The sequence below is a fragment of a genome, unplaced genomic scaffold, assembly GCF_019419815.1.
Source record: "Pyrus x bretschneideri cultivar Hongxiangsu unplaced genomic scaffold, Pyrus_bretschneideri_v1 Contig1, whole genome shotgun sequence".
NCBI lineage: Eukaryota > Viridiplantae > Streptophyta > Magnoliopsida > Rosales > Rosaceae > Pyrus > Pyrus x bretschneideri.
In genome coordinates this window covers 15,193,019-15,330,337 of record NW_025999390.1, presented here as the reverse complement: position 1 = coordinate 15,330,337, position 137,319 = coordinate 15,193,019, and the positions used below count along the sequence as shown (strand labels likewise).

Below are 137,319 nucleotides of genomic sequence, written 5' to 3'. Positions count from 1 at the left end.
CCGGTTGCCTTCACAGTGCTTGTAGACATCAAAATTTCGGTGAAATAAATGTTGACCAATAATTAAAATTTCAACGTTCACGTGTCACATAAATTTTACATGTAGCGTGTGATTCAACGAAAAATCGAAATAAATTGGAAAAGTCATCAAGTGTGACACGTGTCAATACCTGGCAGAAATGATTTATTTCATCTGATTATTTAAATCCAAAAATCAAGTTTTGGAATTCTATAAATAGGAGGCCAAGGCATTCATTTTGAAGGGGGAAGAAGAGAAAGAAGGAAGGAGAAGGAGAAAGGAAAAGAAGAAAAGAAGGAAGGAAGAAAGAAAGAAGCCTTGAAACTCTAAAGCTCTCAAGCAAATCCCGAAGGATCAAGAAAGCAATCTTCGTTCTTCGTCAAATCCACCTTCAAGATCAAGCCCCGACGGCCCTTGAAGAACTTCCACCAACTCAAGATCAAGCCCCGACGGCCCTTGAGGAAAGTGTTCATCGTTCATCATCCGTTCAATTCAAGATCAAGCCCCGACGGCCCTTGAAGAACTTCAAATCCTCCTTCAAGATCAAGCCCCGACGGCCTTTGAGGAAAGTGTTCATCGTTCATCATCCGTTCATCCTAAGTTCAAGCCCCAACGGCCCTTTGGATCAACAACCTCAACAAATCCACACTTCCAATCGTTCTTTAAGATTAAGCCCAAAAGCCCTTGAAGATCCGCTCATCCATCAACCTTCAAGATCAAGCCTCAACGGCCCTTGAAGAACTCCCACTAACTCAAGATCAAGCCCCGACGGCCCCTTGAAGAAAGTGTTCATCATTCATCACCCGTTCATCCTGAGATCAAGCCCCAACGGCCCTTTGGATCAACAACCTCAACAAACTCATACACCCATTCTTCAAGATCAAGCCCAACGCCCCTTGAAGATCCATTCATCAACTGTGCATCCTTAGATCAAGCCCCGACGGCCCTTTGGATCAACAACTCATCCACAAACCCACATCGTACGAAGATAGAATCAGAGGGTCAAATTACAAAGAGATTGTAACCCCAAAATCATTAATACAAAAATATATATTTTGTACACGTATTCTTGTCGCTTGTTTCAGGAAAAATTCGTGTTTACAAATTTGGCACGCCCGGTGGGACAATCTCTACCTCTCATCTCTATCCTCAAATCATCAAAAACGCAAATGGCATCAAGAAAGGATCAAGCTGTTCCTGCAATCAAAGCAAAGAACAAGAACATCATCGCCGCAAGTGGTGATATTTCGGGCATCATAACCCGAAGTAAGGCAAGAGATCTTTTTGCCGCGGCTTCCGCCCCTGCATTAACTCTGTCAAAGGAACAAGAGCACCTGAGGTACGAGCCTGTGATCACCCTAGCCTCGCTAAGGGCATCAAAAGGGGAGAGCCCAAGGAAATACTCAGAGTCCCTACTCTCCGACGCTGATTCAAGCGGCAGTACAACCATGCAAGTCATGACCACTGGAGCAACTTCAATCGAGGAGCAGCTAGCTCAGATGAATGAAGCAATCGCAAAGCTCACACGAACTGTGGAAGAGAAGGACTTGCAGATTGCCGCACTTGTCAACCAACTGGAGGCGCTGCCCGACGTGAAAGTCGACCCAATTGTTGGCCTATTAAAGAAAGAAGGCGACGAAGAAGAGGAGCCACCAGTGGAGAAAGTCGAAGAGAAGCCGAAGCTAGACCAAGCAACGACATCCATGGGATCTCTCTCTATCCAGCAGCTACAGGAGATGATCGCAAGCACTATCAAGACACAGTACGAAGGAAGCTCGCATGACTCTATACTGTACTCAAAGCCTTACTCCAAGAGGATTGATGCTTTGAAGATGCCAAGGGGTTATCAGCCCCCAAAATTCATGCAGTTCGATGGAAAAGGCAACCCGAAGCAACATGTCGCCCATTTCATTGAAACTTGCAACAATGCTGGGACAGAGGGAGACTACCTCGTCAAACAGTTCGTGCGTTCGCTGAAAAGTAACGCTTTTGACTGGTACACTGACCTCGAACCTGAGTCTATCAACAGTTGGGACCAGCTAGAAAAGGAATTCCTCAACCGCTTCTACAGCACTCGTCGTACTGTAAGCATGCTAGAATTGACCAGCACGAAACAGTGGAAAGATGAACCTGTCGTCAACTACATAAATAGATGGCGTTCTTTAAGTCTGGATTGCAAAGATCGGCTTTCTGAAACCTCTGCCATTGAGATGTGCGTTCAAGGCATGCAGTGGGGACTACACTACATCCTTCAAGGCATCAAACCACGAACATTTGAGGAGTTAGCCACCCGCGCCCATGATATGGAGTTAAGCATCACCCGTCATGGGAAGAAAGAACAGATCGCCGACTACAAGAATGACAAAGTTTTGGGGCCAAAGGTGGATAAGGCTACGTGGAAACCCACCAAGGAAGCAATGACGGTCAACACAACTCCAGTCAAAATCCCTACACGAAGCAAGGCGATTCAAACCGAAGCTTTTCGTGATCAAGAGACACGTAGACGCACTTTGAAGGAGCTTGAGGAGAAAACTTATCCATTCCCCGACTCTGACGTGGTTGCCATGTTGAAAGACTTGCTTGACAAAAAGGTGATCGACCTACCTGAGTGCAAACGGCCAGAAGATATGAACCGTACTGACAGTCCAAGGTACTGCAAATTCCACCGCTTCATTAGTCATCCGACGGAAAAGTGCTTTGTGCTAAAAGATCTCATCATGAAGTTGGCTCAGAAAGGGATCATCGAGCTAGATCTTAATGATGTGGTGAAGACAAACTATACCACCGTCACTTCTGGCTCTTTGAACTCAAAATCTTCACCTCAACCGCTGGGGGCATGCTCCAAAACCATGTCAGTCAAGTCAAGTGAAGTTGAAGGATGGACTTATGTCACTCCAAAGAAAATGCACAAGAAACATAGGCCTCCTCCACAAGTTCGCCAATCGGAAAGGGGGCAAAGTAGCTACCGTCAACCTTCAAAGCTACATGAAAGTATTGAGGATGATGAAGTTATGACACAAAGATCGTCCGTTGCCATCACAATGCGCGATTTCTTCCCCAAAGACTTCTTCAATCACTCAGTCAAGACTCCTTGCTATGAAGATCGCAAGGAATGCCCCTCTAAGATCATTTGACAAATTCACCAAAGCTCCTCGTTCGCACGAGCCTAAAAGGCGACAACCAAAGCTCCTTGCCCGCACGAGCATAAAAGGCGACAACAAACGCTCCTTGCCTGCATGAGCTGAAAATGCAAACGGCAACAAAACGCTCCTGGCCCGCAAGAGCATAAACTGTGTACGGCAAAATCATCATCAAAATCATCATCAAAATCATCATCAAAACCATCACCCATTTGAACTACGTTATGACTTGATCTCTTCTTTGGAAGAGTACGTAGGCAACTTGAAACTTCAAAACTTCAAGTACAGTCACATCAAAATAAATAAATAAATGTTTCATTAAAAAAGTCAATTTTATTACAAAAAAGAAAAAAAATACATATGTTACTATGTATTAAAAAGATATAAATATATATATTATCCACTTCAAGTACAGTCGCATCAAAATAAATAAATAAATGTTTCATTAAAAAAGTCAATTTTATTACAAAAAAGAAAAAAAATACATATGTTACTATGTATTAAAAAGATATAAATATATATATTGTCCACTTCAAAAAAAAAAAAAAAAAAGAAAAAAAAAAGAAAAAAAAAAAAAAAAAAAAAGGAAATATATACAATATATATACAAATCCAGACCCTCGCCAATTCCCCCTCCTTCTCTCTCTCCTCGCTTTCTTCTCTTTCTGCTCCGCCGAGATCCGATTCTCCTCGATTCGATCCGACTGGCGCCAAATCATCCCCTTCGACGAGTTCGGGTTCACCCACAAGGGCTGCCTGGAGCTCAACGTCTCCAAAATCGCCCTCACGGATCTTCCCAGCGGGGATCCGGACCTCTCCAAAGTCGGGTTCTTTCTCTGCACCCGCGACTCCTGGATCCACGACTTCCAGCAGCTCCACCGCCCTCACCGGTCATGGCATGAAGAACCGGCAGAGGTTCTAGCACAAGTAGGATGTGTACTACGGACCCAGAATATACCAGTAAACACTTTTGTGATCCCTGCGGAGCAAGTTAGTTCTTCACACGCACGGATTCAGATTCAGGTTATTCAATCTAATTCTCCACCATCATCCGCCAAGCTCTGGCCGCAGAAGGCATCGTGGACCTCAGAGCCGCCACCGAAGTCATCTGCTCAAGAACCCCATCTCAGACCCTTCACCCTCAAGTACCAGCTCCCCAGCGAGGACCTCGACAACGCTGATGTTCGAGACTTTGCCGTCGATTTGAACGCCAGCAGCTTCGATGCAGTCCCCTGCGACGGCCTTGCCAACCCAAATTCAACCCCTTTCTTTCTCTAGAGAGAGCTAGTGGTGCAGAAGGATAAGAACGAACCAAAGCAAGAGAAAAGAAAGTCCCAAAATTGAATGAGCCTTGGTTTGAGAAAGGCATGAAACTACTGCTATGGAGGTGGAGGAGATACAAGCCAGCAACAAGTTCCCAAGAATCGGAAACAGCCGCAGCCGATGCGGGCAACCATCTCCGCAGTTGGCACCACTTCCGCATCATCCGCCATAGCCAAAGCCCAAAACTCAAGCTTGCCCGGCGAATCCTCCAACAGTATCGTCTGCTTTGCGGGAGCCATATCCGAAAGCTTTTGTAGGTGCTTGCCTCTGTACCATTGAGTTCAAGTTGCCTCAGTTATCAGCTGCAAGATCGTACGGTCTTGGGCTGAAGTTTGAGCATGGAAAACTTCATAAAGGAGGAAGTATATTTGGAACTATCTTTGCTGCCAGTAGGAAGACCAGAGTAGAACCAACTTCTAGGAAGCGAGAAGCGTATCCCCACCAAACTCTACCTTCAAATGCATCGGCAAATTTCGTGTTCCCCGTCAGCCACAAATTCAACGGCCGTGACGGGCGGTCGTTGAGCGAGCTCAAAGCCCATGATTCCCTCCGCTGCGGCCGGATTCTCGCCGGCTCTGCTTCTGCGGTGGATGTACAGCTGGGCGGCAATGGCCGTCCGTCAGAGACCAGATTATACTTCGCCAAGCTCGGGATCGGCTCGCCGTCGAAGGACTATTTTGTCCAGGTGGATACAGGGAGTGACATCCTGTGGGTCAATTGCATCGACTGCACTAACTGTCCAACGAAAAGTGATATTGGCGTGAAGCTCACTTTGTATGATCCGAAAGGCTTTTCGAGTTCGAATGCTGTTACTTGTAATCAGGAGTTTTGCACGTCGAAATACAACGGTCAGCTTCCGGGCTGCCGGCCGGACTTGCTCTGCCAATACGACGTGACTTGTGGCGACGGAAGTGCGACGGCGGGATACTTTGTGAAGGACACTATTCAATTTGACAAGGGGACTAATGGCAGTGTTGTGTTTGGTTGCGGAGCTAAGCAATCAGGGCAGCTGGGCAAGTCATCCGAGGCGCTTGATGGGATTCTAGGATTCGGGCAGGCGAATTCGTCTGTGTTTTCCCAGCTGGCTACTTTCCGTTCCAAAAGAGCTATCAGCCTTCCGTGAAGGTGGAGGAGCACAACTTCTTTAGCAGTGAGGAGGCTTGTAGCTTCTTCTCCGATGAGCAAGCACCTTCACTTCAGTGGTACTGTCCTGATCAATGGTCTAAACCACCCTGTGAATTTCCAATCAAATCCAAGAGCTCTGCTCCCCTTTTTCTGCAACAAAAGTACATGAAGTCAGTAAGAGAGGTTAAGAGAAAGTAACAGAACACGACAAGGCACTTCTTCCTCTCCATCCATGCAGCTCCTCGCCTGCAAGGACCTCGAGCTCGTCATTCTGGCCACCTTGATCAAAATCAACGAAGAGCTTCATTGACCGCTGTCAAACGACTAGCCGGTCTTCAAACTCGACGCTTTGCACTACTTCAAGCTCTGGCTGCTTCTGCATCTCCGCCATGGCTGCTGCCTTTGAATGTGATCAACAAAATCAAAGTTTGTCAACTCACACCCAAAGATCTCGTCCGTTTGCTTGCCTCTGCTGCTGCCTTTGAATGTGATTGACAAAATCAAAGTTTGTCAACTCAAAGATCTCCTCCGTCTTCTCTCGGACTCGGCCTGGGTTTTCACCCACGAAACTCAGCCTTGCAGATGGCCTTATAAAGAAAAAAAAAAAAAAAAAAAAAAAAAAAAAGTAGCAATGATTATGCCGGGAAGCATATTTCAAAAGAATAATAAAAAAATAAAAAAAAAAAGCAACAATGATGATGCTGGAAGCATCTTTCAAAAGAATAATAAAAAAAAAAAAAAGAAAAAAAAAATATATATATGTATAATAAAAACAATGATTGTGTTTCTGGAACCATGTGAAAAAAAAATATATATATATATAATAAAAAGAAAGGAAAAAACAATGGTGGTGCTTCTGGCACCATCTGAAATATATATATATATATATATATATAAATGAATGGTGGATCAGTGCCACCGAAAGCAAACAAATGAATAAAAAAAAATTGATGATGGACAGTGATGTATATGTTTTATCAGTATTTAGCATAATACACTGAATAAAACGAAGCATGTTCATTGATTTTCGAGAAATTACAAGTGCGGAAAAAAAAAAAAAAAAAAAAAAAAAAGGAAGATGGACCCTTCACAAAGGTCGTTCACGTGAAGCCCCACTACTCGGCCAAACTCCAGGAGCGGGAAGCACCGAAGATAGATCATTCGAGGCCCCAATACTTGGTGGAACGCTTGATGACGCCGGAAAAATGTGCCTCTGGAAGAAAGACGCAAGCCTTTGACGGTCACTTTGAATGCGACCCTGAGATTCTTGCATCTCATCAAGCTTCCTCTTCATGCCCGACGAATAGTTATTTGCAAGCACATGCAAACTTCTATTCTCGTACTTAAGCTGTTTAATCTCCTGCTTAAGATCTTCCACCTCTGCCATCAATGATTCCACCTGACGGGATCGAGCAAGCAGGCGTTGGCCCATGTTGGACACAGAGCCCGCACACTGAACACTAAGAGCGAGGGACTCTTGAACGGCCAACTCATCGGACCGTCCTGACAGCAGCCTACTATCTTTTGGAGTAAGGAGGTTCCTAGCTACTATTGTAGCTGTTGTGGCGTCCTGCATCACGGAGTCTTCACCTGTAAGAGGACCGTTAGAAGATAAGAAAGAAGGACACCATACATTACCTTGAAGCGGCGCAACCGGATCACTGCTGAGACTCAATTCTAAGCTAAGGTTCGATGGGTTAGCCATTTTTCAAAGGTGTTAAAAGAGATGGGTGGATGAAGTTAAAACTCAAAAGGCCGGAGATGATTTTCAGGAATGAGCAATCTTCGAAGTGTGCATGTTAGAGGTGATCAATACCTCTATAAAAACGAAGAGGCGCTTGCTCAGAAATCGAAGGGCCGCTTGTTCAAAAGTGAAGAGACATCGCTCTGCAAATCTCAAAAGCTGGATTTTCCGGCGTAAGTTAGGCGACGCTTTCTCGGCTTTCCAGAAAACGCGTTCAACTTTGTCAAAAGATCTCCGACAAAGTTGAAAACACGTGGAGGCTGGCGACGCTTTCGCGGCTTTTCAGAGCACGGGTGCCACTTTGTCAAAAGATCACGTGGAGGTCATCATCGCAGCTACACATCTTTAGCTGACAAGCGCAAAGTTCGGCGACGCTTTCTCTGCTTTTCAGAAAACGCGTGCAGCTTTGTCAAAAGAGGCACTCGTTCAGAAATCGAAGAGGCGTCGTTCAGAAATCAAAGAGGCGTATTCAAAGATCGAAGAGTCATCACTATTTCAAAAAGCCGAATTTGCGGGATCAAAACGTTTGTCGACAAGGGTAAAAGAACAGTACCACCACTTGCTATTGGGAAATCCCTATATATGTCGACCTTCATCTTTTATGGCAAGGCAAACCTGCAAACAAGAAAAAAAAAATGCCCAACTCTTCCTCACCTCCGAGAGTACACTCCCAGCAAAGCATCTCAAAATGCTTAGTTTTCTTCCTCTCCGGGAATACCCTTGCAAACAAATGACACCAAGGCAAAAGTATCTCATATCATCAAGGGCGAAAGCAAAGGTATCTCATATCATGCTTTTCCCCTATCTTTTCCTTTGCCCTTGTTCTCACCTGCCAGGACAAGGACAGAGAAAGCAATATGTCGGAACCTCCACTCAAACTTGCGCTGCCACCAAGAAGTGATGGTCCATTCAAATGCAAGGTTTGCATTCAACTCCTGCATCAGGAACAAATAGTACAAGAGAAGATGCTAAACCTGCATAAGGAAATACCACTTCTGCAAAGGGGAGCAAGTAAGGCAAGTGAAAATGATGCATTGAAGCATGTGGAGACAAGCTACAACTGCATATGCTGAGCTATCCTCTGACCCTCTTCAATACGAATTGGAGAGATTGAACAAAGAAACAGAAAAAAAGGAGTAAGCTCAGACCTTCGGGGAAGACCAAAAGAATCCTGCTGCCCAGTTCAAGAGTAGCACAAAGGAAAATCAACGATAGGGGGAGACCAAAAGAATCCTCCAGCCCAGTTCAAGATCAAGCCTCGATGGCCCTTGAAGAAATCACAAGTCCGATTCAAAATCAAGTGTTCACCACCCTTGAATCAAATTCAACTCCAGATAAAAGGAGTAAGTTCAGACCTTCGGAGGAGACCAAAAGAATCCTCCATCCCAGTTCAAGATTAAGCCTGCGGAAAATCAACGATTGGAGGAAACCAGAAAATCTTCCAGTCAAGCTCAAGATCAAGCCTCGATGGTCCTTGAAGAAATTTCCAGCCCAATTCAAGATCAAGCCTCGACGGCCCTTGGGTTGACATCTACATTAAAGAACTTCAAAACGCATCTTCTACACGTGACAAGCACATGCCTACGACGCGCCTTGAAGTGGGGGCATTTGTAGACATCAAAATTTCGGTGAAATAAATGTTGACCAATAATTAAAATTTCAACGTTCACGTGTCACATAAATTTTACATGTAGCGTGTGATTCAACGAAAAATCGAAATAAATTGGAAAAGTCATCAAGTGTGACACGTGTCAATACCTGGCAGAAATGATTTATTTCATCTGATTATTTAAATCCAAAAATCAAGTTTTGGAATTCTATAAATAGGAGGCCAAGGCATTCATTTTGAAGGGGGAAGAAGAGAAAGAAGGAAGGAGAAGGAGAAAGGAAAAGAAGAAAAGAAGGAAGGAAGAAAGAAAGAAGCCTTGAAACTCTAAAGCTCTCAAGCAAATCCCGAAGGATCAAGAAAGCAATCTTCGTTCTTCGTCAAATCCACCTTCAAGATCAAGCCCCGACGGCCCTTGAAGAACTTCCACCAACTCAAGATCAAGCCCCGACGGCCCTTGAGGAAAGTGTTCATCGTTCATCATCCGTTCAATTCAAGATCAAGCCCCGACGGCCCTTGAAGAACTTCAAATCCTCCTTCAAGATCAAGCCCCGACGGTCTTTGAGGAAAGTGTTCATCGTTCATCATCCGTTCATCCTAAGTTCAAGCCCCAACGGCCCTTTGGATCAACAACCTCAACAAATCCACACTTCCAATCGTTCTTTAAGATTAAGCCCAAAAGCCCTTGAAGATCCGCTCATCCATCAACCTTCAAGATCAAGCCTCAACGGCCCTTGAAGAACTCCCACTAACTCAAGATCAAGCCTCGACGGCCCCTTGAAGAAAGTGTTCATCATTCATCACCCGTTCATCCTGAGATCAAGCCCCAACGGCCCTTTGGATCAACAACCTCAACAAACTCATACACCCATTCTTCAAGATCAAGCCCAACGCCCCTTGAAGATCCATTCATCAACTGTGCATCCTTAGATCAAGCCCCGACGGCCCTTTGGATCAACAACTCATCCACAAACCCACATCGTACGAAGATAGAATCAGAGGGTCAAATTACAAAGAGATTGTAACCCCAAAATCATTAATACAAAAATATATATTTTGTACACGTATTCTTGTCGCTTGTTTCAGGAAAAATTCGTGTTTACAGTGCTGTTTATCCAAATTGAACGGTTGTTGGCGAAAAAAGAAAAAAAAATCTCAAGATGTTTGAAAGGTTTGCGCAGGGCAGTTGTGTGTTGAATTGGAGGGGGCCCTTTACGTTATGTGTAGCTTTGTATTTATAATACCGAACCACATGATGGCCACCTTGTAGAGCCTTTGCCGTGAACAACAAATCACATCTTGATACTAAAGGATAATCAACCAATGTTTGATAATCATATTGAGCAATCCTTATCAACAAAATTCGCGGCATGCATGGTTGAACGAGTTCCCAATATTCATGCTGAGTGAATCTGGCTTCATAAAGTTCTTCATGCTGACTCATGGTATAAAAGCATATACTAATATGCTAAATCTTTTAGCATAAAAAACCAAAGGTGAATTATCTTATTGTTGTCATCTTATCATCACCATCATCCAAAAAGTCCTCGTGTTCCTTCATAACAACCTGATACAGTCCCACTTCAACTTCAGGTCTTGCATGCAATCCCTATTTCTCGTAGATGTGATAATGCATGCAATTGCATTATCCCATTTAAATAAATACCATGGATATTCGGTGATGATAATTACCCCATCTTACATGCTTCATCATCTGATGCCGTGCCTTGTAAATTGCAATCGTATCATTCCACACAACATTGCAAAATTCACATCAACTTGAATTGTCTTGAATTGTGCCGCCTGTTTCCTAGCTTGGAGATATATTATTTTCATAAGAAAATGCCAAGATAAATCATTATTAAAAGATAATTATGATAAAAATCATAATGCTACCCTTTAACAATAACAAAATTATCTTCATTTTTATCCAACGGTATGGAGCTATGCTTAACGGCCTTGAATGCACGGGCCGATGGTGTAATTTTGGGTCCAAACAGTTTCCTTCGAACTTTCAACTACTACAACATGTAGATTGCCTTCCATACTCTTGCTCAATAGTGTAGAAGCAAAATCTATATATGTGGTATCTCCCACATATTCTTGTCCCTAGTTCAAACAAAAAAAAATGTCAAAAAAAAAAAAAACAATATGTTAAAAAAACAATTATGCCAAAAAAAAAAATAGAAATTAATTAATTAATAATTATTTCGATAATTATTAATTAAGCAATTCATTAATTGTTAATTATTACATGTGGAGAAGGTCAACAAAGCTTCAACACATAAGAGATAACTATAACATGTAGATTGTCTTCCACACTCTTCTTTAAGAGTGTGGAAGCAAAATCAACTTATGAGGTCCTATAAAGAGCTTCCCACATCTAAGGGAGAGAGCTTCCCACACTCTTGAAGGAAGAGAGCTTCCCACACCCAAGGTTATGAGCTTCCTACACCTAAGGGAGAGAGCTACCCACACCCAAGAGTATAAGCTTCACACACCCTTGAAGGGAGAGAGCTTCCCACACCTAAGAGAGAGAGCTTCACACACCCAAGGGTATGAGTTTCCCACACCCCAAGGAAGAGAGTTTCTCACACCCTTGAAGGAAGAGAGCTTCCCAAACCCAAGGGTATGAGCTTCTCACGTCTAAGGGAGAGAGTTTCCCACACAAAAAAAATTCAAAAAGCCTTCCACACTCTTCTTCAAGAGTGTGAGAGCAAAATCTATTTATGTGCTTCAAAAGAGCTTCAACCGAAAGTTTTAACAAAAAATTCAAAAAGCCTTCCATGCTCTTCTTCAAGAGTGTGGAAGCAAAATCTATTCATGTGCTTCAAAATAGCTTCAACCGAAAGCTTCAACAAAGAATTCAAAAAGCCTTCCACACTCTTCTTCAAGAGTGTGGAAGCAAAATCTGTTTATGTGCTTCAAAAGAGCTTCAACCAAAAGCTTCAACAAAAAATTCAACAAGCCTTCAAGAGTGTGGAAGCAAAATCTATTTATGTGCTTCCAAAAAAAACAAAAAAAATTTCAACTGAAAGTTTCAACAAATAATTTCAACATAGTCTTCAACACTCTTCCCCAAGAGTGTGGAAGCAAAACCTATTTATAATTTGTCCCACATTAAATCACTCAAACTACAAGCTACACACACGAAAAAGCACAGAACTACAACTAAAAGACCTTCCTACTAACCCATAACCCCGAGCTTTTATCTATTAAATGATTTTTCAAACACAATCATTTGCTACAAATATTAAACATAAAAATAAATAAAAATTCACAAAACCCAAAATTTCTTTTCAATCTCAGACAAACATTCTGCACTATAATGCATAGCATACATTGGTTGCACAAGCGTATTTATATATTTACTCAACATTGAAAGTATATGTATTTGCATCATGAATAGCAATTCAGACTTTGTAGCTCACAATGCAGCTTTCGCAATACCAAAATTTATTTTCTACCTGTGCAACATCACAGCAAGCTTTGAACTTGCCGCGTCTTGGAAATCAAAGCAGCAATTCCCTTCAACCTCCAACTCTCAACCCCTCCATCAAGATTCAAAACCCCAAAACTTCAAATTCCTTCGATGCCTTCTCGACACCCAAATGCATGCATATCGGCAACAGTCTCAGCTCCCTCCACCACCAAAGTTCCTACTTGCAGCCACCCCTGCACAAACCCGTCTCTACAACCCATCTACAACCACCGCAGGCCTCCACGACCTACGACCATCTGCGACCACGCAACTTCAACCTCTGCAAACTCGGGATCTTCACTCAGGTGCCACCTGATGGTCCACCGCAGGCCTCTGAACGGAACGCGACGGCCTAGTCGTAGTGGGTGAGGTCGACAGGGTGGAGGACGAGATTTAGACCTGGTTTGGTACTGAGGCGATTCTGAAAAAAAGCTGTTATCAAAAAAAGCTGGGAGCTGTTTTTGTGTTTGGTAAACACTCAGCTTCAGCTTTTTTTCACAGTTTTGGATGAAAAAAAGCCAAAAACAAGAAACTGCAAAACCCAGATTTGAAAAATCGACTTTTTTTCACATCTGTTTTACATAAAAGTTTACCAAACACTCTAATACTGCTTTTTTTTTTTTTTCAAAAGCACTTTTACAAAAAAGTTTACCAAACACTCTGCTACTTTATTTCACAGCTGCTTATTCTCACAGCACATCAGAAGCAGCTTTTTTTCAAAGCACAGCAATACCAAACCAGCCTTTAGGGCAATCGGGAGATGGCTGGGCGTCCTTCAGAGGGGTGTAAATGACGGCGCGCTTAAAGGAGGAAGGCTGCGAAGGTCTGGGTTTCCACCTTCCAGAAAAGTTAAGGGAGGCACGCAGACGAATTGGATGAAGATAGGTTTGGAATGTTCAAAAAAAAAAAAAAAAAATCGGGAAAGGGGGAAAGGGGGAAGAACATTGTGAGGGTCCTGACCTTGTTTTCTGGGAATGCTAAAGGAGGAAGGAGATGGCATACGGGAACAAGGCTAGGGTTTCGAGCAGGCCTCGGGCCAGTTTCAACTAAAGTTGGCCCTTCTCTTTTCCTCGGGCCTCAAAGTCTGGGCTACTATAAAAAGTAAATAAATAAATAAATAAATAAAGAGAACGGAGGTGTGGGCCTCTTCTTTTTCCTTGGGCCTAGCAAATAAAAAAAAAGTTTAAATTTAAAAGGCACTGGGCCTATCAGATTTGACGAAGGGAAATGGGTCCAAAAGAAAGGAAGCGTGGGTCTCTTCTCATTTTGACAACTTGGCTTCTAATAAGGCACCTCTTTCAACAATTATCCTCGTTTAGAGACTTGAGAGACTCCTACTATATGTTACTACACTCCGGTACTTAGAAATTTCATGATTACTTAGCGACTTGGATTTTGCAAGTCCCCAACCGAGAAACTTTCCTCACTCGGGTACTCAGGGGAGCACTGTTTATACCATATTTAACCAATCTCGAAACTACCAAGCACCGGTCAACTTCATACCTCCAAGGACCCACTAAAGGGTTCATGTTGAGGCACCTCTGCTGAAGCACAAGAGTTTTCGTCCAACTAGAAGACCAATCACAGCACGACACATGTCAACATCATAATAAAGCTCATAGAGTCTCACATCAACCGCGGACAAGAGCTAAAGGCTCTTCTCAACTATAAAAGGAGACCATTCTCCTACAATTAATCCCTAATGTCATTACTGTATTTAAACTAGTCATTAGAACTCACTAATGATGATTATGCTTAAACCTATGTATTTGTATAAATTCTTCATTATTAATGAGAACTCTTTTACTCTGTGGACGTAGCCAAATTTAGGGTGAACCACGTATATATTATGTTTGCTTTCTTATTTCTATCTCTTTACATATTTATCCTCACTAGTGACCAGAACAACCGAGCGAATGTCACAAACTTGACACTTTACGTTGTTTCAAAATTTTCACTGATTTTATGCATCAACGTACCTATTAAATGTTAAGAATAAGACGAGGATTAGTACCACAGTAAAAATTAAGCATTCCTGTGGCCGTCCTCAATCAAATTCGAAATTTGAGATTTGGGACATGATCAAATTCTCAAATGTGCGAGAACGTTTTGGTGCATTCCATCTTTGCTGTCACTTCTCCTTCAACAGGGTGATGTTTGGTTACCGTCATAATGTTGGTTTTGTAGTGTTCTTCCCGCATTATGAGAGGAAAGGAAACTAAGAGCATCCCCAGCGTTTCATTTAGCTCGGGGGACGGGCTCCAAAACGGAGGCCCGAGTGAAGGTGGATCGGCTCCAGCGTGGGGAAGCCGGGGGGAAGGGGGAGGCCCGAGGGCCAGGCCCGTGAGAAATTGACAGGCCTTGAGCCCGGGGTGGGAGTGACGGCATGCTGACGCCAGGGTGGCGTCAGCGCATTATTTAATTTTTTTTGTGTCAGGCGCGTGCACCCCACGCGCGCGTGGGGGCGCGTCCCGACAAAAAAATCAGAAAAAAAAGGCTTTTGTCAGTTACCGTTGGGAAGCCACGTGGCTTCCCACGGTCCGTTAGATCTTAACGGTCACTTAATGTGGACCGTTAGATCTGAACGGTAAAAAAAAAAAAAAAGTCAGATTTAATATCCACCGTTAGATCTGAGATCAACGGTGGATATTAAAATGCTTTATAAATTAAAAAATAAATGAAAAAATAGTTTTAAAAATCTGAAAAGTTACCGTTGTGACACGTGGCACAATCTGGAGCGTTGGAATTCAAATTTTTTTATATCCAACGGCAGAGATTAATTAATTGAATAAAAATTTAAAAAAAATTGTAAAAAATTCAAAAAAATTCAAAAAAATATCTGAAAAATCTGAAAAAAATTGTAAAAAAAATTGTTTTTACTTTTCTATAAATACCTTCTCATTATTATCTACCTTACACAACAATTTCATATTTTCTCAACTACTTTCAATCACATTCCTTTCTTTGTCTCAAAGTTTGAATCCATTTTTTTTCAACAAAATGACCACTGGTGCAGGTACGAATTGGTCGCTTATTGAAGATGTTGCGTTGTGTACTAGCTGGGTTGAAGTTACTCATAGTTCGCTTACGGGTAATGAGATGCAGTTGCGAGAAATGTGGAGTCTTATTCATACCAATTATCTTGAGAAAATTGGTGGGAAAAGAACCAAAGAATCGATGTCCAGTCGTTGGAAATTACTTAGCCAATCGTTTAGTACGTGGAGAGACGCTTTGGCACAAGCTAGTAATAATATTCGAAGTGGGGAAAATTACTCGGATATGGTAACAAGATATTATTTATTTGATACCCAAATTTACATTATAATTATTTGTTTGTATTATTTATTTGTTATCTATATAATTTATTATTTATTGTTTGTATTATTTATTTGTTACGTACAAAATTTATTATTTATTGTTACTTATTTGTTACATTATAATTATGTTGTTTGTTACATTATAATTATGTTGTTTGTATTATTTATTTGTTTGTTACATTATAATTATGTTATTGTTACTTATTTGTTACATTTATTTGTTACATTATAATTATGTTGTTTGTATTATTTATTTGTTACTTATTTTCATTAAAATTAATGTATAATATCATTTATATTAAGAAAAAAAAATGTGTATATTTAAGTTTAAAATTATTTACTAAACTTGGAACTCTAGCCCCGTGTTATGATTAACATGACATATATATATATATATATATATATATATATATATTTGCTTGTTATGATTAGCATGACATATATATATATATATATATATATTTATTTGTTACTTATTTTCATTATTTACTAAACTTGAAGCCTTCTTACTTATTTTCATTATATTTGTTACTTATATATATATATGTATATATTTGCTAGTTACTTATTTTCATTATAATTATTTATTTGTTACTTATTTTCATTATTTACTAAACTTGAAGCCTTCTTACTTATTTTCATTATCTTTGTTACTTATATATATATGTATATATTTGCTAGTTACTTATTTTCATTATATTTGTTACTTATATATATATATATATGTATATATTTGCTAGTTACTTATTTTCATTATAATTATTTATTTGTTACTTATTTTCATTATTTACTAAACTTGAAGCCTTCTTACTTATTTTCATTGTGTAGGAACTTCAAGCACAAGCTTGGTACGCTGCCAAAACCAAAAGCAAAAATAAATCATTCAACCGGTGGGAATGTTGGAATATTGTCAAAGATTGTCCTAAATTTAGAGTTGTGCCAGTCGGTCCAGAAGTGCACATGAATAGCACCCCTCTACACTCTACACCCGATCATGAGAGAGCAGATGATGCAGAAGAAGTGCCCGAAACGCCCCTCCCTGAACAAGCGTCGGGTTCGACCCGTTTTCCAATTAGGCCTCAAGGTAAGAAGGCTTCAAAGAGAAAAGGGACTGCTTCCAAGAACGATTATGCAAAGTTCATGGAAGAACTTACTCGCCAAGGTGAATTGACTTTGGCGAGGGAACTGGCGAAAGATGAGGCTGATAAGGCTGATAAGGCATCAAAAGCAGCAGCTGTTGAGAGAGAATTTTATGCTAATGAGAGAGAAAGAGAGCTACTTAGGCAAGAAAGGGAACATGTTAGAGAAGAAAGACGGGCTCAACAAGATCGTGAGATTATGAACATGTCTTTAGAAGGGAAGTCTCCAAATTCTAAATTTTTTTGGAAGTCAGAGAAAGCGGACGTGGTGCGAAGGAGGCGTGCAAGAGAAACAATAGCAAGCCAAGGTGGTTCTAGCACCGCAAGAGAAGATCATCCTAGCAGCACAAATTGGTTAAGTGATGATGAATAGAGTACTTTTTGTAATCGGAGCCCATAATTTTCCAATCACTTTGGGTTGTAATTTATTATTTATTGTTTGTATTATTTATGTTGTTTCCATGTTCATGAATATTTATTCAAATTAATTTGGTAAGTTATTTATATTAAGAATTAATTTGGTAAGTTATTTATGTTGTTAAAAGTCCATTAAAAGGCCATCGTTCTAATTAAAAGTCCTTTACATAGATTACATATACTAAGAATTACATAAACATAAACATAAAAAAATTACATAAACATAAACATAAACATACTAAGAATTACATAAACATAAACATAAACATAAACATAAACATAAACATAAACATACTAAGAATTACATAAACATAAACATAAAAAAATTACATAAACATACCAAATAATAAAACACACCAAATAAAATAACATAAACATACCAAATTCAAAATAACACACTAAAATGAACTTAATTATCTTCAGCTTGTTTCAATGCCCACTGGTGCTCTATCAAGTCAATTTGTCGGGCATTGTGCATGTCTGGCATTTGAAATGCAGTATATCGTTGAATGAGCCTTTCATTGTAACGTCCATCCCTTTGTAATGGCTCATGTTGCACGGGCTCATCGGTGGCGTCATGAGCACAATATATACGTGTTCTTGAATTGTTCATCGGGTCTGGCTCATATTCATCAACAGCTTCATAATCGTACTCATCTTCCACAATCATGTTGTGAAGAATGATGCACGTCATCATGATGGATCGAAGCGACTCTACATCAAACAATCTGGCAGCACCCCTGACGATCGCCCAGCGAGCTTGGAGGATACCAAAACAACGCTCCACATCCTTCCTGCACCCTTCTTGACAGCTTGCAAAGTGTTTTTCCTTCGCACTCCGCGGACGTGGCACTGTTTTGACAAATGTTGACCAGCGCGGGTAGATGCCGTCAGCTAGGTAGTATGGCCCGTCGTACATACGTCCGTTGACCTCATATGTAACTTTTGGTGCCTTTCCTTGCAGGACATCGTTGAACACTGGGGATTGGGCAAGGACGTTGATGTCATTTTGAGCTCCCGGGACCCCGAAAAAGGCGTGCCAAATCCATGTATCAAAAGATGCCACCGCCTCCAGAATGATACTTTTTGCCCCTTTTCTGTCCCCGTAAGCGCCTTGCCATGCACTTGGACAGTTTTTCCACGTCCAGTGCATACAATCAATGCTTCCAATCATCCCAGGAAAGCCACGCATCTCCGCCTTCTTCAACAGCCGCTCCAAGTCCATGTGTGTGGGTTTGCGGAGGTACTCAGCGGTGTAGATAGATTCGATTGCTCCGCAAAACCTCATCAGGGACTCAAGAATGGTTGATTGCCCCATCCTCGTTATCTCATCCACTTGGTCTGCAGATGCTCCATATGCAAGCATCCGCAAGGCAGCAGTAATTTTTTGCTCCGGCAGTAGACCCATAGCACCAAAAGCATCTTTTTTTTGCACAAAATAAGAATCATGGTTGCAAACAGCAATCATGATTTTGTTGAACAAATGTCGTTCCATTCTAAAACGACGTCTAAAGTACGTATCAGGGAATGCACTATTAGGAACAAAATAATCATCCAAGAGTTCCATACCTCGTCGTTGTCTGCTTCTATCAAGGTTTTCGGAACGCCTGGGCCTGCAGATCTGAGCCGCAGCTTGGATGACTCGACGGGAATGTGAGGCTCTGCCCCTTCTTACGTCGTCATCTCTCATTTGACGCTCCTCATCTTCTTCCCTCTCATTTCTTACCCCCTGGTGATTGAACATTGATTCTGATTGGTTAAACAAGTCTTCCTCTTCCTGATTCAATTCCCACATCATCCTTGAGGAAGAAGAAGAAGACATTGAAAGAAAGAAACAGAAACTATGAATATTGAAACTGATTTTTGTGAATAAGGAAGCAGAAATTATGAATAAAGATAGAGATCTTGAGAATTTTGGTGTGAGATTTGTGAAGATGGATGGTGGATTATATAGAGGATTCAGAAAGGATTAGGTTCTGTATAATGCCACATGGCATGCCGTCATTCGTTAAAAATCTGATGGAAATCTATCATCAAAGATTGTTAACAGATTATGACACGTGGCATGCCGTCATTCGTTTAAAATCTGATGGAAATCTATCCTCAAAGATTGTGAACCGATTATGACACGTGGCGCGACGTGATTGGTTAATAATCTTATCAGAAATCCGTCACCAATAATTGTATTATAATTATTTATTTTGTATTATTTAATAATACTTAGGATAATGACACGTGGCGCAACGAGAACGATTAAAAATCTTATCCGATATTACATTTAAAATTATTTTGTATTAATTTTATAAATAAAAAAAATATTAATATTTTATTGCCTATTGCCAGGGCTATAGAAGTGTAACGGTGGAGATGCAAAACCTATTGCCAGGGCTACTTACTGTTCATTAAGGGCAATTACTGTTCATTAGGTGGATTGAATAGTGTATTGCCAGGGGGGAGGGCTCCAACGCTGGAGTTGCTCTAACCCACTGAATTTGTGGGAATTTGACAACTGTCAAAAGAAAACGGTACGCCAATTATAAGCTGCCACGCGAGCAAAGCTCCAGCTAATTTTCAGATAAAAAGACATCTTTACCCAACAATAACCTCAAATCTAATTGGCACACCGTCTTATCGATAAAAAAAAAAAAATATATATATATATATATATATATATATATATATATATATAAATTCTTCCCGTGATAGTGAGTCGGTGATAGCTGACACTCACAAGTCACATCGCCATCTTCCATTTTTGTGTATCAATTCCTTATAAATAAAGACCCTCAGCTGATCATTCACTCTCCCACCACTCCCTCCGCCTTCCTCCTCCTCCTCTCCCACCACTTCCTCCTCCACCATCCTCCTCCTTCACCTCCTCTCCCGCTCCTTTTTCTCACACAACAATTGCCATTTGCAGTCTCTGTTTCTGTGTCAGAAAAAACCCAACATTCTCTGCCATTTAAAATTTTCAACAATCATTGAAAAATAAATTTGCAACCTCTATGATTCCCCCAAATTTGACCAAAATCCTCATGGCAGCTCCCTTTTCTTACCACGTCACCTTCCTTCTTCTAATCATTACCAGAGGTTAAAAAAAAAAAAAAAAAAAGACACAAAATTTCAACAATTCGATCAATTTTACCGCTTGGGTTGTTATTACATTTTCGTAATTCAATGGAATTATCAATAATTTTATACATTTTTCTGTTTTTGTTTGCAGGGGTCTCAGCAGCCACATTCACGTTCACAAATAAGTGTGACTTCACAGTATGGCCGGGAATTCTAGCCAGCTCCGGTAGCGAAAAGCTCGACAGCACCGGCTTCGAGCTCCCCAAAGGCAGCTCCCGCGTTTTCCAAGCCCCTACTGGCTGGTCCGGTCGGTTCTGGGGCCGAACTGGCTGCAGCTTCGACGGTTCGGGCCGCGGTTCGTGTTCAACCGGGGACTGCGGCTCAGGCGAGCTCGAGTGCAACGGAGCTGGAGCAGCCCCGCCAGCCACTCTAGCCGAGTTCACACTCGGTTCGGGTTCTCAAGACTTCTATGATGTCAGCCTTGTTGACGGTTATAACTTACCTATGATCGTCGAGGGGAGTGGGGGATCGGGTGCGTGCGCGTCCACCGGGTGCGTTACGGACCTCAACCGTAGGTGCCCTGCTGAGCTCAAAGTCGAAGGTGGCGGCGCGTGCAAGAGCGCGTGTGACGCGTTTGGAAGTCCGGAGTATTGTTGCAACGGCGCGTATGGTTCACCGTCTACATGCAAGCCGTCCATGTACTCACAGTTGTTTAAGTCCGCGTGTCCCAAGTCGTACAGCTATGCTTACGATGACGCCTCAAGTACATTTACGTGTACGAATGCTGATTATACGATCACATTTTGCGCTTCTCTCACTTCGAGGTAAAGGCTTCAAATTTTTTTAAAACGATTTAACATGTTATGTCATTCGATTATTAATTTTAAATCCACATTAATCGGCTTTAACGATTGTAAAATATGCTTGTAATTGACATTGATTTGGTTCCGGAATATGTTTTTGTGCAGTCTAAAATCTTCAAGAGATTCGTCTCCGCAGACAACTGATGAATCAGGATCGGGGTCAGGGTCAGATTCTGGGTCGAACTCAATAGGTTCTTCATTGCTAGCCGATTTGGCCACTGGAGATTCAACCAAAACTCAACCTTCCACTTCCATGGCTCTTCAAAGTATGTTGATTTTGGTCATCTCTTTGGCTCTCACATTTTGACAGTTATAGTAGCCAATCCTGCCCCAAATGGCCGACTACTTGGCATTGTCAAGAGGAGAGAAACATACATGCAACCAAGAGATGTCAAGGTGGGGATAGTGAAGGAAAGTTGACGAGAATCAATTGTAAACCACCCACGTCCAAATCCCACAATATTCGGTGTTTGATACACACACATACGTATATTAATGCATGATGCATAAGCATTTGTTTAGAAATAAAAATGTGCTTCATTTACCTACAGAATTTTTTTTTTTTTTTTTTAACCACGATCACTTTCTCTTAGTAGGGGTCTACAATTATTTGTAAGTTCCACGTTCTTTTTTGTGATAGTGCGACAATTACACAGAAGAATGATTCATAATCTAACGACCACACAATCCACTTACGCAAGCACTTATACATATATTAATGCATGATGCATAAGCATTTGTTTAGAAATAAAAATGTACTTCATTTCCCTACAGAAATTTTTTTTAACCACGACCACTTTCTCTTAGTAGGGGTCTACAATTATTTGTAGGTTTCACGTTCTTTTTTTGTGATAGTGCGACAATCACACAGAAGAATTACTTATAATCTAACCACCACATAATCCACTTACGCAAGCACTTATACGTATATTAATGCATTTGTTTAGAAATAAAAATGTGCTTCATTTCCCTACATTTTTTTTTTTACCATGACCACTTTCTCGTAGTAGGGATCTACAATTATTTGTAGGTTCCACATTCTTTTTTGTGATAGTGCGACAATCACACAGAAGAATTACTCGTACTCTAACCACCGCATAATTCACTTACACAAGCACTTTTTGATGTGAACGTGTAGCACGATGAATAGGCGTGCGCAGTAAGCAATAAGCATTGATGAATTGACAGCAAAAGGAGTGCGTGTAGGGGTCTCCCATTCTGATCATCATACCTGAAGAAGCCAAAAAGAAATTATGTAATTTCAATCAGTAATGGCAATTATGAATGGTGCATCTTCTCTCTCGTTATGATTACAAACAAGATAAGCAAATAAGCCCAAAAATGCAGACGTAAGTATGTTCCAAATTGCCGCCCTATGACGATGATTTCCTTCGAGTTTGACATCCTGGATGTATATGTATACAAAGAGGTGATTCTTCAACAACTTGAGTGGGGAAACCACACAAAGCAAAGCAATACAAAGACAGAGAACAACCACCTTTTTCCTTTGGATAAGATGATTGATATCTGATCATGACTGGTCCATTTTCAACGACGATTCGTAATCCACCTGCACTGTTGGTAAAGCTTAAGCAGCAGAGCGGTGATTTTTACACACCCATTTTGTCCATCTGCACTCCTTGTTTTTCTTCTTTGATTCTCCTTTGAATTCACCGAGTTAAGAAAGCACAGACATAAAAGCGAGCGCGGCGGGCATAAGGATAAAATGGGAATGCGAAAATCACCATCTGCAGAAATGCAAACATAATTTGGATAAGGTGTGATGGTGAAACCAGCAATGGATATTTTAATCAAATACTATATATTGGGATCACCATCTGAAGGGACACCCCTTCCCTGTAACGCCATCTTAAATCCGTTCTTGCATTAATCAGTGCTGAAAGTTAAGACAGTTAGGAACTAACAGAAGGAAAACATTAATTCGTGATAAAATTTAAGTGATCAAACTAACAAGAGGAAAGCAGTTTAAGTTACAGCAAGAGTACGAGAGCCACGGTATTATTCACAATAAAAAGGCTAATATAACATTCCCAAAGTTGCACCCTATTATCGAATCATGCATATCAATCAACGCTCATAAATTTTTATTACCTCTTCAAAGAAGTTGTGCACTGCGAATTTGAGTATAGTTTTTGAGTTAAGTGGCAAAATTTCATACGAACAAGTGGCACTCGGAACCAACCAGCGTAAAGCAATAGTGCAGCGAGAATAGAGATAGATTCACCTTTAAAAAAGCTTTGGATTTGATCCGGGACGTGTCGTCTTGACACTATGCAGACAAGGGTTCTTCCTTTCTGTGAGCCTGCAGTGACATATAGCTTCAAAGCAAACAAGTAATCTCCCATTTCCAAGATAAGTTAGTTTAACCGATCCAAAGAGTATATCGCTTTTGACATTGTTCCGTAGCATCCTTTACTGTCCATGTCAATGTTCAGTGATGGATGGCTATATTTTTAAAGCTAAATATGTGACTTGATGCTCAAATAAAGATAAGGAATCTTCAGACGAAAGTTTATAACTTTCATTGCACCCTCCCAGAACATGCTAAAAGGGAAATCAACAGTAATTAATATCAATAAGGAAAAAAAGCAAAATCCCATTCTTCCATTACAATTGGTAAACTATAAATCTGCCAGGACCTCTAGACTTAAAAAGGAAATCACAATTATTTTACATCAACCAAAATGGGTAATGCCGTTCTTTCCATTCCAATTGGTAGCTACAAATGAGGGAGGATCTACACAATGATAAGGAAGGAATATGGTGTTTAAGTGACTATGGATCTGTATCCACCACCATTTGCGGGGGCAGCAATATCACACTTTGGCTGTACATGCCATTTCCTGTTCCTTACGATAACAAAACAATTCGCACACACAATCCATGCTACCACACAGAATCTACATTGCCCGAAATATGAGCAGCTGAAGAAGGAATATGGGTTCAAAAGTTCATACTGTAATTTTGATCATTAAGGGATAGCAGTGATCTTCTTGATAGCTAGGCCACGAACCAGTACCATCCAAAAGCTCCTTATGATGCTTCCAAATTTTTGCACCATAATTCTCTGTTACGCTGAAGCGCAAACCACATTCTTTGATTCTCTCCAAGAACTCGTCCAAGGAGTCGCCCCTTTTAGGACCGAAGAACATAGCTTCAGAGGGCTGCACTTTTCCCAGCAGGAATTTGAGAATTTGAGAAGTTAATGAATATAAACAAGATAGAGCATAAAGATTTAGCAACACATTACGGTGCATTTATGTTACATACTTCGTACAAGTGCCTCTTGTCAGTTAGAGAAGAAAACCAAGAGGTTAAGTTTCCCCGGGTCAACCAAAAATTGCAACCAACAAACAACTTTTCCTCACCAATCACCTCCCAAACTCATCGTAAAGTAATAACTAAAAATAAACAAAGAGGGAATCGACCATATCCATCCAAGAATGTAAAGTGGTCTTCTGCAAAGTTGGGGTATCATGAGCGACAACACCATAGCACCAACCAAGTCTAAATTCCATATCTTTCAGATGGAAAGAAGGGATCGACCATATCTTTTCGACAGCTGATTCCCATCTGAAATTCCAACTTCTGATGCCGAAGCAAAATGGACACTGAGGTATCGTTTGGTATGCAGACGGGACGGGACGGGACGGAACGGAATGGAACGGGACGGGACGGGATAGAATGGAACGGAACGGAGCTGGAGCAAAGATGCCCTCGGATGGAAACAAGGAGGAAGAAGGAGACGGAGAGGTTATAATTTTGTGTTCCACGGATGTGGAACGAGTCGTTCCAGGGGGTGAGGCGGAACTAAAATTCACCCAAAACTCGCCCCGTGGAACAGCTCGTTCCACCCGTTTTAGGCGCACCAAACGTGGGACGGGACGGAACAGAATGGTCCCACTCTGTTCCGTCCCGTCCCACGTACCAAACGGTACCTGAGAGTGGCACCAAAATGTCGAAACTTCACAAGCAAACAAAAACTTCCAAAAGAGCAGTGCAAGGCATAATTTGTAAACCTGAACATTGCCGCGTGAGTCGAGCAAAAATACGCGGGTGATTTTTTGGTCGAAAGTTCATGGCATGTGGTAGGTTGAAATGTCTTTAGCCTTTTCGGCTCCCATTGGGGATTAGTCCTACCTTTTTTTTTGGTAAAAAGATTAGTCCTTCCTTTCATGATCTGGGATACCAACTTTGGGAACGAAAAAAAAAAAAACGAAACTTCCTAAATGCGCCCTCCAAACGTTATCTAATTTGGTTCGATTTAAGCCTCAAATAGCAGTTAAATTAATATTAAATTACAGTTCAGTTTCATTTAGTTTAGGTCTTATAGTAACATAACAATGTCTGGGTGATTGATACTGGATGCTATGCTCTAATGGTATTTCTCTTTTAACTTGACAAAGTCTAACCGAATTGGTTTGGTTATTCTACGCTAATCTCCGAGAAATTACATCAATGAAAATTTACACAAAAAGAGGAAGAAACCAGCAATGTCATTTGCCTTGCTTGAATGAAATGTTCACTGCTTTTGTATGATTTCTTTCTACTGGAAAGAAATATAAAGAGATACAGCATATATGTTGGTGTTAATTGTGATCCTCTCCTCTCCTACTGGTTGCCGGAATTGATCAGCAGCTTCAAGAAACGGAAAAAAAAATGTAGTACAACGAAAAACTAGATTAACTGGTCAATTTCGAGAACTTTGCGACAAACAGTCCGCTCGTTTTTGAAGTCAAGGGATCAAAGCGCAGGGTATTTGGTACTCGCCCGTTCTTGCAAGGCCAATTTTCAGCAGCATCTATCACCTGCAATTCTGCGGAATAACAAGGAACCAGTGAACCACAAGCCTATAAAAGTGTAAAATGATATGATTAGACTCTGATATAATGATGAATTGTTTATAGAGTAAGAACTACAGATGCAAGAGCAACCTCGAGGAGGAAAATGTAGCAGAAACAACTTCAGATCATAATGTTAGTGCGGGATTAACAGATTTATGAGTTTTTCAAACAAATAGAGCCGATAATGGTGAGGATTATTCAACAGATCAGTTATTATTTTCTGGTTTCTTTATGGAAAAAGGTAATGAAAACACAAGTACTTAAACCATCATGAAAGGTAAACCAATTTTGATTAGCCATTCCGCTACAGGTAAAATGATACTTGGTCATTTAATAGTCACCATAGTCATAAATTGCAGGCTGTAAAATACTTAAACCGTTAATTTACCTGCACAAGGATGTCCCTCGAGAAACTGCTTTACCACATCTTCGTTCTGAGCAACTGTCAAACTAATCAATACAAAACGAAAATTAGCAAAATACAGGCAGATATCCTTTATGAGTAACGTACTAAAAGTTAAAAGGAGCAAACTACAAAAGGCACCTGCAAGTGCTATAAACAAGAATCCCCCCAGCTCTTAGCAATCGAAAACCATTTGTTAGGAGCTTCAACTGCAAGCCAAAGACAGATATAGTCATCACTTTACTAAGCATTTTTATCAGTCAAAGGGGACGATGTATAAGGAAGCTCTGCCATGAAATGCACGTGGGAAAAATTACAATAGCGAAGTAATAATAATATACGAAACTACATTGGATTGATACTGAAATGTTCTTTCCTCATCTAATGGAACTTCAACAATAAGCAAAGTAGCAAAGTTCGCAAATACATTTGAAAGAAACTGAAATCAGATACCTGAAGCACAGTGAGGCTATCACTTCTCTCGGCATCCAGTACACGGCGTTGAAGAGTTTCCCAGCCCCACTGTTCGAATTTCTTGACATGTTTAATTGATCCATCATGAGTGCACTCTGCATCCACTAGGACCTGAATAAACATCCAGCTAACTTAGCAAAATCCAACCAAACTAGAAGTAATGTTAAACAACAAAGAGTAACATAACTGATATTGAAAGGGTGAATTGAAAGGGTGATGGTAGTTGTCCAAAGAAGTACGGAAATAGAGAGTGAAGAGATCTGTAAAGGGGTTTAAATAAAGAACCAAAATGCAGTATTACCTTGTCATAGCCATAGCTCAAATATTTGTCGTCATGAAAAGTTTGGTATAATTCACTTTTAGTCAGTCCAACCACACCAGAGTGGCAGCCATAATAAATGAGGTCTGGAAGTTGATTCCCTAACCGCACAGCACCACTTTTTCTTATCCTAGCTGCTTGTTTCCTTTCTTTCCATGGTCTCCTAGATGTCCACTCCTTGAATGTCACATTCTCTTCCAAAGCAGATTCACCTGCAAGATTCTAGATAGAATGATAACATATTAAAAACAACAATATGCCCGTAAATAGCATTCTCAAAGATTTCACTGTATTGCATATGAAGCTTCAGGTATATGTGGATTCAGATCAGTTACATGATTTTGGATCTGAGTGAACTCTCCAGGGTATGAGGGAAAAATTTGTCCCATCAGCAACAAATAGTCGGCAGCGATTGCCCAATGCATATTTCTGCAACATTGTCCTACAGGCTGCTAAACGATGGCTTGAAACATCAACACCAGTTACAGAACCCGAATCACCAAGAAGGTCGGATATCATACAAAGCTTAGCACCTAATGCCAAAATATACACGGGAGAAAACATGGTGAGCGATTTTCAGAAAATGAAAGTCATCAGTGCAACTGAATCTGATGTTCTCACACGAAGGTTGTCAAATACAGTTTGTACGGATGCTTCTGAAACACTATAAACGGTAACTATCTCTTTGTTTTTCTTGCCATTTTATAAAATTTAACAAACTTCTACAGGTGTTTTTGCAATTTCGCTAATATTCATGTTTTAGAATCAGATTACATAATTACTTAACCATAGCAGCTAAAGAATTAGTTGCATTTTCTCATCCTGCAACATATACGAAATCATTCACTCCAATTCGATGCAATATATAATAGTAACAAACAGGAACCAGAAACAACTTACCAGGAGCAGCACAAAGGTCAAGAACATGATCTCCAGTTGAGATATCCAATGCTGAAACAGCAGCACCAGACGCCGCGTCGATTCCATATATCTAAAAATCCAAATCAAACAAACACAAACACAAAATCTCGAAATCAAAACTCGGGGACTTTCTTGCCATAAAAGGGTAAAATAACTAACACCCCAACTGCTCAATTTTCCCCCTCACCTTCCCTTCCCGGTAAGCATTTGAGTTAGCAATCTGTACATCCGGCGGAAGAGCATAAAATCCAGGCAACCATTCCACTTCTTCAAGCTTCCACTTGATATCAGCTTCAATCTCTTCGATTCGAGCTTCCAAACCAGGCTTTAACCTTCAAGCCAAAACAAACAAAACCCATCAAAACCCAATTCTTCCATTACAAAAACACAAACAAAAAATAGCCGGGTAAACATGCGCAAATCAACAAAGTTACAAACTTTTAATAAAAAATTAAACCGAAACATTAAACATACTACAATAAATACTAAATTATAATTTATATATAAGTTATTGTCCGTTTAATATTCATCCCATTCTAAATTTTTATTAAAAACTCGTAATAGTTCACACTCTCTCGAAAAAAATTCATAGAGAGTATTACTAGTACCTTATGTAACGAGGGGTCGAGTGGCTCTCGGAATAAATGGAAGGGTCCAACCCGTTCTCCTTCAGAAAATCGAGGAAGGCGTCCGGCAGCGCCGGCTTCGAAGCTTCTTCTTCTTCTTCCATGAAATTCGCAGACAGATTCGAAAGCTTCAACAAATAAATCAAGGGGCTTTTAGACTAGGTACAAAAACATAGATCGTTTTTACTTTTTAGGAATGAGTACAATTATCTAATTACATGTTTTTATTTCTTTTATACTCATTTTATATTTTTTTTAAATAATAAAAATTAATTAAAATTTTTTAATATTATTTATTTTTCAATTCCAAAAAATCTAATTAATATCTTACAATAAAAAAAAAAACTAATATACTAACATAAATTATTTACAAAACATTGTACTTTAACTCAAGTAACAAATATATAAATATATATTATACCTGTAAGCGAGATATGAAACCTAACTAGAAAGTAGGAAAAAACATAATATATGTACAAGCAAGACACATGAATTTGTGATACGTTGATTATAAAAAAGAATCTGTCATATAGATACATAAAAATAATTAACTTGTGATATAGGTTGATTATAAAAATTAAAAATAGAATCTATAAATGAGATTTAAAGCAGGAGAAATAACAAGAAATAACAAAAAATAAAAATAAAAAGAAATAATCAAAAAGTTAATTAGGAAGAAATTTGATTTTTATAATAAATCTTATTATTGAATAGATAATTATTGATAATTAAATAATTAAATTTAACGAATTGAACTTATTTTAATAAATTAAGTTAAAAAAATTGAACTTATATCAAGTTTTCTCATAAATAAATCAAATCAGTGCTGAAAACCAAAGCATTTTCGGCTTAAGGTTAAAACTCGAAACGGCACCGTATGGATCAAATAAATTAGAAAAAATAAAAATTAAAGAAAACGGTTTGAAAATTTTGAGTTTTAATTGTAAAGACAAAATAAAGGGTAAAGTAAATAGTATCAGAATTAATTTTTTTAATATAAAAATATAATTTTTCATTAAAATAAACAGTATCGAAAATATTTCGTTAAAATCCTTTTGGAAAAAAAAATAAAAAAACCGTTGACAGGTTGGAAACTTTGGCATTTTTCAGCTCTCCGGGCGATTCTGAGGTTTTTCAGTCTCGCTAATCTCATAAGCTCACTGAATCGGTATGCCCTTTGCTTATTTTCTATTTTTGCTTTCAATTTTTGGTTTATTTAATCACTAATTGCTTAAACTAAATTTTGATTAATTTTTTAATTAATTTTGTGTTTAATTTAGGTAATTTGGAGCTGAGAGAGAGAGAGAGGAAGATGGGGCAAGCTGTAGTGGGATTCTCTGTGATTGCTTGCTTTTTCCTTCTCCAACTAAGCACTGCTAATGTTGTTCTCCAACCATCTGGAATTCTTGTCGCCGACCTTCCCGCCAAATTTGGTAACTTACCATCTTTTGCTGTTTGGTTGCTGAGAAAATGTGGGATAACTAGTCTAATAAATTTCCTTCCTTTTGTTTTCTTCAGCTGGCATCAGCTTTCGATTTGAATTAAATGAATTTCGATTTTTGGGGTTTTGGTTGAGCTAAGGTGTTGGATAACCATTTCGTTTTCAGTTTGGCAACTGTTTCCAGTTTAACAAAACCAAAATTTGAAAATTCGCAAAAGTAGCTTTCAAATTTTAGTTGAAAATTGAAAACTAGAAAATGTTGCCAAACAAGTTTTCGGAAAGTTAAAAACTGAAATGGTTGTCGAACGGGCTCTAAATGAAGCAACAAAATCATATTATCGCTTTACTTTCAGGATTATATTTGGACTTAATTCGCTTTTTCGACTAAATGCTTTTGCTAATCATTGAAATCTGAATACTGTGATAGCTGGTGCTGTCAGTAGCCCTGAAATATGTGGAGTTTTGCTTGTGTCGGACCCTTTGCATGCCTGCTCGCCTCTACGCAATGGTCTTCAAGCAAGTGAAACCGATATAACGAGGTTTGCTTTAGTAGAAAGAGGTGAATGCACTTTTGAGGATAAAGTGCAACACGCTCAAAATGCCGGATTTCATGCTGTGATTGTTTATGATGATAGGAAAGAAAAATTGGTTCACAGTGAGTAACCGTGTCCCTTGAAATTTCTGTTTGCTTCTTTTACATTTTCCTTGCTCGTTTCATATGTAGTTATGGCTGCTCTTATGTCGTTGAAGATTGTATTGGAGTCCAAGTCTGCTGTACGTGTTACCCTTTGCCTGCTGTGAAATTGTGGATATTCGTTGAGGCTGTTATAATTTATAATGATTTTTGTCCTCTTTTTTCAGTGATGATAAACAGCAAGAATGTTACAATTCGTTCTGTATTTGTTTCGAAAGCATCTGGTGAAATGCTAAAGGAGCATGCTCGTGGGGAAGAAGGGGAATGCTGCATCTTCCTATTGCCAAATGAAAAGGCCTGGTTGGTGTTTGCTGTATCGATCTCATTTCTAACCGTATTGGGTCTCCTTATAATTGCCTACTGTGCTCAGAGAGACTGGCGCTGGCCCTATTCTCAAGGAAGAAACCAGCTTCCTGAAAGTGCGGATACCGAGATTGTTGATGCTCTCCCTTGCTTCACATTCAGTTCTGCTGGTTTGGATGAATCCCACAATGAAGAAACTTGCGCCATCTGCCTTGAGAATTACAAAGATTCCGAAATTCTTAAAGTTCTTCCCTGCCAGCATGGTAATTTTAAGATGTTCCCTCACGTTTATATCCCTTGCATTTTCATCATAGTTGCTGGTGTCAGTTTCATCAAGCCACAAAGTCTTACTTGTAGACATCATAGTACATGTTTGCCTCTTACCTTGATAATACCTCAGAAGACTTCCAACTGTTCATAAATTACAATGTAGAAGAACTCGAGGTATGAACTTTCATATTGCGGACATGTGCAAGTTCTCATCACAAATATTAGAATACAAAGTCCATTCTAAGAAGAAAGAACTCAAAGAAGCTGCTATTCTCACCATGTCCGCTATAAAGTACATATAAGTAGATATATCATGTTAACGGTTTGATTGTTCAAAGCTGTTAAATTCTAATGTTGATTATAGCCTAAAATGTTAGGGACGTGAAATGACTATCGTCGTATTAGGCAATTGACTTTGGCCTTAATCAAAAGGGTGATTTCGTAGTTTAGATTTGCTTCCTCGCCTTGTCATTCGAAGTTTGTAGATTTCTGTTAATCAGCTTGAGATCTGCTTGCAGAATTTCATTCAAGTTGTGTGGATTCATGGCTGAGAAAATGGGGAAGAAACTGCCCAGTGTGCAAGCATGATATACGAATGAAAATTGCGACTGCCGAGGTAAGATAATTGGGTCCGTCCTCACTTTTTCAGGTTATGGGGTTACTTTTATTATTATACTGAAATTTTGGGTACTCTCTTCTTGCAGATCAAGAGAAAATCCTGGTTATACAATTAGTGAATGGAAAATATGACTTTCAAGGTATCGAGATTAGTTATTTTGAAGTTTGAATTTGTTTTAACCTCGTATTTCAGCAAAAGGATGAATAACCTTTTTGTGAACGAGATGGAATGTCGGTTTGGAGTGGCTGGAATTGGTCACGCCCGTGTCTCGGTTGCCCGTTGACCATTTCATCGGCCATTTTGGCGAATCAGATGTCAAAATCAAAGCAAAAATTATTTCCAAATCTATATCAGCAATTCCTTTCGGTTTTCAAATGCTTGCTAGTCATGATCCTCGCCTAAAGCATGCTCTTTTTTCTATTACCCTTGAGTCTGTGAGGCTTGTTCTGTCATTAACACCATTGCTATACTTACATCCAACGTTGTGTTATGGTTTCTTTTCAGTGTTCCTCCTGTTTATTGTGAACATCCATAACTCCACCCGAATGTGTTCCATCGCGTGGATTGAAGAGACATAAGGATGATATCTGTCTGCACTGCCATGAAAATACCTGTAACAGCTGCTGTTTCAAAGTTTCCGTGAGAGCGTAAATCTTCAACGCAACTTGAATACAAAGATTGATCGGCGCTCTCCTACGCAAATCCGTTCATATGAATCACCAGCTCAGCAAACAGGGACAAAAAGTTTAATGATCCTCTGCAAATCTGCATGTGTTGCTTGAAGCTCAGGTGTCTTTTGCCCCATTGCTCTTGAATGGATTACACGGTAGGATTATATAATTTAGGTGTAAATGTATCTAGTGTATTAGTCGACTTCGATATAATTTAGATAGTGATTAGTGGATGTGGATGTGGATGTGGATTGCACAAAGGCCAACTCCATCTTTGTAGATGGCACTTTACGGAAGTAGCGCAAAGCAATGATGCATGTGCACCTTGTTGCAGGGTTGATCTCTAGCGATTCTCCTCTCCTCCAACAACTAACATTTTAACTCACTAACTCTATCGTTTGTGAGAAAAAATGATTCTCAAGCATGTTGGTTGAATAACTGTATAATTATATTACAATAAATAATAATAAGGAAGATTTTGTATGCGGTCTTTAGTTATGAATATTCTTTGATGGAAACCTTGTTGGTTTTTAATTTTTGATCGAGGTCCCAGAAATTAATGTGACAATTTATTTCTATGTACTTTACTATGTTTTTTAAATTAAAAATTAGAAATTTTAGTTGTTTATATAAATGAGATTTTAAATAAAAAAACCATAATTTGTGGGATTAAAAATATTAAAATATAAATATACTATTGTGTGTGTATATATAAACATGGGTACATTCATCAAAATTAACCAAAAAATTTATTGTATCAAAACATGGGTACATTCTTCAACATCACCAAAAAAATAAAAAAATAAAAAAAAAGATATTAGGCTTAATAACATTAGTAATTTTCTTCGATTAAACTTGACATGTATACATTTTAAAATCAAGGAAAAAAGAATGTACCCATATAAGTTTAAAAATGGATTAGAAAAAAAAATTGAATAGATTATATATATATATAATAAAAAAAGGTACATTTTACATACAACAAATTGGTATATTTAAGAATGAGCACATTTTAAGATTAAAAAGTTTTACATGAATGGGTACATATAATTAGCATGGGTACATTTAGCAAAATAAAAAGTACAAATAAAAAAAATATATATATATATATGGGTACAAATACAAATAAACTTTAAAAAATATGGGCACAAAAAGAAATTAATATATGGGTACAAATTAAAACTTAAAAGAAAATTGGTACAAGTTAAAAAAAGAATTACAAATTAAAAATGAGTACAAACTAAAACAAAAAAATATATGATAAAAAATTTAGTCATAAATATAAATATACTAATTGTAACATTTTTAACATTAAATGAATATATTTAGAAATAAAAAAATATTTTATTATTAAAATAATTAATGATGTTATTAATACCAAGGACTTTGATCAAAAATTGAAAAGAAATAAGATTTTAATCAATGGAGTAACAAAATGAAGGACGCGAACATAATTTCTCCTAATAATAATTATGTGAATCACAGTTTGACGCACATACAAAAATAACTCGTTAAAATAAAATGTTTCTAGAATCGAATGTTAGGATTAAGATTCAAGAAATATAACACATTTTAAGTTCAAGTGATACCAAATGATGTTAAGAAAATCTCATTTCTACTAACCTTTTTCAAACTCGGATTTCAATTATTAACTAACTAATCTCTTTCAAATTTTAGTTGTCCATTTAAAAAAGAACGGACATTCTGTACAAAGAATTTATCATAAGGTGTTAACAGACATAACCCACTTTTGTATATAAGCCATGAATTCGGTCAATTTCACATCAAAGGTGGGTTCTCATCCTTGGGTGGCAAGATGTCATGTGGCCCTACGTGACTGGAACTGCAATTAGTTAACTCCCTATCTATAGGCACTCTTCCCCACAAAAAAATGAGCTACCAGTCTACCACAGCAGCACTAAATTCCTCTCACCCCACATTTTCTATCCTCAGCTGGTTTTTCTGGGAAAATTAACCAGACAGCCACCAGATCTCACAAAAACCAGAGCTACTCATATAACAGCAGTTCTTCCTCATGGGTTCTTTTGGAAGGTGACTTTTTCTATCCAGATTTGCAGTCAAATTAATTTCTAAATTTTATTTTTCCAAAATTCTTAAATGGGGTTTGCTGGGTGTTGTTCTGTTATGTTGCAGCTCGGGATCGGAGGTTGTCACCGTTGATGTTCAAGAAGCCAAACATCTGCTCGAATCTGGCTATGGTTATTTGGATGTTAGGTAAAGAACTCTCTTTCCGGTTTATTTTTTCCTTTTTTTTTTTTCTCAAATTAGTGAACTTTATGAGAGCAACGGCACGTTACGGACTGCTTCTATAAGAGTTAAAAAGCGTTTTTTGACAACTAGAAACTCTCCTGCGTACTTAAAAGTGTTACGAAGAAACGCGTTCTCTATAAGTACTACCAATTGCTTTACCAGGATTACTTGAATTTTAATAAAAATTTCAACGTGTTTCTAATAGTGCACTTATGGTAAAAGCGTTTATGAGCAGAAGGGCTTCCTATACAAACAAACACAAATGGCCTAAGTTCAAACTTTTCAATTGGGTTTTTAATTTATGTTATTTGTGATAGGACGGAGGAGGAGTACAAGAAAGGGCATGTGGATGTAAAGAAGATTTTGAACATTCCTTACATGTTCAATACACCTGAAGGTGGCTGTAACTTCTGTTTTCACTACTTTTTATTCGTATTTACCTTGAAAGTAATGAATTTCATGTCTTCTTTTACCTAGGAAGGGTAAAAAATCCCCAGTTTTTGGAAGAGGTTTCATCTGCTTGCAAAAAAGATGACCTTCTTGTTGTGGTATTTTTTTTACTGTCAACTTTCATGGTTTATCTTGTAGCGTTTTACTAAGAATCAAGAACATATTTCTGGTAAATGTCTGACTGATATTATATTTACAGGGTTGTCAAAGTGGTGTCAGATCCCTTTATGCAACTGCTGATCTTCAGGCTGCTGTTCGTATTCTCAAATCTGTTTCGATTTGTGCATATTTTAGAACCGATTACAGATGTTTAATAAAAAAATAGAATTGGGGATCACTAAACCGACTATAAGCCTTCTGAAAACCACGGTTTGGTGTCCCCCGACTTTATGTTTTTAGTAAAAGTTTGTAACTGGTTTTGTTTGTGCATATGATCCCACCTTTCACCCTGTTCATATTTGTTCTTTCATTTCTATCAAATTCTTAGAAGATTGTCAATGAAATGATAGGGTTTCGAGCATGTGAGGAACATGGGAGGAGGCTATCTTGCTTGGGTCGAGCATAATTTTCCTGTTACTAAGCCGGAAGACGCTGACCAGAAAAAGCCAGAAGATGAGCTACCAAAAAAGGAAGAAGATGTGGACCAGCAGAAGGAAACAGAAGCAGAGCTCTAATTTCTTGGGTGGCAAGTAATATCTATATCTGTACTCTGATTTTCTGTGTGGATAGTGTATGGCATGTACTTGAGGAAGAATGTATCACTTCCAAGTATGAGGAAGGGGAATAAAATCATGGTTACGTAATTGCAAATATTGACGAAAATTTGACTCTTATCCTCTTATTCCGGCGTTGAACTTTAGTTAAACTTTGAAAAGAAAAAAAAGAATATACGAAGCTCTAAAATATCAAAGGCGGCTCTAAAATATCAAAGGCGGCCATGATTACATTGAATTGAATACCTTCCTAGATTAAATGTGTGAATTCACGAGTATGCAAACATTCTGTTGTCTCCAACTACAGTTCTTTTTATTGACAAACGATATGATAATCTATGTTAAATTCATTTAAGCTACGGAAAGTGGAATTCCAATGGATGAATCTTCATAGAAAGTTCCATGTCTTACCATTGCAGCAAGCTGTCGAAACGGCAAACCCTTCATTCAACATCTGGGATATCTCAAAAGTATGTGGAATGAGTCGAATCTTTATTGGCCTCCCACCATAAACGGTACAACTCTCTTGAAACGAGCTGAAGAGGATAAGATCTTTCAGCTCGAGGCGAGTCTTGATCCAGATTATAAGGATAAGATATCTCAGTTCTTGGTTCGGTTTCAAACGTCAAAATTGAAAAAATTGAAGTGTCTGGTGCGGCTCAGTTTAGTTTGTACAGTATTAGAGAAGCACCTGGGCCAGAAGAATCATGATCGGACATAGACGGGCTTGAGCTTAATACAATCCAGTATCCATGCAAAAGACTTTCTTAGGCCGAAAAAATTATAGTATGGTTCTTCAATTTTAACTTAATTGGAACATTAGTTCCTTAACTAAAAATTCATGACTATCAATCCTTTAATTTATTACAACATGCAGTTATGGTCAATTTCGTCAACTCTGTCATAAATCCGTCAAAATGAGTTATGTTGGAAGGACCATTACCACAATTGGGTTAAAATTGAGTGACCATTTCTCCAATTGGGTTAAAATTGAGAAACCATTGATCTTGGTTACAGTTGAGGGACCATTACTACAATTTTCTTATTTTGTTTTTTCATATTTTCTCATTGATTCAACCTGACGTGCGTGACAAATGATTCATTTTGAAAAAAGTTCTATTAGAGTTGACGAAAAAGACCATAGTTGCAGGTTTTGATGAGTTAAGAGACAAATATTCATGAATTTTAGTTGAGTGACCATTGCTCCAATTTAGTTAAAGTTAAGGTACCATTGCTATAATTTTCTGTTTAGGCCATTTAATTTCCTCTTTAGGCCATACCAGGGACTCAAACCTTACGTGGCAGCATGTCATTGGTAGAATTTTCTGTACAGCTTTCGCTCGAAAATCCTGGTCTGCACCTGATAAAGTGAAATACAAAATTATAATTAGAACTCACAGGAGAGGAACTTCTCACTTTTATTTTCTTCTCGATCAATCTGTCTCGATCTTTCTCCGCAATCTGCAACCATGGTGCTCGAGGTAAGAGTTCCGAAACCCTAATTTCCCTTCACGACCTCGATTAATTTCTGCACTGCAAGTTCAAATTCCCCAAATTCTTCGTCTTTCTCGCGAATTAGGGTTTTAATTTTGGTTATTTTGTTCGTATATTGTTCGCGTTGCTTTGCTGGACAGGCGACAATGATCTGCATTGATAATTCGGAATGGATGCGGAACGGCGATTACGCCCCGTCCAGGTTTCAAGCTCAGGCCGATGCTGTTAATCTGATTTGCGGCGCTAAAACCCAGGTAAAGATTTATGATTACTAATTGTGTATTGCTATTTATTTCCGTAATTGTTTGTTTGGTTGTTGGGTAGTTCGAGATAGGATAGTAAAACTTCGAATGCCTTAGCGGGTTGAGCTCAGCTTATTTGCATTAGTTGATTATAATCTCCCACTAAACATTGCTTCATTGGAATTATGTAACTTTTGGGATTTGAATTGCGTTCTGTTGTTTAACATATTGGTAGATTGTCATTTGACTGTGTTCTGGTGCGTTCATTGCATCTAGAGAGGGAAAGATGGGAGCTTTTTGTGGTTGGGTTTTTGTTGTTGTTCAGTTATATGATCGTAATGGTTGCTTCTTGGTTTTCAATCTGAAGTGAAGTCGTATGGGTTTTTGTCTACAGTCTAATCCGGAGAATACGGTAGGAATTCTCACCATGGCAGGAAAAGGTGTTCGTGTTTTGGTCACTCCAACCAGTGATCTTGGCAAGATTCTGGCATGCATGCATGGTAAGTGCTTTTACTTTAATTTCTCACACGTATGGTTTGTAGTGTTATTGAAGTTTTGAACATTTTAATGTAGTGCAAGTCTTTGACTCCTTATTGACTACATCCTCATTCTCATTTTAAGTGAATTGTGCTTGTTATCTATAATAGAATGCATTCATTGATATTTTGACCCCTTTTGAAAATCTAGGTTTAGAAATAGGTGGTGAGATGAACCTGGCTGCTGGCATTCAGGTGGCTCAATTGGCTCTCAAGCATCGCCAAAATAAGAAACAGCAACAGAGAATTATTGTGTTCGCCGGAAGGTTCATAATCCAAGCCATGCTTTTCTTTTCATTTTGGTATTTGCTAGTTACTTACATATTGATCATTTTGACTTATGTGTGTTTCAGTACTGTCAAACATGACAAAAAGCTTTTAGAGATGATTGGAAGGAAGTTAAAGAAGAACAGCGTGGCCCTTGATATTGTCAATTTTGGTGAAGAAGATGAAGCTAAGACAGAGAAGCTAGAAGCACTACTTGCTGCTGTGAACAATAATGACACCAGCCACATTGTTCATGTACCAGCAGGTCCAAGTGCTCTATCTGATGTACTTATAAGGTCAGTTTTTTTTTATTGCTTCCTCAAAATCGTTAAGTTTTAATCCTTAAAAGTTGAGTGAATACCCCTGAACTGTACTTGGGTCTCATATTAGCACCCTGAACTTTAAACATGACACTCTTTTATTTGAAAAAAAAAAACTTTTAATATGACACTTTTTATATGAAAATCCGTAAATGTAACACTTAATCTTCTAGTTAACAAACTTTTTGTTTAGTTGGTCCAAAACTTGACTTTTGTTGATATTTTATAGCAAAGTGGTGAATTCAGTGGTACTTTAGCACTTAGTTATAGGCCACCTTGGTTCAAGAGTTAGGAGTTGAATGAATGAAAACATCAGTGTCATTTAGGGGTTTGAGTGTCGAATTTTGAACTTCAAAAACTAATATAGGTTACGAAATACAGTTCATGGAGGATTGGTGAACTTTACCCTTGGAATTTTTTATCTATGTTTTCTTTTCTGTTGCGGCAGTACACCTATCTTCACCGGAGATGGGGAAGGCGGGAGTGGTTTTGCCGCAGCAGCAGCAGCTGCTGCCGCAGGTGGTGTCTCTGGTTTTGATTTCGGCGTGGATCCAAACCTGGATCCTGAGCTTGCCCTTGCTCTTAGAGTTTCAATGGAAGAAGAGAGGGCCAGACAAGAAGCAGCTGCTAAAAAGGCATCCGAGGATGCTGCCAAACAGGAAAAAGGAGGGGAGGGGCAATCCAGCTCACAAGATGCAACGATGACTGATCGTGCCAGTGTTGGAACTTCTGAAGCTGAGAATAAGAGTAGTGATTTCATGGTGGGTGCCCTTTCTTTATTTTCTTGTTTTTTATTTATTTTTAATAAGGTGGTCAGTGAGGGTGTAGCATTACAAGAAAAATATGTTCTATTGCCTAACATACCATGAAGTTTGCTAGAACCCACGAGCTCTGATTGATTCTGTTCTTGGGTTATTTTAAATGTCTTTATTTCTTTGTTATGCCTTATCTTTTGTTTTGTCCTTAGCATGAAAGAGAACTCATCATGTGCTATGTTAACTGACCATAAACTGACAACAGGATGATGAGAATGCCCTGCTACAACAGGCCCTTGCAATGTCGATGGATGAACCTGCCTCCAGCGATGATATTCGAGACACAGATATGTCCGAGGCAACTGATCCAGAATTGGCTCTTGGTGAGTTTTTATATTTTACCATACTCCATTCATGTATGGGTGCATAGGTTGAAGAAAAATGTTAGTTTGTTGTAATTTCTCATTGGTTGGACTAGGAATCTAGAGTAAGGTGCTATTGCAGAAAATGGGAAGCTTTAACCATTTAGTAATAAGCATGTGCTGCTTGTTTTGGAGTCATTTTGCTTCTGAAAAATGTGTTGTTATGCACCATTTGGCTCTGTCCATTTAACAACTGGCAGAAATCCTGAAATTCTGAGCATGTGACAGAACTGCTTTGGTTAATTTAATTAATATAGTACTCTTCTGTCATATATTCTGTAATTTACCACTATCATTTCCGTTATCAAAATAAGCATTCAGCTTTAATTCCTGATATTTGGGGCTTGCAGCTCTTCAAATGTCTGTTCAGGAAGGGGGAAAAGATTCGGGTAGCGAGAAGGATATGAGTAAATTACTGGCCGATCAGTCTTTTGTGTCTTCCATCCTTGCCTCGGTATTTCAATAAGATTCCCCCATTTTTTTTCTTTCCTTCCCCTGAGGAGAAATGCAGTATAAAAGTATCTCTTCTAGTGAATTGATCACATGACATTTAAATGTTTCTTGCAGCTTCCAGGGGTTGACCCAAATGATCCTTCAGTTAAAGATTTGCTTGCTTCAATGCAAAACCAGTCAGAGGTGAGATTATCAAACTTCCGATTATGTTTTATGAATGGAAGAAAATAGTATTAGTCCAATTAATCTAGGCTCAACTTGTTATTTAACTTTGAAAAGATCGCAACTGGTGAGTGCTAATATTATGCTCCAGCCAAAATGAATTTAAATATATGTCATTGACAGTTACTGAGGCACTCTAGGAACATTAAGATGAGCGGTACTTTTCGTAGCGTTTTTATCTGTGTATCCAACTGAGTGCTTATGCTTTAGTGGAATTTGTGAACAAGTTAGGTCAGCTACAGGCTTGATCCATATCGAGAGTTGTAACATTATCCCGGCTTCTTTTGGACCCCTATAGTAACCACATCTAGCTCTATATCATCCTCAAGTGCTTTAGTGCTTCAATCTTTGGGCCTCTTGAAATAGCCTCAATTAAACTTTTAAGTGCGGTCTATACACAACATCTGTCAAAGATGCTCAACTAGATCACCTAGGTGTCGGGTCTAGGCTGAAAAATCATTCTTGAGTTGCACACCTAACGCGAAGTTCTGTATCCTTTCCTAACATAATGTGATTTCTTTTTCCTGGATTTACTTGTGTGATTAAATTATACTCGTTCCTGTCATTTGCTGATTTGATTTTGTTTGTTCTTCTAAGCCTGATCAGAAGAAGAACGAAGACAAACCACCAAAAGAGGAGGAGAAATGATGCATGTCTGGAGTTGTCTTTTCAAAGGCAGGTTTCGTTTGCTGAATTCACCCAGTTCATGTCTGTTGCCAACTTGTGCTGAACGATGCCTCTAATTAGGCAGCAAATCTCTCCAACGTTCAGTGATCGTCCCCCTACTCGGATTACGATTGAACTTTGGATCGATGTTTGTTCGCCAGGTCAGAAGGCTCCGTTTTTACACCATTACATTGATCTTTATCATATTTGCTTGGGACGGCTTCAGATAAACTGATGGCGTTCCAGCAAAAAATGTGCAACATTGAAATGTATCTTGCATCGAATTGATATTTGTATTGTTACCAACCTGGTTTGTAATATGGAACTCATTTTTATTAGAGTATCAACTAGTGTGTCAATTTTTTACATTGTATGTTAAGGAAAACTGATAAAAAGAGCCTAAAAACTTTGAGTTTTAATGATAAGGAAAAAATAAAGGGTAAAGTGAATAGTACCAAGATTGATTTTTTAATGTAAAAATGTGGTTTTTCGTTAAAGTGAACAATACTGTGGGTTTTTTTTGTTAAAACTCCCTTTATTTTAATTATAGTTCATGATTTTATACATTTGAGTATTTAGCAAAGGACGATTTGTAGCCGTTTACAATTCACCCACTCGTTGAAACGGCTCCCAGTCCCCAGATTCCGTCGTTAAAATTTGAAGTAAATTGTAGCAATGGTCCTTTAACATTAATCAAATTGGAACAATGATCTCTCAACTAAAATTCATTATCATTAGTCTCTTAAACTCATCAAAATGTGCAGTTATGGTCGTTTTTGTCAACTTCGTCAGAATTATGTCAATTTGAGTTATGTTAGAAAGTTGGATTAAAGTTAAGGAAGTTGGATTAAAGTTGATGGATCATTGATATAATTTTTCTTATTTGATTTTTCATATTTGCCCCTTGATTCAGCCTCACGTGCATGATACGTGATTCATTTTGACAGAAGTTCTAAGTGAGTTGATGAAAATGATTATAGCTGCATGTTTTGATGAGTTGAGTGACCATTGCTCTAATTGGGTTAAAGTTGGGAGACCGTTACAATAATTTACTTTAAAATTTGATATCTCAAAATACCGCAGGTTTTGTCAAGCTCGCACAAATAGAGCCCCATTCGGGCTATTCCCTAGGGCCATTCCCCCGGGGAAGAGCGAAAACCTGCTTTCGGGCTTCGAAAATGAGGAAGGCGGAAGCTTTGGAGTTGGGTTTTAGGCTAGTGGTTGTTTTGGTCGTGGGGTGTTTGTGTAGGTAGGTCGGTGGCGGCGGTTATGTTCCTTTTTATCCTTTTTTCCCTCTAAAAATAGAAAAAAGATAAAAACAAAAAATCGTTACTACAGGTATACGCGCGGGAAGGTAACCTTCCTTTAATCCTACTTGGCATTATCTTAAAACTGCCACGTGTCATACCAACTCTGGTCACCATCTCGAGAAAAGTCCGATCGCCAAGGTCCCATCCATCTTCTTCCTCCATCATTTCGCTTCGCCTGAAACCCTAATCTTCTCCAATCATAGACAAACAGAAGAAATCACAGCCATGGCGAACCCTAACCCCGCTCCCAAACAGCACCTCTACCCGGAGATCATCCACTCGAACCCAGAAGCACCTTCAATCCCTACCTCCTCAGCCCCAAATCTCTACCCTTCCCTCGACATGAAAGACCTCTACGAAAATCTATTCCCCAAAAACCCTAACCCTACCTACCAATACCAACCCTCTGCTCCGTCTGAGGCATCGGCTCCACCGTCGGCACCGCCTGTGGCCTCCGAAGAGGTTCTCATCAAAATCCCCGGCGCCATTGTTAATTTAATCGACACGCACTACAGTGTTGAGCTCGCCTCCGGCGACTTCACGATCATACGCCTCCTCCAGGGCGACGACATCGTCGCCATCCTTGCCCGAGTTGGCGATGAGATCCAGTGGCCTCTGGCTAAGGACGAAGGCGCCGTCAAGCTCGACGACTCGCATTACTTCTTCTCTCTCTACGCCCCGCCGGATTCCGACTCCGGGCCCGGATCGGACCCGAAAGCGAAGACGAACGATCCGGACAATTTTTTGAACTACGGATTGACGATTGCGTCGAAAGGGCAGGAGGGATTGGTGAAGGAATTGGATGGGATTTTGAAGAGTTACTGCAGTTTTTCGGTTCAGAAGGTTTCGGATAAGGCGAAGAAGAAAGGGGAGGCGTTGGACGATACCCTGGCGTTGGAGACCTCGCCGGAGGAGTTGAGCTCGGAGAAGAAAAAGGAGTTGGAGGAGCGGAGCGCCGCGTATTGGACCACATTGGCGCCGAATGTGGAGGATTACAATGGGAGGGCTGCCAAGTTGATCGCGGCCGGGTCGGGCCAGCTGATCAAGGGCATATTGTGGTGTGGGGATGTGACGGTGGAGAGGTTGAAATTGGGGAATGAGGTTATGAAGAAGCGGATGGACCCGCGGTCGAATAAGGAAGTCAGTCCCCAAACCATGAGGAGGATTAAAAGGTATAAAATTTCCGTTGTTTTTGCTTGTGATTTGGATATATACTTTGTCTCTGATGTTGTTTGTGTCTTTGATGGATGCATTACTTCTGGTTGTCTGTTTCTGAGGAATAAATGCTAAATGTCTTGTTGTGGTTGTTTCTCTGAGGAATCCGAATGCTAAGGGCAAGTGAAATATTCCATGGAAACATAAAGTTTTATATCATATATTGCAATGCACATTTTTATTGAACGTGTTGAAATGTTAATTCAGATTAATTGCGGAAAAATTATGAATCTGATTTCGTACTTAGATATATGCCCGAGACTAATTTTCGTATTTGGAGTTTGGTCCTTTATCTTCTCATGTTCTTGTAGGATCCAGGGAAGATATTAGTTGCAAGTATCTGGACATTGCCTTATTGTTCTACAGCTCTGTCTATGAACATTGATTATACAGACAACAAGGGTCTCATCTTCTAGTCGAGTGTTTGGGTCCTTGCACTTTTCTTTCTGGAGTCTGTAGAATCATTTTCATAAAAACTTAACCTTTACTTGTTTCTGCTGTAGGGTTAAGAAGGTGAGCAAAACGACACAGAAAGTTGCAGCTGGTGTCCTTTCTGGGGTTTTGAAAGTTTCCGGATACTTAACAAGTTCGGTGGTAAATTCCAAACTGGGAAAGAAGTTCTTCCGTCATCTGCCTGGGGAAATTTTGCTAGCATCGCTGGATGGATTTTGTACGTTGATTATCTCCATACCTAGATTTTGATTCTCTCTTTAATAACTGATAATACTTATTTTTAATTAGAACTTTTGGTCTGCGGTTCCTACTTCCTATCTTGGTTTTAATAATACTTCCACTCTGAATGATACACAAATTGTCTGTATATATGTGTCATTTCGTTGCAGCTTAGAGTGGAACTCTGGGTCTCTTGGGGGTTTCATAAATTATAAGAGTGGTGATGATAATCTGTTTCTTAGTTCAGTTCCAGACAATGATAATCTATTTCTTAGTTCAGTTCCAGACCAAAAATGTTCTTTTTGATCCTTTATTGAAGGGTTGATTTTGTTGCAGCTAAAGATTTTTTTGTTTTTTCCTGACCATCATGGCGAGTTGCCATGTATTTATCCAAAACCTATAGATATATAACCATATTTGACTATGAGGTATTAAGATTTAACATGCCACCATAGATGATCTATTAAGTATCTTTACATTTTCTGTTTCTGTAATCATTACATGACCGTTTTCAGTCATATGGTAGAATTTTAATTGTTTATATTTTCATGTAATTAGGCAAAGTGTGTGATGCTGTTGAAGTTGCTGGGAAAAATGTCATGTCAACGTCATCTACTGTAACAACTGACCTCGTCTCCCACAGGTAAGGTTCACCAGGTGCATGATGCTTGAGTAATGTAGCATAAATGAAACAAATAAAGACTGAAAAGATAAACATGATTCATGTGGACAGCAGACCTAATATTTTGGCTCACTATATATTATGGATGCACTGCAAGAGGCTATTGACATTTGTGTTGGCTTCGGATCAACAAGTTAACCCTTTGTTCCATACCCAATTTATGTTTGTTGCCGGTATCGATGAAGGGGTATTCTGACCCCATCGTTAAGTAGCAATAGTTGATGAACTACTTTAAGATTTTCAATGGTATTTATGCTTCTGTGATAGTCACGTAAACACTGGAGTATGTCTGTACTGCAGGTATGGTGAACAAGCAGGTAAGGCTGCAAACGACGGGCTTGATGCAGCAGGACATGCTGTCGGAACTGCATGGACGGTTTTTAAGATCCGAAAAGCACTCAACCCAAAAAGCGCTTTCAAATCCACTACCCTAGCCAAATCTGCTGCTAAGGCAGCAGCTGAGGAGGAAAGAACTAAGAAATCGAAATAACTTGTTCCGGGAAATTCTTCGTTTCAAAGATTTAGCCCCTCTAAAATTTATCATCCCCTATTTTTTTCCCCAGAAGGTTTCAACCCGCATGAAATGTCAAGGCCTTCTTGTTGTTGTAGTTGATATTGTTGTACTAAAGTCGAAACCATGGATACATATCTATGTGACTACTTTTTATATTTATTGAAGACGTTCACATTTGGAAATTTCCTCCCTATTTTCACCATTTTTGTCACTTAATGATTTGTAACTCACAGGACATCACAACACTATCACTGCCCTATGTGTTCCTTGTGTTAAAATCGTACAACACCGGAGTATATCCCCAGCCTTAGGAAAAAAAAGTCTTCCGTAAGGTGCCCTATACGGCAGCACAGGGGAATGGACTCTTTGCATTTGGACCCATTCCGTCCTACTCCATTTAAGTGTGACGTACAGGGCAGCTTCGTCGAAAACTGAGCTTGTCACCTTAAATGGGAAACAAACTATTCTTGGTCATGGACTTAAAAGTTAGCACTCACCCTCTTTCAAAATTGAACCATGGTGATGGTGCATTTGCCACCAGTGCACCCACCTAGCAGCGGATCCCATCCCATCCCATCCCATCGTTGGTGTGTCCAATTGTATAACCTATCATATTACATGTATCAATAATATAAATCCAACACCAAGTGTGAGTGATTGAGTTGGGTGGAGCCAAACACCTCTTGGAGTTTGCCATGCGTACCCCACTTTTTTCTTAGTTTTGCGATGCCGTCACCTTCACCGTCCAACCTTTATGCCTAACAACAACAAAGCCCAACATTTTACACATTCATTTGAACATCCAATAGGGTGCGGCTCTGTCGCGTACAACTACACACTCAGACTACGGGATGCATTCACCCCTCGTTGAGTGTGCTGTCGTGTGCGGCACGGCAGCCACACTTGGAGAATTTGAGGGAGATGTGAGCGCTACAGTTTTGGAGTTTATGTTGCTTTAATTCTAGGCCGCCAGCTCTTGATGGCCTCACATTTGGACCCTTTTAAGCCATGAGCAACGAATCAAATCCCTCTTTCGTGCAAATCCTCCTCCCACACACACGTGATATTCTTGTTGCCCAAACCCAATTTCTGCATCAAGGCGTCTCCACTTGATTTGCCTGTCTCATTCTATATTACAAAGTATCCTCACCCTATTTTTAGTGGTTGTTGTTATCTCTCTGAATTAAGTAGTTAGCATCGATAATCCTTGGAACATTTTGCCCTTTCCCACAAATTGGAACTCCAATCATTGACATTGACAATCTTACCTAATATTTTTCATCTTTATTGCTTTAAGTGCTCGAAAGAAATAAGAAAAAAAAGGTAGCAAGGATGTGTCTTGATTCATGATATGTGAATTTGCCTTTACCAAACGGAAAATACCCGGTTTTCCATTTTTTACCTGAAAATACTCATTCTTCTTTACAGACAAATTTTATAATTTAACATGTGTGTAACCTAATTTTTCTGTGCTTTTAATTAATGATATTTAGAGGTATCGGTCTATGATTTGTATGACTGACTTGTTGAGAAGAAGGTTGAGAAACGTATACGTCATGTCCTATTAATACTCAATGATGGTATAATGATCATACATAATGCTAGTACATTTTAGTGCAAACATATATGTTGTCCCCCACATATGTGGCTTCAGATAATTTGGGTGTGAAACATTTTGTGATGTCAATGACTCGGATTATATCTCCCTGAGATTTCAAAGCAAAATGATGTCGTTTAACTATGAAAACCATGTAATTAAGCACACAAAGACACATCACTTAAGATATTCAAAACCAGCTTAATTATATCCTTGAATCTTTTCACCTTTTTACCTGCATGTTTTTCCCAACTAGGACCCATTGAATCCATGTATGTCAAATGGCCTTCGTGCTGGAAGCCATACAATATTGAAATTATAACTCCAAAGTGATCAAATCTCTATAGATTAGAGAAAGAGGATGTGCCACTATCTACTTCTTTAGTGAGAACAACTTACAAGGGCATTAGATAACATAATAATATCGTCTCCTAACATTTTATTAGGTCATGTAAGAATAAAAGAATATAAACACTACTTGATTTCTTACGTTTTAACATACAAATTAAGAACCGACGCATAATGAAAATGATTTATAAAAGTCTTCGAACTCAAATTAAAAACGGACACGTATATGAAAGTGACTCGTAAAAACAACTAAATGAAAAGTTTCTACATTCATGTTAACTTCTTATTTGTATTTAAGACAAAAAAATTCATCATATATAAGTATTTTTAAAGTGTGAAATTGTTATTGACGGGCAAAGCGTGTAACTTCATTTTAAAGGTATTATGAGTATAATGTTAAGTAGTGACTAGTGAGGTGGATCACAAATCCTATGTTCTAGAGGATGAACCATCAAAGTCAAATTACATGTGCACACTCATATTATGTATAATTGTATTAGTTTATAATTTGTATTAGTTCCATACTTCCTATTAATTTTTTAAAGCCGCCCTCAACACCTTAATCTTGTCGTAAAAGAAATGTTACAGGCAGCTACCCCTACTCCCCCCATAAAGCTTGTTACTACTGAGATATTGTTGTTTTTATCCCCCGACAAGTTGGGTTGCAACTTACAACAACTTTAAGTCACTTAATAATTTAAATGGTGATTAGCGCCTAATTACCATCTGATTATCATTTGATGTGGGGTTTTCCTTAGCATCAAAAGATAATTGGAGGTTAGATTAGGCGAATCGATACTTCGGATGCAGGGTTAAATGTTTAAATTTATATTGGCTTTTTAGCTAAAATGGTCCTTAAGATTGTCATAACTCCTCACTATGGTCCTTTAGATTTAAAATCGATCGAAGTGATCCCCAAGTTTGTCCACCGTCAATTATTTTGGTTCTTATGTGAAAATTTTCCTTAAATAATATCAAAATGACAAAAATACCCTCAATTTAATAAACAATGGGCCAAAATGATTTGATAAAATTTAAAGGTATATTTTTTTCATTTTGGTACTTATTTAACGAAGATTTTTTACGGAATGACCAAAATAATTGATGGTGAACAAACTCAATGATCACTTCTATCGATTTCATATTTTAAGAATCAAAGTAAGTAGTTATGACAATCGTAAATATCATTTATATTAAATTTACTTTTTTAACGGACTTAAAACTAACCGAAAGATAGAGAAATTTAGAACTGAGACTTCCAAAATAGGGTTAAATGATGGTGTTTATAGGACACTATTTCTCCTTAAGTAACTTTAATTAAGGACTTTGACCCCTGCAGATTACAAAGTTTATTCCAAATCATTTGTACCAACAAAATAAGAAACATGATGATAGTTGACAAACTGAAAGAACGTTGGGAGACTCTCAATCAGAATTCTGGAAGAAATTTCTGGGACCACTTTTACTTGTTCAGTGACAGGGAACTGGATCCTCTCATGAGCTAAGGATGGGGATCCTCATGAGCAGCCCATCCGGACAGTTCAAATTTGATCTAACGACTGCAATTATTATAACTTTTGGAGGAGCATCCTGTTTGGAACCGTTGGATCAAAATTCAACGGTTCAGATGAGCTGCTCAGGAGGATCCCCATCTTGATCTCAGGAGAGGATCCAGTTCCCAGTGAAAGTGTCCTCAGTTTCTAACATTCAGCCAATGGAATAAACTCTAGGTGAGTGAAGCCTAAACTTCACTCACTTATATTATCTTTAAATTTGGTGAATTTCATTGGTGGAGACATCCATAGTATAAAAATCGAATCCTTGACTATGATTTCGTGTATCGTCTTTTTTTTTTACTTTGTTGGAAGAGGTTTTGAGTTCAAATTTTACGAATCTCAGACGTTGTATTAAAGAAAACAGAACAGGTTATGATCAAACTTGCATCCAAAATCGTATGTTCGATTCTCTTTCTCCAATATTGACAGTATCAAAACAAAAACAAATCTTTCATTTTGTGTTAAACTCGCTTAGATTGTCTTTCCATTTGGTGAATTTCATTCGTAGACAATTATCGTATTAATAAAGGCTTTTTAGCCAAAATGGTCCCTAAGATTTGCCTAAATCCTCATTTTGGTATCTGAGATTTGAAATCAATAGAAATGATCTCTGATATTGTCCACCATCAATCATTTTGGTCTTTTTGGAGAAAAATTATGTTAAATAAAGATCAAAATGACAAAATTACCCACAATATAATAAACAATAGGCCAAAATGATTTGACATAAAATGAGGGTATTTTTATCATTTTATCCTTATTTTATGGAGAATTTTCATGGAATGACCAAAATGATTGATTGTGGACAAACTTAGGTACTAATTCTATCGATTTTAAATCTCAAAGACCAAAGTAAGGAGTTATGTAAATCTCAGAGACCATTTTGGCTAAAAAATCATTAATAAATTATGATCTACTTTAATTATGAGTTCAAATCATACAAATCTCAAATGTTGAATTAAAGAAAATATAAAGAAAAAAAGACGAATTAAAATCAATCCTGGAGTCGAAGTTTTGTGCTCGATTCTCCATTCGCTATCGCTTGTAACAAAACAAAAAGAGTACCATGTCCAGTTGATAAGGTTCCTTTAGTAGCATGAGCCTTGTGGACCCTGGCTAACCCTCATAATGTAATTCTCAAATAGCTGTGTTATGGAAGCACCATAAAATGTCCACTTCAATGTCTGCTTCTGCCCTAAACAACTGGATGGGTTGCCCTAGATCCAAAAAGCACCACCAGAGCCAGCAGTCAGAATTTGGGTAAAAGCAGTATTGAAAAAAGCAGATTTTAGAGAGATGTGGCATTGATGCTCTGGATGACGAAGGAATAAAAACAGGGACGGAGTTACAATTTTTTTTTAATGGGAGCATCCCGAAAATTAACTAAAAAAACTTTATTATAGTGTGGTTTATACTCAATATGATAATAGGATACTTTCAAATGATGATGTATCATAATTTCATGTTACAAAAATTCCAGTATAGTAGTGGAAAGTGGAAAAGTGGTGAGAAAAATGTTAATACATGATAGGCGGGAGAGGAGTTTTTCAGTTTGAATGACAGAGTAAGAGCCAAAAGGCCTCGTGCTAGGTAAAGATGAGAATATATATATAAAGCTCATTGGCTTCGGGTTCTGTAGGAATTCCAAAATTAAGCGAGTTCGCGCGAGAGCTATCCCATGATGGGTGACCCACTGGAAAGTTCTCGTGTGAGTTCTCAGAAACAAAACCGTGAGAGCGTGGTTGGGGCCCAAAGCGGACAATATCGTGCTACGGTTGAGTCGAGCCCGAGATGTGGTGGGGGCCTGGGCCGGGATGTGATAATGAAGGTATGTTGGATATTAGATACATATATTTTCTTCGAAGATAACGTATGTATATTACATAACTCTAGTCTACAACTTAACAAACGAATTACTTGAGTGGGGCATCTGCCCCAGCGAACCTCTATTGGCTCCGTCCATGAATAAAAACCACTCACTACGCAATTGCGTTAAGCAGAATGTGCTGTGACTCAAGAAACCAGTACATTTTATAATCCCACCCACTCGAACAGCTCGCTTTCTCTCTCTCTCTAAGTCTGCATGATTTTGTTAAGTTTCTTGTGAGAGTGCTCATGAATGTTCAGCAATGGCAACTCCTCTAGGAAAAGTGTTCAATAAAATTTCAGGTTTTGCCACACCTTGGAGAAAGAACAGTACTACAACTCCTCAGGGCAGAAGAATCTTTCATAGGGATGTTGAAAGAGACCAGTTCCAATATGGAAATGCTCACTGCCTCTCCTCCTACTACAGTGTCTTTGTCGCCCGCCTCGCCATCATGGTTAGTACAAATCAGTCACATGATTTTGAAAACATGATCAATATGTAAAGCTTGATGTTAGTTAGAAGGACAGCGCCATTCACTTCTTCGTTTCGTTGAGAAACTTTGTTTATTACCTGCAAATTACAGTTTGACATAGGTACATAAATTATTTTGTTTGCACTTTTAATGCGTAAAACTGTGATTTGCAAGGCGGAGGAGCAACTTAGCATACGGATTTACAGCCTTACAATATTGATGAGTTTTAATGCAGGTTATGCTAGCCATTTTGATAGGGCTACTTACCATACTGACATGGCATTTCACAAGGATCTACACTGCAAAATCTCTAAGCAACTTAGCGTACGGGCTTCGCTACGAACTTCTGCAACGTCCAATTTTAAGGATGTGGAACATCTTGAATTCCACAGCTGAGATAACAGCAGCACAGGTTAAGCTCTCGGAGTATGTGATCAAACGGAACAGCAACCCGACTAGTCAAGCAGAACAAGTTGAGGTTGATTAATTGTTACGCCATTTTTCGTGTTCTTGTAAATTTGATTCAAGACTGTTCAGCAATGTTCTTGATTTGATACATTTTTCCTACTCTTAGCAGCTATATGAATCGATGAGGGCTGTGACGTGGGCAATGTTTGTGAGTCGGAAGGCTCTGAATGCAATCACTATAAATTACAGAAATGGTTTTGTCCAGGCATTCCACAGAGACCACAGGAGCAAAAACACATACTACATCTACTCTGATATCGCAAACTATTCGATCAGCGCAAGTGGTGTGTACGATGCTAATATGCTGTCAACACATCAGGAGTGGAGTGATCAGTCCATACACGGCAACATTTCTGCAAAATGGTACCGCGAGCCACTTGATCCAGTCACAGGGGAGAAGACAGGGAAAGCAACCCAAATTCAGCCGGATGACCTCATCAACATTGCAGGGCTGTCACAAGTGCCGGATGGTGTGGCAACGTGGCACGTGGCAGTGAGCAAGTACTCGGATTCACCACTGCTTTCAGCTGCGCTGGCAGTTTCTGACCCTTCAAATAAAAGCATAGTGGCAGTTGTGGGTGTTACTACAGCTCTGTACAGTGTAGGGCAGCTGATGAAAGAGCTTGTAGAGTTTCACAGTGGACATATTTATTTAACTTCTCAGGAAGGTTACTTGCTTGCTACGTCAACAAATGCTCCTCTTTTGAGGAACTCGACGAGAGGCCCTAAGCTCATGATGGCTGTTGATTCTGAGGATCACATCATACACGCAGGAGCGGAGTGGTTACAGCAAGCCTATGGTGACAATTTTCCCCCTAGTCATGAGATTCATGTTGAGAATGCCAGGCTTGGAAACCAGCAGTATTACATCGACTCGTTTTTTCTGAAGTTAAAGAAACTTCCTCTGGTAAGCTTTTTCCAAACACCAACTGTTTTCATCTTGTATTTAACCACCTGGATGGACAATTTGTTAGGGGTTTTATCACAAAAGGCGTCAGTGATATTAGTAGCGTAACTACTCACTTATATACTGTATTTTAATTTGTCAAGTTTCCAATGTGGGATTATGAAGAATACAGTTCTCTAGAACATTTAAGAAATAAACTATATCGTTACGCTTTGTGCAGGTAGGAGTTATCATCATTCCGAGAAAATATATAATGGGAAAGGTAGACGAAAGAGCGTTGAAAACGTTGGTTATACTGATATCTGCATCCTTATGCATTCTGGTGATTGGATGTGTTTGTATTTTCATACTCACAAATGGAGTTTCAAAGGAAATGAAACTGAGGGCAGAGCTGATAAGTCACCTTGATGCAAGAAGAAGGGCCGAGGCATCTAGCAACTACAAAAGCCAATTTCTAGCCAATATGAGGTAGAATCGAGATTTCATTACACACCAATCACATTAATTCCATGTTTAGTTACAAGCCCACGCTATCTTGGCCTAGGCAGTAACCCTGCCCCCATGCGCCCGAGTTTGATCCCCCTCTCTATAGTTAGAGTAGTTTAAAATATTGCCTTGTGGGCAAATTCAACTGTATGTCACTTTGTTGTATTGCAGTCATGAACTGAGGACGCCAATGGCGGCAGTGATTGGGCTGCTGGACATTCTGATCAGTGATGATTGCCTTACAAATGAACAATACTCCACAGTTACTCAGATCAGAAAATGCTCGACCGCTCTACTTCGGCTTCTCAACAACATATTGGATCTCAGCAAGGTGAGACATAAAGACATCGCACCGTTTAACCATAAAAGAAACTAATGACTGGCTAATATGAAAGAAAAAATTGATGCTGGAATATGTTGCAGGTTGAATCTGGAAAACTGGTGTTGGAAGAAGCCGAGTTTGATCTGGGAAGAGAACTCGAGGGGCTGTTCGACATGTTCTCCGTGCAGTGCAATAAGTACAATGTGGAGACTGTTTTAGATCTCTCTGGTATTACTTAAACAGAAATGCTTAGTATTTGATTACCAGTCATTCTATTTTTTTCGTGAAAATTTTATTTGATCGATCTTTTATTTTTCAGATGATATGCCGAAATTAGTTCGAGGGGACTCTGCAAGAGTTGTTCAAATATTTGCTAATCTAATCAGCAACTCTATCAAGTTCACTACATGTAAGTAAAACTTCCATACTATACCGATTTTGCTTAGCTCTGTTTTATACAACTTTTGTTGTATTTTGTATGAAGAATTGCGACAAATGTTTGCAGCGGGTCACGTTATACTTAGAGGATCATGTGAGAACTTGAACACTTCCGGTGCCACCAGAAGAGTCCTTCTTGATCCGAAAAATTTGCCACCGTCTCATAAGGCAAAGCTGAAGCAAGGCAACCATGTTAAAAATGCTCCCAAGAAAGACAATAACAAAATGGTTCTTTGGTTCGAAGTTGATGACACTGGTTGCGGTATGCAACGGAGAACCTTATTTCAAGCACACACAAAAACTCACTCGGAAAACGTTTTTTCCCATAAAAACTTGCGTCATTTATCTGTTTACTATATTTTCCAGGAATTGATCCGAGTAAATGGGAATCTGTTTTTGAAAGCTTTGAGCAAGCTGATCCCTCAACAACTCGAACGTAAGTAAATCAAGCAACTTCCACTGTCCTGTGGTTTTTCCCGGCATGCTTATCTCTGTTATCTTGTTTTTCAGACATGGTGGAACTGGACTTGGACTGTGCATTGTTCGAACATTGGTGAGTTAACAATTTCTAAGTATGTAGAGTAGTCATGAATGTCAAAGTAAATTACATTTCATAATCACATTCCACGAACACCTAAACACAAAGATTATCCGAGTTTTGTGTAAGTTATGAACTTTGAACAATCAAATTATCAACTGCAAGCTTGAAAATTTTCCAGTTGTAATCAGTTTTCACTCGGACATGCAACAATGTTATGCTATTCTGCATCTTCTTCATGTTTCCTCTTTACTCGTCAAATAATTGTATACCGGCGATGGTAGGTTAACAAGATGGGTGGAGAAATCAAGGTTGTGAAGAAGGACGGGCAGGGTACTTTAATGCAATTTTACTTGGTTCTCAATACGCCTGCAGATGGCACGGAGCAACATTGTCAAGTAGATTTTGCAAAGCAAAATGTAGTGGTAAGTTAACTTTCTTTTCGATTTTCAGGTTATCCGAAACCAGAAACTGAGACGTTTATATGGATTTCTTGTACTTATGTACTAATAATGATTGAATGTGAATGCAGGTGCTCCTTGCACTACACGGCAGCATGGGGAGACTGATTATGTCCCAGTGGTTACGGAAAAATGGAGTGTTCACTTTGGCAACATCTGAGTGGAATGAACTGACACAAATTCTTCGAGAACTCTTCCATAGCAGGAATTCATCTCTTAAAAACAGCTTTGAAACACAGTATTCGCTGAGTGAATCTCTGAGAGGTGAAATACGAAACACATATGACATGAGGAACCCAGCTTTTCTCATGGTTGTTGATATAGGGCTGCTTGACTTGAGCACAGATATATGGAAGGAACAGCTTAACTTCCTTGACAAGTACTCCGGCAAAGCAAAGTTTGCATGGATACTGAATCATGATACATCCAATGCCGTGAAGATGGAGCTCCGAAGAAAAGGGTATATTTTGATGGTTAATAAACCGCTGTACAAGGCGAAAATGGTTCATATTTTGGAAGCTGTGATGAAAGAGAGAAATCTTGAATCGCAGAGTAGAAATGCAAATGGTTTGAGAACCTACCGCGAAAGAAGGTGACTTGCATGAATGCCTTGAGATTGATTCTACTCACTTCGATGTTGTCTTCAGCTCTGATGATTCTGATATATCTGAAAAGAACAACTCTAATTCTGAAAACACCCTTCATGTCGAAGAAAAGCAAAGAGACGGGATCATGAAACCTAGTTCTTCGCAGTACCAGGAGGTTAACAGCTGCTTAGTTGAACTCACGCACGTGTACGCTCGAAAGACAATAATTCGAGGAAAGAAGACATGGAAGACACAGAACATAAAGTAATGAGCAGTGCTAGTCAAGCATCCCATGCAACAGAACCTCAATGCGAAAACTCAAAATTTCAAGAACAAAGTTCGATCACCAGCAGTTCTAAAGAGAATGGTAGTTCGTATACAAGTAGGGCGATGAATCAACAAAAATCTCTTGAAGGCGTGCGCATTCTTCTTGCAGAAGATACACCGGTACTGCAGAGAGTTGCAACTATAATGCTCGAAAAAATGGGGGCTACTGTGATTGCTGTGGCCGATGGACTGCAGGCAGTAGATGCTCTGAACTGTATGATCACTGCAGAAGATCGTAGAAGCGAATTTCACTCAAAAGACGGAGATACGAATTTGGATAATCAAAGTTGGGGTTTCCGTCCATTCGACTTGATTCTAATGGATTGTCAGGTAAGAATCAGAACTCGAAAAACAATTCATATCTATTTTCTTAAGCTCTTAAAATCTCGTTTTTTCGGCATTACATTATTCATGATGGAAGAATTACATATAGAAAAAGAAAACGGAGTTAACATTTCAAAGGACTAAACCCTACTACTTCCTAAACCCTATACAAATCCGGCGCGCTGTAAATATAACAATTTGTTTCTTAAACATACATCACGTTGTGTCATGATTCATGAAGTTGATGAACTTGTTTGTGTTTATGTGAACCAGATGCCGAAGATGGACGGTTATGAAGCAACGAAAGCAATCAGGAAATCGGAGGAGGGGACGGATTCACACATTCCGATCGTTGCCCTAACGGCTCATGCAATGTCATCAGATGAAGCAAAGTGCTTGGAGGTGGGAATGGATGCTTATTTAACAAAGCCAATTGACTACAAGTTGATGGTGTCTACCATTCTTTCACTCACTAGAACAACAGCCTAATTAACTTTTCAACATATCAGGCAAAAATGTAAGCAAATTTTGGCAAAGTTTGCTTAGGCAGACAGATAACCTGTAAATTAGAGATGTATAATCCACTTGTCCTCCTAAATATGCAGACTAAAATGTCACATATGCCCCAATAGCTTCTTGTGTTTTGCTTGTTTGGCTCTGAGAATATGAGAAGAGCAAGGTCTTCTTTTGCTAAATCCTACCCAACAGAAAGAAAAGAGCATTTTGCAGGCTAATTAGGCCAAAGTTAATTACATTTTGCAGAGTAAGTAGGCCAAAGTTCACCCAAATCTGGCGAAGCTACCTGAGAGGGTACAGGATCAATTCGAAAACCGAACCATGAACCCAATGTGTAAAATCGAACCGAACTAAAATTGGTTGGTTCGGTTTCGGTTTTCGTAATTCGGAAAACAACTCGAACTGAACCGAATTAAAAATATACTAATTTTATTTGTTTATTTATTTATGTTGGGTATTTAATTGTTAAGGTTTTGCGCCAAGGTAAAGCTTTCTAAGAAAAAAAAAATCTGTGTTTTTGCACGACGTTTTTTAAGGCACAAGTTCAGAACCTAGGTTTGGGTCGATATTGTCCACAGTTGCTTAGACTCCATTAATATTTTGTAGTTGATGAAACAATTCCATTACCACATTTGTTCACTTCTGCATAGAAGAAAAGATCTGTGTTCTCTTGACGATGCTGCTTGGTCAATGCAAATACCACATTTGTTCACTTATTTTGCATAGAAGAGATGTCTATTTAAATAGTGCACGCCGCCGCAGTCTGTTTATTATCTATTTAAAAAATATCAAACCGAACCAAACTATCATTTTGAGTTAATTTTCGGTTTTGACAAAAAACCGAACCAGTTGCAACCGAACAAACCTCTTAGACCATGACTTTCCTAAATTTCTCACAGTGCACAACCTTGATTTTGTGAAATTGTATCACTGTACACATTTTGTCTCATTAGATAAAATACTTCATTGAGTTGATGAGTTTACACGGTAACTTTTATAAGGATCTCACGTTTACTATATCATCAGCTTGATGAATAATCAAGCAATCAATCTGATCCAAAACATAAATTAGTATAATTTGAATACCTTATAAAATGAAAAAAAAATTAAGACCCAATGACCAATTTTAAAAATCATCTTAAACCTGAATGGTGCGAAGAATATTTGAAAAGACTTAATTGCTCAGTAAAATTGAGAAAATGAGAATAAAATCTCGGTAAGTACTTACGAATTGTAATAAACTTTTTCTTAACAATTTTTTTTTAATAATAAAGTAAAATGCCCACTTTGCCCCGTGGTGAGAAGGAAAGTTAACAAGTGACTTGTGGCCTAAGTCGAGAATTGCAGAGTATAATCGTCAGTTCGTCAGTCGGAAAGACAGCTCCCCAAAGCAAAAGACACCAGCTCGCACGAAGAAGCCTAGATCAGAAGAAAGAAGACGAAGAAAGAAGCAGCAGTAGAAAGATGGCGAGGTACGACAGAGCCATTACCGTGTTCTCTCCCGACGGTCATCTCTTCCAAGTCGAGTACGCGCTCGAGGCGGTCCGTAAGGGTAACGCCGCCGTCGGCGTCCGCGGCACCGACACCATCGTTCTCGGCGTCGAGAAGAAGTCCACCGCCAAGCTCCAGGACTCCAGGTACCGAGATCACACACACAAAGTGCTTTCTTTGCTTTGATCTAACCGAGGAAAATTGAAGTGGGCTTTAGGGTTAGGGTTTTTGAATCGCATCGATTTCTAATTTTTTTTGGGTTTCAATCGCTGCAATTGGTTGAATGGTGCATTGAATTGAAATTGAAACTAATCGGTAAGTTGTTAATTGGGTCGTTGCTGTTTAAGAAGAACAAAATGTCAATTTTACAGTGGAAATTCCAGTCAAATCAGTGAACAAAAGATTATGTATGTTACTTATTTCTGAAGTATTCGGCAGCCCATTTGTTTAAAATATTGGCAGTCATGCTTGGAAATTCTAATTGAATCCGAAAAATTATTAAAAACGTAGTAGACTATTTCAGGAGACTGCATTACCAAGCCCCTTAGATTTCTGATACAAATATTTAATTTGCTACATTGGATTCTCTACTTAGATATGAATTAAGATAGTTACTGTACAAGTTTTCAAAACAGTATCTAGGATATGCACGGCCTATATGTACATTGGTGTCAATAAGGTTGTATAGATCTATGATCCATGCCTTGGTCATCAAAGGATGTGCCCCTTCAGTATTTGGTGCGATTTTATTTATGATGCTCCTTGCAGACTTACCCTTCGACTGGAACACAAACCACATATCAGTTGTTCATTTCGGATGCAATTCAAATCTTAATCAATTGCCTTTGAACTCTTGTCAAACAAAAATCAATTGCCTTTGAACATTATGAGTAGTTGTTAGGGAAAAGAAAGAGAGAGTGTTGTGGACTGTCTTTCTAACCATATTCTTTCTTCTGCTGCTGTGCAGATCAGTAAGGAAGATTGTGAACCTGGATAATCACATTGCTCTAGCCTGCGCTGGTCTCAAAGCAGATGCTCGTGTGTTGATAAACAAGGCACGGATTGAATGTCAAAGCCACAGGCTTACTGTCGAGGATCCAGTGACTGTTGAGTACATAACGCGTTACATTGCTGGTCTTCAGCAAAAGTACACACAAAGTGGTGGTGTGAGACCATTTGGTCTTTCAACTTTGATTGTCGGATTTGATCCGTACACAGATTCACCATCACTATATCAGACAGATCCTTCTGGGACTTTTTCAGCATGGAAAGCAAATGCAACTGGAAGAAACTCCAATTCGATAAGGGAGTTTCTGGAGAAGAACTACAAAGAAACTTCTGGGCAAGAAACTGTAAAGCTTGCAATCCGGGCTTTGCTTGAGGTAAGTTGTTTGGGCTTCCTTTGTTTGTTGCACATAGTTTTCTGTTCTTTATGACTGATCGCAGAATGTTATTGATGTCCCAAACCCAAATTCAATTCAACGAATTAGTTTAGGACCCATCAGTTAGTTCAGTGTATCAAACTATATGTAAGTTGGGAAAGTTTCTAAATGATAATAATGGGAAGTCAATAAATTTTGTCCATCTGAGGCTATACGATGATTTGAAATGTAATATAATGGTGAATGGGACATGCAAGTGAAAATGCATAGCAATTTTTTTTAGATGCTTGTTCAGTGCATTTGTTCATATATGCAGTAATAGTGCATTCCTTTTGAAAGGGAACAAATGTATACTTGGCTCTCACATGGTAAGTGACAAGTTTGTCAATTTTTTTTCATAGACCTTAAAGCTTGATCATGTTAGAACTGCCACGACTGGCTTATTGCCAGCACTAGAAACGACACAGTGGCTTAGCATGTGAAATTTCACAAAGTAAAACCGTGCCACTTCTTCTGCTCAAAGTGCTTGCGGGTCCAAATAACCAAATAAAATATCTAGTGAGCCATTAAGGCATTAGAGGTGTAGATGTTTTGCATGGCTATCACTTTTACCTTGAGACTAGGGAAGAGAGCATCTCATTTGTTCTTGTGTGTGTCTAAAATCTAATTTGGTAGGTTGTCGAGAGTGGAGGAAAAAACATAGAAGTTGCTGTGATGACAAAGGATCATGGTCTGAAGCAACTTGAAGAAGCTGAAATTGATGCCATTGTTGCTGACATAGAAGCAGAGAAAGCAGCTGCTGAGGCCGCTAAGAAGGGACCACCCAGGGAGACATGATCTTACGTGTTTTCCTTTTGCAACTTTAATTTACCAGTTGTGGTCGATGGACTCCACCTTGCTGTTCTTTTGGAGTTGAACTTTGCACTTGATTTGGTTAAAACTGATCTCTACAGCTTATATCTTCAAATGGATTGAGATTTGCTTATTCAAGTTTGAATTGAGACTGTTTAAATTGTTGTCATTTAACTTTATGATTGATTTCGGCATATATAAGGATTCATCAGCATCGTTTATTTTAGCTGCCGGACAAGAAGGGCCAGTCTGGCTGGCTCTCCGGTGTCTACCATTGAACTCTCGTTTCCAATGGTAACGAAATTGGAAATGTAGCAAACTGATGCGTCAAGATGAGGCTAGAGAGCTAGCCAGCCCTCCATTGCCATCAGAGTTATCAAGACTGTCATTGAAATGAACCAGACGCATTGGCATATTGAGCGTGGCACGTCGTTTGGTTTCATTTTAACGACATTCTTGATAACTTGGTACAATTACCATTTTTGACGACCTTCCTACCATAACTTGAAAGTTTGAAATTAAATTGGAGCGAATGATTCTACAGAGTTAGATTTGATCTCCTTTATAGTGCCATTTGCTCCTAGCTGGTTTAATCTCTGTGACGGAACTGATATGAAACGAGATGCTAAGGTGATTGTGTTTCAGACCAAGAAGTTTGGAAAAGTGGAATGGATGGTGATGCATGATACATTTAGGACAACCGTTGCCTTAATGACCCTCTTCATGAACTTCTCCCTCTTTCCACCTTTGCATCCCCACCAAAATTTGACGGTTCTATACAATCGATGGATTTCGATCCCAGATTTGATGGCTTACTTTTGCTTGTCCAAAAAAAATAAAACAAATAATGACTAAAAAGAAAGGCAAATTGGCCCATGCAGGTCTCGAACCTGCGACCTTCGCGTTATTAGCACGACGCTCTAACCAGCTGAGCTAATAGGCCACTGTGTTCATTCTGAACTAGTTGTTAAATTTAATTATATTATTTTCTCTAACTCTGTTATTAAGGAACCGTGTTCCTTCCTGCTTTCCTTCTCTTTTCCCGGATATTGGAAAAAACGCAGACGCAGAGCTTCCGCCATGAAAGAAGGTTACGAGGTACAGTTTTCCATACTCCAAATTAATTTAATTTTTCTTTTATTTGGAAGAAATTAGTTTCGGTTTAAATTCTGATATTATTATCACGACCTTAATCTGTTCTCTCTTTCAAATCATCACCTTAATCCAACCAAATCAAAATCAAACTTTTATTTACCTACGAACCAAACCAAATCAACTTCTCAAACCTCCCAATATCTACAAATTGGGTGGATTAAAAATCCGGAACTTGTGTTGTGTGTTTAAGGTTGAAATTTTTTATGGTCGATTCGAGAATTTACACAATGGAAGATTGTGCGATTGGGGCGCCCCCTATTCGAATTTTATGGGGAATTTAGTCTGTCAAATTTCATGTTTTATATATTTGTATTTTTCTCGATAATTCGCGATTGCATATGTTACTCCACCTTCACTGTCTTCACGATTAGGCAAGGAACGGGGGGATACGGTGAAATGGCAGCCGGAAACTGTTGAGATTAACACCGGCTTTATGATCGAGTTTGGAAACTCCATGAACATGTAGTCTGTTCTATAAACCTGTAGGTAGATTTCACTTGTCATTGCTTTTGTTGACTGATGTGCATAAATTTGGTGTCTGAACTGAACCCTTGGTACCTTTTCAAGTTCGAATGTCTTGAATGGTTTGTGTACGGCGGGCAGAAAGAGGTTTTTATTGTTTGAATTTGTTACTTTCATTTATGTTTTAGATCAACTGGCTCTTGGTGTTGCAAGTTTGATGAGATGCTTCTTAATTGCCGAAATGACTAATGTGTTCTCCATTGTCTTTGTTTTTGTAGATTGACGAGAAAAAGCAAGCTGCTGCTGATGTATTGTTTAACTATTCAAAATTTGTGATGGCGTGCATTGGAAATCGAGTTCGACCTTGTGACTTGCGGTTGCATCTGATGAAGGTCATCTAGAATTGATTGCTTTAAGTTACTCATTTGCAGTATTAGCAGTTATTTCTATATTGTTCTGACAACCATGTGAAATAAAATGAGGTCCATTGCCCCATTCGACCTGCCCTGTCGGATTCTTTCCCCGTGTTTAGATATGTTAACTTATGTTCTCCTCTTATTCTTCAGGAAGTTTCAGGTATACCAACTTCTCTGAAGAAAGATGCATCCCAGAGAGCAGCATCTCCTGATGCAATGGCCGAATCATCAAGCTCGGGTACAGCTAGACTTGATAAGACAGACAGTTTTCGGGACCGGTTGCTATAGTCTGAACTCTGAAGTAGCGGCTGCCATTTGCTTGATGGTCAAGGCCTTTGGCTATGGCTACCGCACCCTCGTTTCCGGTTGTATGTACTGATTTCATTCTGTTATGGGAGATTTGTAATGTGATGCAGAAGTTCACCTATCCTTCGTACTTTTTCTTTTTTAAGATGCAATATGCTATGACTTGTATTTCACAAAGGAATTGGTAGTGTGTAATAGAAAATTTCAGACTTTAGTTGGAGCTGGGTGTGCTGATCATAATTTGGGCTTGGGTGAACCTGTTTTTCTCTCTTTCTAAGAAACTGGGCCCAGTGGGCCTATGTCCTTCCGGTAGAGATTGAATTGGGCTCATAATTAGGAAAAGTTTTATCCGGGTCGGATCTGGAGCAACATTATATCAAATAACCAAAAAATTTGTTCCTATTTTGTTTATTTATTTTTTTTTTTATGAATCAGTTGATACTCTTAGAAAAGCAAAACTTCAACAAATGGTTAGATATGTTTTTTAGGAGAAAGATAATGTTAGTTGGTTCAATAGGAAATTGTTAAGGAAGGAGAATTTGTGGACATTGAACTTGCACCGGAATGTTTAGAAATGATTTTTTTTGTCATTGCAGTTTTCTTGCAAATGCTTACATTTATAAAACCCAAACAAACGTCTAAAACACCAAGACAAAATTAAACGAGGGTAAAATGGTAAACTAAAAATTTCATAATTCTCTCATTTTTTCACTCTTAGAAAAACAAATAAAAATAACATAATTTTAAAAATGTCACTTGGTACCCGCGTGACCGCGGCTAGAGATCGATTTCATGCAGGTAAATAGTTATGTATATATTGTTGAACTTGAATATGTAATTAAAACTTAAGTGTATCAAAAATTTTAAAATCTAGACGTACAAGCTCACTCATCCACAAAATGAAAAGAAAAATAAAAAATCTCAAAACCCCACCCAAATTTATGTACAAAAAGAAAGAAACCAAACTTTTCTTGCAAAGTTATAATTTTATTTCTTTACGAATTTTGGCACCTCTATTATCACATCTGTCATATTACGGAAGTACCCCCAAAGGACCAACCCCCAAGTAGATCCGAAATTTGGAAATTAAATAAATAAATAAGCAAACTTGGACAACGGTGTGGATACGCGCATACGATCATTTTCCCCTCCATTATACAAACACACCCCCTAACGGCTAGTTAGTAGAACGGTAAACCCCAACGGTCATAATTTCAAATCCCTATATTTTTCTCAAATTACCCCACCAAATCACACCGATTCCTGCACTCTTCCCTTCTCTCTCTCCCTCCATTCTTCTTCTCTCCTCAGAGACTTTCTCTCTCCTAAATCCAAAGCCTTCCACATATCTGCTTCTTCATCTTTTGATTTCGCTTCAATTGTGAGATCAAATCGTTCAAAATTCAAAGATGTTGCAAGATATGTGGAATGCTCCGCCTGGTTTCAGACCCACCAAGTCTGCTCCTTCCTCTCCGGCCAAGCCTCTCGGAATTTCGAGGACTCATTCCGTCGGAACTGAGTCATTTCACGTAACTCACAAAGTTCCGGTAGGCGACACTCCTTATGTCAGAGCCAAGAATGTTCAGGTAAATAAATCCTCTGGGTCCTTTACAAAATTTGGTTTTTAAAACTTGAATTTTTCTGGTTTTGAGTTTTGGGTCGTGTTTTGATTGATGGGTTTTCTGGTTTTTCAATTTCGAAATTTGAATAGCTGGTGGAGAAGGATCCGGAGAAGGCAATCCCGCTGTTTTGGGCAGCCATTAATTCTGGGGACAGAGTGGATAGTGCTTTGAAGGACATGGCGATTGTGATGAAGCAACAGAGCCGGGCAGAAGAAGCGATTGAGGCCATCAAGTCGTTGAGACACCGGTGTTCCGATCAGGCTCAGGAGTCTCTTGACAACATTCTTCTGGATCTTTACAAGGTACTTTTTTTTCGAAAAACCCCGAATAAAATTTCATTAAGTTTTTTAATCTTTACAATTTACTGATAATTTGATTGACTTAATTTTAATAGAGATGTGGGAGATTGGATGACCAAATATCACTTTTGAGGCACAAGTTGTACTTGATTCAAAAAGGGATGGCTTTCAACGGAAAGCGCACGAAAACCGCCAGATCTCAGGGGAAGAAATTCCAGGTCTCTGTGGAACAAGAAGCCACTAGATTACTGGTGAGATTACAATCCAAAACCAAAACAAAGAATTTGTTTTAATTCTACTTCGAAATTACTGGAAGATAGTACTAATTAACTTTATGTGTGTCTCAGGGGAACTTGGGTTGGGCTTTGATGCAGCAGAACAACTACATTGAAGCAGAAGATGCTTATCGCCGAGCACTGACAATTGCGCCAGATAACAACAAGATGTGCAACCTCGGAATCTGCCTAATGAAGCAAGGAAGAATCTCTGAGGCTAAAGAGAATCTCCGCCGCGTTAAGCCGGCAGTTGCAGATGGTCCAAGAGGGACAGATTCCCATCTCAAGGCCTATGAGAGGGCTCAGCAGATGCTCAAAGATCTTGAGTCCGAGATGATGAACAAGGGCGGGGATCGCGTTGAGCAGAGCAGGCTTTTTGATGCAGTTTTTGGGTTCGTCATCGATTTGGCAGCCTCAGCCTTGCAGAGACCACCACCACACAAGTTTGCCAACAACAACAGATTCTGTGAAATCTCAACCCGATGAGTTTGCTGATGAGAATATCAATTCCAACTTTTTTGCAAACCCGAAGATGGGACTTCCTCAGCATAAAACTGTCAATCGAGTCCCTCAACCAAACTCACTTAATGTTGCTGCAAAGCCTTACTTCTCAAAGTCCATTTCAACCGCCCCAACCGCCACTCAATTTGCTGAGACCCTTAAGAGGACAAGGTCCGGGAATGCTGCGACTTCAATGAGAGTGACAGAGGCGATTGAGATCCCTAAACCTGTTGTGGATTTGGTCGTACCAGAGAACAAGACCAGAAGAAGGCTCTCTCTTGAAGAAACAGGGAATGAGTTGACAGGATTGTTGCCCGACAACAAGGACTTCGAAGAGGCTATCATCGCCACGGTCATTGACCCGAAAAATGAGGCTGGGAAGGCGGTTGGAATCAGCAACTGTTCCGGGATGTTTCCGAAGAAGGTTGAGAAGAGGCTCCGGGTTTTTCAGGATATTACACTGTCTCTAAGTCCAAGGGCCTAAACTAACTATAATTGCTTACCTTAATTACCTTAGTTCTTCTAATCCGAGGAGTTAAATAGTGTTCTTTTCGTCTGGAGATGAACTTGTTCTCCCCTTTAATAATCCACTCTGCAGAAGCTGATTACTCTATGTATTCATTCATATAAGCCAAGTCTTTCAACAGAATAACAAAGGCTCATTTTCTTCAAATCTCAATCATTTTTGTTTAAGTTTTCGTACTTCCTGTTGCTATTTTTCACTAAAAACTCGCCACAATGCTTATTTCTATGCAACAATTGCCACGCATTGCTTATAAAATCAAGTTATGGAGAATTTCTGGCTCCTGTAATAGTACATTGTGATGCCAAATTCATGGAGGCTTGGGGCCAGCATTCCCGGATCCTTTGCTGAGACAAACGCGGTTGGCCTTTCTGGCCACGGGGGTGCGTAGTTAGCCTTATAAACATGAAGGATTTAAGGGATTTTTTGGAAATGTATAATGAGTTTGAGCAATAACACCAATTAATTAAGTGTGGAACATAATACATACACGCTTAGGTGACCTAGACTCAGGTTCCGAGTTTTTGTAGTTTCCACTCTAAAATAGTCGTGTAATGAGAAAGATAGAGAGAGACAGGTAAGTGGCTGCCCTAAATGAGGCTCGTCATGTTTTTGATGAAACTTTCGCATTTATCGTACACCAATGCCGCCACTACTGCAGCAGCAATTGTAAGAGTAAGCACCACTTTCGGACGCGGCAAAGGGGGATTAAAGCCTAATTCTGATAGTTTCTTGTGTGATACTGCATAATCTCTGAAGAATGCATCATTATCCTACACATATACATGAACATGGTCAAATTATCACCTATCACAGGCTAGTCTCTACATATTCTACGAATTTCACTACCGCTACATAAGATCTCGTAGAGACTTCCAAACCAAAATTCATCTTATTTACCCTTGCATATAGCTCAACATAGTGACAGAACGCAGGATCCTCCACCAAAGCCTTGTCTGTGGGAAGTTGTTCCGTTTCCCCTTTCAATAGCTCCCTGATCACAGAGTTATACATATCCACGTACGGTTTTATTCGAATCAGATGAACATAGATAACTGCATTCTGCATATAAAAGTAGATAAACCTCTTAGGGAATGTCTTACACGAAGTATGAGTTGTCGAATTTTGTAGGCTCCTTTGTCCAGGGGCCTTCAAAGCCAGATCTCTTATGTGCCTTTCCCTACATAACCAAAGGAAAAAGTTGAATTCTAATTCTTAACACTGTGTAGATTAAAATGAATGACATTTTCTACTTTTACGACGGATGGAGAGAAACTTACCAGTGTATGGCCTCCAGATAATACCACAATGTCCTTGTCAGACAGACCCATCCGATAGAAAACTTCCCTTAAATGTGATGCACCTATTAACAAAATCAAACAAGTGCAGATTTCAAAACCCTTTTACGTTACAAAACTAGATGAACATGGTCGATGACATACCAAGTTTGGCATCTGGAAGGCGGCCTTCGGGTGGAGATTGATTCGAGTCCTGATTGAGAGGTAAAGAAAGGTATTAAAAAAGAATGAGTTGGGTAGGTGATTCTAAACTTCTCCGATACGAGTACCTTTCTACCCGGAACAAAGTCAATGGATGGACCTCCGGTGATCTCCACTGCAACAACCCCAGCAAGCTGTAAGACAAGCCTTTAGCTGTTTAGCTGTTAAAAGCACTTCCATAGAAAGTCCCTTAAACCAATAAAAACATTTGAAAGTAAAAACCTGGTAGAGATCAGCATATGTGATTTTTGGGTGTTTGGCCTTTACTTGTTCTGCAAGTCACAGCAGAATCACAAACAGATTAGAGAACTTAATTGAGAGAAGTGAGATTAAGTGTATGAAATCGAACGCTTACCACATAACTCAACTGCGGTTTCCAATCCCTTATTTCCACTGTGACTTAACTCTTCCTTGTTCCTGATTGAGCCATTAGGCCCTCCAGGTATTCTCGTCTTTGATCTAGCATCGTACGTTGCAGCATCATGCCACCTATCAAAACACAACAATTATACGCGTATCAGAAGTTCGGTAACCTGAAATAGCTGACTTTCGTGTTTGGGTGCTGAGAAAATGCTGGAATGATGGGAACAAGATAACAAATTCGAATGGCCATTTCTTTCTTCACCAGTTTTCTCGAGCAATCCAAGGAAAGTTAATGGAGGAACCAAGTTTAAGGAAAAATGGAGGATGAACAATTACGCTATACGAAGCATTATAGGAGCGCAGTTCTTGCTGTAGATAAGAGCACGAAGGTCTCGGCGAGCCTTCTCAATTTCCTTGAGGTACTCTTCGTTTACTACCGCCGCAGCCATGAGAGCGTGGAAACGTAAACTGCCAACTTTAGTTGCAATTTACAAGGAAGATTTTGCTGCAGGTTATATATGGCGTAGAAGAAGAATCAGAATAAAGGGAAATGATTGACAGGATTGTTTCCCAGGGAAACAAGAAAAGCATTACTTCTTTCTCATGCTATTCGTATTTCTTCATCAAGTTACGCAAACCAAGAAATGAGATCAAGAACTTTGGAAACATGTCAATTATAAGCACTAGTCGAGAATTTTAGAACTTATTACAGCAACGTTTAACTCCCGCTTACAACAAGTATTATTATGTTCGCTGAATCGAAGATACTTCGCTGACTTCTCATGATGATATTATTAGAAAGACAACATTTTCACTTGGCATTTTTACGAACTTCGTATAAGTAACTCAGGATCACCACCGCCGCAGTAACAGCAACTCCCACTGCACTTTGTGCCAATATAGTACTGGTCTTCGCAGCTTCCTTCACACTAGAAGATGGAGTGAATCCTAGCTCTGATAGTTTCTTGTGTGATGCTGCGTAGTCTTTGAAAAATGCATCCTCATCCTGCAAAGGGATTGAGCAGAAAGGCAAGATTTATTTTGTTGATCAACATTTCATCGAAGCTCTCTTAAATTTCCCAGAAATTTCTAATTTACCACAGATGAACGGAATTAATTACCTTTGCATAAAGTTCAACATAGCGGCGGAACTCAGGATCGTCCAGCAAAGCCTTGTCTGTGGGAAGTTTCAACAGCCCCTCCGATTCCCCTTGCAGTAGTTCACTGATCAAGATTCAGGTACAACAACATTAATAGTCAATATGTACTGCACGATCAAACGAAAGTAACTAAAGTAAAAGAAGTTTTAAATTTTAAGGTATCATATTAATTACTTACGTAAAGTATGAATTATCGAACTTCAAGGGCTCATTAGTCCAAGGGCCTTCAAAGCCTGACCTTTCTGGATGTGCTCTACCCTACAGAATCAAAGTAGTATTTGTTATATGTATACTATATATAATGGATGCAAACTTTACACATTGTCGAGTCCATGGAAAAAGCTACCAGTGTATGAGCTCCAGACAGTGCCACAATGTCCTTATCAGACAGACCCATGCGGTAAAAGATGTCCTTCAAGTGCGATGCACCTGCAGCAAAATTGAAAAACCAAACCTCACAACACTAACAACAACTGCAAAAGAAGAAACGTTTTATAGGCATTGGCTGCATACCTTTTTTGGCATCTGGAAGCCGCCCTTCTTCAGGAGACTCCAATGAATCCTGATTCAGCGATAAAAAGGAAGTCAACAACTGCCGTCAACATATTTAATAAATGTGCTGTTAACAACTGCCATGAAGTCAGTGAACACACCTTTCTGCCAGGAACAAACTCAATAGTAGGGCCTCCAGTGACCTCGACAGCAACAACGCCAGCAAGCTAGGATCATAAAACATCGAATTATGAGTTAATCTTAAATCAGATTCTTATACAGAATTAGGCACTTGCTCGTCCAATATGTACAGAAAAAGTAAAAGTCCCATCCAGTAAATGTAATCTAAATGCATCAGCTTATTTCTATCTATCTTCTTTGCTTCACAAGTGCAAACTAAAGCCAATGATTTGCAATGAACAGGGAGAGATTTAAAACAAAACACCTGGTAAAGGTCCGCATACGTGATTTTCGAATATTTGGCTTTCACTTCCTCTGGCATCAAAACAGAACACCAAAAATGTCAGGGTGAAAATTCTAACTGTTTGAAATCTACCATCCAACTTCTGGAGACCGAAAAGTTTCCAATTTCAGACATTCAAACAGTTCAGCAACTCAAAATTGGCCTTAACTCTAAGAAACATAAAAAATCATAATTCAACAGTCAATTGATTACTTAAAAGTTTCAGAAAAAAACTCTCACCGCAGAAATTAACAGCAATTTTCAGACCACTATTCGCACCGTGGCCTAGCTCATGCTCGTTCCTGATCGAGCCATTAGCTCCTCCAGTTTTCGTTTCTGCGTTGTATGTTCCAGCATCATGCCACCTGCATCAATTGATTGTGTTTAACTTCGGAGTAGCAATATTAATAAAGATTAGTAAATAAAACTTCTCTTTCAATATTTCAGTAGCAGAAAATGCACACTCCATAGCTAAGCCTCTGTTTGGTCAAACAGAAAATTCTAAAAAATAACTGACGAATTGATACTTATACACAAATTTAGAACTGCATATCACTATATCAGAAACGAATTTCATTTTCCTTCTTTCTCCCTAGATTTTCTCGGCAACCAAACAGACCACTACACAGACAATTGAGACGCAAAGACGAAAGCGAAAAACGGAGCGCTTACGCCAAACGAAGCATGATCGGAGCGCAGTTCCTGTAGGCGATGAGCGCGCGAAGGTCGCGGCGAGCCTTCTCGACTTCCTTGAGGTACTGCGCGTCTACCACCACTCCTCCCGCCATTAGAGAGCGTCAGCGATCACTGTACGCAACCGAATTACGAAATCGCAGACTCTGCGAAACGAAATGGAACCGAAGGAAATGAAACGAAGGATGGAAGGGAACGATTGGTTCGCTTTTCTTTGGCTGTGTCTGCGTGTGCGGATATTGGATTAGCGGGAGAGAAGCCTGAGCGTTTTTTATTTTTATTTTTTTATCCAACAGAAAAAATAAAAGTCTATTATTTTTACATTTTTATTAGTGAAGGTGTTGAAAGGGCAGCGCGATGAGAGCGCGTGGATCGAACTGCTGGCCTAAAGGAGAGATAAAGTGCAAGCGTTGGCGTAGGAAAATGTGAGGGCGCGTGGGAGTGGATACTTCCTTATCCTTCTTGGGGTTCGGATCAGTCACTGCCATCGTGGAAACGTATTAACGAACCATTTGATTAGTCAACCGAAGGCGTGAGAGAGGGAGGGAATGGGACGATTGCCGTTGAGCTGGGCCCAAAGTTTTGGTCTGGCCCAGTAGGGCTCAAAAGGCCTTCGGAACCTTGATTGTCTTGCATTTATTTTCACTATGCATTAGTTCAACAATATTCAATAGGAATTGTTATTAGCATTCCAAAAATCTGATTCTACACTTCTCACACAAGTGTATTTTTCTTTCTAATTATGAAAATCTTGGAGTGACAAATGAGATTTTTAAAGTGCTAATAACAATTCCCTATTCAATATTGTAACATAATTAAGCTGTTCTTTAACAAGCTGAGAGAATTTTGGCATGGGTGCCACGTAGTTGGACACTTAGGGTTATTCAATAAGAAAATGTCACAGTTTCACAAATGAGGCTAGGGCACACGGTATTTGTGATAGAGATTACTCTATCGAATTTTATGTGACAACACAATATTATCTTATCTTACTGGGGAACAAGCCATTAAAGATGGTTAATGTGGGAACCTTAGAGCTTTTTCGTCTTGCCCATAAATAAAATTTGCGGATCCACCACTACTCTCGTAAGTATATACGTACTTGAGATTTTCTCAATGGTATTGGCATGGGTAATGCATGAAGTGCATATAGAAGTCATTATCTACTACTTTATATCTTTGTGTTGACTTGTGGTTGATTCTCAAGTACATGGTTAAGACGTGGTACCATACCACTAGCACGAGTGAGTCCGTAGAAATTGTTCTGCCGTTCGTCTGCATATATCTAGTTTCAAATTCGATACCAAACAAAAACCCACCAACAAGTTTAAGCCTTGATCCGCGAATTGAGATCAATCAAACCGGAATTTGCAGACTGAGTAATTCAGACCTTTAAATTTAATTCATGCGGTCTCTATTAGTCTATCTTGTTGATCCGACTCATATATAATTATTATTTTCAACGTTTAAGTATTTATCTTTCAAACGATTCAAATTGCTGAATTCGTGAATTTTAGTATGCTTGCTTAATTAGTTAATAATTATTTTCTGGTAAAGAGGATCACGAAGATGCATAATTGCATTGCATCTGAGTGTCAGAGAACTCAGCTTTAGAAAATACCACTCTAAACAGTAAAGACCCATTATCCTAACCTTAGTTTCAAACGATTCAAATTGCTGAATTCGTGAATTTTGATATGCTTGCTTAATTAGTTAATAATTATTTTCTAGTAAAGAGGATCACGAAGATGCATAATTGCATTGCATCTGAGTGTCAGAGAATTCAGCTTTAGAAAATACAACTCTAAAAAGTAAAGACCCATTATCCTAACCTTAGTTTTTGTTTACTACAATTCTTTCTCTCTCTCTCTCTAGCAATCGGTTTTCTTTTCCCAAAAATAAACAAAGACATAGAATACAAAATTGAACTCTCAAAGTGTGATACCCATCTGGAATCTGGTATTCGCATCAAACAAAACCTTTGTTTAGATCATATGGTATTAGAATATACTTAAACGGTGTAATTCTTTATTATAGCAAGAATATTGCTGTCCCTTCACCACTAATTTATTTACTTTTGATCGGTTAAAAATAACTAAATCGATTTGATTTGTTACGTTTGACTGCTGTTCCATCATTTCATGCTTCACCAAGATTCGGGTTTGACTGAATCGTCAGAAAGCTCACCGTCATCTTTCTGTATCTCTTTTCACGTAATACAACATATTACGAGTGAAATTATAAGAAAAATTTTAGCTTAGGCATTCGTATAAAGGCACAAACACAAAGAGGTAAAAACAAATAATGAGTGATATAAAGTAAAGTGCTTTGTGTGCGCGATCAGAAAATCACGTGATGCAGTTATTCGTAATAAATTCCCAAAATAGAGAGAAGAAAAAACCTTAGTAAATATGAGTTGTATACCCAAATCTGTCAGCGTACTCTCAACATCAGTGAGCAAACATAGAAGGAAAAGGAATTTAACTTTATCTGTAATGTGTAAAAATCTCAAACGGACATCATATCCTTAAATTCTTTGGGTATGAAATCTCATATTAGTTTGGCTCAATATTTCAAAAGTTGAAATGAAAAACAGTAGATCAAACGTGAATAGACCAGTTGACCAATATATTCTAGCGTCGCTTTATTGTCAAGATTAAATTTGTCGTAATCCCGTTTAGTGAAAAAAAAATGATACAGAAGTAAATTTTCAGATTTTTTTGCTTTCAATCTAACGAAATAGTAGATGGAATTTACCGATAAGGGTTGATTGGTTAATTTCAAATAGTTCAGAAGATTAATTTATTAAAAAAATAATTTAAGGAGTCAATTTCAACTGCAGTAATAATTCAACGAGTCAAATACCAGTTTACCAGATGATCACGAAGATGCATAATTGCATTGCATCTAAGAGTCAGAGAATTCAGCTTTGGAAAGTAAAGTCTATAAAGTAAAGACCCATTATACAAACCTGAGTTTTTGTTCACCACAATGCTCCACATGCAAGATATTTTGAGTGCGGTTATTATATTGTTACGTGGTGTGTTTTGATCATACTCAAAATATGCAATAGCACATTGCTGAACCGCTTAAAATAAGTCGTTGAAATTGATTTTAAGAAGCGTAAATCTGCTTCGATCAACGCATTATTATTCATGCACACAAATTATAGTGTGACTAATATTTATTTTTTATTTTTTATGAATGTAACCTAACTCTCTCTCTGGCAATCGGTTTTCTTTTCCCACAAAGAAACAAAGAGATAGAATACAAAATTGAACTCCAAAGTTTGATACCATCAGGAATCTGGTATTCGTATCAAACAAAACCTTTGTTTAAATCATATGGTATTAGAATATACTTAACGGTGTAATTCTTTATTCTGGCAAGAATATTGTTGTCCCTTCACTACTAATTTATTTACTTTTGATCGGTTAAAATTTATTAAATCGATTTGATTTGTTATATTTGATTGTTGTTCTATCATTTCATGTTTCACCAAGATTAGGGTTTGACTGACCCGTCAAAAAGCTCGTATCCCTCTTCACGTAATAGGATATATTACGAGTAAAATTAAGAAAGAATTTTCAGCTTAGGCATTCGTATAAAGGCACCAAATACAAAGAGGTGAAAACGGATAGTGAGCGATCTAAAGTAAGGTGTTTTATGTGCATGATGCAGTTATTCGGAATAAATTCTCAAAATAGAGAAGAGAAAAAACCTTAGCAAACATGAGTTGTATACCCAAATTTGTCACCGTACTCTCAACATCAGTGAGCAAACATAGAATGGAAAGGAAAAGGAAACTTTATTTGTAATGTGTAAAAATCTCAAACGGACATCATATCCTTAAATTCTTTGGGTATGAAATCTCATATTAATTTGGCTCAATATTTCAAAAGTCAAAACGAAAAATAGTAGATCAAACATGAACAAACCAGTTGATCAACATATTCTAGCATCGCTTTATTGTCAAGATTAAATTTATCATAAGCTCGTTTATTAAAAAGAAATGACGGGAAGTAACTTTTCAGACTTTTTTTTCTTTCTACTTTTATTCCTATGCTCATTTTTGAATTTTGAATAAAATAAACCAAAAGAAATTAAAACATATGAACACAAATGCGTCGAAAGAGAAAATGCATATGCGGAAATCATTTTAAAATATGAGATGGTATGGTGAATTAAAGTTTGAATTTGTTAGTGCTTCAGTCATAAGTTATGAGTACCATGGCAACCCCAAGAACATAAATGGTGGTAAAAATAACAACAAAAAAAAGCTTTTTTTTTTTTGGTCAATTACAAAAGAAAAGCTTTTGTACCTCTCAAACCTTTGGAAGTTTGGATGCTGACTATTGGAGTAACAGAGACTGACAGTGATAACCAGTGTAAATCCAGACACATGGTGAGGGCATTTTAGTCACTAAATTCAAATATAAACAACATACCCACTGGCTCTGTGCAAAGCCTCGGTGGTCCTTTGTTCCTCAACCACATCCTAGACTTTTCCCTAGATAACTACCAAACTCCGTCTCTACTCTCTAGAGAGAGAAACAACCATCACAGAGGAGAGAGAGACTCAGAGTCTCAGAGACACAAACACACAGAGATCAAAAGCTTCAGAGTTTTCAGATCAAATCCAAGCTTGCAAATGTTGCTTTTCCAACCCAGAAAACCATCCGAGAAGTCAATTAGCAGCTGCTAAAACACTGTAATTTTTGGAGGTCGGTTCAAAATGCGCGGGGAAAAAAAGCACTTTTGAGTTCAGATAGCCTACCATTGATGGAGACATAGCAAGCTTCATCAACAGCCGGAAGAACCCATCTTTTTTTTGTTCCCAAAAAGCCCTTCTTCTGAATTTTCTGTCTTTTTTCTCTGCTGTTTTTAGTAGCAAATCGAGCTGATCAGGAGCAAAAATGGGGTGCTGCTATTCGAGGGTAGAACGGGAAGAAATGGTGTCGAGATGCAGATCGAGAAAGCGGTACATGAAGCAGCTGGTGAAAGCACGGCAAGCTTGGTCGGCGGCTCACACAATGTACCTCCGCTCTCTCCGCAGCACCGGCTCGGCTCTGCTCCAGTTTTCAAATGCCGAAACTACCCTCCACCACCACCTCAACCACAACCACCACAACAATAGTTACCGCTCAGCGCCGCCGCCGCCGCTACAAACCCCGCCTACCCCACAACCACCGCCACCGCCACCTCCACTCAGCTCAAGCTCCGACTCTTGGACAACATCCACCACGCCCTCAACAGCTCTTCCACCTCCTCCTCCGCCGCCGCCGTCGTCTACCTGGGATTTCTGGGACCCATTTGTGGCTTCCTCTTCGAGGGCAGTAACGGAAGAAGGGTGGGAGGCTACGACCACCGCCTCGGAGGCGGTGGTCACCGTCACGGCGGCGAGCACGGCTCCTCCACCGTCTGTAGTGAGTGAGTTTTCCAAAGAGAGCGGCACGACGAGCGAGCTGGCGATGGTAGTGTCGAGAAATGCTAAGGATCTGATTGAGATTATAAAGGAGCTGGATGAGTATTTCCTCAAGGCGGCTAGATGCCGGCGGGCTTCTCTCATCGCTGCTGGAAGTTCCCATATTCTCTTCTTCTCAGACCAAAGGAGGTAAAAGATTTGATTTTTACTGTTGTTTGGAGGGTAAAGTTTTGATATTTTCACTTTTTTTTGGTTTACTTTTATTTAGCCATGTTTGTTTGCTTGATTGGTGAGAAATTTGAGGGAAAAAATTGGAGGAAAGAGAACATTTACTGTTGAGAACTATTCTTGCACTCAAAAAAGTCATCATGCACCACTCGAATTGCATTTTGCTCTATCATGTTTTTCATAAATAATGCCGTAGAAAAACCGGAGTATCAATAACAATTTCCTATTTTTCGTATGTTTATAATCACGAGTGTAATTTGAAACCATCGCTACAAAATAGCCATCCTGCACCAGTCGAAGTGCAATTTCTCCATTTTGTTTTTGTCAACGACAACTCAAGGGCGACATTTTGGAGTGCCAATAACATTCCCTTTACTCTTTGTGCGTTTTAATGCAATAGACGGATTTTCTTTGCAGGTAAAGTTTATGATCATGGGTGTAATTTGAGTCCGTCGCTGTGGACATGGGGAAGTTCAAGTCAAAAGTCTGGAGTATTCGGAAAAATGGGTTGTGACGAGATGGTGCTTAGTCAAGTAGGCAGTGGGGTTGGAGATGAAGGTGTGGTGAGTAGCAGCCATTGTTCTACTGTGGAGAGGCTTTATGCATGGGAAAAGAAACTATACCAGGAGGTCAAGGTAAACTTTTGGTTACCATGTCTTTTGTGGGCTCTTAGTTGAGCTTTTGTCCATGAAACATTCTACCCTTTTTACTTTAGGGTCCCAGAGTAACGCTAGAGTCGCCAACTTATTAAACCAGCTTTTGGATACCAATGTCTGGGCCGACGGTGGACCTTATTTATTCACAAAAATTAAGAAATTGCCACATCAGTTGGTGTCCAAAAGTTGGTGTCTCTAGCATTATTTCCCAAGTATAACTTTGGAATTTTTGGGGTTAAAATTTTTTCAATGAGATTATGCACTGACATTTGATACCGCCACAATGTCATCACCGTTTAATGGAAGTCCTTCTTTGGGCCCAAGAATAACATACGAACGTTTGGGAATTTGAAGGTACACAATAACATCATTCACATCCATGAGTTTTTAAATTTGTTTTAGATGTGTTTTTCTGGTGTGGTTTTAGGATGCAGAGACACTAAAGGTAGAGCATGAGAAGCGGGTGTCAACACTGAAGAAGCTAGAGATGAAGAGGGGAGACTATGTGAAGACAGAGAAGACGAAGAAAGAGGTGGAGAAGTTGGAGTCACAAATGATGGTTTCTTCACAGGCCATTGATACAACTTCTGCTGAAATCATCAACCTTCGGGAGACTGAGCTCTACCCTCAACTCATTGAGCTTGTCAAAGGGTTAGTCTTTCACTTTGCGTATATTTTCATTGCTGCCGTGCATTTTCTTTTCATACCTATCTTACTTTGAACAAACAAAAAAACAGTATCGTATTCTTTTCTGTTACTTTTTTTTTTGGGTGAATATCATTTCCGAATGAAAGTGAAATGATATTGAATATATGGCTATCTTTTTTTACTGCTTTTTATTTGTTGTTTTGTGTCCTTTGTTTGCTTTTCTTTTGAACAATTTACTGATTTGTAAAATGCCATGCAAACTTTTGTTGAGTAGCTATGGTTGCAGACATTATGGTTCTTTTCCTCGTATGAAACTACTCATCTAATATCATGGGGTGTGAAGTTGACAATCTGGATGAAATGATCTGTTTGTTTGAGTTTTGAAAGTGTATTATCATACACTAGTTCCGAAAAGAATTAATTTATAGTTGACGGAATATATTTGCTTTACAGATTGACGTGCATGTGGAGAAGCATGTACGAGTGCCACCAGGTCCAAAAGCATATTGTTCAGCAGCTCAAATACCTCAACACCATACCATCTACCGAACCCACGTCTGAGATTCACCGGCAAGCAACACTGCAGCTCGAGCTTCAAGTCCAGCAATGGCACCTATCATTTTGCAGCCTGGTCAAGGCTCAGCGTGACTATATCCAGTCTCTCACAGGATGGCTCCGTCTTAGCCTTTTCCAGTTTCGGAGACATCCAATAGCAAAGACAAGTCAAGAATCAAGAATTTACACGCTTTGCGAAGAATGGCACCATGCAATTGACCGGATTCCGGACAAAGTAGCATCTGAAGGAATCAAGAGCTTTTTAACCGTAGTTCATGCTATTGTAGTTCAACAAGCAGACGAATACAAGCAAAAACGGAAGTCAGAATCTACTTTTAAAGAGCTTGAGAAGAAGGCAACTGCACTTAGATCGCTGGAGTCCAAGTATGGCCCCTACTCAATGCCTGATTCCTCTAGCAATACTAAGAAGAGCCCAGTTGCTGAGAAGCGAGCAAAGGTGGACATCATTAAGGCAAAAGCGGAAGAGGAGAAGAGCAAGCATGAAAAGTTAGTGAGTGTGACAAGGACCATGACAATAAATAACTTGCAGATGGGGTTTCCACATGTCTTTGAGGCGATGGTCGGGTTTTCAAGTGTGTGTATGCAGGCTTTCGAGCAACTATATAACCAAGCGAAAAGTGCTAATGAGGAGCTTGATGTTAAGAGGTTACTACCTTGAGGGAAAAAATTCAAATTCAGGAAGATTGGCAACATGGTAATCAGTTCTCTCTGTATATCGCGCTTCAGTAAGCTTGATGTTAGATGACAACTATGGGAAAAGACTCAACTTCAAGAGGAATGACAGCAGTGTAATCAGTTTTCATGTATAGATAGACGCACATCCATTCAGTAACCATTAACCGTAGCGGAGGAGACTAGCAGTGGCAGGATTCCCCCTTTCGAAGATAAACTTGACAGTTTACGCAGATTAGGAAAAGAATGCATACAGAAGAGGTTGAGTTTTCGGAATGCAAAAGAGTAAGGAGGATTCGAGTTAGTTTTCTACTCCGTATCTTTGTTCTGTTTTGTCGCGGGAAAGGCGTTCGGAATGTTTTGACTTATCGCTTGTTTAGCTTGTTAGTTGCCTTTTTCTTCTTTTAGGTTGACTGTTTAGTTTAATTTAATTATTCTTAATGAAGGTGTTTTTGGGTTTGTTTACCAGTTTGTATGTTCGAATTTCTATGACAATTTTTATGAACCACAAAATTTCAGGTTCGGAGTCACGGATTTTGAACAAAACGGAACTTCGACGAAATACGCTAAAACCAAGCTGCCGGAGGAATTGTATATACACAAACCAATATTCACATAATACCAGATTAGATAACATAACATTCAGAATTACAAAAACTTAATGCCTATTTTCTAGGAAGTAGCCAATCCAAACTAAGATTATACTTCTCAAGCCGTCGCTATGTTTTACCATTCTTCTATGTCATCATCCGAAATTTCGCTCTCTTCATCGTCCATACTCATCTTTTCGGTATCGCCTTCTTCCTTGTACCCTTGCCCTGCCCTAAATCCAAGCCATTTCAACACAGGTGTGTACTCGGTAGCTATAACTGTCAAATCGGAGGCACCGCACATTCCATTATATGCATCCAATCTCCGTTTCACCATCTCCTTCTGCGATGACACATCACAAGGACACGTTACAATGACAGGTGAAATATGGCTGTTTATGCCGACACAGTTACTCTTACTTGGATATTGTTCATAACCATGGAAATCATCTCCGTATATCATCTATTACATAAGGTTCATAAATTCAACAAAAAGCTGCAGCATGCTTACAGAAAACTAAGCAATCTTAAATTTAAAACCAACCTTGTTAAGCATTGATGATTGCTCAACCTGCCAGAGCTTTGGCCGGCGAACAGCATGCCACCTGCGTACTTGCAACAATTGGTGATATTAACTAAGTTGGCATGAGTACTTGCTCACCACAGTATAACTAACTCAAGAATAAAGAGAATACCTGGAAGGCGATGGATGAAAATTTCCAAAGAGCACACCACGGACAGCAACTGAAGCACCAGATGACTGTAAAACATTATCTGCCTCATACTGTCTACTTCGCATTCCACGGAACGTAGCAAGAAGCAAGTCAGCATCACTTAAGTATGAAGCAATTGTCCATGCATCATCTATTGCCTCCTCGCTTAGGAAATCTAGAACTGCAACAAAATTGTGTCCAAGAGTTGGAAATCAGCAACAGTATACAAAAAAGGTCACCATTTTCACAAAGAAGGACGTTGCAATTTGATCTTTGCATCCATGTTTGGTTGTGTGCATTTGTTTTGCATCTGCATATAAGAAAGACAGTAATGGTGATTACAATCAGGAAAGGACAAGTTATAGGTAAAAAAAGGTCACCATTTTCATGAAGAAAATCGGCAATAGGTCTAGCTTGTCCGTGTGCTTGACAAAGAATCTTTTCTGGAGCATCCATTTTTAGTGGTAGTCTAGACAATCCTTCCCGCACATGAAATGCATCTCCGTCTATAAAACAAGAACGTGGGCTCAGATGTTAACAACTCAAGCAAAATTAAACCCTCCCGGCTGCCAAACTCTGTGTGTGTGTGTGTGCAAACTGCAAAGGCAGACTTCCACACTTCAACAATTCTATATATGTTTGTGTGTGCGTGCGTACAGGATTAAGTTACTCTGCAACTATCTAGAGAGATTCCGGAGGTTTTAAATTGGAAAGACATCAACATGCATGAACCAGAAAATTGAATAAAAAAAAGGTAAAAGCTACATATTACTTTCACCAGAACATACCCAATGTCATGACATTTTCAGTCTCTCTTTTATTATGCAGAAACTTCCCAAGAGCATGGAATAGAGAAAGTGTATCATCTCTGCCAAACTGGAATGAACACCCGCTGTCCAAAGCATTTACCTCATCTGGGTTCTCCTTAACATGCCTGGGCGCAGGACTCAATGAAGACAACAAATTCCTCGGAGTTGGTTTCAGAAAGAAGAATTGTAATGATGTAATTGCATGTCGGATGTCACCGCCACTTGCTTTTGCTATTAGATTGACCTGTTCAGCAGTCACATTACACAGCTCTTCTCTGCATATTCTAGAAAGTACTTTCTTAATGGAATTATCTGTTATAGGATTGAAGGAGACCTGAAAATTTACAAAACCAGTTCACAAATAAGCATTCAGTAATAACCTTGAAAAAAATATATATAAAGATAAATTATCCAAGAAAGTAACCTTACAAGCCCCAACACTTTCAAGAAACGATGGAATTTCTTCTAAGTATCCAGTGGTGTGATCAGCTGAATCAGCTTTACCATAGTCAGTGACCAATATAGCAGTTGGTATCTGGGTAGATTTCACAAGAAGATGCAAGCAGTTTTGAAGTCTTCCAAGGGCAGCTTTACCATTTGTCACCGGAAGGTCATCAATTAAGAGTATAAACGATGATTTTGAACCCTCATTAAGGGATGATGGGATCAATCCATACTTCCTTATTCTCTCCACAAAATTTTCAAATTCATCCAACTTTGACATGTAGCGTATTCCTTGTAACAGATCGGTATATGTCAGTAGCAGCATAGTCTTCATTAGAATACTTCATATTGAAATCATTTATGGACAACTATAATGTGCTGTAATTTGAAGCCAATTTCTACATCATGCCTTATTTTTCAATCCCTTTTTCTACTTTTTTTTTTTCAAATTATACTCATAAATTGGAAGTTACAAGATGTACATTGAAAATTGGAGAATATTCACCTGTAAATTCATGATTATTTTAACCTCCACTTAATTTACAAACCTTCAGCTGTATGATTATGAACATTTAACTTGGCTTTCGCCCTTTGATATTTCATTCACAAGCTATTGAACTTTATACAGCACAGTAATGTATTCACTACTCAATGTTTGCAATATGTGAATAGCAGGGATGAACAGAAATAATGCATTGCTCTTCTGTGTCAGTGAACAAGAAAATAACCCAAAGGATCGACATGTCTCTAATCTAGACAACTCTTTGAACAGAACAACACAAAATACCTGCACTGGAGTTGTATAAATGTTCTTCCCAAACTATTGGAGTTGGTGTGTTCCATTCACACAATGTGGCTCCAAGGTGAGATGCAATCACGTGGACAGTTGCCTACAAGATGAGAAGATGCAAAATTTAAAGTGTAAGCATGCCTTCAAGTGTGTTTGATTCTATTAGCAGAGTTCATTCAAGAAAAAATTGCAAAAATATAATTAATAACTCATTCCTTTACATGATATACATTCATAATGCTGAAAAGCAAAGCAGCGATCAAAACATTGACATAAAATTATGGCACCCACAAATTTAAATAAAAAAAGAAGGCAAGACTGTGAGAGATTGTAACTTTATGAAACTAACTGTGCAGCTGAACAAAATAAATCATGACAAATATAAAAACAGATATTAGGACCACCTACAGATTTTCCAACACCAGCTTGCCCAGTGATGACAAGAACATGATTCCTAGATGCACCCTGCACATTACGAGAGGAAAAAAAAATGAGAATTTACAACAATGAATTCAAATAAAACAAATAAAAAAATCTCGATTAAGCTTAACCCTATCCTTCAGGATATTGTGAAAGAATAACCAAGAACGAGAAGGAAAAATGAAAGTCACATAAAAAGAAATGAGACTTCAGAGTTTATATCAGTATGAGAAAAGTAATCAAAGATGTCTACCCATTAAATGAATCGTTGTTTCAAGTCAAACTGAACTTGGTGATAAGGAAAAGGAACTTTTACATTGTAATTAAAGTATCGACTAGACAAGTTATAATAACCTTTGAACCTCTCAATCTTTCTTCAAACCACACCTTAACTTCTTCGACCTGCAATTACAAAGACAGAAATGGAAAAAGAAGAGGGATCAAGCTTGTGATCACATATTCATATTCGCAGCACAAAGCCAATTAACTCAACCTTTTTCTTGTGAACAGCTAGGTCCACAAAAGAACAGGGTTTGTATTTATCCACCCATAACTCCTTCACGTTGCTTCTTCCAGAACCTGATTCATGTTTCCACTTCCATTTAGCTTAAATGCTCATGTTAAACGAATGAAATAATGTAAAAGAAAAAACGATATTTGGGTTCGAAGGAAACTTGAATTGCATAAATTTAAGACAATATTCTCTATACTTATTATCCTTTGCAAGAATTAGGAATATAATCTGCAGACTGCAGCCATTTTCATTGCATTAGTTGTAACTTTCCTAGCACACAATTCAATGCCAAGTCAATTCATGTTTCCCTCTAAAAGTAAAGTAGAACACTATATAATTGATTTAACAATAACAACAACAATCAACATTTCTCATATTCACGGATAAACAGAGATCAAATGGAAGCAACGAACCACATTGACAAAAATTAACAACAGTTACAGCAATGGCGTACCAGCAGATACCTTGAACCCATCGTCAAAATCTTCACAAAACAATTTAACCTGCGTTACAGTAATCTCCGCATTAGATTTCAAACACCTCATTCCATTCTATAAAAACCCATTTAGCTTAAATTTTGAAATTTCACAGATTACCTCATCCCAATTGCTCGGTGCCGTGCCCAAGCTAGAGCGAGAACCCGAAACCCGAGCCCTTTTGGATCGCCTAGGGTTTGTTCGCGGAACCGAAGAGCTCGATTTCGATTGCGTTTTTCTGCGATTCGCGCTCGATGAACGATCGACGTCTTCGTTGTCCGATGACAACACCACCACAGTGTTCCTCTTCCCCATAACAGAGACACAGAAGAGAAGGTAATTTCCTAGGGTTTTGTACGGGCATTGGTCCCTCTAGCTCGAAGCTCCATAGCTCGAGATGTTGCAAAACCCTAAATCGCTGAAGGAAGAAGCACTCGGAGTGTCTCAGAGCCTAAACGCACCGTCTCGAGTGCGAAATGAAACAGAAAGGGAGGTTTTGATGTGGCGGGATAAAAAATTCGCGGGGTTTTTTGTGAGTTTTGTACTGTGAAATCGAGGAGGCGTAGACGGGAAGCCAATGGGGATAATGTTTTGGGGCCGTTGGATTTATCAGTAGTTAAATTTATATCAATCCAGCGGCCTGTAAGCTTTTAGGTGGCTTGCCATGTTGGCTTAGAAAACGAAGAAAAGGAGCCTCACCCACCCCCACAACTTTAAACTGATTTATTAACCAGCTATTAATCTAGTAATATTTATCGCTCTATGTTCGAGTTTTCTCTCGTATTTATAAACCGCTTCAAACCAAATTACACTCTCCATTTCTTATTTTATTAGTCTTGAATCCTATTAATGTTGAATTTTAACTAATAACTAATGTCATTAAATTGTTATTTTGTTATTTGATAGAATGATAAATTAATATATAAAGTGGCTTTATATACGCAATTAAGAAGATGTTACATTCATATTATTGTTAGTTCATTATAAAACTTAACACACTCATTCTTTTAATATAAATAGTATCGTTTGTTAAAAAAAAAAAAAACTTATCACTTCAAACTGAATCAAACCACACAATAATTATATGAACCTCACGTGTTCGATACGCATGTTCCTCATGTTTTTTTATTTTTTTTATTTTTTATCAAACACATGTCTCTTATTAATTTAATCCGGAATATAATATTTGTAATTTTAATACCCATTTATTATCACGATAAATCATTTTTCTCACGATAAATTTCCCGACTCGAACCGGTACCGGTCGGTCCATCTCGTGGCGCCCACTCACCTACCCCGCCACACCTCTTCCTTCCTCCTTCATCGCCAACAAAATGCCCCACTTATCACACCCGACGCAGCCTCTCCTCCTCTTCCTCCATCTCCACCCGATCCGAACCCGTACCCGAGTCCATGGCCTCCACAGCATCCACAGGCAACCCATTCTCCGTTTCCCTCTCCTCCAGGAAAGCCTCACTCTCCAAGCCCAGCAGCCCGGCCGAGGTTTCTCTCCGTGTTCAGAGCTCCAACGCTTCTTCTCTCCGGACTTCGTTCGTTTCCAATAGTTCGATTGAGTTGACTCGGGGCGCGAACTCGGCGTTGAAGTCGAGCACCGTGAGATCAAGGACGGGGATTATGGCGAGCTCGGCGCAGGTAGTGGATCAGCCGTCGAGTAAAACGGGTCCAGTGGCTCCCACCGTTGTGGACGTCGATTTGGGTAATCGGAGCTACCCGATTTACATCGGATCTGGACTGCTTGATCAGCCCGAACTTCTTCAAAGGTTCAGATTCTTAGTTTTCTCATCAAATTAAAGCTTTAATTGCAGATCATTACATATTTGTTGGTGGTCAAATGCTGCTGAAATTTGTTATGTGAACTAGTAAATGCTTCCTATTAGCTGAGAAATAGATAAGAAAATGGAATTAAATTGGTAATTTAAGGTTTTACTGCGAGTGATTGTGTTTAGTAACAGGGCAAGCTCAAGCTTGCAGCTTTCTTTGATGGGTAAGTTTTCTGAAAGAAAAGAAACATTGTTATGGTAGAAAATACTGGTTTTTCACATGGGTAATTAGCTTTAGTAAAAGGGCAAGTTTTCAGCTTTCTCAAAAATTAAGCTTCTTTTTTGTTGTTTTAATTGCGGTTTTGTGGATGTCGATGTTCTTATTGTTGATTATTACGTTAATGTAGGCATGTTCACGGAAAGAGGGTTCTTGTGGTCACTAACACTAAAGTTGCGCCGTTGTACTTGGATAAAGTTGTTGAGGCTTTGACAAGAGATAACCCGAATGTGTCAGTTGAGAGCGTGATTTTACCAGATGGTGAGAAGTATAAGGACATGGTGAGTATATAAATGCTCGTTTGAATTTTAGTCTTTAAGATTGCATTTGGCCGGTTGAATTATGAGTAACCGCGTTCTTCAACTGGCAGGACACTCTTATGAAAGTGTTTGACAAGGCTATTGAGTCAAGACTGGACCGGCGATGTACATTTGTTGCCCTTGGAGGTGGCGTGATTGGTGACATGTGTGGCTATGCTGCTGCTTCTTTCCTTCGTGGTGTTAACTTCATTCAGATTCCAACAACTGTTATGGCGCAGGTCGGTCACTATCTCTTTCGTTTTCTAGGAGTCATGCACTTATGCACATTATTTCTCATGTGTCAAATTTTTATGTTGGTCAACTTGCAGGTTGATTCTTCTGTTGGGGGCAAAACGGGTATAAACCACCCTCTTGGGAAGAACTTGATCGGTGCTTTTTACCAACCTCAGTGTGTACTTATAGACACAGACACATTGAACACATTACCAGATAGGGAACTGGCATCAGGGCTTGCAGAGGTCATTAAGTATGGGCTTATTAGAGATGCAGATTTCTTTGAATGGCAGGAGAGGAATATTCAGGCACTAATGGCGAGGTACGAAATTTAAACAAAGAGTAAGGAACAGTGAAAAGTTTCCTGTCCCAGCACCATGCTGTGTTTTCCGCTTAATTAATGTTCTATTTGACATGATAAATGTTGTGGGACATCAAATTAAGAGAGTATCTTGTCACCGCCAGTGGTGGTAATTTTAAGGCTGTAGCCATTTTTTCTTTTCCAGTCTGTTGAAGCTTCATGAATAATCTTGTTCCTGCTCAGGATGCACATTCGATTAGTTATGTTGATGAGTATGGTTGGTGCATTGCAGGGATCCAGCGGCAATGGCTTATGCTATAAAGCGGTCGTGTGAAAACAAGGCTGAGGTTGTGTCCTTGGATGAGAAGGAAGGTGGACTGAGGGCTACACTGAACTTGGGTCATACATTTGGTCATGTGAGTTGTTGTTTTGTACAATTAGGGTAATTTTTTTATAATGAAAGCTATTGCAATACTCTGTTGGATTGGATCCCCTATCTAATTAAATATTTGTGATGAAATGCGATGTATTTTCAGGCAATAGAAACTGGGCTCGGCTATGGGAACTGGCTCCATGGAGAAGCTATTGCTGCTGGCATGGTAATTCTCTTATACATTTACATTTCTTTGTTTCCTTGCAAAATTATTCTTCAATGTTTAAAGAGCTTGTGCGTTATGTTTAGGTTATGGCTGTTGACATGTCATACCGCCTTGGCTGGATTGATGATGCACTTGTGAAGCGAACTACCAACATTTTAAAGCAGGCCAAGTTACCTGTTGCACCTCCTGAATCTGTGACGATAGAGACATTCAGATCTGTAATGGCGGTAAGAGAAATGGGATTGTAATTTGTAAGATTGCCGAAGCTCAGTACCTTGTTTGCTTGTTTCTTAATGTATCCGTCTTCTTCTGGTACGGCAGGTTGATAAGAAGGTAGCTGATGGGTTACTAAGACTCATCCTTCTGAAAGGTCCTTTGGGAAATTGTGTCTTCACCGGCGAATATGATAGAAAGGCCCTCGACGAAACACTCCACGCATTTTGCAAGTCCTGATTCGCACTAGATGTGTGCAAGTTCCGCACCTGCGTATTGTATTTTAGTTGTCTTTGACCCGTTCGTGTACTTTTCACCTATGTTATAGATGCCCTCAGAATCCCTTTATTTATCGGCAATAGCGTTTACCAAGTTGTAATTTTCGAAACTGTTGTATTTGCAATAAGCCTGGGAAATCATATTGTCCAACGCTTGCTTCTTTTCTGGATATCGTGAAATATGCACATTCTTTTCTAGTTCCAATTTGCTATTTCCTTCATATTCTGATGTCCATTGAGAAGTTGGATGTCTATTTGGAGGACCCACCTACACTCCCAAAGACATCATTTAACATCTCAGACTAATAATACGATATCACGTAATATAAGTTTCCATTTGGCGTTACACGATTTGGTTGGAGCACCTTTACGTTGATGTCTCTCTTTCATGAAAGTATTTGTATGCTTGAGTATTTGTTCTTGTCTTTTCACCGAACCACTAAGTACTAGTTTGGTATTGTGGTGTTCTTATAAAAAGTGGGTATAAAAAAAAGCTGAGCTCAAAACGGTATTTGGTAAGCACTTAAAAATAGTTTATTTTCACAGTTTTAGGTGAAAAAAAGCTGAAAACATGAAGTAGCAAAAATGAGCTTATTCTCACAGCACGGCAGAAGCAGTTTTTTTCAAAGCATAACAATACCAAACCAGCTCTAAGAAATAACCACGAACATTGAATTTTTTTTTTTTTTCTTTTAATACCTCCAACGTGGAGAAGAAGAACTTACAGCAACTAGAATGTCAAAAAAGTTGTAACTCAAATTAATTATGCGATGTTTTGTAAATAAGTTAAAACATATGATTACACATTTATGTCAAAGTAGTATCTTAAACTAATTAAGTGATTCCTTATAAATCAGTATAAAACATAACGATGCGTGATAGACTCAAATCATCATCACCTATACCGTCTCGGTTATGTATAAGTTTCTCTATGCCAGATGGTGGTTTTGCACCTGTTCTTTCCAGGCTTGCAATTCAAATTCCAAAAATGGATAAACATTTCTGCCCTGTACTTTTAAGGTGGCAATGCAACTGTTCCATAATGTAATGGGGGGTAGACGGACAGCTTTGGCCTTGCCAGAAGATATTCTGCCCAAGCTGCCCCAACTATATTTAATGTAATTGATCAAACAACAATCTCTCTGCCCTTGTATTTTAGGGAACTTTAACGAAAAACTTCTGATATTGTTCACTTTAACGAAAAATCATATTTTTATACTAAAATGTCAATCTTGGTACTATTCACTTTACCCTTTATTTTGTCCTTATCGTTAAAACTCAAAGTTTTCAAGTCATTTTCATTAGTTTTCCTTATATTTTATGGAAAGGGATCCGGAGAGGATCCCAAACTAGGTGGATTAAGTGAAAAGGGATCCGGAGAGGATCCCTTTCCATATTTTATAACATAAGTGGAAGTTTTAAAAAAAATATATATAATTTCTTTTAAGATTTGGTTATCTAATCTCAATTTGCTCTTAAGTGGTAAATTGTCAAACGAATAGAGCTTGCTATTCAGCTCACTGTATCTCGAGTTTAAACTACTTCCATACTTTGTAGTTATTATAGTTTAGAGTAGTATGTCGCTTGTAACAAAAAAAAATCAATTTGCCCCAAAACCCTACCTAACCAAATCCGCAAGGCCTCCAAACTTTCAATAATCTTAGTTATTTGTCTTGTACCTCAAGAAATTAATCATTTTTTCGTAGAAATTTTTCTTGTATTGTGGTAATTGATGTGGTTGCTGTCATGTAAATTATACTCTTATCAAATTCCAACTACCTCTGCGCTACCACACATTCATTGGCAAGCATAAGTTGTTATGGTGGGAAGATTAGTAGTGCCCCACTTTTAAAATAATTAATTTTTTGCTAACATGTTTGATAATTTGATTCATATAATTTTACCCCATTTTCTCCTATTTTTAATTAGTTTCTTTAAGGTTTTTGGGTATTGGAGTTTTTGGTTATCTAATTAATAGTTGATTTAGTAGCAACTAATATGATCTAGTACATGAACTACATGTGAAAGGATTCTTATCTATTTGTGATTATCTTTGCTAATCGTCCTCACCAAACTAGGGTTGTGATTATTTCTTTGTCACAAATCATTCGGATAGATTGGCATTATGATAACATAACGCTCAAGACAGTTTTTCTTGGCGCATATATAACGTGTTACGTTGTGTCATACTTTGTATCTAAAATACAAACCAAAATAAGAATCACCAACTAATTGCCTATAACAACATTTCAACGAAACAACACACCAGACTCTCCAACGCTAAGAGAATAAATAGAAACTATGTAACAATGGGTTGTGATTATTTCTTTTTCACAAATCATTTGGATAGATTGGCACTATGATAACATAACGTGTAAAACAGGTTTTCTTGACGTATATCTAACACGTTATATTGTGTCATACTTTGCATCTAGAATACAAACCAAAATAAGAATAACTAGTTAATTGCTCGCAACGCCACTCCAGTTACATAACACGTCAGACTCTCCAACACTAAGAGAATAAATAGAAACTATGCAACAATGGGTTGTGATTATTTCTTTGTCACACATCATTGGAATAGATTGACATTATGATAACATAACGCGTAAGACAGATTTTCTTGGCTCATATTTGACGTGTTATGCCGTGTCATACTTTGTATCTAGAATACAAACCAAAATAAGAATAACCAGCTAATTGCCCACAACGACAGTCCAGCGACATAACACATCAGACTCTCCACCGTAAAGAGAATAAATAGAAGCCATGTAATAATTCCGTGACAAGGAGCGAACTATTCAAAAATTACCTTAAATCGATAGTCGATTCCCAAACTAAACGGATAGAAATTAAAATCACACAAAGAGACAAGAATTTAACTTTAAAATATGACAGATAATCCATGAAAGATGTCACTTTTCAGATAGTCTGCTTAGCATTTATCTTGAAATAATTCTTTTTTGTCATCCGTGTAAAACACACCACACAAACCAAGAAGAAAAATCCAAAATCCAAAAATTGCACAACAGCCCTTTAACTTGAATACATTTCAATTTTCATCCCCACCAAACAAAAACAACAATAAAATCCCCCTCGAAAAGCCCAAAAACCCGACCCCAAATACAAAAAACCGGATCCAACTCCCTCGCGATTAACGCGCAGAAAGAAGGAAAAACAGAGAGCGGAGACGGAGAGGGAGAGAGAGAGAGCGGGAGGAGAGAGAGAGAGAGAGAGGGAGACTCACAGCTATTTGTCGGGGAGAGTTTGTTGCTCAACGAACGCTTCAACGGCCAAAAAAAATTCGCGGCCAAAAAAAAATCCGCCATTTTTGTCTCGCTCTCTCTCCTCTTTTGTCTTCCGTCGATCTTCCACAACACCCACATTTCGCCCATTTTTCTCCTTTCAATTTTTCCTTCTGAAATCCCCCAATCTTTTTCTCCTCTTTTCTCTTTCTCTCTCTCGATTTCCCCCCATTTGCCAAAATTAGGGTTAGGGTTTCGTTGAGAATTCGTCCTAATTTGGATCGCGCCTCAGATGTGTAATTGACGAGGAGGAGGAAGGAGAAGAAGAAGATCGGGTCCTCAGGTTCGAAGGAGATCTGGGGCTTGGGGTTTTCTTTCTTTCTTTTGGGTTGGTTTTTTTTTGAGAAAGTGAGAGAACAGCAAAAATGAGCGCGTCAAGGTTCATAAAGTGCGTCACGGTTGGGGACGGGGCTGTGGGCAAGACGTGTCTGCTTATCTCCTACACCAGCAACACCTTCCCCACCGTAAGTCTTCAATTCCCCAATTCCTATTTTTTTGATTTAATTTGCCTTCCTTTTTTGGGAATTTTAATGTAGGGTTCTGTTGTTGCAATTGGTGAAATGGATTTGGTAATTGATTTATTGCTTGTAATGGGGTTTTTTGTTTGGTTCTGGGAAGTTTGATGCATAGAATTGTTGGTGAATTTTTAGCTGAATTATTCACAGATTAGCTTCCTTTGTTTTGGTAGCTGATTTATTGCGTTCAATATTGCTGACGATATTTGATTGTTTTAAAAACATTGGGTGCAAATAATTGGAATGGTATTCATTTTGGTGAAAATTGCCCCCCCCCCTCCCCTTTTTTTAGGGGCAATCAAATGTCAAAGGTTTGAAAATAAGTGGGTTATATCTTTAATGAATTATTGGGATTTTGAAATTCTTTTTCTGCTCCTGATTAAATTCCTTGGATGTTCGGATTGCGGTGTTTTGTAGGAGTTCTTTCATATTTTTGGGATTTTGCTTTTGCGATTCTGCCTATAATATGTTGCTGGATGAAATTTTTAATCTTTTCTTCCTAGAATGTTTTTGCAATGTGGTTGTTTGTGATTTCATATTGTTAAGGTTTAATAAAGTTATTAGGTAGGGGAGATCATTTGTCAATATGATGGACAGTTTATAACTTTCTTTCGTATTGTGGTGGGAAACAGGATTACGTGCCAACTGTTTTCGACAATTTCAGTGCAAACGTGGTCGTCAATGGGAGCACTGTTAACCTGGGGTTATGGGATACAGCTGGTAAATATGCATTGTCACTTTGGTTTTTGTTTACTAGGGTCGTATGTATGTTAGTGTTTTAGGTATGAATTTTATTTTTTGTGCAACAGGACAGGAGGATTACAATAGATTAAGACCCTTGAGTTATCGTGGTGCTGATGTGTTTATACTGGCGTTCTCTCTCATCAGCAAAGCCAGCTACGAAAATGTGTCCAAGAAGGTGAGATTTTGCTATATGGGATTTAGGTGTACATGATGTGCTACTGATTATGACTGTTTTGTCTTTATGATTGATGATTTGCTGATAAATTTCAAATATATTGATTTCCTTTCCAGTGGATCCCAGAATTGAAGCATTATGCGCCTGGTGTTCCAATCATTCTTGTTGGAACAAAGCTTGGTAAAATTTTATCTTTTCTACTTTGTAAATATTGAAAAAAAGTCTCTGGTTTATTAATATACTTTTTGAGATGGTCCCGTTATTGGAACACATTGAGTGTTTTTAAATTAATGATCGTTCTAACCGTCGAATGTCTTTAATGAGGGAACTTCTTACTTTTCTTTTTTCACACAAATTTAATGAACTAGATCTTCGGGACGACAAGCAGTTCTTTATTGATCATCCCGGTGCTGTCCCAATTACTACCGCTCAAGTAACGTTCTTTTCTTGTGCATTGCTCAGTGTTCATCTTATCTTCTTTTCTTCTTCCTTATAATTAAGATTTATCTCTACCCTTGTAGGGAGAGGAACTCAGGAAGCTAATTGGAGCACCAGCTTATATCGAGTGCAGTTCAAAAACTCAGCAGGTATTTAGATTATATATTGCATTATGCGAGGGGTTTCTCATGCTCAAACTGTCACTTATGATGTGCGTTTGCGGCTGCAGAATGTGAAAGGGGTCTTTGACGCAGCCATAAGGGTTGTACTTCAACCTCCGAAGCAGAAGAAAAAGAAGGGCAAAGGGCAGAAGGCATGCTCCATATTGTGATTTGGAAAATAGGTGTAAAGAGATAATGACCAGCCATTCTGCATGTATTCCCCCACAGCCCTTTGTTCCCTAAATCTTGTTTTTCCCTTTTGTCCTGAAGAAGCTGGAGTCCGTAAGTTGTCGTGTTTGACAATCATATCGATCTCTCTGTGAAAGCATCAGGTGGTTGGGTGTTGCATTCTTGGAACTGTTGTGATACCTTAAATTGTTGAATTCTATCGTTGGCAACTTTTTCTGAACTCCGGTTTTGATTTTTTATATGTATTAAACGACCTTGTTAGGAAACAACCTTGTTTCGCATCGACACAGTTATATTATTACTATCTGTTGTACTTGAAGGCTTGGGCATGCCTATATCGGTGCGTTTTGTTTTTATTTTTCGGTTTGCCTCAATACAATGCATTGCCTCACATGTTATTAGGCTAGCGGTTTTCTAACACTCCTCTTTTCTCTTGCACTCGTCCTGTGGGTGCACAAGAAAAGTTATGAAAGAGGAGTGCCAATGGTAGATGAACAGTATTGGTGAGTTGGGGAATTGATGTTTTTCATCTGTTCTTTGAACCATCAGGGTTTGAATGCTTGCTGAGTTGGAGGAAGTGGTGGTTTGGTTCATTAAGGAGGTGTCCTCTTAAGGCCAAGTTGGAGCCAATTATTTTTGAGATAATACTAAAAAATAGTTTTCAAGTTTCAAATGGTTTAACACGTTTTCTTGAGAAAAAAAAAAAAAAGAAAAATGGGTAGTGAAAGTCGGTTATACCTCTTTACTTATAAGTGGGAAGTTTTAAATTCTTTTTAAGGTGAGTTCAAACGTATTATTGTGGAGGTTGGTCCTTTCCTTGCCGAACCATGAAGATGTTAAGTTTTTATTCCCCGCCAAACCATGATGAATGTAAGTGTATTTACCCCGCCAACTGAGGAGACCCGTAAACTAACACTTGCAATGAAACAATGAATGTTAGAGAGTGAATCCCACGTTGATGAGAGGAGAAACCTTACATGAGCTTATAAGAAAATTGGCTACTCCCCATGCTGCCAATTAGTTTTATGGTGAAATCTCAACTTCCTTCGCATAAAGGATAAGTTTAATAGTTTCCAAGAACCTCAAGAAAGATGTGCTTGGTTCTGAATTCTGATGGACGTAGATTCAAATTCAAATACATGTTGTACGTACATTTGTAATATTGCAGCAACACAATCAGTATACAGAATTCTTAGACGAGAGATTACCCAAAGGAAACATCCTATCGGACCCACTGGTCACCAAGGAAAATTCAGCATCGGGGAGGATAACGCCATACAATCTATTCTCTCAACAAAACAAAGTCAAAAAGGATGAAATCGATTCCTAACAACCACCAAGACAAACTTATCTGCAGCTCTCAACATTAATAACAAGTGTCCTTCGAAGAAGGTCAAGCCTTGATGGGCTCATATCTTTCACCAACTGCGCCGCCTTTCTGCTTCTGGAACTGGATGTACCGCTGTGTGCTGGCAAAGAAAGCATCAACAGATGGCTCTGCTGAGGCCGAGTCGCTTTGCAGTTCAGTTGTAACCAATTCAATCAGGCTTTGAACTGAAGCAACCGTTATCTGTGGGTTCCCCTTCTCAAAGAAATAAAGGTACCTGAAAACACAATAAAATAAGGCCTTCTCTTTCCGCAAAATAAACAGAAAAAATCAGCTTTGGTGTCCGCAACTATTACTTGTTCAGTATTTCAACAAAGAGCGCCACAGAACCGGTGCTACCCCGTGTAGCACTGGACATCTGCTGGGCAGCATTGGCGATTCTTAAAGCTCGCTTTAGGCAAATCAGTACCCTGGATAGCAAGCAAGTACAAGAAACATAAAACAAATTATTACCACATAAACCAAGAAATGGCTCTGCTAAGATTCTTATACTCAGAAACCATCCCTCCACTCAGTTCTTTTCCATTTAACTCATAATTGTCCTGCACACAGTTCTTTCATCGTGAACATATCCTTTTGGAACGATAGAGAAAACTGACATGACTTGCACAACACACCTTTCTCCATCCTTCATGTTCTCCTGATCGTCAACCCAGAAGAGATGTGAGCAAGCATAAACAGCTCGGCACTGATCAGCCTTCTTTAAAAGCTTTGCCGAATACTGGTAAAAGACAAGACATTAAGTAAGGTTCAGTAAAATGGGAGGGGCGGCGTTATTATAGCTAATGAAATTATGATTACCCCCGTGGCTTTGTGAGTTAAAGTATCCCTGTTTTCAACACCAAATACATGCATCCTCTGGAGAGTCCCAACTATCAGATGAATGGCAGTCACCTGTGCTTTCGAATCCTATTACAGGAAAAGCATGAAAACAAGAAAGGTTAGATATAATCCAGTGTTCAATAAGGAACGAGTAGAAATAATCCAGTGTTCCATTGAAACCTTTAAAATAATGGAACAGGCGAAAAGGCAAAGAATTAGCTCCCAAGGGGAAAACTTACTGAAATTTCTTCTTCGTAAAGAATATATGCTTGGGTGAAGAACTCATATGCAACGGGTTCCAAATCACAGTCATTTGCAGCCTAATTATTGAAAAACAAGAGGCATTAAATTAGGGATAACATTTGTTGGGTCGTGCATTTTAATTGAAAACTGAACATTTCAATGTGCTTTTAATTTGAAAGCTGAACATTTCAAATGTACCTCAGCACATTGCAAGTATAACCGTAATGCCAGTTCAGGTGCTGGAACATTCAACAGAGCCTCAATAGTCTAAAACAATAAACCAGAAGTGTTACTCAATAGCTAGAAAGATCAAAGTCTAAGCTCAAACTGTGTAGGATATACATAAAGCGAGCTTTCTGAAAGCCTTCACTAGCATTTACCTGAGTCAAGAGCTGAAAATTTTCTTTGGTGTGGTTGATGCATCATCTCCAAATGGATTCTCTTCCCGGGCTTGCAATTTCCTAACCAACTGCACATTACAAACAAAATCAGACTAACACTGGCAAAAAGACCATCCATTCCATGAATAATAGGTTACTCACACCGTACTAATTTGCGAAATTTCTACAGCAAATAGACAAAATACAAAAAGTTGACTACTATAAACATATAACATGTCCAACTGTTACATGATCTGGACAGACAGAAGCAAACCTTTAGAGAAGAGAAAACTAGGGGAGGGACAGTAAAAGGCAAACGCTTTGGTCCTCCATTCAGGATGTGCTTCTTCACAGTACATATGATCTGCAATTCAGTGCAAGAATTGTGGCAAACATTAAGGATGAATGGTGCTCCAATTCATGCAAATATCTCTTGAAAGGGAAAAATCAATGTACAAAGAGTAATCCACATGTGCTTCAATTTCTAAAATATATGTACAAAATGAATTGCCCATGAGTGATATTGCCATGTTATAAGACCCGTATCTGACAAGCAGGGGTAGGGTGGCATGAAATCAAGGCACAACAACTCACGGTCACATCAGTTCAAAATGCAGAAAACGTTTGTATGTGCTTGTTCCCATATATTAGTACAGAAATATGATAAAACAAATAATTATGACTCAATAAAAACTCCAAGAGGATATAATTCAGGATGACTCCAGAATTAAATACTTGAGAATTCTATCCTCGTGTAAGTTAAGATTATAAAGACAGAAGGTATGTAAAGCACATGAATATTATACTCAAACATATCAAATACCTTAAACATCTCTTCGGAATCATCATTAGAAAACATTTGAATAAGTCGCGCAACTGAATTTTGCTCCTCCTTGAAATCCTCTTCATCAACCTAGAGTTGAAAGAGAAGATATGCTCGCATAAGTGTTTGGATTCAGAAGAACATGCATAAATTTGTGAAAGCCTAAAGAGGATCTTTAATATCACCAACAAATTTATGATCGATAACGATAACACAGAGAAATTACCTCATCATTAAGAGGCCCATCCAAATCCTCAATAAGTCCTTTTATTAATTCAAATAATGCCTCAACCTGTAAAAATAGCATTCCATGTCATTAAGAAGCAGACTCGGAGAAAAGGACAAACAATGAGTTAACCATACCTTCTCAGCAGTTAAAACATGAGTTGTATTTTTCATTATGCTCTGAATTATAACAGTAGCCATGACTTTATTTGTTCCACTATCAAGAAATTCCAGGACACGAGGATAATTTGTAAGCTTCAAAGCCGTGACAATATCATTATATTTCTCAAGTGGAGCACTTAAAAGTGCAACCACTTGTTTTGTTGCCCTGCTGTCTTGAATTTTCCCTTTTCCAGAGAGTTTCTTAACAAATGAGCCCTGGTGAAAAGAAAAAAATGAAAAGAATAAAATACGTGCTGACCTTTTATTGAACATAATACACTGATCTTGTTATACAACAACATCTAACCAAGGATTCATGATAAAATGAACCATTGATCAATTTAGACAATACGATAAGCAAATCTATACCACCAGACTAAGAGCACAGGATATTCAAATACGTCTTACTGGATTATACATGTATAGTATAAAGTGGAAAGTTAGGGTTCATCCAAAGTATATGCAATCAAATATTTGCAAAGGCAGGGCTACCCAATTTCAGCCCTATGCGATTTGACCAATAAAATCCATTTCACTTATAATATATGGCATGAACTATGATGTACCTAGAAGATAGAACTGCGCATACATATACTAAAACAGTCTGTCCAGGAAACATACCAACACTTGGTCAGCATAATCAAGTCGATCAGGGTGCACATGGAGGGTAAATTTAAGAAGAGATGAATATAGAGTTACAACACCGATGATAGGCATGTCAACTTGTGCTTCAATCACCTGCATTGGCATATTGTTTAGGTATCAATATGGATGCAAATAAATACACAAAAAGAAGCACATAAACACAAATGTCAACACAGGAAAGCATATAGATGCAATGAACACTTGGTCACAGTTATATGCAGTACACATGCCTTATCCTGCAGATGAACAAGGTCACAAAAGCTCTATGTGCAACTACTTGGTAACAGCATATATGAAAAGAGAATTAAAGCATGGCACAACCCTGAATTTAATCAACTTATTATACGGTAAGATTACCTTTCCAATAGCATTGCTCAGTTTCGAAAAAGCTTCTACTTGTAAAAACTCAGGCAGCACTTCTGTACTTGAAGCAGCATAATTTGAAAGTCTTTCCATCAACTGGGATAGAACTGTCTTGATATCAACAGATGGCTGAAAAAAAAAATGAAAGTGAGACAAGAATGGCGGAAAAAAAAAATACGACAATGAATATTATGAATACACAAAAATAAGTTATCTAACATTCTCAATCAAATTTCAAACAAAAGACAAAACATTTTCAAAATTAAGAGTATACCCTATAAACTATTAGCCCTATCATTAACGGATTTACTATATGAAGCAGAACACAACGTTCCATGTATCAATTCATGGAGACATGATGCTCCATGCCTATTCCTATGAAACATTCAAAGTAACTATCCATGTGGCTTAAAATGAGTGCAGCAAGTCATAACAAAATGTAAAAAACCTCTTGCAATGAAGAAGGTATATAAACTCCAAGATCACAACAAATAACAAAAGCACCTTCAGTTTTAAAAGATCAAAGCACAAAACACCATGAATGCAAGATAGAAGAAAAGTGATACGAATACAAAACATTACAGGGTATTATACAGTTTGTGCAAATAATGTCAACTACCTGAAGTTGGGGGCAAGCACCTAACAATACATCAAGAGTTTGCAAGTGGTACTCATCAGGAAAGACTTGAATTATGCAATCCATCAAATAAAACTGTGCAAGCTCATCCTTACAATTGACAACCTGTTAAAAAAATGCGAGATGATGAAGCCATTTTTTTAAGGTTAACAGCTGAAAGTCTCACATCATAAGACAGCATCAATTGGACCTGTTCCAGGACTCTGGGAAGCACCGTATCTTTGTACAAATCCAGATCAACACCTTCTATCTGGCTGAGGACATGCAAGTTTTTACCAACCTAAAGGAACAACAGAGAAGCCTTCTGTAAGTGTACACTGCATATGTGCACAACAATATAGCAGTGAAATCAACCAGCTACCAGTTACTGATATTACAAGATCACGTAGCTCGCTCCTTTCTTTCTCCCGCTTCTCCTTTTCCCTGGCAGGTCCCTGCAGACCAGAAAGCCGGAGAGCAAGCCTCAACTCAGATCAGCTAAGAGTATGAATGATTCAAAAGCACTACAACACCTGCATGACCAGAAAGCATGCCCTCATGACATATTTTTACCTTCATGACATGCAAGCATTGTGGTACCCATGCATGTCTAAACCTGAGAGCTCTCTATAAAAGTGTCAACCAACCTGATGTTGCATCCGCACCCAAAGTTTGTTCATCTCAGTGAAATTTTGGAGAACAAACTCAACAGCGTCCTTGACAGTGTCAGCATCTCTGTGCAAGTTAAGAAAATTGACAAATCAAATTGAATCAAATGCAAGAACACTATCTTCATAGAAAGAAAAAAAACATACGAATGAATGAATATCCGATTTCCTTACCCTTCATATTCAGAACCAATATCAGGCAATTTATCCCTACTCACTTGAGAAAGGTAACTCCTTAAGAATAGCCCACGTACAGGATTCTGAATGCCACGGGACATTTCCACAAGATCTTTCAGGACATCCTTAGCAGGAGCTTCCTTAGATTTGATATACACAGATCCTACCGTACAGAGAAGATACCTAATAGAGAGGATAAAATTCGCACGTAAGCCACAGAAATGTAAAAGCTATGCCTTGTTCTTCACTTAAGGTAAAATCGACACACTCCATAGAACACCCTGAAACGTAACATCATCCAACTCATAATTGTACAAACCTACATTACAAAGACATCGACAATAGATCAGATCATCAACTGTAACTTCTGCTTAGCTTCAGGTCTTCTTTTGATATGGTTTAGTATTAGGGAACTTTTCAAGTTGCAGCATGTTTATAAACTAACAGAAATACCCTATCTGAAGGAATATGAGCCGCAATGCCAACTAGGCAAGTAAGATAGTATGTGCAACATAGTTCATAACAAGAACAAATTGCGTTATCTCAAGGGGACAGTAAGTAAACTACGGAATTCAAAACCTAAATTAAGCAATTGATACACATGCAACCGAAGATTACCAAGTGGTTAGCGTTTTTAACATAATTGAGACTTACAATCTAGGCAATATGTTGCCTGCGTGCTGGACGAGCTCATAGAGATCGATAATGGAGCAACCGCGCCGAGCCTCCTCCTTGAAGAACATTTCCAATTTCCTCAATTCGTCAAACGCCCGCATATCTGAGGCAATTCAATCCACAAATCAGTGAAATCACCATCCACAAACTCGCTAACAATCGGCATTTACAAAAATGCAAAAACGAAGCAGAATCAATTTCCAAATCCCTCCAGATCGACGACGAGTAGCCAGTACTTACAGAGTTCGTAGTACTTGTGTGGGGAAAGCTTGGAGGTCCGGAGCTCCGAGAGCATCTGAGCAGAATACTTGAGGGCGTCTCTGAGATTGTTGGAGTCCTGATTGAAAAATTTGCAGAAAATTGCACGGAGGAAAACAATTTCAGTGAATTTTCTGGGAAAAGAAAATCGGTACAAAATTGGAGGGAAGAAGATCAAGGGTTTGTTTGATTGATTGATTGATTGAAGGAGAAGTTACCAGAGCACGATGCATGTAGAAGGCGTTTTGCTGGAGGCCGGCGATTCCAGCTGCTAGCCATTTCTCTTCATCTTCAACTCCGTCCGAGATCATCTTCTCTCTCTAGCTCTCTCTCTCTCTCTCTCTCTCTCTCTCTCTCGAGGTTGCGTTTTGACCAGACTGGTTTTGGCCCCAAATGTCTGTCCAACTCTGTTTGGTCTGTTTTGGATCCGGACCCGATATCATGGGTCGGTTAAACGGGTTAGGGGTCAGCCCAGCTATAATCAGGCTCATGTCAGTTGGGCCTTTATTTAAATGGGCTGAGGCCGAGCTTGTGTCGTGTTCGAGTCGGCAGGATCTTCTATGTTTCCTTGAAACAAACAATAGCCGAGAAGAGAGGATTCGAACTCGTGATTTCGGATGCAAAGATACATGTTCTTAATTAATTAACTTACGAACCATTTTCGATGCCAAATCTCTTTAAATCCTCTATTTTTATATGTGGTTTAATCCACTTTTGTTCCCAAGTTGAAAGTTACCTTACATTTTAGATAGTTATGTTAGATATTTTATAATTTCGTTCAAACTTTTTTATTTATTTAAACGATAGTTTACATTAATTTAGATTAAAAAAAAAAGTTTGAACCTGAATCACAATAGTTCGAAGAGTAATGTCCGTATCACAAGGACAATTTATCACTTCCTATACTGCATTTAAAAATAAGGAAAACCAATGAAAATTGCTTGAAAATTTTGAGTTTTAACGATAAAGACAAAATGAAGGGTAAAGTGAATAGTATCATGATTGACTTTTTAGTGTAAAAATGTGATTTTTCGTTAAAGTAAACAGTACCGGGAGCTTTTCATTAAAATTCACTTAAAAATTATTGGGACAATATTGTAGGTTATGTATTATGAAATCTTGGAAGACTATTTGAAAACAACCTCTTTAGTTCAACTTAAATTATTAAAAAAAGGCCTAATTTGATATAAAACCAATTTGTAAATTTTTATTAGGAATATTCTGCTTCATTGAATTAGGTCGGATGAGTCACTTTTTTTTTAACCAGATTTACCCTTGAGCAACTAATAAAGTAATTAATATTATCCATTGAGTTTCGTATTATCTTCTTCTTTAATTTATTAAATAGTTTTAACTATTAAAGGTTTTAAAAATATAATTATCTCTTGATCTATTTATCGTGACTCGTCTCCTTATTTCTTTACCTATTATTTTTGTTATTTCTTCTTCTTCATGTTGTAAATCTGATAAACGAAATTGCTGTGAAATTGGTAAAACCATTGGCCCTAAATAGAGATTATTAACTATATACCTATATCAATAAATTGTTTTTTTTTTTTTAAGTCAACATGCATCACCTGTTAATTGTGTTATCGAGTGATATATATATATATATATATGACATTTTTTTTATTTTTATAATCAACATATATCACAGATAATTATATGGGAATCCATATCACTAGTTAATATTTCTTACTTGTAGGCATATTATGTTTTTTTAACGTTTTTACTTTTGCAAGTGTGTTTATGTACCATTGGTTAGATAGATTTCATAATATTGTTTTGTTTTTCCAATATTTAAAGCTAAGTCGCATGTTCTGCAAATGAGTTTATATTTTTGTATAATATTCAGTGGATTGAGAATAAACCAATTTTTAAATACTAAAAATTCAAAACCACGTGTAGAAAATTCATGAACATAGAGTTATTTTAAGTTATTTCTAATAAAAAAAGGAGATTCCATATCACTTTCGAAAATGAATTTGCTACTTTACGACAGTTGCATGCATGGTTTACTAATTTTTCTAATAAAGTAATTCCTTGGTTAAAATTCGATATGTATGAGTTAAACGTGCCAACTACCAAAAACAATGAGAGAAATGCCAAAAGATTTAGGGAGAAAAAAAAAAAAGAAGATGATATTATAATCGTTTTAAAAGAATTGCAAAGTTTGTGATCCATCAATATGCCATCTACCCTACAAAAACAAAACTTATCATTCCCCCACATCTCTGACGTTGCTGTTTTCTCAACCCAACCGGGAGTCGCTCCAGGCACGAGAGCGCAAAACAACAGCCAAAAAGCCGGAAACCACCTCTTCACACGTACAGTACCACCCAAAAACTAGAAGACATCAAGTACAAATTCACTGGCGCGCTTTCGGCTCCTCAGTTGTCAATCTTCCACTTTCCCCCAGGGGTTTAGAACGGTACTGTGTATGGCAAAGCATATATATCGGACTCGGGCAAGAGGCGAGCACATGGCCAAGAAGTTGGGTCTCCGTGGCTAAGTTTCTCGCTGACGACTGTAGGTTTCTCAACCCCACAGTTCTTTTTCGTCTTTGCCTCAAACAACCATCCCTCATCGTCGACAGTCCGCGGGAAGACATTGTGAGATTGGAGGTTGAACCCAGTTTTCAATTACTTCTCTGTATTGTGAAGAAAGAGAACCGCTGCCAGATTTTCGGTGTTTTTCTTTACCAGACCTGGAAGAGTGTTCTTTGCTAGCTTTTCCAGAAGTAGAGCAGCGATACTGTCCCTCGTCTATGCCTTGTCTAGGAGCAGGTTCTTGCACTGCTTGAACAAACGCATTATCAGTCCTTCCTGAGGAAGAGCAAGGCTGTTCTTGGCTTAGTAGCACTCCTGGACCTTTAGGCCTTTGGAGAGACAACCGGGAAGGCAGTTCCTGGCTGGGTAGCAATCTGGGACCTTTGTTCCTTTGGAGAGAAAACAGGGAAGGTTGTTCCTGGCTAGGTAGCGCCACTGGACCTTTGTGCCTTTGGAGAGACAACTGGGAAGGTTGTTCCTGACTGCGTAGCACCTCTGGACCTTTGTGCCTTTGGAGAGACAACTGGGAAGGCTGTTCCTGGCTGGGTAGAACTTCTGCATCTTTTTTCCTTTGGAGAGACAACCGGGAAGGCTGTTCAAGACCGAGTAGCACTTCTGGATCTTTGTTCCTTTGAAGTGACAACCGGTAAGGGTGTTCCTCTTTTGATAGCACTACTGGATCCTTGTGCTTTTGGAGAGGCAACTGGGTAGGTTGTTTCTCTCTGGATAGCATCACTGGATCTTTGTGCGTTTCTAAAGGCAACTGGCAAGGCTGCTCCTCTCTGGGTAGCATTTCAGGATCTTTGTGCCTTTGAAGAGGCAACCGGATCCGAAGAATGCTTGCTTCAAATAATAACATTTTGAAGAAAGAATATCAGTGCCCATGAGAAGCTAACAAACCCAACAGGCAAACACCCTTCTCCCAAGCAAGGAAGAAACATAATAACACTCACCAGAATTATGCCTGCCATCAGGGGGAGAGTCCTGCTTCTGCCTTTTGTTGCTGTTAACGGTGCTATCAGAAGAGTTCTGGGAACCAACTGGTTGCTCGTGTTCTTCAGTAAGGCCACTCTTGTCAAGGTTTTCCGTTTCATGTTTTCTCTTCTTTCCATGGTCTGTACCTTTCTCGTCTTCTTGGCGCCTTTCATCTTTGTGCCTTTTTTTATGACTCTGCTTCTTATTTTCAGGCTCCCCATTTTCTCGAGCCTTCTTTTCTTTCTTCTCTCGTTTTTTCTCCCTCTTCTTTTCTTTCTTGGCCTTCTCATCTTCTCTTTGGAGCTTCAAATAACAAGAGTAACCATCAACTTTTGAACTTGTAGAGGAAAAGTTTAAAATACAACCACAAACAGCAAGAATGCCAAAGCAGACAACAAATTCTTGGATAGAACATAACATCCTTTTAGAACCAATTTTCAGTTACAAAAGAAGGAACAGTGACCGAAGCTTCAGATCAAGAAGACACGTTCACGATCCAATAGAAATCAACCAATCAACATTGAAGACAGAACCAATACAGATGATCTAAGAAAAGAATTTTGGTTGTTAGACAATTGTCAGGTATTATTGTTTCTCCGTATCAAGTGTTAATTGAATTTTTATATATGACATCCACAACAAAGTCATCGTTCCAGCTAAAGACCTAAAGCAATCGGTATGTAAAATCTATACAGACACGCTATAGATATTGCACTCTAACTTTGATGCATACAGATCAGCACTAACCATAGCAATTCCTAAGGTGAAATTAAAGCGATTAAGGCTACTCCAACCAAAACTACACGAATTCTCAATTATGCCTTGAAGAGGACTCGAACCTCCACGCTCTTCAGCACAAGACAAATTTGAGTCTCGCGTGTCTACCAATTCCACCACCAAGGCATCTTCAAAGAAGCTTAACCGGTACATATGCACTAAACGAAAAGGAAAACTTGAATCCTACAACATATGCCACATCCCAACACCACGCAAAAGGTGCTATGTATCTGATCCTGCCATCTATTAACTACCCCGGTCAAATAAACTAAACCTACATTTACCCAAAAATCTACTTAGCCATACTTTATCATTGTGACTGTCCAAGGACACACACTCAACCCTCAAAGTTAACTTCCTAATCCACTATAATGCTAACTCATTATCAGGTACGTGGAGCCACTTCAAACTTGAGTATGTAACTCAATGAGAACTAGACTGATCTTCAAGCAGCCAGCACATACTTAAATATGTACTTGACCATCTCAAATCATTCGTCTACAAGCAAGAATGTCAAGAAATATCATCTTATGCATCTCAAATCATTTTTCACAAAACAATCCCAATCCAACTTAACAGCACTCTGAAGTGCCTATATAGTATCAAGGTCAGTTGTTTGATTCAAACAACACGACATCATGGATACCTAGTATCAAGAACAGGGACCATCATTCACAAACAGCTAAAGCCATACGAAGGTTTCGAAAGTACCATTATCAATACCTAAAAGGAATACAACAGACTGATGTGCCACATGCATGAACACAAGCTACAATACTGTAGTACCACCAGCACAACTTACACAAAGTTGGGTGTGTAATTTGTGCTTCTATAGCATTTTATTTAAAACATCGGTTTCTATTTCTCTCACAAACTGTCATGAAGTTTTCAGACACACTAGAGTCCAGTGGCAAACACAACACTCGGCCACTCAAGAATCAATGTCAGGAGCCAAAAACCTATGCAAAAAGTTTCCGCTTTTGGCCAGTATAATCCCATCTCAATCCAACAAAAACCCACGAAGTGAAATTACATTTTATATCAATTAATGGCTTCTATTTGTTTCTATGGGTAACTAAAAACTGTTATCGATTGTAAAACCCGCGATTCAGCTCTCAGATTCACCCCATTTTCATCTTTTTCCCTCTCTATGTTTTTAATTTTCAGGTTATTTAACGGGTTCTCATATCTACACAAATACGATCATACGAAGGCTGAACAAACACATCAATTAACGAACCGAATCGAACACAGTACACGTCGAGCACAAATCCAAAAGACCCACAAAGCAACTATGGCTCAACAAACCTTAATCGAATCGATCGGGGCCTCATCGCGGATCCCCTTCTTCACGTACCCAGGAGGAGGGTACGGAAAACACCGAGACATTCGTGATACACCAGCAATCAACCAACACACAAGCAATTCAACAAGCTAATCCCCTTGATCTCCCTCTGTGAGAAAAATAAATTCGATTTTTCTCAAACCCTAGCTCGAACAAGGTCGCTCGGTCGCAATCGACTGCGGCTAGGGTTTTCGATCCTTGTTTCAGAACACAAATGTCCCGCGAAGACAAAAGGTTTGAGTGGAAAGGGAGGGAACCCGATCAAGGGTTAGGGTTTGGGAGGAGGGGGAAGAATCGCTCGAGAGCGTAGAGTTTTGGAACGGGAGAGAGACACAGAGCGGCCCCAGATCCAAATGACCAAGACTTATCCCAAAGAGGAATATTTATAGTAGGTATTGGTCTGGCTGGCCAACGCGTTTTGGACACAGAATATGAACGACGTTGTTGGGCGCATCCAAGGCATGTGTGTAGTGTGAAAGTAAGGGATCGTACTTGTCGAGCCCAGCCCAGTTTACTGCAGGAATATAAATTTAGCCCAGTCCAACTTTCAGGGCTGCTCTAAGCCACCATCAATAATTTAAAGACAAATTACATAAAATTACCTCATTATTAGGTCGGTCACAGTTTCATACCCCATTTTTAAAACATTTTAATGTCATACCTCATCTTACAAATTTGTTACAATTTCATACCTTCCGTCAGTTTGTCTTCTGTTAAATAGTGACAGGACTCAGTTAAAAAAATAATTAAATATTAAAAACTAAAAAATTAATTTAATTTAATTTTTTTTTGCATGGGGGACCCACCCTTCTCCCCCGCTCCCATCTTTCCCCAACCCAAAACCAGAACCACCCCAAACCCAGATCCCACCAGCTTTCGCCTTCTCCACTTCCAGCTTCTCGTATACTTCTGCCTTCGCCTCCTCCACTTCTAGCTTTTCCTCCCGCTCCTCCACTTCTAACTTCTCCTCTTGCTCTTCCAGCTTCTTCAACATCGTGACCGCATCCTTATTCGTGAGCAGGCGTATGATAGAGCAAATGCCACCGCGCTCTTATTCGCTCCCTTCGCCACCATGCACCAAATCGGCCCCTTATATAGCTTGTTATTTGTCACCGCCGGCAATGGCGGGTACTCCGACAAGGGCGTCTTCCCGTTCAGGTCAATCAGGTACACATGCGACTAGTTCGGGTATCGCAACCCGAAATTCCGCTCTATGTTGGGACACGGTTTGGTGTTCGCATTGCAGGTATGAGATTATACCAAATCTGTTTATCGGGTTAGCTGAGGATTTCGTTTCCAATGAGAAGGTACCGAATCAGAGTCTTCGGGTAAAAAGGGATGACGTTGGTGTGGACCCAATGGTCGGCGAACGTCTGATTGGAGGAGATGTTGTTGATGAGCTCGTTGGGGACCATGATGGAGACCTAGAGGTCGATGTTACGAAGGGCGGTGAGGATTTTGGGGTTGGCGTCGTAAAGCTTGACTCGCTTGGCCTTGAGAAACTAGATGAGCTTCACTAACTACAATGGTGGTGGGAGGTTGTTACCCAGCTGGCCGTAGTTCACACCCACCTTGGGGGCGAGCTCCATACCTGAAAAAATCAAAAGGGGTCAGAGAAAAATACCAAATGAACAAAACCCATGTCGCCATTTTTGGGATATGGGTTTGGGTTGGGGGAAGACGGGAGCAGGGAAGAAGGATGAGGGGGATAAGGGGTGGGCCCCCCATGCAAAAATAAAAATAAATTATTTTATTTTTTTTAGTTTTTTAGTTTTTAATAAATTTTTTAATATTTAATTAATTTTCTAATATTTGAGGTAGTTTTATGTAATTTACCCATAACTTAACCACTTAGTACTACGTCAGGCCAAACTCGAGTTTAAGTATTGAGCATACAGGATTTTGAACTGAAGTGTAAGATGTGGTAGGCTCATTGGTCTAGCGAACTAGCAGAACCCGCATGTATAAACTAAGCAAGATTAAGTACACTTAATTGGAGTTTAAGTATTGAGTATACGGAATTTTGAACTGGACTATAAGATGGTAGGCTCATTGGTCTAGCGAACTAGCATAACCGCATGCATTTTCTCAACCTTGGTATTACATCGAGTGATTAAATGAATGACGATCGCGAACATTTTTCATTATTCAATTGATCAACTACCAATTCAATGTATTTTCTCCTCAAAGAATCCTCGTCTATACGAAAATAGGTGTAACCTAGGAACATATTTTTCTTGTCATTGTCATATATTTTAAATCTCGGTCCTATATCTATTAATCACATGTTCAATGTTCTGTAATGTACAGTAAAATTAAATGGAATTATTTTATCGTTGTAAAAAGTCAGTTTAATGTTTTTTTAGGGTATGTATTAGAGAAATCCTCCTACGGTGGATCTTGAACTGGAACATCGTTTACAGATTCAACGATAGCCACAGGGTTGTAGATCAATACCGCAATATTTGGTATCAAACCAGCACAACAATTAGCAGCACATCTGCGAATACAGTGAACACATTCCCTTGAATTAACAAGGAAATGTCACAAACCAGTCGAATCAAGAACCGGTCAACTCTATCTAACAACTACTAAAACTGAAAAAGTACCTCTGAAAACTTGAATATGTGTATTTTCAATTTTTCATCCACTTATAATACAATGAAGTTTCTCTCCCAAAACCTTCTTCCCTCGTCATCGAAATTTTCTCTCAAAATTTTTCCGATCGTTATAGTTTTAGTCTTCTACCACAATGCTGCGGCTGTAAAACTACCAAACAACGAAAAGGTTCCGGCAGTGATTGTTTTCGGAGATTCGGTAGTGGATCCTGGAAACAACAACAATATTAGCACTATAGTCAAATGTAATTTCCCACCATATGGGAGAGACTTTATAGGACAAAGACCTTCTGGAAGGTTTAGCAATGGCAGAGTCCCCTCAGACATGATAGGTAAATCTAAGTACTGTCATTGTTTTTTTTTTTTTACTTTTTACTACTGGCTCAACCAAACTGTAAAAAAGATTCACTGTTCACAATTTTTTCAGCTGAATCAGTTGGAGTCAAGAAGATATTGCCAGCTTATCTGGATCCAAATCTGAAGATTCATGACTTACTTACTGGTGTAAGTTTTGCTTCAGGTGGCTCAGGATATGATCCTCTCACTCCTAAAATAGTGGTAAATACAGACATATACATAGACATAGACATATACATATACATATACATATACATCCCCATATATATATATAATATTTAGGGTCAGACTTGCTTTTTGTTTACTATGTCATACACATCCTTGATTTCTATTGATCTGTTTATGTCAGTCTGTCCTATCATTATCAGATCAAATAGACATGTTCAAAAATTATATAAGCAAGATTACGGTAGCAGTCGGAAAGGAGGGCGCTGCAACTATAGTATCGAAAAGCATATACATTGTGTGCACAGGAAGCGACGACATTGTGCATACCTATTATTTTACACCACTGAGGAGACCTCGGTATGACATTTCAGCATATACCGATCTCATGGTTGAATCAGCTTCAAGTTTCTTTCAGGTAAACATCGATCAATTGCAATTCGCCAATGTCAGCGCTAAAAAAAAAAATAAATGGTTTGGTGCCCATTCATTACCACTATTATAGCCATACACTCAAGATCCATCCACATTTCAGACCTAGCTAGACATAGCCAAGTTTGTTAGAGCAGTCTGCTCCTCCTGCACCCTAGTTTGAATCCGCTTCCCATAATTAGATAAGACTAGAATATCGCTCGAACAAAATAACACAGCTTTCATTAGAACTAGCCACCATAGAAGAGCAACAATTGTCCATCTGCCGCATAATGTCGGTATCTCAATTTCCATAGATGAGCTCACACATGAATATCATCACTATTGGAATGAGGTTCCCACAAGTAACCTAAATGAATCTTTCATTATTCAATCTTGGGTTACAAGTAATTGGGATTGTATGCTCTGAGTTGTACCAGATAGGGTTGAGGTGTGACATATTACTTATTACTTTTTTTATAAATGGGAATGCAGGAACTATATGAACTGGGAGCAAGAAGAATCGGAGTAGTAAATCTGCCGCCAATCGGGTGTTTGCCGTCGCAGAGAACACTGGGTGGAGGCAGAGAAAGAGGGTGCTCAGAGACTACCAACCAAGCAGCAAGCCTCTTCAACTCCAAGCTCTTGCCCAAAATAGATGCCTTCAATACGAGGCTTCCAGAAGCAAGGCTTGTCTACCTTGATATCTATAACACAGTGCTTTCCCTCATCCAAAACCCTACTCAATTTGGTAAATTTTTGAAATAGGTCAATTTCGTATATGTAAGTTATCGGTAAAGTTCTCTTACCAGGTAAAATATTTATGCTGTCAGACCATAAATCTATGACTGCATATTCTGGCACGAATCGACCAGATTAGTAGTGCAAATTCAGAGTTTGACAAGAGAACACTTTCACTTTTTTAAAGTTATATTATCATCATAGTCTTGAAAACCAAATGCCCCAATGCATATTAATCATAATGTTGATGTATACAACGATTTATATGTGGGTTCAGGATTTGAAGTGATGGATCAAGGATGTTGTGGAACAGGAAATATTGAGGTTAGCATTCTGTGTACTCGTTACTCTCCGGGAACCTGCAACGATTCATCAAAATACATATTCTGGGACAGCTACCATCCTTCAGAGAAGGGATATGAAGTAATAATCCCTCTGGTTTTCGATTCGCAAGTTCATAAATTCTTCTGAGGAATCTCACTCTCTCTCTCTTTCAAGTGTCGGCAATCAATAAATTTCCTTTTAGTTTTGGTGTATTTTCTTTCAGAAATTTGAGCCTCAATTTGTTAATAGTCTAGTGAAATTTATCGAGATTTTGCATTCAGTTGACGTGACAATTATTGACTGAAGCTGATATTTAACTTACCCTACCCCTCACTTATGCAAATGCTTAAACAGACTTATCAAAACTTGAACATGCAGTGTATTTACATAATGTACTCTCTCCCAAAAACTTCTTCCTTCATCTAAATCGTCTCTCAAATTTATTTCAGTTGTTATAGCTTTGTTCTTCTACGGCAATGCTGCTGCTGTAGAACTGCCGAACAACGAAAAGATTCTGGCAGTGATTGTTTTCGGACATTCAATAGTTGATCCTGGAAGCAACAACATTGGCACTGTAGTCAAATGCACTTTCCCAACTTATGGGAGGGACTTTGTAGGAAGAAGGCCTACTGGAAGGTTTAGCAATGTTAGAGTTCCCTCACACAGTCAGACTTGATAGGTGATCTAACACTGACAAATTTTAAGTACTTTATCTGAGTAGTGAGATATTTATGCATTCACACTAGTGTTGTTGTTCCGTATTTTTTATAATGCGTTAAAAACTATCCTAATTTACGAGGAGGGGGTTAATTCTTTACGAATTTTTAGCTGAATCAGTCGGAGTGAAGAAGATTTTGCCAGCTTATCTGGATCCAAGTCTGAAGGTTCGAGACCTACTTACCGGTGTAAGTGTTGCCTCGGTTGGCTTATAAGTAACATCTTCATAATCATTTGTTAAGGATCTAGCTTAGAAACTCTTTTGCCCGTTTTAGGGTCAAAACTTAATGTTCCATGATGAACCACCACGACCACAGGAAATAATCGAGATGTAGAGATGTTGGAGCCAAAATCTGCCTGATTTGCCTTAATTTTGGTTCGAGTTCAGGCCTTTTGAGTCTCTAGTTTATTTGATAGACATGATCATGTGACTTAATTCTGTTCTATTCGGCCCCATTTTTCTCGGTAAAATATTGCCTAATTTGGAGAGTGCCAAAAAGAAAAAATTCTATCAGGAATACTCACCGTCATCCATGAAGGAGGTAAGCTTCTTTGTTGCTACATGTTTCCTTCTCTCTTTAGAGGACGAAAGGCTGGCTGCTAATTTCAGACGCTACATGAAGGAGGCCAGCCTTTCGTTGTAGTCTTGAACATTCTGAATATGAATCAACAAGATCAATAGTCTAAATTCACAATTTTGTCATCGTCAAAGTCTCGGAAAAAAGAATTCCACAATGCATATTAATCACAATGTTGATACAATGGTTTTATATATGAATTCAGGATTTGAAGTGATGAATCAAGGATGCTGTGGGACAGGAACTCTGAGGTTAGTATTCTGTGTACACGTTACTCTCCGGGAACCTGATTGAAAAACATATTTTGGGACAGCTACCGTCCTTCAGAGAAGGGATATGAAATTATCACCCGTATGGTTCTCGATTTGCAAGTTCATAAATTCTTCTGAAGCCGCTCTTTCTTTCAAGTATCAGCAATCAATAAATTTCCAAGCCAATTTTGGTGTATTTCTCTCTCAGAAGTTTGAGTTTCTATTTGTTACAAATTGCTGCCACTTTTTGGCGCAACCTTTATCATCACATTCAGGCAGATTCAACCCCTAAATCTGTTCCCTTGCTACGGATAGCATAAAAACTCTCCTTGATAAAAAAAAATAACGTCTTCACAATCTTTGCGTTCATTATCCAGCTTAGAACTACTAAGCGCTTCCGAATCAACCCCTAAACAAAAAAGGGGATTCGAATATGCAAACAAATCACACACTTGCCCTATAATTATTGAACTTTGTTCGGCAACCTAAGATACATCATTAATTAGTACCTTTTGAAAACATACAGATGGATGCAAAACAGTGCAACACTAAGCGCTGATGGAGAAATGCAGTTGGATATTTACTGTTTTAAAAAGTGATTAAGCAGTTGATATATTTAATAACATCCCCTACAGCACTAATTACCAAATCAAATACATGATGCAACATTATCAAGGTGAATTAGATGATTTCTTAGCACAATTGAAGGGAAATAGTAAAAACAAGCAACACCATTTTTCTTGTTCTGATTTATGTAGGCACAGCAGCCTTGAATATTTTTTTTGCAGAAGACGCCTTTCTCAACACCAAAGAATTATTGAACTAACTAGCTATTATTCTAGTGATATTTCTCGGGATATCACTTTCGAATTCCCTGGTTGGTATTGCAGTACCTAGAGGAAAATTTTCATCTTGCATCAGATGATGAAACAACTATATTGACTGGAGTTAATATCTAACTCACCTTATTAATATGTCCCCTTAGGGCTTAGGTAAATTTCGAACTACATTGATTAAACCAAACACTATCTAACAACTACTAAAACTTAAAAGGACAACTTTTGAGCCAATTATTTAAAAGCACCTATGAAAACTTGAATATGCACATTCCAGTGTGTAGTTTCAATTTTCATCCACTAAAAATACAATGAAGTTTCTCTCCCAAAAACTTCTTCCCTTGTCATCGGAATGTTCTCAAAAAAAAAAATTTCTGATCGTTATAGTTTTATTCTTCTACCGCAATGTGGCTGCTGTAAAACTACCGAACAACGAAAAGATTCCTGCAGTGATTGTTTTCGGAGATTCAGTAGTGGATTCTGGAAACAACAACAATATTAGCACTGTAGTCAAATGTAATTTCCCACCATATGGGAGGGACTTTGTAGGACAAAGACCTACCGGAAGATTTAGCAATGGCAGAGTCCCCTCAGACTTGATAGGTAAATCCAAGTACTGTCATTGTTTTTTAACTTTTTACTACTGGCTCAACCAAACTGTAAAAAAGAGTAAACGTTCACAATTTTTTCAGCTGAATCAGTTGGAGTAAAGAAGATATTGCCAGCTTATCTGGATCCAAATCTGAAGATTCACGACTTGCTTACTGGTGTAAGTTTTGCCTCAGGTGGCTCAGGATATGATCCTCTCACTCCCAAAATAGTGGTAAATACAAACATATACATACATATATATATATATATATTGTGGGTCGCGCCTCACCGCAGGCACTGATATACTTATCAGTCTTGTTTTCTGTTTACCATTTCATACACATCCTTACTTTCTGTTAATTCTGTTTCTGTCAGTCTGTCCTATCATTATCAGATCAAATAGACATGTTCAAAACTTATATAAACAAGATTACTGCAGCAGTCGGAAAGGAAAGCGCTGCAACTATGGTATCGAAAAGCATATACATAGTGTGCACAGGAAGCAATGACATTGCGAATACTTATTTTTCGACACCACTGAGGAGACCTCGGTATGACATTTCAGCATATACCGATCTCATGGTTGAATCAGCTTCAAGTTTCTTTCAGGTAAACATCAAACAATTGCATTTGCCAATGTCCCCGCTAAGTTTGGTGCTCCTTCATTACTGCTATTGTAGCCAGAAACTGCTAAATTTGCAATATCGTGCATCCTGAGATACATATAAACTTAAGATCCATCAGAATTTCAGACCTAGCTAGACGTAGTCAAGTTTGTAAGAGCAGTTTACTCGCCCTTCTGTTTCATGTTTGAATCCCCCTTCCCGTAGTGTAGATTAAGCTAGAATATCGCTCAAACAAAATTATACAACTTTCTTCAGAACTAGCCACCATAGAACAGCAACAATTGTCCATCTTCCGCATATGTCAGTGTCCCAATTTCCATAGATGAGCTCACACATGCATATCATCACTACTGGAATGAGGTTCCCACAGGTAACCTAAATGAATCTTTCTTTCTTGAATCTTGGGGACCAAGTAATTGAAATTGTATGAAGAGGATGCTCTGAGTTGTATCAGGGTTGAAGTGTGACATCTGTCGTAGTACTTTGCTATTTATATTAATATGGGAAAAAAATTGGGGCTGTAGGAACTATATGGACTGGGAGCAAGAAGAATCGGAGTAGTAAGTCTGCCGCCACTCGGATGTTTGCCGTCGCAGAGAACACTGCGTGGAGGCAGAGACAGAGGGTGCTCAGAGACTTTCAACCAAGCAGCAAGCCTCTTCAACTCCAAGCTCTTGTCCGAAATAGATGCCTTCAATACGAGGCTTCCAGAAGCAAGGCTTGTCTACCTTGATGTCTATAACGCATTGCTTTCCCTCATCCGAAACCCTACTCAATATGGTAAATTTCTGAAATAGGACAATTTCATGTATGCTACCAGTTAAATATTTATGTTGCTGAACCATAAATCTAATGGCGGAGCTAAGAATTTTTTACCGGGTGGGCTAGCTTAAAAATTTTAATTTTTATAAATAAAGAAACTTGATACCGTGTTTTTCGTTGTATCAGCTAGCTTTAAAAAAATTCACAAGGTGAGCCAAAATTTTTTGTAATTAAATACATACGTGTTAAAATTCAAACAAATCCAAACTTATACATGGACAAGAAGCGATGAAAAAAAGGATGTAAGAAAAAGAAATGGTATGTAAACTGTATTATATAATTTTATATGGTTAAATCTAAGAGATTCGGACTAATGACTAAATATGGTGGGTGAAAATCAATCAATCTAGACCTCATGTCCTGACACGAATCAAATAGATTACTTGCGCAAATTTAGAGTCTGACAAGAGAACACCTTCACTTTTTTTTTAAGTTATATCGTCATCATAGTGTCTTGAAAACCAAATGCCACAATGCATATTAATCATAATGTTGATATATACAATGATTTATATGTGAATTCAGGATTTGAAGTGATGGATCAAGGGTGCTGTGGAACAGGAAATATTGAGGTTAGCATTCTGTGTACTCGTTACTCTCCGGGAACCTGCAACGATGCATCAAAATACATATTCTGGGACAGTTACCATCCTTCGGAGAAGGGATATGAAGTAATAACCCCTATGGTTTTCGATTCGCAAGTTCATAAATTCTTCTGAGGCCTCTCTCTCTTTCAAGTATCAGCAATCAATAAATTTCCATGACAGTTTTGGTGTATTTCTCTTTCAGAAGTTTGAGCCTCAATTTGTTTGTTGTCTGGCAATTTTTAAAACTTTTATCACGCTTTTGAATTAGTCCCCAATGTGACATGGAATTAACTAATCAAATTATACTTCATCTTAAACAAAGTATAAAAGTAAATTTGCTGAAATTAGTAAAACTGATCAAGTATCAAGCGAAAATTATGATGTTATATCTTTGTACAGTTTATCAACATCAGTTGATCTTCCTCTGATTTAATTACCAGAAAACCGGTTTATCAATCATATGATTTCATACGTCAAAGATATCTTAGAAAATAGAAGATACGAAAGCAAATGATTTCTGAGCACAATTTGGTTCCAAATTTGACTGCAAAGTGCAAACCAACCAGCTTTACTCTGGTGACACTTCTTCATCATTCCTGTAAAGAACAGGTCTCAGTTCGAATTCCCCAACTCCCAGTTGATAAAAGAGTTAACATCGCCGTATCCTTCGATTCTGTGGCACTTAATTAGATGACAGTTACCTTTCAGATAAAGTACATGCAATCAATGCCAATCTTTCTTCTTAATTTTGTGACCAATTCCCAAATTTAGAAAGGCAATTTTGCATCTGTTGCATCCAGCAATACTTTGACTCAAGTTAATACATAACTCTCTCCCTTAATGTGGAAAAAATTAGACAAACATCAAATCAAACTAAATCATATCTAACTACTAAAAATTATACATCTTTTGAGAGCTAATAATTTAGGTGGCCCTCTACTTATATGGAGATGCTTAATTAGTATAAAACCTAGAGATTAAGCTTGCTTGAACAAGTGTATCTACATCCACTTAACACAATGATTTCTCTCTTCCAAGTACTTCGTCAGACATCTAATTCATCGGTCAAGTTTCTTTCAATCGTCATAGCTTTATTCCTCTTCCATAATGCAGCTGCAGCTGCATTATTGGAAATTAATCTGCATCAATCACACTACTAGTCTACTCCTGTTGCTACTATTATCGTTCTAGTTTTTACTTTTTGTTACTGGTTCAACCAAACAGTCCAAAAAAAATAAGGGGTCATTAAGAAAAACTAATCTTGAAAGCATTTATGCTCATAAGTGCTTTTACAGACGGCCTGTTTATTAGAAGAACGCCAAAGTTTTGAATAAAAGTCTATGTACTTCATGAAAAAACATTTGGAAACACTGTAAATTGTAACTTTTTGCTGCCCATAAACACTATATATTTCTACCAAAATGTTGTCATAAGCGATTTTGGTTAATTCGAAACCACTTTTATCTATTCTAAAGTCACTTCCAAACATGCCCCAAATCTTTACAAATTTTCAGCTGAATCAGCTGGAGTGAAGAAGATTTTGCTACCTTATCTGGATCCAAATCTGAGTCTTCAAGACCTACGTACTGGTGTAAGTTTTGCCTCAGGTGGTTCAGGATATGATCCTCTCTCTTCCCAAATAGTGGTAAATATATAGTTCTGTTTCTTTAGTCTGTCCTATCTTTATCAGATCAACTGGACCTGTTCAAACATTACATAAGAAGGATAAATGCCGCAGTCGGGAAGGAGAGAACTGCGATTATATTATCGAAAAGCATATACATTATGTGCACAGGAACTGATGACATTGCAAATACTTATTTTACTACACCGCTGAGGAAACCTTACTATGACAATCCAGCATATACCCATCTCATGATTAAATCGGCTTCAAGTTTCCTTCAGGTAAACGTCGAACAACTTCAAATCTCTTCCCCGCAATTTAATCTCCCGAATAAAATAAAACGCTTCCTTAAGAATAGCCACCGTAGAACAACAACAATTGTCAATCTGCCGTATATGGCGGTACTCCACGTTCCATATATGAGCTCACAAGTGGATATCATCAAAAAATTTGAATCTGGTTCCGAGTAACCTAAAATGAATTTGATATTATTGAATCTTGCTGTCCAAGTAATTCAGATTGTATGAAGAGGCTACTCTTAAACGTACTAAAAAGGAAATGGGACTGCAGGAACTATATGGACTGGGAGCAAGAAGAATTGGAGTACTAAGTTTGCCGGCAATTGGGTGTGTACCATCACAGAGAACACTGAGGGGAGGCATACATAGGGAGTGCTCAAAGCCTCAAAACCAAGCAGCAATCCTCTTCAACTCGAAGCTTTAGACCCAAATAGATGCCTTCAATAAGAAGCTTCCAGAAGCAAGGCTTGTCTACCTTGTTATCTATTACACATAGCTTTCCCTCATCCTAAACCCTGCTCAATATGGTAAGTTGTCGATAAGTTCCATTACCAGAAAAATACATATGTTGTCAGGCAATGAATCTGAGAGTGCATATTTTGACAAGAATCAAGCAGATCAATAGTCCAAATTCACAGCATGACGGAGGAACACTTTCATTCTTTTCAAGTTATATCCTTAATTGTAGTAGAGTAGCCTCAACTTAAACCCTAAATGCCACAATGCATATTAATCACAATATTGGTACAATGACTGATATATGGATTCAGGATTTGAAGTGGCGAATAGGGGGTGTTGTGGAACAGGAAATATTGAGGTTAGCATCACGTGTAATCCTCACACTCCAGGAACCTGCAACGATTCGTTGAAATACATATTCTGGGACAGCTATCATCCTTCAGAGAAGATATATGCAAGTCTTAACCCTCTGTTTTTCGACGCGCAAGTTCGCAACTTCTTCTGAAGCTTCTCTCTCTTTCAAGTATGAGCATTCAATAAGTTTCCAAGTCAGAGATTTGGTGTATTTATCTTACAGAAGTTGAGCCTCGATTTGTTAGAAACTTGTGTCTTGTGTGTTCCATGCAGGCCATGCAGCAACTATATATTTTATTTCTGGTTTCTAATTATTTTTCATATGTAAAGATGTCCTGAAGCGTATGAATAAATCGATTTTTTACATTTAATATTTTGAATATAGACATGAACTTTCATCCTAATTTTCACCCAATGTGACGTAAAAATTGGAATTGAGTGGTGATCAAAGCTCACTTATTAGTTAATCTCATTAAAAAGGGAACAAGTCACTGGGGTTACTCGACGGTAGTTAATTAGAGTGATAGATAGGAGCAAGCTAAGTCTAGGCTTCGAAACCGTCCAATGTAACCAAAGAAAAAATACAGACGAAGAATAGGAATGACTAATTAATAGTAATCCTTTTATATCCCCATGAAGTTGCAATCAGTAGTTGGCTCTTCTTTGATAATAACTTAAGGGTAATGCTAGGAATACAAAATTTAATAAATTAAATGATGTGGAAGTTGATCATTAAATTATTACTTAAGCGTTGATAAATGTGTTCATTTATATTGGTGACGCATCATTTAGTTTGCAAATATTTTAATAGTTTCTGTAATATACATCACGTCATTTATGTTATACGGGTAATAGGATAGACACGTATATATATTCTCCTCTCCCCTACGATAATTTTTGGTCATTAGATATCTAGAATCACTAGATATAAAACATAATCCATAGAATTAATACCTTTTTGTAATTGAGTTAGTTTGGCAGATAGCATATCAACATGGGAATAGTTTGGCAAGATCCTTAAAGTTTGGTAAACTGTGTAGTTCGACATTTAATCAACCTTTTGAAATCATAATAAAATCGTGAGCAACCTTGCAGCTTATACCCCACATTTGAGTTGAAATTTCATTCAAACATCATGGATTCACTTATGACACCCCACATTTGGATGCAAATGTAGATACTAGGCTGCCTATCAAAACTGAGAGAGAATAGACATGATATGCATCGGGAGAAGTGTCTTTTGGACTTGAACTTACCCTAGTGAAAACATATCGTGTTTACTTGGGATGTGGAAGATCTTGAACTGTTCACCGTAGCAGTAAACCGAGACAATATGCTACACACATATCATGTCTGTCATACGTCAATTCAGACGGTTGTGTTCATTTTGATCCTGAACAAATCTCGGATTTCATAGGAGCTTTAGAGAATTTAGCCATTTCAATTCTCATAAATGTGATCTCATTTACTCCTATATAGGTGACATTAATTAAGAATAGTTTGTCATATTCCTTTTGATAACAAGATATTAATGTCATTAAATGTGTAAAATATAACCCCTCGAACATCAACAGACAACACACATTTATCATAAGAATTAATGGTAAGTTGTGTGTTCAACTTTTGAATCAAACTCAACCAGTTTGCCTATTGAACCTAGGCCATGAGATCTCCAATTAGCTAAGTTAGGTTTCCGCCCAATTCGATTCATTGAATTGGCTTGAGACCCATTCCCCTCGATGTAAATAATATTTGCTCTCTTGGTAGCCTTTTGTCAAAGGATCAGCTATATTTTCCTTTGACTTTACATAATCAATGGATATTATTCCATTGGAGAGCAACTTCTTAAGAGTATTATGTCGACGCCTGATGTGTTACGACTTTCCATTGTATACATGACTTTTGGCCCTTGATTGTGTGGCCATACTATCACAATGTATACATATAACAGTTACAAGCTTTGGCCACACTGGAATATCCTCCAAAAAATGTTTGAGCCACTCGACTTCTTCTATAAACTCCGATTCCATGGTGGAACGAGCTATACATTTCTGTTTAGAGGATTTCCAAGATATTGTTGCACCTCCCAAGGTGAAAACATATCCACTTGTCGACTTGGATTCTGTAGTGTCAAAAATCCAATTAGCATCACTGAAGCCTTCTACAAAAGGTGGATACTTGGTGTAGTGTAATCCATAGTCAAGTGTATTTTTCAAATACCTTAACACTCTTACTAAAGCATCACAATGCTATTGTGTCGGATTACTAGTATATCTACTAAGCATACTTACTGCATAAGCTAAGTTGGGCCTAGTCAAATTCATCAAGTACATTAGACTTCCAATTACTTGAGAATATTCAAGTTGAGATATGTCATTGCCTTTATTTTTCTCCAACTTGCATCCAACATTAAAGGGAGTTACAGCAGTTTTGCAGCCAAAATGACCAAACCTTCACAATATTTTTTCCACATAATGGAATTGTGTAAGGACATACCCTTCACTATTTGTCTTAATTTAAATTCCTAGAATGACATCGGCTTGACCTAAGTCTTTCATGTCAAAACTTGAATTCAACATTTTCTTTGTTTTATTTATTACATCTTTATCAGTTCCCATTATGAGCATATCATCCACATAAAAGCAAACAATAACAAAAGTTTTATCATTACTCTTGACATAGACACATTTATCAGATTCGTTTATTTTGAACCCATGAGTCAACAAAGTATGATCAAATTTCTTGTGTCATTGTTTTGGTGTTTGTTTAAGTCCATATAATCACTTAACTAATTTACACTTTTCTTGTCCTTTAAGCACAAACCCTTCAGGTAAGCACGACCCTTCAGGTTGTTCCATGTATATTTCTTCATCTAGTTCTCCATTTAAAAATGTTGTTTTTTCATCCATTTGATGTATATCAAAGTTGTACACAGCCGCAATCACTATTAATGTCCTAATTGACGTTATGTGAGAAACTGGAGAATAAGTGTCGAAATAATCCAACCCTTCCTTTTGGCGATAACCTTTGGCTACTAAACGTGCCTTGAACTTGTCAATGGTTCCATAAACCTTAAGTTTCTTCTTGAAAATCCATTTATGACCAATTGGTTTACTATTGGGAGGTAAATCAACCAATTCTCATGTGTTAGTTTTCATAATGGATTCCATTCACTTTTAATTGCTTCCTTCCATAAAGGAGCCTTGGAAGAAGACATTGTTTCTTTAAGAGTTCTAGGTTCTAGGTTCATTCTCGAACAAGTAAGCAATGAAATTTGGTCCAAAAATTTTAGAAACTTTGATTCTTTTTCCTCTTCTTGGTTCCACATAATTGTCTTGGATACTCGAAAAAGAGACCTCATCATGATTATGATCATTAATCCTCTTTTTATTAGAACCAGATTCCTTTTACTTGTAAGGAAATATATCTTCAAAGAATTCCACATCTGCCGATTCTAATATAGTGTTAACATGTATGTCTAAAATTGAAGATTTTACTACAAGGAACTTATAAGCAGCATTATTGTTTGCATATCCAATGAATACACAATCAATTGTTTTAGGTCCTAGTTTCGTTCTTTTTTATAACGAAACTTGCACTTTTGCTAAGCAACCCACACTTCAAGGGTTTTATATGTGGGTTTATGTCATTTCCATATTTCATAAGGTGACTCATCAATCTTCTTTTGAGGAACCTTACTCAATATGGTATTTACAATAAGTAAAACTTCACCCCACAAACTGTGTGGAAGCCCCAAACTATTTAACATGAATTAATCATATCCTTGAATGTTCTATTTTTCCTTTTGGGAGCACCATTTTGTTGTGATGTGTATGGAGACATTGTTTGATGTATAATTCCATGTTGAGCACAAAAATTTGAGAATGTAGTAGACTCATACTCTCCTCCTCTATCGGATCTAAGTGCTTTGATTTTTCTCTCAAGTTGATTTTCAACTTCAGCTTTATATGTTTTAAACATATTCAAAGCTTCGTCCTTGCTATGAATCAAATAAACATAGCAATACTTACTACAATAATCAATAAAAGTGACATAATAATTATTTCCTCCACGAGTTGGTGTGGACTTAGAGTCACAAAGATCACAATGAATTAATCCAAGTAATTCACTTGATCTTTCCAAAATTGACTTTCTAGTTTGCCTAGCAAATTTCAATTCGGTACATGTCTCACACTTATGATTAAAATCAATTTTGAATTTAGATAATAATTCTAATTTAATCATTTTTTGCATGGAACGAAAATTAACATATCCTAATCTAGCATGCCAAATATTAGAAGACTCAACAATATAAGTAGAAGCATTTATTTTATTAGCATCATCAACGGTAATTACATTGAGTTTCACGAGACCATCAACCACATATCCCTTTCCAACAAACATCTCACCCTTGGTAAGTACAAATTTGTTGGATTCAAATACAAATTTAAAGCCCTTAGCAATAAGAATAGGTCCAGAAACTAAGTTTCTCCATATTTCAAGAACATGCAGCACATTCAACAAGGTCAGACTCTTCCCATATGTGAATTTGAGTACCACTTTGTCTTTGCCCTCCACCGCAGATGAAGCAGAATTACCCATATACAGCTTTTCTGCAGGGGCAGCATGATGGTATTCAATGAACAAATTTCTGTCAGCGCAGATGTGCTTTGTAGCACCAATATCCATCAGCCATTCGCTCACATTTGAGACCATGTTAACCACAACAGCAGCCAACTCTTCATCAGTGATTGTCATGTTTGCATGGTTGTTATTGTTTCCATTGGCATGATTTTCATCTTTGCAAATGATAACAATCTTGTTCCTTGTGACCAAATTTGCCATACACGTAGCAGACGTCCTTAATCTTCTTCAGATTCTTGCCTTTAAGAGCAAGGGCAAATTGTGCAAACTGCTTGGTTTTCTAAGCCTTATTCTTTTTTGGCTTCTCCTTGGAGTTTCCTCCCTCAACATAATTCGCATTGGCTTCAATGGCAGCAAACCCATCAGAACGATCTGCCTTTCTGAGGTTTTCTTCCACTTGTAGCCTCAGAATCAAATCATTCATATTCATCTCACAGTGCTTGTGCTAGGAGATAAATATTGAAGTCATTCCAGGAAGTTGGTAATTTCTCGATTATCGCTCCAACTTGGAAATGCTCATTGATCTCACATCCTTCGAAGTGCAGTTCATAGATCAATTTCTGGATTTCTTCGACCTGAGATACAACATATTTCAAATCCATCATAGTATATTTGAGAAACTTACCGATAACAAATTTCTTTGAACCGGCATCATCAATCTTATACTTTGTCTCCAGGGATTCCCATAAGTCCTTTGCAGTCTTGCACAGAGAATAAATGATGTAGAGATTGTCATCCAAATTATTCAGAATATAATTCCTACAACAAAACTCAGAATGATTCCAAGCTTCAATTACCATTACAGTCTCTTTCAACATTGGATTCTCATTGGATTGCGGAGCTTCTTCCTTGAGAACATGAGCAAGATTCATGGTTGTCAGGAAAACAACATCTTCTGTTGCCATCTCTTGAAATCCAACCCTTTGAATTTCTCAGGCTTCTCAAAGTATTTCAGCACAGTGTCATTCACATTCACATATTGCTGATCCATATTTATGTTTCAAGATTGTTGGATAAATATCAACAATCAATAATAAATTTATATATACTAATGAATAATAAATGTGAATGAATAATTTAACAGAGTATAAACAAAACGAAATAATATTAAACAGATAAATTGAAGATCGAGGCTTGCATACCGTAATGTCCATGAAGCAAAAATTCCGTCCCTACTCTGTGCTTGTAGTTCTACGGACGTCTGCTTCACCAATATTCAACAATCAAAGTAAAGATTCAAGCATTGGAAAACTAGACTTCTAGCGAATTTCGCTTGTGGTCCTCTCAGTAAGAAGGTTTGGGATTGTAGAAGATGAGTTTGATTTTTTCTGTGTACTAAATGACATGCAGATGGATGTGTATATAATATGTTTATGTCTGTTCGCAACAGGTATGAGAATGAGATGTGTTTGTTGGGAGACATCTTCTCAGATGGGTGCTTTGTTCTCTGGCATTCTTTTATCACTTCAGACTTCTTCTGAAAATATGAGTCTGTTGAATGAAGATTTCTAATAGTTCAACCATTTTCTAATAGGGACAAAATCTTATAAAGTGAGGGAACCTTTTAGTGATGACCAATGTGGGATAATGTAGAATGAAGATTTCTACTCAAAATTTCCAACACTTATTATTCTGTGTAAATTTCTCTTGGATCTTCTACATATTGCAACATTTTTCATATCTCATAATTTATTTAACATTTTAGTTGAAGTTTGATCATTTTCCACAACAAAAAATTATGTGTGGTAAATTACTGTTGCCGAGATATTGACACGAATAAAAAATTTCGGGAGGTGCTCAAAAATATAAAACTTCAACTAAAAATTTATGTGGTAATTTGATAGTGGCACGAATAGAAAGCCCGGTAAAATAAACTAAACTAAAATTGTGTGCGATGATTCTCCACAAGGCGGAAAGTTCATTGCCCGGTTATGAGGAAGCTACTCCAATGGTGTTCAGTGGCATGCTTCCTTTGGATGCAGACCAGTTTCCCGAGTTGAGGGGTGCACTTGAGAAACTGCAGCTTAATGATGCTGCTTTGAAGTTGTGGACTCTTGTGGCTTCTCCATATGGAAATTGTTCAGGAGAGGCTGGAGAGGGAGTACAATCTGAGTCTGATAACCACTGCCCCGAGCGCTGTGTATAAAGTGAATTGTGTAAGTGGTGAGGTTGTTGAACGCTAACATCCATCTGCTCTTCCCAAACCTAGAAAAAGGAAACCGATTGAGGAGCCTCTTGTGAAGATTGAGATGCTTACGCCCAAGGATTACATCGGTCCTCTTATGGACTAGACAAGATTTACAGATTTTGGAGCATCCAGATGTTCATAAAACGTAAGAGAAATAATGAAGCTCTTTGCAGAGAAATGATCAGATTTAGCATAAAATAGAAACGATATCGCTCGGAATACAACTAGCCGTTGTTCCGAAACATATTATAGGAAATATACAAGTGACCAGTTTAGAAACTATTATTCGCACAACCATAATCTGAATTCTTTTGCCTCCTAATTCAAACATGAGGTTCCATGTATCCTAAACTGCCCCCAGCAAACTCTACAAAATTGCATACTCCCTACCCTGATCACGCCACCTATAGATACGAGAAAGAAACTATATATACATATAGAAACACAAGGCAACCAGTTCAAAGAAGTTTGTTCTGAGCAACAGCCTGACATAACTCGTCCTCGTAGAACAGAACTCGATTTTTGCACAGGGGCTTTGGTAAGGCAGATGGCATCATGCATCTTGGATGGAAATTTGACTCCTGGAAGAGAACTGCTGCAACCTGCCTCATTTCTGAGACTTTGAGGCGGGATGGTGGCCGGGGACCATGCTTTGGTGCTTTTGGAGTATGGGGGCTCCGAATCCATGTACCTTTCCCATCTCCCTTGCTGCAAAAACCATGTAAAACTCAGAAAAAGGAAAAACACATTGGACGGAATAAACAGTGACAAAACATAGTTTAGAATACAAACTTAAGAAAAGGCCAGTGCTCTGCGGGATGGGGTGTCATTGTATTCAACATCTCCTGTCTGGAGCGATCTGGAGTTGTATAATTGAAGTAGAACTGCCTTGCAATTACAACCTGTTTCCAATAGTATAAACATAGAAGGTCATTTATCTTCAAACTAAAAATCAAACAAAACGTATGAATGTGTTCCTATGCATATATGTACATGGAGATAGAGATAGAGATAGAGATGGGCTTACAGCTTTTCTAACTCGCTGAGAAACGTGAAAAACTGACTTCAGTTGGTCGTGATGCAGGTGACACAATAATTTAACCTTGAATTGCAAAAACAGGAATCACTACAAGTACATAGATATATAAAATTGAGAAGATCCAGATTCCAAACCCGTGTGTGTGTGTGCGAGCGCATGTAAGAACTAAACAGTTACATGTCCTCAACTATAACATAGACAGGAGTCATGCATTGTCTTTAGTTTATCTCAGCACGTAGCATGTATCAAACTCAAGATCCAGTTTTACATTGAAAGAGAAATACTGCACACATTCGGTTCCAAAATACACCGCAAAATATGAAAAAAGAAAGAAGTAAAACATCTCTCAAGAAGGGATAAAAGGAGATGATAACTTGTACTTTACAGTATTGCGGTAGATCTAAGACCTAACATTTCTATCAGACCTCCTCTGCATCCTTGAACTGTATCGTTATACATTTTAAAGCAATTTTGACAAATCTGTATCCAAAGTAATCAATTCTTTGTGCAAAAAATATCAACACTAACATAAAAAGAAAGAAACAAAGAAACACTACAGATCTCAATTCATCTAAAAACTAGAACACAAACAAAAAAATTATTGAGAAACCACATGCTAAAGTTAAATGCTTCAACTTACTATGCTATATTGTCTATGTTCATTGATCGTCTTGCTGAATCAGATATCAAAATTGAAAACAGGTACAAGAAAGAATTGGTCAGCCCAAGTAAACACAAATACATCATAAAGCAATCATCTTCTGTGACAGCCAGAGTTTCAGAAAATATTAGTGGCATGCCACATTTACAAAGATAAATAATTTACATCAAGCATAGAACACATTTATACAAGCACAAATGACGCTAAATCTGCATATATACCACAAACAAAAACATAATGAACATAGTAAAAACTGAACGCTGAAATAGTGAAAAAGGGTGAGAAATAGTAAACAATACCAGCAAATCCATGGGAAGGGACTCAAGCCGGGACTCTGACTCGCAATCTTCAACTCGAGGAGTCTTTGGAGTTTTCAACAAACTATTCTGTCTAACCAAATTCACAGGGGACAACATCAAGGGGCTTTTATCGATAGTCTTATCTTCAATCACCATATCGCCCTCAACTCTCTTGCTCTCAAAGGCAGCCACCCTTTTCCACCCCAGATCAGTACAAGACTTGGCTGAAGACACCTTATTGTACTTAAGCTGGGCAAGAGCACCCGGTTTCAGATACTTGTTGCCGGAACCCCGCCGCTTCTTCTGTTTCGGGTTCTTCGAATTCCTCTCCTTTGGAGACACTTTCCCCATCTCCCCCTCTTTTTATTTCAGCCCAAAATTATTTTGCATAAAATCCCCAATTTTTCCCCAATAAATAAATAATCGCCAATTTCCCAATTCAATAAAAAAACCTAAGCAGCCATAATCTATCAAATCTGAAATAAAAATTTTCAATATTAGCAGCGGTATTAAAAGTTAAATAAATCTGACAAACCCCCACAAAAAAATATGCAAAAAATTGCATACAAAATATCAAAATCTGTACAAGCTCTACCTTTCGAGGGTTGGAGATCACCTCCATCCCTTTTCCAATTGCAATACCTGAAAACCAAAATCATAAACCGAAAACTCGTCAGAAACCCTAGATTATCCAAATTCGTACAGACCCATATCCCCTAGCTCGTACAATCCACACCAAAATCATAAAATTAGCAAAAAATTAAAGAAATTACAAACCTTCCACAAAAAAAAAAAATCAAAGCGAAAACCAGAGCATCGTAGCCACAGAATTTGGGAGACAATCCAAAAATAAAAATAAATAAATAAATAATAGGTAGCAGAGCAAATGCAGAGGCGGAGGGGGTAGAGAGAGAGAGAGAGGGGGGGGGAAATGGGGCCGCTAGGGTTTTACTCAGATTTGAAATTGATGCAAATGCCCGCGAAAGCTCCACAGCAGCAGTTTTTCTGGTACAAAACAAAAACCGAGATAGTGATTTATATAAATATTCTATCTGGCTCTTACGTGGCGATGTACGATTGGCGGAATATTAACTGCAGAGAGTTGTAGGACAGCGGGTGTCTTTAGTGCTTAGCCACATCGGACGGCACGGATTGCGTGCAAGATGCGGACAATTGGGCTTGTTCATTAATTGGGTGGACTATTTGGTAAATTTGAAAATACTTTTTGGAGGGAAATAATAAAAGTTTGAGAGCGAAAGCGAAATATTTTTGTGATGACTAATATACCCCTCGTTTTTCTGTTGCGTGGAGGGCATTTTGGAAATTCGGGCTTGTGAAAGGCGGTGCTTTTGATATCTCGATGTTGTTGCAAGAGCTGGAGAGTGGGCCCGATCAGGCCCAACGTATGATGGATTCAATGCGTGAAAGTACATAATCCACCCTTTATGGCAGCATTAACCGCGCGTGACTACCGCTTCTCTTTGCTTCGATGTAGAGGGCATTGCAGTCAATGCAAAGTTCAAATTTTCCGTAGCTTTAACCATGGTAAATTGGTAACCTGGTGACAGTTAAAAATTTTCAACGTCATAATTTGTTTGGGCTAAAATCGGCCGAGTTTAGCAAGTTTAAATTCCTCAAAATTTTCTGGGCCTTTCTGAACTGGGCTTCATATCTTAACCGGCCGTTTCGAGATCCAGTCACGTAGGTCGGGGGTGGCAATGGGTCGTCTTGTGCTGGGTCTGGGTTGTTTCGGTTCGAGGTGTTAAATGGGTCATGACTCATGAATCTCCATTCTCCACCGGATATTGTCTTTTTATAAAATGAGTGAGATAAAGAGCGATAATATCTTCTCTTGTTTCAATTTTATCGGATGTCTCTGAAAGAATATCCTACACAAAAGGTGACAATATCAGACACGGCGCATTCAACAATTCGAAATCTACACAAATTTAAGACTAAACATCTATAAGTAGTGTGCGTTACTGTATCGTTGCATTATTACTTGATATATTTTTTGTGCGTGGGATAATTAACAAGTTGACACAAGTACGAGAATAATTAAGGGATTTGGATTAAATTGTTGGTCAAGGAGATGTTGGCATGCAATGATGGAGTTCTAAAATTCTCATTGCATGCTTTTACCCCAAACACCTTCCTACTTCATCACATTGAACAGGCCGATAAAGCATATAATTGTTAAAGTGGTATAAAGGAAAGCTTTGAATAAAGGCCTTGAATAAGTTAACCTGGTTACGATACGGTTATGGTTTTCGTTAATGGATTGGATTTCTGAGATGAATGTGTAACGTTTTACTTTAGCATGCGTGACGCTTTTTATTTGATTGGGATTTTTCTCATATAATTTTAATCGATAATGTACGTAACAACTTATTAGTGGATTGTCTTATATATCGACTACAAGATAACTTTATCGAATTTTCTCTCCAAATATAGACGTATTGGCATATTCTCAACCATATTTTAATCTTGAACTTTCAATGTCACTTTCGTTGCGCCCTATCGGCTTAAATTTGTTATTTTCAAAGGTTTAAAGAGCAATCTCTATCCTAATTAACTGTTTTTTTTTTTTTTTTTTTGTAAAGAAAAACAAGTTATAAGAACGAAAAAGATTGATTAAGCTATTGGGAATTAAAATGAATAAACATTGCTTGTAACACAATGTTACAACAAAAACGAAAGGGCATGGGCTACGAGAAAGGACCATCCATAAGAAGTGGTTTAGATTGAATGAGAGAGTATTGAGTGCAAACAAATTGAGTAGTCATCGACATTATCGCTTTTAGGTACCCACCAACAAAGGGCTCTTTCAATGATGTTTATTTGCCATTGGACTCTTTTGGGCACGTAATTGTCAATGGTTTTGATTAGCCAGCCAGAAAATTGTGACACAAAGACAATTATAAATGGAAAGGTAGTTGATCACTTTCTCTATAGTTAGTGCTATGCCATCCCATTTTACTAGGAGAGTTGTCAACTCTAATAATTAGCCCCCACCATAGGAACGTCATAATGCACTGCAAAGTTGAACTAAGGCTAGCCTATCCTTGCTCATTCTATCCTAACATATTTTCGCCACAATAATGTTACAAATCATCCTGAAATTTAAGATTTATGCTCCGTTTTTACTCACAATTTGATGAATGAGATATATGAATTATGATGTGAGACGAGAGAGAAAGGTTATAACTATAATTGAGCATGTTACCCTAATCATTGTTTTCTAATGGGTCACATCCTTGGGTAAATCATTCACTTTCTCTTCTTTTCTTTTCTTTTTTTTTTTCAATTTTTACCCTCTCGTCCCCAATATTTAAAGAGGAAATGTTCTTGGGTAAATTTGAAAAGTTAAATGAGATAGTACATAGATTCATCATCTATATTGTATTATATGTAAAGAAAGAGTGCCACACACCCAAAAGGAAGAGGTCACAAAACTTGATGTCAATGTCTTTGAATAGGAAAAAGAAATCAATACAAAATTATAAGTTATTGAAACCTAAATTGTGCGAACTTATTAGAAAATAATTTATTAAACGTAATCGTTTATTTTCGATATCACGATTCACATATAATCAAAATTATCTTTAATTTGTTAGCGTATGTTTGTTTTATTTTCAGCCGGTCGAGGTTTTATCCTTACAACATACAGTTTTCGTTCACAAATTTGTTTGGTAGTGTTTGAACTTGCACATGGTCGCACACACAGGCAATGACAACTAGCGACTAGGTCAATGCAAGCTATAACCTCCATTTGCCTTTGCAAACTGCAACCTCCTTCCTCCACAAAATTATAAGACAAAAAAATACACAGATAAAACCCTAAAAAATTTGTCACATTCGCAGCACTCAAAAGGGTCCAAGCTTTTCCACTTTTTTTCACAGAAATTTATACTCCAAAAGGCAAAAGGCACCGAAATAAAAACACATTTTCTGATATGGTTTGCTGCCACAGCCTGTAAACTTGTGACATCCAAAACCTTCGCACCTTCTTTTGATTCGACACTTAGTTTTAGGCTCACCGATTTGCTAACAAAAAATATACAATTTTAATGTTAATAGTTTCTTGCTTTTCTAGCATGGAAGGCAGCACCGAAGTGTATTTTTAGTGGAAGTATCGTTCCCAACCCATTTGGCACTGAATTTGTCAGCTACTATTATAATAAGTTACCTTCCTACTTCACACTCTTGAGGCTTTTAGGGGTCCTTTGCCCTTTTTAATTCCTAATTTTAGCCCACCATATCACATGTACACCATGAAACCACCAATGAAAATATAATTGTGTAAGATAAACTCAAGAGAATAATTTATATGGTATGTGTGACATCCCACATTGCCCAGGGGAGTGATCTTTATATGTATATTCTCATCCCTACTTAACACGAGGTATTTTGGGAGCTCACTAGCTTCGAGTTCCATGGGAACTCCGAAGTTAAGCGAGTAGTGCGCAAGAGCATTCCCATAATGGATGACCCATTGGGAAGTTCTCGTATGAGTTTCCAAAAACAAAACCGTGAGAGCGTGGTCATGGCCCAAAGCGGACAATATCGTGCTACGGCTATGGAGCGTGCCCGAGAAGTGATCCCCCCCGGCCAGGATGCGACAGTATGGATACACCTTTATGTGGCATCTTGTGCTAATAAAATAAACATGTGTATAAAATTTATGTATATGTTTATTTTATTGGTAGAGAATGACACCAAAAAAAAATATTTGTATCATGCAAGCCATTCTCTAAGGTAGAGGATCATCTCCTAAGCTTAGGATAGGGATTCTCCCTACCAACCCATCTGGGTCGTTCAAACTTAATCCAACGGTTGCAATTATTATAACTTTTAGAGAGTTCCTCTGTTTGGAGCCATTGGATTAAATTTAAACGGCCCAGATAAATTGGTCAGGAGGATCCCTATCCTGAGCTCATGAGAGTATCCTCTTCCATTCTCTAATACTAGAGTTTTGCCATGGTCTTTCCAAGTTTAACAAATGACAGGTCTAGGTTTAAAATATTCATTAAAGTCAATTTAAGGTAAAAAGAGTATTTCTGTCACAATGTTTTGATCCCAAATTGTGATCAAATGCAAGTGGTCGTTTAATATAGTGGTGGAAAGATGTTGAACTCTTGCATGACAGCGTGGATTCAAACTCTGTCGGTAGTTAATATAACATCTAATCTAACAAAATTTATCGTTTGACAAAAAAAAATTATGTTCAAACATTAGTTTATTTAGTTTTCAAACACTGAAAATTATTTCAGTTCAAAATAATTGAACGTTAAATCACTTAATTATAACAACTGAATGACGTTTCTTTTTTACAATAATGATATAGATAATTGGGTAAAATCTTACCATGTCAATCATAATTAAGTATGAAAGTCGAACCTAAGTTCTAGTGGCGTGAATGCTAAGAGGACTCCTTGAAAAGTGGTACTTTTTAAGGACTCTCACCTCACATTTTAACGTTAATTCTTGTGTTAATATTATAAAATATTGACAAAAAACATGAGATGATAAAAAGTTCATAGAGAGTCCCACTTTTGAGAAAATCTCATTAGCATTGCTCATTTTCTTATACAAGCAATGAAAAATGCTAAAGAGACTCTCTCAAAAGTGGGACTCTTCGTGAATTCACTGTCACTTGTGTTTTTGGCACAATATTTTATCATGTTGACATGAAAATTAACAGTAAACGGTGAGGTGACAAATAGGCCATGAAAAGTCTCGCTTTGAGAGAATCTCCTTGGCATTTATCTACAAGCGATAGCGGACAAAGAGAACAAAACCTAACGAGAAATGCTACGGAAACTTTCTCAAAGGTAAACTTTTTATAGATTATTTGCCGCCTCATAATTTAACATCAATCCCTACACAACATATAAAATATTGTACAAAAAATTAAAGTGACAGAAAATCAACAAGAAGTCCCAATTTTGAAAGAATCATTTTAACATTTCTCTACTTCCAAAACAATACTCGTGATAACAACCCGTGATCCATAATGTGGTAGCTAATTAGACAAAAAGTTGTTGAGTTTACAAATAACAAATTTATAATGTAGTGATGAAGAAGCAAGGTCCCAAAACAGTCAGCACATCAACAAAAGCTTTTCTCATTTTTGTGGTCCCCACCGCATGTTCCCTCCTCATGTAATGTTCCCACGATTTGTCTAATTACATTGCCAGCCGAATTATTATTTTTCTTTTATTTCAATTAATTATGAATGTCTGAGCTTATAGTTTATTAGTTTGATCAATGGTTTCTGCCAACCTTAAACTCTCAAGTTGTTTGGCATAATATTCTTTTAAGATGAAATTACGGCTATATCCGCAACTTTTTAATACCAACCGATAATAACGTCGAACATAATATAGCATTTGTTTACGTTAATATTGTAATTAAGCTTCTTATATGGACATGATATTATTGTCATGTTTTCTGTGTGAAACCCTTATTTCATATCCCTCAGATACTAGAAAATTGAACACCAATTAGGAATAAATTGGCATGCTTATGTGATATTATGGTCAATATAACACATTATGTGATATATTCTATTCAGGAGATTCGAATACTTGAGGGTCAAGATTGTTATCAAATATTATAGACCTAAAGGCTACAAGTATTGGTTTAGATTTGTAGTTCTAGCGTAGAGTTCTAAGACTTGGACCAAGGGTTTGGGGTTTGGAGTACAAATATTTGAGTCATCTGATCACTTTCCAAATCTGATCACAGGTTAAAATTTTCAATCCTTAATTAGTTTAAAGCTCATAATTTAAAGTTTGAGTATGATTCTCTCTCCTCCTATTCTCCTTCTGATGCAGGGCGTAGCGGACAGAAACGAATTAAAATGATAGATATGATTGATAGGTAGGGTCCACTATCTCCTGGTGTGAGGAGATGCCTGAAAACCCTATAAACTTTGGTTCTAGTATCAACCTACAACGTAGACACTTGAAAGAACAAAGCAACAGATTCTTAAACAAGAGAAAGACACATAAAAACGAGTTTACAACTCAAATATCAATATGATAATTCAAACAACTTCTCCCCTTTTCTTTACAAATACACGAATTACTGATACATGCATCATTACTAGAGTTAATGAACTCATTAATATTAACCCCACTTAATCTACCCCACTAACATATATTTATTACATTAAATAAATATTGAATTATTACATAAAATTTAGTACTTTAGAACCCTTGTATTCCATGTATATCGACTGAATTTCAAAAGCCAAATGTATTGAATCTTCCGATGATCTTATTTCATGTCCTGCATCACCTTCCTTCTCTCCCCTCCTCTCACACTTTTCATTTTGTCTTTCTCTCTGTATAAAAGAAATTAATATAAGATGTTAACGTAATTTAATCGTGATCGTTTAAATAAGAGGAGATGGAAGATGAGTGAAAAAAAAGGGAGATAATCCTACTCCTTCAAACTTTGATAGTTTTATGTCCCAAAATGCTGAGCTCACACTCTTTAATTTTAAATACTAAAAAGAGACTCTCTCAAAGTGAGACTTTATACATTTTCTGTCATCTCATAATTTAATATTAATTTTCGTGCTAAAGTGATAAAACATTATAATAAAAATATGAAGTGATAGAAATTTACGAAGAATTTTACTTTTAAGAGAGCCTTTATTGCATTTATACTTCATGAACAAACATAAAGATAATATTTTTTTTGGGAATTGACCTAGGTGCCATATTGCATTCCAAAATTTACAAATAATTGTTTCCTACGTTTTGTTTGCTTTCCAAAACATAATTGGAGATGATGGAATTAACGTGGTTTTCGGAGACAGGAGCTATCACGGAGGTTGTGCTGGAAAAGCGTGATGCTACACGTGGCACGGGCGTCATGTGCAGTTTGTCATCGTCGTCGTCGGACATTGGGTCCACCTGGTAGTTGCCAGAGAATGGATGTCGAGGTTTCCTGTTGGCATATTTGACGATTTGTTGCTGAACTTATAAAAAGCTGTTAATTTTTTTTTAAATTTTAATTTTACCTGATAATTCTTTTGAACTTTTATAATTTGTCAACTTATTATTTGAATTATAATTTTAGTTGATTATTTGTACTTTTATAAATAGCTAATTTTTCAATAGTGTTACATTTTAAAAAATTTCATCTGATTTTGCATCCATCTTGATCACGAAAACAATTGAATGAAATTTTTTAAAATCTAACATTGGGGGAAACTATGTACAAAAATTCAGGGGATAATCGGTTAAAATTCATGACACACCCCAACCTAGGAAGGTCGAAGCATGCTGGCCATCACCATGAGGTGACGTAACCATAAGGTTAAGTGATGTGAAAAAATGGATAAATTTAAAACAAATTAGAACTAATTATACTAAACAATAAAAGAGTGCGCAATTGTGGGAATAACCCACTACAATTATTCAAAGCATAATAGACAGTACGACTATCGTAGAGTAGTCAAAGTAGCTAAGTACAATTATTACACAACAGTGGATAAGTTCATACTTCTAAACCAAGGAGAATGTCAGAATTGCCGAGATTCCTCGAATGCCACAAAGAGTACAGCTATCTAGGTTCTGGAGGGGCGAAAAACAAAGTTGAATGGGTTAGCAAAACAATGCTTATACGAAAACCTTTATTTTCGAATATAGTAACCCCTTGCCGTAAAATAAGTATAGTTTTCTTAAAACATACTACGTTGGTATGTAAACAACAACAACAACAACAATATAACCAGAAATATGTCAGGTCATGATATTTCAATGCCACAGTAATCAAAATCATGTGATGATCAAGTATAGCTAAATGCTCATCCATCTAAGTTGACACACGAGTTCAAATAGAAAATCTCTGACATGAACAAGACTGGGTGTAATCAATATGTTGTAGTACTACGATCATGTGAAGACTGGTGCAAAAGCAAGGTCACATATAAGTCAGATTGCATAATGCAATTTGCCCTACATGACTGGCGCCTAACTTGGATCCAAGGTAAGCGAACGGTGCGATGTGAACATACACGTGAAGGACTGGGCTTGGCCCTGGGGCGAGTACTAACACCGGTGCAGCAAGATGAGCATGTACAAATATGTATGAATGTCATGACAGTAATATCCCAAACATATAGCAGCATTTATCACATTTAATATCACAATAACAAATACTTAGCAATATAAACGTAAAAGTGGAGTAACTACGCATTTAGGGAAACTATAAATATGTATAGGTATAAAATAAACTGCCCACTCACAAGTACGCCATGGGGTTGTAGCCCCCGAACCTAGCCTGGCCCCGTAAGTCATCGAGATACGTTTCCTTTATATGTGAAAT

General features: G+C 38.3%; 20 protein-coding genes, 1 non-coding gene and 2 pseudogenes across 23 annotated transcripts; 15 read left to right on the top strand and 8 right to left on the bottom strand.

The window, feature by feature from the left end:
- Window positions 1-4,601: 4,601 nt before the first annotated feature.
- Window positions 4,602-5,604, top strand: LOC125475792 (aspartic proteinase 36-like). The gene is made up of 2 exons (XM_048581171.1): window positions 4,602-4,695; window positions 4,739-5,604. Exons 1-2 carry the CDS (start codon window positions 4,602-4,604, stop codon window positions 5,602-5,604), a joined length of 960 nt encoding a protein of 319 aa, XP_048437128.1.
- A 14,431-nt stretch (window positions 5,605-20,035) lies between these two features.
- On the top strand, window positions 20,036-21,794 carry LOC103953474 (thaumatin-like protein 1). Its single transcript, XM_009365210.3, has 3 exons — window positions 20,036-20,400; window positions 20,534-21,206; window positions 21,351-21,794. Exons 1-3 carry the CDS (start codon window positions 20,316-20,318, stop codon window positions 21,550-21,552), a joined length of 960 nt encoding a protein of 319 aa, XP_009363485.2. The 5' UTR covers window positions 20,036-20,315; the 3' UTR covers window positions 21,553-21,794.
- A 3,951-nt stretch (window positions 21,795-25,745) lies between these two features.
- LOC103953541 (rRNA (cytosine-C(5))-methyltransferase NOP2C) lies at window positions 25,746-29,041 on the bottom strand. The gene is made up of 9 exons (XM_048588624.1): window positions 28,836-29,041; window positions 28,415-28,559; window positions 28,207-28,297; window positions 27,642-27,839; window positions 27,289-27,518; window positions 26,967-27,098; window positions 26,655-26,722; window positions 26,499-26,560; window positions 25,746-26,082 (listed from the first exon to the last, which is right to left on the bottom strand). The coding sequence occupies exons 1-9, from the start codon at window positions 28,955-28,957 to the stop codon at window positions 25,949-25,951; spliced, it is 1,182 nt and encodes a 393-aa protein (XP_048444581.1). The 5' UTR covers window positions 28,958-29,041; the 3' UTR covers window positions 25,746-25,948.
- Window positions 29,042-29,898: 857 nt separating this feature from the next.
- On the top strand, window positions 29,899-36,375 carry LOC103953473 (receptor homology region, transmembrane domain- and RING domain-containing protein 1-like). The gene is made up of 11 exons (XM_048581138.1): window positions 29,899-30,021; window positions 30,134-30,286; window positions 30,722-30,949; window positions 31,156-31,554; window positions 32,080-32,177; window positions 32,266-32,282; window positions 35,006-35,086; window positions 35,440-35,519; window positions 35,600-35,670; window positions 35,772-35,825; window positions 36,082-36,375. The coding sequence occupies exons 2-11, from the start codon at window positions 30,166-30,168 to the stop codon at window positions 36,244-36,246; spliced, it is 1,314 nt and encodes a 437-aa protein (XP_048437095.1). The 5' UTR covers window positions 29,899-30,021; window positions 30,134-30,165; the 3' UTR covers window positions 36,247-36,375.
- Window positions 36,376-37,606: 1,231 nt separating this feature from the next.
- On the top strand, window positions 37,607-42,009 carry LOC103953471 (26S proteasome non-ATPase regulatory subunit 4 homolog). Its single transcript, XM_048588619.1, has 10 exons — window positions 37,607-37,766; window positions 37,920-38,033; window positions 38,416-38,521; window positions 38,709-38,823; window positions 38,911-39,120; window positions 39,593-39,905; window positions 40,165-40,282; window positions 40,672-40,775; window positions 40,889-40,957; window positions 41,594-42,009. Exons 1-10 carry the CDS (start codon window positions 37,755-37,757, stop codon window positions 41,642-41,644), a joined length of 1,212 nt encoding a protein of 403 aa, XP_048444576.1. The 5' UTR covers window positions 37,607-37,754; the 3' UTR covers window positions 41,645-42,009.
- Window positions 42,010-42,968: 959 nt separating this feature from the next.
- LOC103953470 (protein EARLY-RESPONSIVE TO DEHYDRATION 7, chloroplastic) lies at window positions 42,969-46,237 on the top strand. Of its 2 annotated transcripts, XM_009365205.3 has the most exons (4): window positions 43,036-44,144; window positions 44,691-44,857; window positions 45,418-45,502; window positions 45,842-46,237. In XM_009365205.3, the coding sequence occupies exons 1-4, from the start codon at window positions 43,198-43,200 to the stop codon at window positions 46,029-46,031; spliced, it is 1,389 nt and encodes a 462-aa protein (XP_009363480.2). In that variant the 5' UTR covers window positions 43,036-43,197; the 3' UTR covers window positions 46,032-46,237. The 2 variants fall into 2 exon arrangements, with proteins under 2 accessions (XP_048444570.1, XP_009363480.2); XM_048588613.1 differs by lacking the exons at window positions 44,691-44,857; window positions 45,418-45,502; window positions 45,842-46,237 and adding an exon at window positions 44,499-44,684 and having other exon boundaries at window positions 42,969-44,144.
- Window positions 46,238-51,483: 5,246 nt separating this feature from the next.
- On the top strand, window positions 51,484-57,507 carry LOC103953469 (histidine kinase 1-like). Its single transcript, XM_009365204.3, is given in 15 exon segments — window positions 51,484-51,877; window positions 52,131-52,373; window positions 52,473-53,270; window positions 53,491-53,738; window positions 53,928-54,087; window positions 54,180-54,306; window positions 54,398-54,487; window positions 54,584-54,778; window positions 54,883-54,952; window positions 55,027-55,069; window positions 55,339-55,479; window positions 55,587-56,093; window positions 56,095-56,314; window positions 56,317-56,759; window positions 57,027-57,507. Coding segments are annotated over 15 exon segments (3,693 nt in total). The 5' UTR covers window positions 51,484-51,685; the 3' UTR covers window positions 57,243-57,507.
- Window positions 57,508-58,607: 1,100 nt separating this feature from the next.
- Window positions 58,608-61,127, top strand: LOC103953467 (proteasome subunit alpha type-7). The gene is made up of 3 exons (XM_009365202.3): window positions 58,608-58,906; window positions 59,728-60,142; window positions 60,818-61,127. The coding sequence occupies exons 1-3, from the start codon at window positions 58,734-58,736 to the stop codon at window positions 60,977-60,979; spliced, it is 750 nt and encodes a 249-aa protein (XP_009363477.1). The 5' UTR covers window positions 58,608-58,733; the 3' UTR covers window positions 60,980-61,127.
- A 736-nt stretch (window positions 61,128-61,863) lies between these two features.
- Window positions 61,864-61,937, bottom strand: TRNAI-AAU. The gene has a single exon. It is a non-coding gene; the product is annotated as a tRNA-Ile (tRNA).
- Window positions 61,938-64,579: 2,642 nt separating this feature from the next.
- On the top strand, window positions 64,580-66,703 carry LOC103953466 (protein POLLENLESS 3-LIKE 2-like). The gene is given in 5 exon segments (XM_009365201.3): window positions 64,580-64,919; window positions 65,045-65,257; window positions 65,350-65,505; window positions 65,602-65,919; window positions 65,921-66,703. Coding segments are annotated over 5 exon segments (1,458 nt in total). The 5' UTR covers window positions 64,580-64,742; the 3' UTR covers window positions 66,515-66,703.
- A 214-nt stretch (window positions 66,704-66,917) lies between these two features.
- LOC103953465 (L-ascorbate peroxidase 3-like) lies at window positions 66,918-68,912 on the bottom strand. The gene is made up of 9 exons (XM_048588591.1): window positions 68,752-68,912; window positions 68,408-68,541; window positions 68,275-68,324; window positions 68,121-68,186; window positions 67,996-68,044; window positions 67,834-67,916; window positions 67,657-67,733; window positions 67,454-67,547; window positions 66,918-67,326 (listed from the first exon to the last, which is right to left on the bottom strand). Exons 1-9 carry the CDS (start codon window positions 68,862-68,864, stop codon window positions 67,144-67,146), a joined length of 849 nt encoding a protein of 282 aa, XP_048444548.1. The 5' UTR covers window positions 68,865-68,912; the 3' UTR covers window positions 66,918-67,143.
- A 148-nt stretch (window positions 68,913-69,060) lies between these two features.
- On the bottom strand, window positions 69,061-71,414 carry LOC103953464 (L-ascorbate peroxidase 3). Its single transcript, XM_009365199.2, has 9 exons — window positions 71,203-71,414; window positions 70,771-70,895; window positions 70,513-70,562; window positions 70,229-70,294; window positions 70,089-70,137; window positions 69,922-70,004; window positions 69,754-69,833; window positions 69,537-69,639; window positions 69,061-69,421 (listed from the first exon to the last, which is right to left on the bottom strand). Exons 1-9 carry the CDS (start codon window positions 71,316-71,318, stop codon window positions 69,227-69,229), a joined length of 867 nt encoding a protein of 288 aa, XP_009363474.2. The 5' UTR covers window positions 71,319-71,414; the 3' UTR covers window positions 69,061-69,226.
- A 4,268-nt stretch (window positions 71,415-75,682) lies between these two features.
- Window positions 75,683-79,893, top strand: LOC103953463 (protein ALTERED PHOSPHATE STARVATION RESPONSE 1). Its single transcript, XM_048588554.1, is given in 5 exon segments — window positions 75,683-76,769; window positions 76,771-76,837; window positions 77,294-77,511; window positions 77,960-78,183; window positions 78,634-79,893. Coding segments are annotated over 5 exon segments (1,920 nt in total). The 5' UTR covers window positions 75,683-76,139; the 3' UTR covers window positions 79,415-79,893.
- Window positions 79,894-79,990: 97 nt separating this feature from the next.
- Window positions 79,991-84,724, bottom strand: LOC103953462 (cell cycle checkpoint protein RAD17). Of its 2 annotated transcripts, none has more exons than XM_009365197.3 (12): window positions 84,305-84,722; window positions 84,163-84,211; window positions 83,688-83,773; window positions 83,549-83,596; window positions 83,183-83,239; window positions 82,772-82,874; window positions 81,965-82,275; window positions 81,520-81,874; window positions 81,112-81,237; window positions 80,714-80,912; window positions 80,563-80,623; window positions 79,991-80,361 (listed from the first exon to the last, which is right to left on the bottom strand). In XM_009365197.3, exons 1-12 carry the CDS (start codon window positions 84,497-84,499, stop codon window positions 80,155-80,157), a joined length of 1,797 nt encoding a protein of 598 aa, XP_009363472.2. In that variant the 5' UTR covers window positions 84,500-84,722; the 3' UTR covers window positions 79,991-80,154. The 2 variants fall into 2 exon arrangements, with proteins under 2 accessions (XP_009363472.2, XP_048444522.1); XM_048588565.1 differs by having other exon boundaries at window positions 80,220-80,361; window positions 80,563-80,630; window positions 84,305-84,724.
- An 832-nt stretch (window positions 84,725-85,556) lies between these two features.
- LOC103953461 (3-dehydroquinate synthase, chloroplastic) lies at window positions 85,557-88,364 on the top strand. The gene is made up of 8 exons (XM_009365194.2): window positions 85,557-85,965; window positions 86,373-86,523; window positions 86,613-86,780; window positions 86,871-87,097; window positions 87,369-87,492; window positions 87,613-87,675; window positions 87,759-87,902; window positions 87,997-88,364. Exons 1-8 carry the CDS (start codon window positions 85,598-85,600, stop codon window positions 88,126-88,128), a joined length of 1,377 nt encoding a protein of 458 aa, XP_009363469.2. The 5' UTR covers window positions 85,557-85,597; the 3' UTR covers window positions 88,129-88,364.
- A 2,969-nt stretch (window positions 88,365-91,333) lies between these two features.
- LOC103953460 (rac-like GTP-binding protein ARAC1) lies at window positions 91,334-94,012 on the top strand. Its single transcript, XM_009365193.3, has 7 exons — window positions 91,334-91,935; window positions 92,619-92,706; window positions 92,796-92,905; window positions 93,022-93,085; window positions 93,274-93,338; window positions 93,427-93,492; window positions 93,573-94,012. The coding sequence occupies exons 1-7, from the start codon at window positions 91,837-91,839 to the stop codon at window positions 93,672-93,674; spliced, it is 594 nt and encodes a 197-aa protein (XP_009363468.1). The 5' UTR covers window positions 91,334-91,836; the 3' UTR covers window positions 93,675-94,012.
- Window positions 94,013-94,790: 778 nt separating this feature from the next.
- On the bottom strand, window positions 94,791-101,530 carry LOC103953459 (vacuolar protein sorting-associated protein 35A). The gene is given in 22 exon segments (XM_009365192.3): window positions 94,791-95,297; window positions 95,377-95,490; window positions 95,698-95,801; window positions 95,882-95,989; window positions 96,142-96,222; window positions 96,344-96,412; window positions 96,526-96,542; window positions 96,545-96,614; window positions 96,800-96,889; window positions 97,349-97,438; window positions 97,575-97,640; window positions 97,712-97,951; window positions 98,357-98,473; window positions 98,738-98,872; window positions 99,363-99,485; window positions 99,571-99,660; window positions 99,758-99,814; window positions 100,007-100,094; window positions 100,202-100,387; window positions 100,859-100,982; window positions 101,120-101,216; window positions 101,356-101,530. Coding segments are annotated over 22 exon segments (2,370 nt in total). The 5' UTR covers window positions 101,449-101,530; the 3' UTR covers window positions 94,791-95,086.
- A 1,720-nt stretch (window positions 101,531-103,250) lies between these two features.
- LOC103953457 (trichohyalin) lies at window positions 103,251-107,148 on the bottom strand. The gene is given in 4 exon segments (XM_009365190.3): window positions 103,251-103,731; window positions 103,733-104,529; window positions 104,640-104,964; window positions 106,747-107,148. Coding segments are annotated over 4 exon segments (1,374 nt in total). The 5' UTR covers window positions 106,828-107,148; the 3' UTR covers window positions 103,251-103,560.
- A 2,123-nt stretch (window positions 107,149-109,271) lies between these two features.
- On the top strand, window positions 109,272-111,611 carry LOC103953456 (GDSL esterase/lipase EXL3-like). Its single transcript, XM_009365189.3, has 5 exons — window positions 109,272-109,733; window positions 109,829-109,959; window positions 110,108-110,341; window positions 110,830-111,085; window positions 111,353-111,611. Exons 1-5 carry the CDS (start codon window positions 109,409-109,411, stop codon window positions 111,544-111,546), a joined length of 1,140 nt encoding a protein of 379 aa, XP_009363464.2. The 5' UTR covers window positions 109,272-109,408; the 3' UTR covers window positions 111,547-111,611.
- A 160-nt stretch (window positions 111,612-111,771) lies between these two features.
- Window positions 111,772-112,635, top strand: LOC125471333 (annotated as a pseudogene).
- A 1,390-nt stretch (window positions 112,636-114,025) lies between these two features.
- Window positions 114,026-116,640, top strand: LOC103953455 (GDSL esterase/lipase EXL3-like). Its single transcript, XM_009365188.3, has 5 exons — window positions 114,026-114,384; window positions 114,474-114,604; window positions 114,748-114,981; window positions 115,523-115,778; window positions 116,346-116,640. Exons 1-5 carry the CDS (start codon window positions 114,093-114,095, stop codon window positions 116,537-116,539), a joined length of 1,107 nt encoding a protein of 368 aa, XP_009363463.2. The 5' UTR covers window positions 114,026-114,092; the 3' UTR covers window positions 116,540-116,640.
- Window positions 116,641-116,917: 277 nt separating this feature from the next.
- LOC103953538 lies at window positions 116,918-119,294 on the top strand (annotated as a pseudogene).
- Window positions 119,295-126,141: 6,847 nt separating this feature from the next.
- LOC103953454 (F-box protein At4g35930) lies at window positions 126,142-128,908 on the bottom strand. Its single transcript, XM_048571548.1, has 6 exons — window positions 128,752-128,908; window positions 128,570-128,616; window positions 127,975-128,450; window positions 127,003-127,077; window positions 126,768-126,877; window positions 126,142-126,683 (listed from the first exon to the last, which is right to left on the bottom strand). Exons 3-6 carry the CDS (start codon window positions 128,323-128,325, stop codon window positions 126,434-126,436), a joined length of 786 nt encoding a protein of 261 aa, XP_048427505.1. The 5' UTR covers window positions 128,326-128,450; window positions 128,570-128,616; window positions 128,752-128,908; the 3' UTR covers window positions 126,142-126,433.
- Between the last annotated feature and the right edge of the window lie 8,411 nt (window positions 128,909-137,319).

What these genes read in the sequence shown, in the direction of transcription:
- LOC103953465 (XM_048588591.1), bottom strand. Translation starts at nt 68,864, where the DNA reads ATGGCTGCGGCGGTAGTAAACGAAGAGTACCTCAAGGAAATTGAGAAG. An exon ending in AACCGCAGTTGAGTTATGTG is followed by an intron (nt 68,325 to 68,407) that starts GTAAGCGTTCGA and finishes TGTGACTTGCAG; the next exon opens with AACAAGTAAAGGCCAAACAC. An exon ending in ACTTTGTTCCGGGTAGAAAG is followed by an intron (nt 68,045 to 68,120) that starts GTACTCGTATCG and finishes CCTCTCAATCAG; the next exon opens with GACTCGAATCAATCTCCACC.
- LOC103953471 (XM_048588619.1), top strand. An exon ending in TTTGCGGCGCTAAAACCCAG is followed by an intron (nt 38,034 to 38,415) that starts GTAAAGATTTAT and finishes TTTTGTCTACAG; the next exon opens with TCTAATCCGGAGAATACGGT. An exon ending in ATTATTGTGTTCGCCGGAAG is followed by an intron (nt 38,824 to 38,910) that starts GTTCATAATCCA and finishes TGTGTGTTTCAG; the next exon opens with TACTGTCAAACATGACAAAA.
- LOC103953460 (XM_009365193.3), top strand. Translation starts at nt 91,837, where the DNA reads ATGAGCGCGTCAAGGTTCATAAAGTGCGTCACGGTTGGGGACGGGGCT. An exon ending in GGGGTTATGGGATACAGCTG is followed by an intron (nt 92,707 to 92,795) that starts GTAAATATGCAT and finishes TTTGTGCAACAG; the next exon opens with GACAGGAGGATTACAATAGA. An exon ending in TCTTGTTGGAACAAAGCTTG is followed by an intron (nt 93,086 to 93,273) that starts GTAAAATTTTAT and finishes TTAATGAACTAG; the next exon opens with ATCTTCGGGACGACAAGCAG.
- LOC103953461 (XM_009365194.2), top strand. Translation starts at nt 85,598, where the DNA reads ATGGCCTCCACAGCATCCACAGGCAACCCATTCTCCGTTTCCCTCTCC. An exon ending in CAGCCCGAACTTCTTCAAAG is followed by an intron (nt 85,966 to 86,372) that starts GTTCAGATTCTT and finishes ACGTTAATGTAG; the next exon opens with GCATGTTCACGGAAAGAGGG. An exon ending in AAGCTATTGCTGCTGGCATG is followed by an intron (nt 87,676 to 87,758) that starts GTAATTCTCTTA and finishes CGTTATGTTTAG; the next exon opens with GTTATGGCTGTTGACATGTC.
- LOC103953470 (XM_009365205.3), top strand. Translation starts at nt 43,198, where the DNA reads ATGGCGAACCCTAACCCCGCTCCCAAACAGCACCTCTACCCGGAGATC. An exon ending in AGCATCGCTGGATGGATTTT is followed by an intron (nt 44,858 to 45,417) that starts GTACGTTGATTA and finishes TCATGTAATTAG; the next exon opens with GCAAAGTGTGTGATGCTGTT. An exon ending in ACTGACCTCGTCTCCCACAG is followed by an intron (nt 45,503 to 45,841) that starts GTAAGGTTCACC and finishes TCTGTACTGCAG; the next exon opens with GTATGGTGAACAAGCAGGTA.
- LOC103953467 (XM_009365202.3), top strand. Translation starts at nt 58,734, where the DNA reads ATGGCGAGGTACGACAGAGCCATTACCGTGTTCTCTCCCGACGGTCAT. An exon ending in GCCAAGCTCCAGGACTCCAG is followed by an intron (nt 58,907 to 59,727) that starts GTACCGAGATCA and finishes GCTGCTGTGCAG; the next exon opens with ATCAGTAAGGAAGATTGTGA. An exon ending in CAATCCGGGCTTTGCTTGAG is followed by an intron (nt 60,143 to 60,817) that starts GTAAGTTGTTTG and finishes CTAATTTGGTAG; the next exon opens with GTTGTCGAGAGTGGAGGAAA.
- LOC125475792 (XM_048581171.1), top strand. Translation starts at nt 4,602, where the DNA reads ATGCGGGCAACCATCTCCGCAGTTGGCACCACTTCCGCATCATCCGCC. An exon ending in GCCCGGCGAATCCTCCAACA is followed by an intron (nt 4,696 to 4,738) that starts GTATCGTCTGCT and finishes AAGCTTTTGTAG; the next exon opens with GTGCTTGCCTCTGTACCATT.
- LOC103953455 (XM_009365188.3), top strand. Translation starts at nt 114,093, where the DNA reads ATGAAGTTTCTCTCCCAAAAACTTCTTCCCTTGTCATCGGAATGTTCT. An exon ending in AGTCCCCTCAGACTTGATAG is followed by an intron (nt 114,385 to 114,473) that starts GTAAATCCAAGT and finishes CAATTTTTTCAG; the next exon opens with CTGAATCAGTTGGAGTAAAG. An exon ending in CAGCTTCAAGTTTCTTTCAG is followed by an intron (nt 114,982 to 115,522) that starts GTAAACATCAAA and finishes TTGGGGCTGTAG; the next exon opens with GAACTATATGGACTGGGAGC.
- LOC103953474 (XM_009365210.3), top strand. Translation starts at nt 20,316, where the DNA reads ATGATTCCCCCAAATTTGACCAAAATCCTCATGGCAGCTCCCTTTTCT. An exon ending in TCTTCTAATCATTACCAGAG is followed by an intron (nt 20,401 to 20,533) that starts GTTAAAAAAAAA and finishes TTTTGTTTGCAG; the next exon opens with GGGTCTCAGCAGCCACATTC. An exon ending in TGCGCTTCTCTCACTTCGAG is followed by an intron (nt 21,207 to 21,350) that starts GTAAAGGCTTCA and finishes GTTTTTGTGCAG; the next exon opens with TCTAAAATCTTCAAGAGATT.
- LOC103953473 (XM_048581138.1), top strand. Translation starts at nt 30,166, where the DNA reads ATGGGGCAAGCTGTAGTGGGATTCTCTGTGATTGCTTGCTTTTTCCTT. An exon ending in GAAAGAAAAATTGGTTCACA is followed by an intron (nt 30,950 to 31,155) that starts GTGAGTAACCGT and finishes CTCTTTTTTCAG; the next exon opens with TGATGATAAACAGCAAGAAT. An exon ending in AAGATGACCTTCTTGTTGTG is followed by an intron (nt 35,671 to 35,771) that starts GTATTTTTTTTA and finishes TTATATTTACAG; the next exon opens with GGTTGTCAAAGTGGTGTCAG.
- LOC103953464 (XM_009365199.2), bottom strand. Translation starts at nt 71,318, where the DNA reads ATGGCGGGAGGAGTGGTGGTAGACGCGCAGTACCTCAAGGAAGTCGAG. An exon ending in GCTTCCAGATGCCAAAAAAG is followed by an intron (nt 70,005 to 70,088) that starts GTATGCAGCCAA and finishes ATTTTGCTGCAG; the next exon opens with GTGCATCGCACTTGAAGGAC. An exon ending in TTCGATAATTCATACTTTAC is followed by an intron (nt 69,640 to 69,753) that starts GTAAGTAATTAA and finishes AATCTTGATCAG; the next exon opens with TGAACTACTGCAAGGGGAAT.
- LOC103953456 (XM_009365189.3), top strand. Translation starts at nt 109,409, where the DNA reads ATGTGTATTTTCAATTTTTCATCCACTTATAATACAATGAAGTTTCTC. An exon ending in AGTCCCCTCAGACATGATAG is followed by an intron (nt 109,734 to 109,828) that starts GTAAATCTAAGT and finishes CAATTTTTTCAG; the next exon opens with CTGAATCAGTTGGAGTCAAG. An exon ending in CTCTCACTCCTAAAATAGTG is followed by an intron (nt 109,960 to 110,107) that starts GTAAATACAGAC and finishes TGTTTATGTCAG; the next exon opens with TCTGTCCTATCATTATCAGA.
- LOC103953462 (XM_009365197.3), bottom strand. Translation starts at nt 84,499, where the DNA reads ATGGGGAAGAGGAACACTGTGGTGGTGTTGTCATCGGACAACGAAGAC. An exon ending in TAGCTGTTCACAAGAAAAAG is followed by an intron (nt 83,597 to 83,687) that starts GTTGAGTTAATT and finishes TTGTAATTGCAG; the next exon opens with GTCGAAGAAGTTAAGGTGTG. An exon ending in AAAGTGTTGGGGCTTGTAAG is followed by an intron (nt 81,875 to 81,964) that starts GTTACTTTCTTG and finishes GTAAATTTTCAG; the next exon opens with GTCTCCTTCAATCCTATAAC.
- LOC103953541 (XM_048588624.1), bottom strand. Translation starts at nt 28,957, where the DNA reads ATGGAAGAAGAAGAAGAAGCTTCGAAGCCGGCGCTGCCGGACGCCTTC. An exon ending in TGACCTTTGTGCTGCTCCTG is followed by an intron (nt 27,840 to 28,206) that starts GTAAGTTGTTTC and finishes TTTTGGCATTAG; the next exon opens with GTGCTAAGCTTTGTATGATA. An exon ending in CTTGTTTATAGCACTTGCAG is followed by an intron (nt 26,561 to 26,654) that starts GTGCCTTTTGTA and finishes TGTATTGATTAG; the next exon opens with TTTGACAGTTGCTCAGAACG.
- LOC103953454 (XM_048571548.1), bottom strand. Translation starts at nt 128,325, where the DNA reads ATGGGGAAAGTGTCTCCAAAGGAGAGGAATTCGAAGAACCCGAAACAG. An exon ending in CCCTTCCCATGGATTTGCTG is followed by an intron (nt 127,078 to 127,974) that starts GTATTGTTTACT and finishes TTGCAATTCAAG; the next exon opens with GTTAAATTATTGTGTCACCT. An exon ending in GAGCACTGGCCTTTTCTTAA is followed by an intron (nt 126,684 to 126,767) that starts GTTTGTATTCTA and finishes TGGTTTTTGCAG; the next exon opens with CAAGGGAGATGGGAAAGGTA.